Genomic DNA, 143,140 nt, shown 5'->3' on the forward strand with positions numbered 1-143,140 from the left:
ATACAGTACAATTGTCTTCAGTTCGTGTCTGTAGTGAAATTTTTTTATACAATATTATTTTATTATGCCCGTTTCCTTTTATAATACTTAATAATAAAATTTCACAAAATAAGCTATGAATAAAGTAACAATATACATATACAGTAAATAAAATACTTTACCCAAAATAACGGCATATCTTCGGGTTTATCTGGTTATCTGGTACATGTGATGCATCATGATAGAAGCGACATTTCTTTCCATACCAGCATCCTCCTGGAGCCTTGAAGTAACGACACACCTTTGGATAGATACGTATTTATTTAGTGAAGTCATCGTGTAAGTTTACAACTGCTTCAACATGTTGGTGGTAGTGGCAATGCATGTATCTCTCACCAATATGTCATGGGTTCATGACCTGCTTGGGCTGGACATGTATGAAAAGGGTGTTATCCAGTGTGACCCTACCAAACATCACAGGTTTAATACAGTACAGGTACTGTAAGCTGATAAGTGCTGGCATTCAGTTCAACATGTACAGTAAAGTATATACTGCAGACAATGCAAGTACTACAGGAATAACCAGCAAAGCTATCAGAAGCTTATTCCCAGGAGGGTGGTCCTTTGCTTAGGCTTGGTTACTAATTAGTACAGTACAGTCAGTCCTTGACTTACGACGGGACCAATGACCAGGCAGTAAGTCGAAAATAATACATAGAAAATCTAAAACGAGTGTTTCTTTTTCTTCTCAGCACCACGAGAACTCACACTTTTACGCTTGCCAGCCATTTTAAAGGGAATTACAAACGAAAAATTTGTCAGTACACAGTGTGACCACTAACATCGGACTTGAAAATACGTAACTTGAAAAATATTTTATACAACTGCGGCGGTTGTAAGTCGAGGAGTACCTACACTTTCCCGGATTCACGAAAATTCAAAGTTTATAGCTACAGAATTGGTCAGTTTTATTTACGAGAAAAAATTTCAAGTTACAATTATGTTGCTGCTTTGGATATTTTTTCCTTAGTAATAATTAAACTACAATAAAATAATAAACTATTTTTTTTACTAACAGTATGCTCAGTTATTACAACGTCATATTCCATCATTCTCCAACACTTGCAATGTTATTAACACTACAAATAAGCTTTCAATGTCATTTTTCTCTTACAATAACTTATTCCTCACTCATGGAAGTTTGAAGGGACTCGTCTCCACGAGCATTCACTCAGCTAGTTGCCAAATTGTTCAATGTCTGTTCGTATACACTCAAGTAATGCGTGGAAAATAAAAAATTCTCTTGATATACTTGTAGTTTTCTTTTCAAGAATTAAATAAACGGAGTACTGTAGTATATCCATTTAGTTACCGATTCAGAAATGATAAGCTTGGCATCACAGAAATCAACTATTAGCTACCAGCTTTCAATGCAGATAAATACGACCTACATGAACTCTCTGCCAACCATATATGCACAACTTTGTTGTCTGCTCTCTGGAATACTGTATGAAGTTTACTTTGTTTTGGTATGAAATGCCACTAAGGTTAAAACTCTGGTCTTGAATGACCTCACATTCAATACCGTCACAACACTCAAGCAAAATGTTGCAGTTTACTATTCTCACTGCAAAAAAGTTTGACCCGACTTTAAAAAAAAAAAAAAAAAAAAACCCGCTGACGAGTTATTAGTTTTACCGTTTATTTTCATACTTTATTTTCATCAGAGTTCCGATATGATAATCATTTCTTGTGCAAATGCTTCGTTTGGTAGTTAATTAGGAACCTAGGCACAATATTTTGTCTTCTCGGCGGTAATGACTCATCCCAGGACGAAAACAGCCAATCACATTGATGTATTTCAAAATGCTCCGCCACCTGGGCTTGATCAACATCGATGCTCAGTGTAAGAACTGTTCAGTATGGATGGCTGTTCTCAGGTCCACAAAAAGCTTAAAATTACACCATGTATTAAGTTCTTTCTGTTTAATATACAGAGGGGTCGGCCGGCTAGGAAGTTAGTTAGGATTGTTTGGTTAGGTTGGCGAGGTCTAACAACGCTTCTGCTGCTTGTTTTTCATATCAACTAAGGTTGGCTTATGTTTAATTTAGAAATAACCATTTTTTTTAACACATTTGTACAAACTATGGCAGTGTCCACTAAAAAAGTGAAATGGCAACTTTTCATAATCGTTTTCTATGAAAAATTGGGCACAGGTCAGTCGTCAATAATTACCCTTTATTCTATGCATTCAGAGCATGCTGAATCTGTAAGTCTAATTACAATAATAACATGGTCAAACCATACTCTCATATCTACAAAAAAAAAAAAAAATACACCGTTACTCCAATAAAGTTGCTGTCAATGGTACCAGGTCTCAAAGTAAGTACCGTACTTTCTGTTTAATATAGCAGGGAGTCGATGGGAAGGGGGGGGGGGTTTGAAGCCCCTGGCTAGGAAGTTAAGCCAGGTTAGGTTTCTGAGCATTGTTGCATCATTTTTATTACTTATTATCATCCAAAGAATATGTGGATAAAATGAACAAAATTGAACGTGTTCTGGTGTTAGCCATCTGCGGCTCCAGGATTACCAAATAAATTACTATTAAGTTTAAATAAAAAATAAGGTAGATTTTTACTTTAGGACACGAGTCCCTAGGGTTTGACCAATATGTTTTTCCCAGTGTATTTTGGTGTGTTTTAAACAATAATGGGGGAGAGCCTGGGAAATCTAGGTTTTTGGGTGAGTGAGAAAACGAGTCATCTAACCTAACACTAGCCCAGGGGTCCGACTAATTACCCAAATGTAGCCGCAATGAAGTCAAATAATAGTCCTACATGAATAAATCGGACTGCTAATCACTTCTCGACTAGTATTTGGTGTCACAAAGTCACAAAAAATTGGAAAACTTACTTTAATCTGAGTTAATAGATCGCGTGCATGTACCGAGGGAGCGAGTAATTACCCAAATGTAGCTGCAATGAATTCAAATAATGGTCCTACATGAATAAATCGGGCTGTGAATCACTTCTCGATTATTATTTGGTGTCATAAAGTCACAAAAAATTGGCAAACTTAATTTAATCTGAGTTGTGTTGTGTTAGGTTAGGTACATGCACACGAGCTATTAACCCAGATTAAATTAAGTTTACCAATTTTTTGTGACTTCGTGACACCAAATACTAGTCAAGGTAAGGTTAGGTTAGGTTAGGTACATGCACTCGATCTATTAACTCAGATTAAATACCAGTCGAGAAGTGATTGGCAGTCCGATTTATTCATGTAGGACCATTATTTGACTTCATTGCGGCTACATTTGGGTAATTAGTCGGACCCCTGGTAGGCCTAGTTTAAATTAATCTAAGTGTTTCAGTGGTTAAAAGACTTTGGGGCGCGCCATGTCCGATGTACAATACCTTAGTTAGAAGTGGAAGGACCAGGGATACATAAGAATTGGATAGAATGATCGTCTTTCTTATGAATCTCGGCAATAAACTTAAAATAATCATTGGAGCACAAATGACAACCAACCTCCACTACGGCCATTGTGAGACTGTTCAATGAAATTACCCAGGCTGCTTCCTTTGAAAAAAAAATACTGAACAAACGTTGAGAACCTTTGAGATGGAGGAGCCACCCTCAAGGAGAAGCATAAGACACCATCAAAATACAGTATACATTTAAAACAAAAACAAAAAGCTCATTAATCACTGCTAAAATTCATCAACACTGCCATATAATCCAAGTGTACAAATAAATATTTTTATTAAAGATGATATAATCAAGGCATGTAACTATTAAATCAGAAGCAAGTAACAGCAAATGATTTTAACCTGGTCAAACACTGATTGGGATTTAGATGGGTAAAACATGTCACCCAACACCATCATCAACCTGAACTACTTGGGAAATTTTCAGGTAATTATATAGGACTTAAATATGGTGAAATTTGAGGCATTTCTCAAAGTGAGATGACATGGCCGCTAGGCAGCCTGGCGGGTTAGTCCTATACATTAACCAATTTTAAATGTAAGTTGGTCAGATATGAGTACAGTAAGAACCCTTGGATGTAAACGGAGCTACCTAGTACTGTACAGCTCAATAAACGTCTTGTAATTTCCTTCATCAGGGGGCCATTATTTTTATCTACGTTGTGCTTGAGCACGTGTCTGCAGCTGTAGTGATGCAGGCGCCCTTTGGGGGGTCATAACACTTGTTGCCACTCGCCAACAAGTGAGGAAGAGCAGCAAATTGTGTATTCTGACAAGGTCGCCAAATATAGCGTTCCATCCGCTAATGATTTCCAGAAACGTGTTCCTTTCCTTCACAACCATCGAAAGCATGAAACCGTTATGAAGCCGACTATTTGACTGGGATTTTAGGACGTCAAAAGAAATTACACTTATAATACATGTATACATACTACTCATGCAAAAACAAACACAATGTATACAAGATCTCAAACAATGTCACCCTCCCAGAGATGAGTAGCAGAATAAGAAAGGGTGCACAACACCTACCTCCATGACTCCTAGTGCTGCTCTCCCTCCTCAGGATAGATCAGTAGCCACCTGCCGACCCTCAGCCCGCCACAGTTTAAAGCCAGGCCCACGTGGCTCCCTCTGTTGCCAGGCCGCCAGATTCTTCTAACTCTCCTCTAAATCCTTGTAATTTTGTGATTGAGCCCTTTAGTAAATTTGCTTCTAAGTAATTAGAAATGAATATAATAATTTATGTTATTAATTCCAAATGGCTTTAGTCACCAGGAACTACAACCACATCGCTGATGGGCTCGTTAGCCGCTTGGGCGATCGGTCACGTCTCTGTTGGCCAGTGATAATGACTGTGTACTACCTGTGTTACATGAAAATTATTTATATGAGTATATGAAATAATGTAATTTTTGAGCTCTTGGACAAATATATAAGGTAACTTTTCGTCCATTGGCTAGCCTCAGGTTTTGATACAAAAATATTTTTATTTTTGGTGTTTTCGAGTGTTTTCCTCAACCTTTAGTTTTACCTTTATCCTCTTCACTGATCGGCTCGTTAGTCGCTTGGCAAATACTGGCTCCTGAATGGATCTGAACATGCAAAGTATAGACATTCTGGAGGAACGTTTCTCAGTGGGTTTGATTTTTGGGGCTAAATTACAGCTATCTTGGGATCTTTAAATTTCGTGTTATAAGAACACAAAAATGGAGGAAATTGCAGTGGGCCTGTTGACCCATATTGGGGAGTTCCTTTTACACCCAACTCCTATCGCTCATATTATATCCATCCAAGAATACACCCCATTTCGCCACCAACCCGTTTCGTCACCAAACACCCGTTTCGTCTTTACTAACAGTCGCTGGTATTAGTAACAAATTGTAAGTTATTATTTTACACGAATATAAATAACACATGTATACAGACGACTCGAGAATTATTATGTTATTATTATATATGAATATTAATTATTTAATAAAGAAAACGATTAAAACATTGGTTAAATAAACAAAATACAAAACAAATGGAAGTGATTTGGCACCAGCGCATAAACCACCAAGCAACAAAGAGCCGTCTTGGTCTATACCTCCTTGTCCCTCTTCTTCACAGAGAAACCTCAATGGTTGATTTGCAATTACAACTAGTTGCTGAGCACAAGCTAAAATCGTGTACAAGAAAAGAAAATCATGACAAACCAGTCCATCTCTAGAAGCTGTGAGATGAATATGAAGAGAAAAATATTACTTCTAATTTCCTTAAAACAAGTGTATTAATGTTTTTAATTTTTTTTAAGTCTTTCACATATTGTTTAATGTTTTTATTTTATAATTTCGTCTTTAATAAATTGTCTTAGTGGTTTTTTATTATTTTCTATCCCAAGCAAGTTATTTTCGTGTATATATTGATGGGAATGAACGCGGTGACGAAATGGGCATACCACCATCCAATCTATGTTTGAAGCTATTCAGCTTATTCGAGTTAATGATGATGTTTGGTAACTTGTTCCATTCATCCACTACATTTTGAAATCAATGTTTACCTATCTCGTGCCTAAATCTAAATTTGTCTAATATAAAACCATCTCTTTAAGTAAATGACATGGCAAAGTGTTAAATACAACTTTTATTGTTACATTACCTTCTAAATTGGATTCATGAGAGCAACAGTTAATATACAACAAATGTGCCCCATTTCTTGGGAAGACTGTAGCAATTTTTATTTATTTTTTTATTTATTGGGCACTCCCCTACATCCTTGTGTAAGGTGAAGCGCAGAAGCGTTTACAGTGCCCAACAGGGAAGCATGCTAAGTTCATGGTTGCCTTTATGTCTCATGAGTTAAGGGCATAGAAGCCTGAAGAGTCAAGGGCATAGAAGCCTGAAGAGTCAAGGGCATAGAAGCCTGAAGAGTCAATGGTTTGTGTCATCAAGTTATTGGAAGCTCCAACAACTGCTAGGTGAACAGGGACTAATGGGGGCTAGGAAGTGTGTCCAAACAACTTCCACCAGCCCGGGAATCGAACCCGTGACATCTCGCTTGCGAAGGCAGGAGCGGTACCACTCTACCACCAGCACCCGACTGTAGCAATATTATTTCGATCAATACTGAAATAAAAAAGTGTAGTACATTAAATGATTTTAATGAGGTGTAAAACTACACTCATCTCTACTGTAACATCTGTGAAACAGTGAGGGACAGCTCTCAGCACTTGCTTATCTGGAGAATTGTAAATATTACAATATAATGTATTATAATGAAAACAAATGGCAATGTTTAGAAAATATTTTGTTACAGTATAATAAAATCCACTGCTTCTCAATGGAGGCTCAATGAAGCCTGTTTTTAGTTCTCATAAGAGCACTCTGTTTATTCGTTTGTTGTGGTACTCTACCTTGGTACAAAGTTTCAAAGACCAAATGCAAACTATTCAAAACAAGATGTTCTTTTTCTTGGGTAAGGATGCACGAGATCATATCAGTCACGATGTCCTGAAATGACATATTGTGAAGCAAAGGTCATTAACTTTTTCAAAATTGTAAAAAAAATTGTCCAGAACATTGTATCTAGCTTCAAACTTTGTAATGACCACATTAATGTCTGCTCTGTCATGTATACAATAATTCTTGTAATTTTATCTTGCTACCATTAATGTTTCACCTTGTAACTTCCAATCTATTCTGGTATTCATTGTTTGAGCACTATTACAGGACTGTACAATCATTGCTACCCACAATAACTCACTAAGTATCTCATTAGTATTCTCCAGTACTGTACATACAAAAATCAAGGCTAAATCCACCCTCAACTTGCTCTAATTATAATCAACTCCTGAGATTCTACATCAAAGAACTAAAAATGCGACCCATGACTTTTTTAAAGTTCTGAAATTTCTAAAATGCCAATCCTTGTTAGGTTAATAAAACTGTTTTATATTTTAATATTATAAAACATGTAATTGAAAATAAATAAACAATAATAAATTATGATTGTGTACAAAAGGCACTGGGATCACAGAACACAGTTATTGTCAAGTGATGTTTCTGTTAACTTTTTAACTCACTTGTTCTCAACTCTCACATCATCCCATACTTAGGGTTTTCATCACATGTTTTTTACAAGGACCAGACAGGAAACAGAGGTCCATGGCAAACATTATAACTCATTAAACAAGAGATAAACTAGAATGACCAAACAATAAAATGAACACAAATGCAGTATATTTAAAGATTAACTAAGGTCAGATTAATTATGTTTTTTTTAAATCAGATAAATTAATATGTTACAAAACAATTTGCATCAGCTTAGATGTTACCTGAATTGATCACTTTAGATGAGAGGAAATTTATAATGAAAACCGTGCATTCTACAGTCTGCCGTGGATGCATCGGATTAATAATATGATGCTCAGTAAAATCTTTATAGAAAAATATTTTCAACTGGAGCATTATAACTGATCACACATCAGCATGAATGGCTAAAATGAATACCAGGCATTAATACTATTTACCATATACTGTACAGTACAGTAGTCCTACAAGCTCATCATTAAGAACTGTGACTCATGTCTTAATGAATGATCTTGTATGGAGATTAATGACCAGAACTTTAATTACCAAAAGATTCGCTTTACTACAGTACTGTACTACATACAATACAAATTTTGTAAATACTGTATTGAGACTATCTCAAAACTAAATGCAATAGAGATTCATGAGGCTCGTGCATTTACTGACTTGATTCAGTGGTAAGAAACCACAGATGGTAATACAGTACAGTCTAGTACAATCAAACATTCATCAAAGATCAAGAGGTATAATGACTCACTTCCCACCATTGCAAGTCTAATTATTACAACCTACTGTACTATGGAATAAACCCTATATTTTAAAAGTACAGTATAGTACAGACAAAGTGGTAAACTCCTTTTCTTGGGCTACTGAGTTATGAATTACAGGTATGATAAGCATGTGAACGATTTGTCTGAAATATTCTTTTTGTAATGTCAACTGATTTGCTGTGTGTGTCATACATACATTCTACAACTACTGTAGTTCAAAAGATGTCAATAACATTACCAATTATTCAACACAGTACAGTATTGTACATTATATCATATATTTTCCATCAAATAAGACCCAAGAACTCATTACCTTTGAACAATTTGAAATTAATATTACAAACCACCTGTTAAAAATTGTATACATATCAAACAATCGTTGACACACACGCACACATGCATGCATGTGCGCACACACACACACAAAAGAGAATAAAATCTGCATTACCACAATATTTGCTTTGTATATCTTCAATGCACCAGCCTAAACAATGTTTCTTTGTTGCACAAACTCATTCTTACACTTTTCACTAATATTATACAAGTATGTGGCAGTTTAATTTAATTTCTGGTGTTTACATGACAAAATAGTATGTAATCCTGCAAAAATCAACCACTATCTATATCTAAAAATGTTTGAACAACTGCTGTCTCTATAGGAGGAAAATGCAACTTCACTTTGATAAGATTTTGAACACAATTCAGGTAGTCCCCGACTTACGACCACATGGACTTACGTCCATTGGTACTTACGACCTGCTCTGACCGTACGTCCGTCGTGACCAAAAATATTTTCAAATGACGTGCGCATTTTCTATTCCGAAACGTTTCAGTCCCGGGCGAGAGGGTGGCGCATCTCGGGTCGCCTCATGGGTACACTCACTCAGTGGAGCGCTTAGTTGGTGTTTGGCTATCATATTTTATACTGATCGCGCTGTGAACTTTCGTTATTATCGTATTTAATTGACTTTATAATGACTGGAAAGCGTAAAAGTGAGAGTGTTGGTGGTGTTCCAAAGAAAAGGAGACAGGCAATTATTTTGAGAGGAAAATGAAGATAATAAAACAGCATGAGAATGGAAAAACAGTAGCAACAATCTCACGCGACCTAGGTTTCTCACACTCGACTATATCCACTATTCTGAAGGACAAGGAACGTATTCGTGAAGTAGTGAAAGGAACAACACCTATAAAGGGAACTATAATATCAAAGAGAAGACAAGGTCCTATTCACGATATGGAAAAATTATTGGTGATATGGATAGAAGACCAGATACAGAAGCGTGTACCCTTAAGCCTTCTAACCACACAGGCTAAAGCAAGAAGCCTGTTCCAAAGCCTGAAGGAGCAGGCAGGAGATGAATGTGATCAAACCTTTACAGGAAGTCATGGGTGGTTTGATAGATTTAAAAAACGCTACAATCTACACAATGTTAAGGTGAGTGGAGAGGCAGCTAGTGCCGATGTTGGTGCTGCCGAAGCTTTTAAGGAGGAGTTAGATGATGTGATTGTTGAAGGGAATTATTTGCCTGAGCAAATATTCAATGTGGATGAGACTGGGTTATTGTGGAAGCGCATGCCTGAACGGACATACATCCACAAAGAGGCGAAAACAATGCCAGGATTCAAGGCATTCAAGGACAGAATTACACTTCTGTTGGGGGGGAATGTTGCTGGTTTCAAGCTAAAGCCTTTCATGATCTATCATTCAGAGAACCCCAAGGCTTTTAAACATGTCAGCAAGCACACACTGCCAGTGTTTTATCGCAGTAATAAGAGAGTCTGGATGACCCTAGTACTGTTTGAGGATTGGTTCATGACTTGTTTCATTCCACGAGCCAAGGAGTATTGTCTGCAACAACAGATTCCATTCAAGATTTTACTGATTTTTGATAATGCTCCAGGACACCCACCACACCTGGACGACATGCACCCTGATGTTAAGGTAGTGCACATTCCACCTAACACTACCTTTATCATCCAACCCATGGATCAAAGTGCTATTGCTGCCTTTAAAGCGTATTATTTACGCACGACCTTCGCTCAGACTGTTGCTGCTACTGAAGGTGAGAAAACGCTCAGAGAGTTTTGGAAGGAGTACAACATTTTGTCATGTATAAAGAACATTAGTGCAGCATGGGATCAGGTTACAAAACATTGCATGAATGGAATATGGAAGAAAATCCTGAAAAGATATGTGAACAGTTTCAAAGGATTTAATGAAAATGAAGTTATTTCGGATATTAGTAACAAGATAGTGGGGTTAGGTAAACAGCTGGAGTTAGAAATTGACAGTTGGTTGAAAGTGTAGCAGAAGAACTCTGTAACGAGGATCTTATTGAACTAGATGCACAGAAAATTGCAGAGGAAGAAGAGAGACAAAATGTAGAAGAAGAACTTGCACCCCCAAAAAGTTTTCAGCGAAACAAATGGCAGAGGCATTTGCTACAATTAATAAAGCAATGCAAATGTTTGATGGCATGGATCAAAATTATGAGCGTTATGCCAAAGTTGACAGAATGATCCAAGATGCACTTGCTTGCTACAGGGAAATTTATAATGAAAAGAAAAAGCAAACTGTGCAGTCTAAATTGGACATCTATTTCAAGAAGTCCCCCAGTGCTGTCTCCTCACGCCCCACCAGTGCTGCCTCTTCACTCCCTGAAGATGATCCAATACCTTCAACCAGCAAGTTTCCACAGCACATAAACCTGTCTGAAGAAAGCGACATTGATGACCCACCCAGCCCTGTCTCCTCTTCCGCTTCTTCCAATTAATATACTGTAGTCCCCATGTATCCTGTAAATAGAAAATTATGGGGGCCTTGTGTGCATTCAGCTGACTACATTTAAGGTAAGTGCTCAGTCACACTGTATCCATTCCTCATTATTTATTACTTTTACTGTACTGTATCCATTTCTCATTATTTATTACGTTTAGTGTACTGTATTTCATTGTAGATTTTAAATTTTTTTTTTTTTTAAATATTTCAATTTTTTTTATTCATTTTTTTATCTATGTCGGACTTACGACCTGGATTTGGGTCCCTAACCCCGTCGTAAGTCGGGGAGCACCTGTATACAAAATAGCACTTCTCGGAATAAGAGTCAATACATGTTTACATTCACATGGACACAGCTATAATTTCTTAATGATATATCCAATGCAATAGTTTCTGAAACTTGTTATAATGAAAACAAACCACTGGAAATGACCTGGAGATAAAAATGTCTAAATCTAACACTAAATTGAAAAATAATGTACCACTCTTGAACAGTGACAACAGAATTGAGGTTGTGGGTTCCAGACCAGTCGGTTCAAGATAATAAATAAGACAGTAAAGGGTCATTATGGAATCACTATGCGAGCCAAATTTTGTTTCACTAAGGTTTCATTACAACATTCTCCTCAGTACAATATTATCACTGAAGAAGATTGTATTGTACTGAAATATCATGAGAATTAAAATTTGGCTCTGAATTAGTGCTTCCATAACCAGCCCTACAACATCCAATATATGTGTTCAATACTGTTTTTTTTTATTTAGGTACCTCAACTGCTAAGGGTTGTGAAGCACTTTTGATGAAGTGTTTAAGAAAATCCTATTACTGTAGTTACAAATGCCCAGACTCCCAAAACTTCAAGTTCAGCTGCCAAATATAAACATGAAAAACATAACAACCTGTCATATATATATATATATACAAGTGACAGAATCATAATACGTGTCATAATATCCAATCATAGTGTCTCACCAGCAAATGTAGTACTGTATATAACCTTTAGAAAGATTTAATTCAGAACTGTAGCACATGATATACATAATATTTCTACACAAAAATAAACACAGTTGTCTATTAAGAGATACAGTATATAGTTCTATAAACCTCATTCTAGGCTATATTTCTGGATGCACAGTCAATCCTACACCTGCCTTTTATGACTGACTTACTGGTAAACTTTTTCTGAGGAGTGAAAGCATTTACCTAGTTCTCCCTGCCAGCCTCCTGTCCTAGTTTGTTTTCTCCTGGCCAACATAATAACACTACATAGCCAATGAGAAATTCAAAGGTTCATCATGTTCTATATCAAGGCAGCCAATCCTACACACAAACAGTGTCGTGTTCATACTAAAAAATGCCCATTTAGTACCTACACCCGCATACTTTTAGGATATGGCATTCACAGGTCATTACGGAAAGTCACTTGTTAAGCATTCATTGGGTAAAACAGTTTTGAAAAATGAGAAGCAAAAATCTGTTGTGTAGTGACAAAAGAATTTCAAACTCTGCTATACTTGTATAATGTCACATTTGCTTCACACTATGGAACTACTGAGCCACCAAATGCAATGTGAGACTATTTATTTTACCCCTGACATTGGAGATAAACTTGACTGGAGGCTAAATAAAAAACCACATAAGACCATCTCAACTCACTGTCATCTACTCCATCAGATTCAGCAGGTGATGTATCATAGCAACACAAATAAAGACAAACAATAGAGAAATTGATCAAAACAAAGAATCGACTTGAATGAAATTTTCATCTCTTTCCTAAACAAATAGAGAAACTTAAATAAAATTTCCATATGCTTCTTTTCTCATTACTAGTGAAAAAACCCTTTCATATCAGAAACAATTGGCTAATCTGTTGGTGGCAGTACTGAGCTCTTATGTTAACCATTACAAGTAAACATCCTAACCCACTTAACTGCCTATGACTTCGAATCACTCATATATTTTTCACTCTGAGAGCAGAATTATAGCAGCAAACACAGATTCTTCCTTCATTTACTGTCATTCACTTTGTCACAGTGCCATAACAGTTTTGCTCTGCTTCCACAACAACACACCCGAGACATCCAATCCGTTCCCTCACACAACCCAGTTTCACCGACCCATAATAATACATTTAATACAAATCAAATACTAAATGAAGGAGCGTACTAGCCTAAGTCCCAATCCCCTTCCTCATTAAATATGACTACTAAAACCTCACAAACCAACCCCGTAAACTTTTGGTGCGTTTATGTGCCAAGGTGCACTCCCAAGTTACTGTGTCATCATATATGTTTCAGACACATGGGTTCTTTGGTTTAAAAAATACTAAATAACCCAATAACCTAAAACCTACTGTACTGCATTTGTTTTCTATAACCAAGATCAAGAAACAATTTATATAAGTTTTAATTAAAAATGTACCAGAAATAAATTTAGAAAATAAATCATAAAATTTCAGTTTCCGCACGTTTAAAATAAATTGATTACATGAGTGAACAACTCAAAATCTATTTAAAAATAGTGACTGTGTTACTAATATATACCTGTAGTGTACACAGAACATGAAAATACAGTAGGACACAATATAATCTGACCAGACAAATGAACTTCCTTATTCTGAACAGTGTACATGCACAGTACTGTACTGTATATTACAGTCTCAGATGATGCACTGGACTTGTCTCTTGAATCTCACTGGCCAGCGTCACTGAACTCACACACTTGTATTTATCACTACAGAAGAACATTTATATATAAAATCATTCAATACTGTATAACACATACAAATAAAAGTACACCATTCATCATCATCGTCAACAACAACATTTTATGGCCATTTTCCACACCTGCTTGGTTTGCCATGATTACCTGATGGCAGCTGTTGGATAAAACCAGAATGGGATGTCCCCCCACCCAGCTCACCCAGGACACCAACCCAGGAAAGACCAAGGATGGGCACAGCTCTGGTGACCCAGCTGCCATCAAGCATGTTGAAGCAAAGTTTTATGGCTGGATGCCTTCCTAATGCCAACTAACACCATTACAATGTGTATTTTATCTTTCTCAAAATTAATTATTTTATATAAATACTATACATATATGATTACAGACTTGCAAACAAAATAGCACACATTTGGATCTATAGGTTATGTTTTTAGTCTGAAGGTGCAGCAAAATCCTAAAAAGAAAACAATTACTTTTTTCTGGAATGTTTAAAACTTTTACGACCAATATTCTCCATAAAAACCCTATCTAATATTCAGCAATCCCTAAATACCAATTTTATTTACTTATAATCTAAGGATTTTTAAAGAATAGTATCAGACTACATAAATTTACAAATGATGGTATTCTATATATCTAACAACATCAGTCACCTAGATAAACTATATTGACTGAAATTATCACTTATATATATTACTAAACATACAGTAATCATCAAAACAGGGGAGCACCATGGGCATGTACTAAAAACAAAACAAAAAAACTCTCCACTATTAAAAGTATGTCCCCCAAATGACATATACAGTAATTCCAATGCTTAGGCTAAGAAGAACCGAAGAGAAATATTTCCTTTAAATAAGTTAATGCTATCACTAAAAAATAAAAAGACACCAACTACAAATGAAGAATTACACTTTTCACAGATACTGTAGCTCGTAGTCGGAAAGCACCAAGTGGTTTTTCATTTCACTTGAAAAATGTGCACTTAAGATGAACTATATACTGTGTTGCCAGTGTGCATTAACATGATGGCTCAGACTTGCAGTAACCAAGAGGTCAAAATCTATAGTCCAATACCAGTTATCAAAGAAATCAACACTGTTAGTAAATATTTAAACTAGATTTTGTATACTGATCAATTTCAGTCAACTTCATTGTTGAACTGAACATCTATGAGCAACACTTGCAATAGAGTTTTCATGCAAATATTGCAATAAAATTAAGGAGGAAGCTGCCACTCATTAGGCTGAGAAGTATGAGTGTGAAAAAATAATGAGCTGCCCTGGCCAGTACACTGCTGGGAAAAGAGAAGTAAGAATGCAAGGACAGGGTACAAATATAGAGATAGGGGAAAAAAAGCAAATGGAAGTAATACAAGATATAAAATGGAAAATTGCACCGTGAATGGTACTGTGAACTTTAAAACAGAACACTAAGCAGGTGCAAGGGTGAATAATGGCTTACGGAGGCAACCATAAACAAGAGAAGGCAACTCATAGTAAATATTCACATTTATCCAAACCAGCTGATCTATGACCGATTCCCATGTTTCTATGATGATAATCTTTACCAAACAGTACTTGTTTTCTAAGGTGTGCCTTTTAATTAAACAAATATAAGGCTAATTATACTTAAGTGCTACTTCATAATTATGATCTTGAGTAATGTACTGTACTCATTATCTTCAGTACTAAGTTACTAATTTTTTCTTTAACATCACATTCTCATTTCCTTTTCTGCAAGACTTATCCGACTCAACTTCCAGTAATTTATTTATCACATGTGCAATTATAAGGCATTGGCAGAAATGATGCATCTGTAGTAATCTGACTAACCCCCAGCAAAAAAAAGCAATCTTAACCTTTTTATATGAATGTTTAAGTAAGACACACACCAATGATCATGTCCAGAAGGTAAGTGAAGAAAAAATGGTTCTCCCAAAGCCCATTATAAAACTCATTGACAATACAGTATATAATTTTGAACCAGAATTCACCTTCTTGGGCAACATGAGGTGAAATTGCAACTACTGTATACAAGTATTTAAGAAAAAAAATTCTACCTATCAATCATAATTTTTTTTGTCACATTAATGCAAACACAAGCTATTTTTCTTTAGGTCTAATCATAATATCTTATGTTATTCAACTATAACTGTAACACATTACTTTAATACTTCAGACCCATAACTTACATTCCTTTGTCAGCATTTCAAAGGCCCTTATTGTTGATAATAAATCCTGAACATCCAGATTCATCATCCAGTACTGGCATGGCAACTAAGGATGCAAAGGTACCTAGAAGAAAAGTTTCTTTTATAAATCAGAATAAAAATGTCATAAATAAATGGTGCAGGGAGAGATTAAACAATTATTGCTCTCTTGTATCAGGAAAAATACAACAATGTACGTAAATGCAGTGTTTACAGATTACAGGTTATTCTTTTTATCCATCTAATTGCTGAGGCTTCCCCTCAGCTAATTAAAATTGCCAGGCATTATCCAGAACAAAATCCTTAAAATCGTTCATAGCGCTCACTCAGAGGGTCAAATGTTAGGACAACAGTGTAGCCATAACAGGGTCCTCTGTGGTGAATGGTAAAGACAGAAGCCTCACATCATAAAGGGAATAAATTAAAGTTAGGAGAGCAAATGATAACTAATGCACAGTTAAAAGTATTCTGAACTTCACACAAGAGACATGGGCTTAATCCAATGTCCAGGGAAGGTTGGTGGAAGTGTCATTCTGATGTGGTGTGCACTGAACTGCCCACCAGCCAAATAGATGGACCGGGCTAAGTTATCTCATGGAAGTATAAATGTAAAAAAATTGTCTATGAAATCATGGGTCATGATACTGCTTAAGGGAACAGCATATAGTAAATATTTATTCTGAATAAAGGATCTTTGCAATAAGTTTTCATTATAAGTGAAGCCTTGCGATGCATAAGTATTTGCTTACTGACATCTGATAAGTCAACAGTCATATATACATACACTCAGGTCCACTTTATATCAAATTCAATATGAACTGATATATTGAACCACAAAAGAGACTGGATATGGTTAATCTAAAAAAAAATCATCTAAGACAAATGGTCAGGATCACATCCCATCTAAACTGCATCAGGCAATGGTCAGTGTCATGTGGTAGCAGTGACAACTTTCACAGGCTAGATGTGACTTTCTTCCAGCTGACACCTGAGTGGATATTGTCTGGGACTCATTTGCAGTTCTGAGTTCATGTCCCAATGGGGTTATTAAGTATTGAAAAAATGTAGTTCTCAAAATGGAAACCAGGAGCCAATGTTATCCAAAAACATTAGATACCGCCTAGTAACTGTGAACCTCTTCACAGGCATAATTTGGCTACCAATGCCTTTATCCATGAAATTTCAAAATAATTATCAAGTTTTTGAAAATCAAACTTTTGACCTTTTAAACAATATGAAAAAAAAGAAGATAAAAGTCATTGTTTTTTCTAGTGTACTAATTCCTCCAAAAGAAATTAATTGTCCAATTATGAGGCATAGCTCTTCTTGCCTACTACATCTCATACTAAAGTGATCATATAAGCTCTCTTCAATCTTGTAATAACAATCTGGGTAACTACATTACTAAAAAAATACAAAAGTCTGACATACGGTTTGGCAATAAAGTCTGAACACCTCGCCAATAACATGAACTCTCCAAGTGTGACACTCCTGTACTGGATAACTTAAAACCTGAAACACTATAAGAAAACTCACAGTGACTTACTTTGTCAGGTGCCTGCAACGTCTTGCTTCTAGAACTTGAATGCTTTCCACAAACAAAGTAAAACATAAGGACAATCATCATGACACACAGAAGGCAAGTGGTGTACAGGATATGCACTTGAATGAGTGTAACATCTCCCTGAAAAGTCCACAACAAAAATTTAATATAATGTGTAGTTGTAAATAATAATTCCAATATACATTCAAAATAAATCTTATAAGTATTATTCTTCTATTATTATTACAGTACAATTCACCTTTAAATTTCCTTCTTTACAGTATTTTTTTTTTAAATACTGTCAGTATGCTTTTTACTGTAATATTAAAGTTTTGTCTCCCAAATTTTGTGACCACAGAATGCAAAAAGATAATGTGATCTCACTCAAACACTATTTCATGGTTATATAATAACACATAAACCTAACAAAGACTATATGCAAGAGTCCACATATAATCAGAGGCGGATCCAGGAATATCAAAAGGGGTAAATCAAATAAGCTGTGGGTGGGGGCACATGGCGAGCGCAGTAAGCCCACCCAGCTGGGGTGTTTCGGTGGGGTGCTGTAACCCCCCATTTTTTTAAATCTAACCAATATTATAGGCATTTTGAAGCCATATCTACTTGATAATAGGAAATATTCAGAGGTCAATAGTAATTACTTTTTACTATACAAAAATGCCTAAGTACAATACTGCATTAAAGAAAAAAATATTAGAATTTTCTGATGAAAGGGGGAGGGGTGGACACCCCCTCATAATATACACTTGTGATTAATGTGGGTGTAATTAGCTGCTTTCATAAAATAACCCTTAACTCTTTGACTTTGATGTGTCCACTGGGTGATCCCACAGACAACAGAATGATATTAATAGTAATAACAAGAAATTATGTGAAAAATTCTACATCATTCAAGACAAACACACACTGTGGCCAAGCAGGTGTTACAGAGACGTGGAAGACCTCAGAGTCAGAGGGGGAATAACATAGAAAGTGGGAAGACAAACTGGATGGTGAGGTTGTAAATAACACAGACCCTGCAGTAAGCTATGTCACAGGGTTAAAGTAATAAGTGCTAGTAATTCACGGAACAATCTACCAATTAATGTTATGACATTATTAATTATGAACTCTTTTAAGTTCAAGCAAAATCAGCACTGACTCATGTACAATCAGGAGCCTTTACATTCCTTATACTTGCTAGTTGTGAAAGTCTGATAGTGAGCAACCGAACTAATAGTTAGTAAGCTGAATAGGGATGAAGAGGACAAGTAAAGTATGTACCTCTGACAGATAAACATTGAGTTCATGTTGAGCAGCTACCATCAGGTTGCCCTCCACACCCACGGTGCACCACTCTTCTGGCTCTTGCACCAGCCATGGCTGAGCCATCACTACTTCAACTGTCTTTGTGTCCTGAAAAATTATACAAGCACTGTATACAGATACTGAGGAGAATTACATGGTTCAAATAACAATACTGTACATCCTAGATTATATAAACAATTACATCTAAGTGGCAAAGTTTGGGTGACATGATATATTGGAGTGAGTTACTGGTTGTGGTTGTCAGGTTCATGGAAGGCCTTATCATAAAATATAGTCGACAAAGATGATGTAGGACAATACTGTACCTTAGATACGGTACAGTTGGAGGGGGTGATCGGAGAGTCTGGAAGCAAGTGAGCTGGACCTGACAGCAACATACAGGCAGTCCAGTTCTTGGCTTTCTTGGAAGCTAATTCAATTGTTACTTCTAATTCACTGGGATCTCCTGTTGTCAAAAGTTCAGTAGCATTAGTTTACCTGCTATAACAAAAATACACTTTTCACTCTTGCTGGGATCAACAAAGACTCTCCAACCATTTACTGTCATTCATTCTCTCACTCCTTAAACAAATGTATTTTCCAATCTGTGTATTTATATAATCTTACTCTTCTCCCCCTTTTTGTGTGGAGTAGATCGATAAAAATACACTTTGGGTACAAGCCAAGTGTACAAAGTAAATGGAAAGGGCTTAAAATAGAAGATATACAGTACTGCTCATAAACACATGCACTCTCACACACATTGGGATATATCATCAACTTAAATGCAAACATCACATAATTTTATCCTCCTAAAGGATTTACAATATTTTATGCAAAATCACTACCTGTACAGTATATAAGAGCATATAGTTATTTTATCACTGATCAAAATATATTTAAGATGGAGGTAATGATTTAGTTGCTCACAACTTTTAACAGAAGATGGACTTACTCTTGAAACCAAGAAATCTGGCAGACAAGGAGGAGTGAAGTGCTATTCCTACTACAGGGTTGCCATCTTTCTCCACTTGTACATCTGCTAGTATGCTAACTGTAACATTAGCTTCAGTCTCATTAACACTTGTCTCAGGAAGCAGCGTTACTAAGGGTGGAAGCTCACGGGTGGACCTCAACTTTGTCACTTTTGATGCTCCATTCTCGGGAAAGCATATCTTCATGTCTGATAGTGTTGTGTAGAAACTGTTCCAGTCCTGTTGATGGATATAACAAAATTGTGTTTATATTTCTTCCATAATATTATCCTGGACATGCAAGCTTAATGTGAACAAAGTTACTTGATAAAAGGAATGGGCTTATAAGTTACCAATTCTGTACAGTAATAAAATTTAGGATGCACAGTAAACTTATGTGAACCATTGTGAATCACATTAGAGGCTATTGATTCATCCAGGATAATTCATACAAGGTGAGGTTCTCAATAAGTGAGTTTGTCTTTCAACATATTAACATATTGTCTTACGACTTTCCTGTCACTTTCTATATTGGAAGAGGGGTAAACATAATGGTTTAGATGGATAGATACTATAGCCTTCTTCTTTAAGATTCTAACTACTGTATTGTACTGTCCTGTAATTTGAAATCTTTTCTTTATATGAATGGTCTAATTGTACTGTATATGGTAAAGTGTATTGGTAAATTCCTCACCAAAGAAAAATAAAGCTCTACTGTGTCACCCATGAGCCTGGAAAAGACATGATACAGTCAACTTGGAATACATTGTAGGAGGTCCTAAATATTTATGATACTTGAGGGATGCTGTAAAATGCAGACAATTATACAAAACACTTTATTATGTGCTGTAAAAATAGATGACAAAAATCTTACCTTTATATCTGGGTTTAGAATTTGTGTCTTATGCCCCTGTAGATACAGAGACACACCAACAAGGGCAACTGCAAATGCTGCAATGCTTGCAGCAAATACTACCAGCGGTGGCTTGCTGCCAATAAAGTCCCGCAGGCTGTTGCAAACTCCCATCTGTGCACCTTCAATAATATTCACTTCAGTTACTAAAGTCTTAACTACAAATACATTTAAGGAACAAATGCGTCTTAAACAATATCCCAAAACCATTAGCTGAGTAGTGTCTTTATTGCAAAGTGCAGTACAGTATGGTAAAACTATACAAGACACAATTTTAATTTATGAATTACTGTAAAGTCTTCCTAATAACTTAATAAAAATGAATAAATTAGATTTCTGAGAGTCTTGTCCGACAGCAACTATTCTTCTCAAAGTTGAATTAAAAAGTTATGAGATTTTATTGTGTATTTTCAGACACTCTTAATTTAAATACAAATGCTGTACAACAATGAGATACCTAAAACAGCACTTTATAAGTTATCTATCATTTTAAGGGATGACAAATCATTTATAGATGCACATTTTTTGTGCATAGGATGGGAAACCTGTGAAATGATAAGTCAGTGGTTTGTTCAGCTTTCAAAGCATTTGTAATTCCCATTATGTACATGCACAGTACTTTGAAAATTCATAAGCTGAAGCTTCGTAAAATAGGGTCTACCTGTACAGCACTAAAAAAAATCAGTAATATATTGGAAGACAGTACTGTACAGTATTGTACTTTAACCAGAAACTTAATGAAATTTTCCTATACGTATAAGATAACTATTTTCTTACCTTATGAAAATTTTATAAAGTGACAAGAATATGGAATTTGTGTAAAACTGTACTACATTACATTTGCGATTTTTTCTGAACTGAGCAGATCTATACACTACCCCTCACAGCTGCCATCTTCAATGTTTACACAGCCAGGTACTTCATTCTGTATATATGAAAAAGCATTTGTGTGGAAGATGATAATAGAAAATTCTTGATGCCATGCACGGAAATTACTATGGAAAATAGTTTTTAAAGCATATTTCAATGTGTTTCATGCAAATTTGGGTGAATGTTTACTTTCGGACAGAATGGGAATCTTAGGAATTTTATCTTTTCAATCAATACTGTAGTTTAAACAATTCTATGACATTTCCCTTGTGAATTACCAAACTTCACTTCCTAGCCAGTGGCTCCGCACCCATGGACACCCAGGCATATAAACGGTGAGTTAATTACAAGGGATACATAGAAGAAAAGTGTCATAGAATTGTCTAAACTATTGATTGAAAAGAAAAAATTCTTATAGTAAAGATAAAAGTCCTAAGATTTCCGTGTTATCTGAACGTAAAATAATACCCAAATTTGACCTTAATTTCTGTTGGATAAGAGGGCCAGGTTGTTGTTGAGATATCACTTCCAATTTTCTGCACAAACTGGGAGGTGCTTTGTAGATGGAGATTGTGGAGTAAACACGCAAAAAAAAAAATGAAATGGAACCTAACAAAACCTCATAACCAGAAGTACCTTACCTCATAGTTAATTAGTCCATCTTACAGGTGATCAATAATATAATGTAGAAATAAATATTAATCACCGGCACGTAAACAGTGAATACGGTGTCATTGCACGTTGATTTATATAAGTGTTCTCGAAAAAAAAAAGGATGCGAAAAATAAAATCACATAAACTATAAAACCTCATCATCACTAAAGGGATTTTACCGATATAAGAATACACCTATCTTCTTAAATAAAAAATCCTCAAATTTATGGTTAACGTAACATACTCTCTTCTAGGACTGTTTAAATCCCACATTAACCTTACCTTTATTAAATGATAATGAGTGAGAACTAAAGGTGTCAACCAGAGGCGACGTGTCCAGTGTTTACCTTGTGTCACGTGTCCGATTCCCTTTGACGAACACCACCAATCAGTTCTGAATTATCATATAACCCCCATCATCTTTATTTAGAGCTAATTACATTTATTAATTAATATGAAATGTATTTTATATAATTTAAATTGGAAATATAAGGTCGTTAAATACAGCACTGGGATAATCTGTAATCCAAAGGAGTCAAGAGAGAATTTAAATTATAGGTTTCGGATACATTGTTATGACGCAGAGAGACAAGGACCGACTACGAGCCTAAATTAATTATTGATATTATATATGTATTAAATTAATTTTTAAAAATGTATTCATACAATTATATAATCAATAAAACAATTAAAAATAACTCAAATATTTTGCGCATTTTAACTAAAAACTGGACGAGATTATACATTGCTAGAATTATTGTTATGAATCAGCTGTTGGGGCAGACAGATGGCGAGGGGTGATGATCAATTGGGGTCTATTTGTTGTGATAAACGTTGCCAAGTATAGAGTTGGATGAAGGTTTAAGTATAACTAGGTTACAATGGCACGCATCAGCCCTGAGAAGAAGCTACTGCTGACAAAGGTGGGTTAAATAACAGCCATTCTGCACCTGTAATTACTATTTTTGGTAGGTCAAACTAATCTGGTGGATTTTTTAAAATAAATTTGTTGAATCATATATTGATAACGTCTGTAAATGATTCAGGTGAGATATATTTATGAAATAAGTAATATATCACTGGTGCTGATCCAGCTTATTATTCTCAACCCAACCTAGTAAATATATGCTTCTATGGTTAATTTTAAACCTTCCCAATGTAATTTAATGTGCATTTATAATTTCTAACCATTTAGTGTGCAGATGGTTAAGAAAATGGAACCTAAGGAAACCTAACCTAATAAAAATATCTTACTTTGTTGTATTTGAAATTGTTCCTAAAGGAAAACTGACCTAACATGACCTTATTGTATGTTAATGCCATCTCTCCTGCCTATGCTCAAGGATTCTTACATTGGTCACAGGTTGCAGTTTTGTTAAGAATACCAGACTTTACAAAAATGTCTTGCATAATTTTTTGAGTTGTGGATTAATTTAATATTGGCAAAAATAATATTCACAATTACCACACTCATGTCCAAAGTCAGGAGAGGCTGCGTGGAACTGAGATAAGGAAGATGGGGAATATTCCTGCTGATTGGCTGGAATAATTAAATTTAAGAACCTCCTAAGACATGCATTGGCTGCGTGCCCAGGTACAACCAAGAGAGCACATCAGGCCAGTATTAGGTAGTATCCATTTACACAAACTTTAGATCATGGAGGAAAAAGGCATGAACAGTTATATACAATACAGGTACAGTATATTTAAAGAAATTCTGTAAGTCTTCTAACTTTATGTGAATGACCACAAAGTTCTGTAATTTCAGATGGTGGAAGGTAACAGCATGCCAACCAGTGACGTTGTACAGCTCTTGGCGTCCCACGACACACTGGCTAAAAAACTCACTTGCTACCATATTGCTGATAAGTAAGTGTACTAATGAATGAATATGTACAGTGTTGGGAAAATACCATAAATGTCACATTATTTGGTATGATGTTATCTTAACACTACTTGCAGATGCAGTACCAATGCTGATCTAGCTCTCCTGACTGCCAACCTCCTGTTGAGAGATGCCAGCGATGCCAACCCGAGTGTACGAAGTGCCAGTATTTCCGCCCTGGCAGCATTGCCTGGAATAGAAGAGAGTTCTGTGCGTGCTATTTTCTCGGCTCTCTCTGATCAAGCAGCCATGGCAAGTGTATCATTAATTTGTTTCTTCCATGCTAAATGAATAATAAAAAACCAGACATCCACTGTTGCCATTTAGTTACTTTCATTACACAGAAAGTAAATTGTTCTTTGAATTTTTCCTAATCCTTGCTCATAAAATATACAATTGAAATACTGTACAATATTAATAGGTTATTTGATAGTGTTGATTTCATCAGCCGTTTTTTTCATTGTACAGGTGCGGAGAGCAGGTGCAGTGGCTTGTGTGCGACTGTACTCCCATGCTCCTCAGTCTGCACTTGAGTCAGGTGTGATAGATATATTGTATGAAGGACTGCGTGACTCAGATCCCATTGTAATTACCAATTGCATTCTAGCCCTTGAACATATCCTGCAAAATGAGGGAGGACTGGTAGTCAACAAGAATATTGCAATGTACCTTTTAGGGAGAATAATGCAATTTTCTGAATGCAATGCTGTCTATGTGCTTTCACTTCTACTCAGGTTAGTCAAAGTGTTATAAGTCTCAGAATAATAATGCAGTACATAATCAATAGCAGACGTAATCTTCATGATATGTTTATATCTAGTTTTTTATTGATAAAGAATTGGATATACAATATATGCTTTGATGTAGTATGTAACTTTCATACTGTACTGTAGGATGGTTCATTTAGAATGTTTACTTTATATACTTATTAATAAATTTTAATTGCCCTTATAGGTACACACCCAAGACTGAGGAAGAACTAATTCTTCTCTTAAATGCACTGGATGAACTCTTGTTATCAAAGGCTTCAGCAGTTCTTGTAGCAACTGTAAAACTATTTCTTCATTGGACTAAAGACCATCCTCATCTAATGAAGGACATGCTTGAGATGATACAACCTTCTGTGTGCAAGATCCTTGGTCGTAATGTTCCCGAGACGTCATATTTGATGTTGGAGTTTCTTAGTACATTGGGGGATATACAGAATATCTTTGGCCCGCATTATAAATATTTTCTGGTTCGGGCTAAAGATCCAGGATATTTAAAGACTCAAAAACTCAAGGTGCTTCCCCTTGTTAGCACAGAAAATAATGTTTGTAGTCTCATAGAGGAAGTGAAACCTTTTTGTAGTGATTATCAGAGTTTTCGAGGTGCAGTTACATGTATGGGAGCATTAGCCCAAGTCAGTACCTCAGCCCACGAATTGTGTCTGTCAATTTTGGTGACGTTATTGGATGCACCAACAGAAAGATTGGTTATAGCTGCCCTAGAATGTCTTCTAACTGTTGTAGTTTCATTACAAATAGAAGATAATTCCATTTGCATTTCCAAAGAACCTGTACAGTCATCACAATCTGTGGGAGATGCTGATGCAAATGAGTCACAAGTGGATGAATCTACTCTTCTTCCTTCTTCATCTGCAGACACTCCTAAACCTGTGACACAAAAGACCATACCAGAATTACCTCAAGACCTCATACAAGCTGTAACCAGAGCTTTGTCAAGAGGTACTGTCCAAGAAACAGCACCTTCACTTGTGCTTCATGTTCTTGGTACACTGGCACCATATTTGAACTCTGCCCCAGATATACTGCAGAGTATGTTGTCACTTGCATCCTCGTCAGAGTTCATCCATGCAGACCTAGTCACTACAGCTGCCCGAATATTTCTGTGCCGGCCAGCACAGTCTCAACTCTTATTAGCTGCTATTCTTGTCAGAGCTCTTAAGATTCCTGGTGAACCAGCCTCAAGAGCAGCATTAGTTTATTCATCACTTCTTGAAGGTCCTGCTGATGCAGCCCAACTTCTTGGGGTTGACAGTAGATATATAACATCCTCTACCCAGCAGTGTGAAAAGCAAGTGATACATGAGTAATTGAGAACCTTGTGTGACATTTGGTTTTTGTTAGAAGGTTTGTTATTGTATGTACTGTATATGGCTAAACTCATATGTATATAGATAAAAACCACCTTTGAATTTATAGGATTTTATATTTTTTTATTATTTTATTGATTTTTCTGCATATTTTGATATTTTTAATGGGTAAATGCAGATAACGACATCTTTAGGGGAGAAAATTTTTGTATACAAATTAAAAGTGAAAAGGTTCACAGAATAACCTGTTAGGATTCAACAATACTTGAACACACTTTTACCTTACATGTACAGTACAGTGTATAGATCGACAGAATTGTTATAAATGTTTTTAAATTCATGAGTTAAATATTTATTTCCCAATATAGTGCACACATATACGGTAAACACCTGTAAGAAACATACAGTACTCAAGAGGTAGGTTTTACAGAATAATTACTGTATATTACCAAATTGATATGAGCATTGGCATCTTAAAAGCTCAAGTGGTCAGACAAATGCTGTACCCATAAGGTGGAAGGCATTTAATGTCTTAAGTGAGCCTGTGTTGTCGAGGAACAAACTTTGCATCCACAGTTAATCTTTGACCACACTAACACCCTGTATAAGCAGGTCAGGGTAGTACAATTTGCAGCCTCAAGAAGTGCAAACCAATGTATGGAGGACATCCAATGCATGTTGACAACGCCCATAATATTAAACATCTTCCCTTGAAGAGGGTCGTCGTGTTTCAACCCGAGTTTTAAACAAAATGAGTCCCGAGAGACACCGCAGTACAGTACTTAATGGGGTGGTGTGGCGGTAAAATTAACTAATTCCAATAAAATTAATTTATAATATTGGAATTAGTTAATTTTACCGCCACACCACCCCGTTAAGTACTGTACTGCGGTGTCTCTAGGAACTAATTTTGTTTAAAACTCGGGTTGAAACACGACGACCCTCTTCAAGGGAAGATGTTGTTTAATAATACGGGCGTAAGTCTTGAGAGACCAAAGGTAGGAACCCAATTGAGTTTCTTTTCAATGATCAGCCCAATGAAGCTTGTTCGTCTACACATGGAATCCTACGTCTACATATAAATATGTCAGGATCTGGATGGAGGTCATGTATGTGACAAGTGCATAAATGACAATGGTTTTCCTGGTAGAAAAATGGAAACACACCTCTCTACCCACTGAGATACCCTATTAGATGCATTCCTATTCATATTGTGGATTGTGATTTTGAGGCTAAAATAAAACAATTTGAAGGAACATCAAACATATATTTTGTGGAAATTTATATAATTCACTATTAAAAGTTAATTTTTGTAATGAATTCATCACATCATCTTGAAGTAAATTATATAAATTTAGTCAATATACACACCCGTCCCTTCTCCCCATTTCCCCTGGAAGGTGGGAACCTTTGATTAACTCAGGGAGTAGCAACCCTGTCTTGCCAGCTAAGAGGGTGCTTGGAAGTCCTATATATAATGGCCAGTTCCCATTCTGTAAAAGTGGGTTGGCAATAGGAAGGGAATCCAGCTGTAAAACTTGCTTCAAATTTACCTGATAACAACGGGGACACCATGCCATCAGGTAGTCATGGCTAACCCACACAAGCGTGGAAAATGACTGTAAAATGATGATGATGATGATGATAACCAGAATACAGAACAGTACTTATTAAATACAAAATTTTCTGCACAGCAGAGTTATAATTAACAGTATTTCTCCAGTAACAAGAAGTAAGTTTTCATATGTGTAAAATTGAAAAAGGGTTGATTTTCTTATGAGTGTAAATGGTGGACATTTATTAGATGCATAGCCTGTAATAACATCTGTGGTACAGTTGCGGAAATGTGTTCTTACACCCCCTGAGGGAACCCGTGTCACCAAACAGCCATCCTATATGACCTAATCCGACGGTATAGCAAACTTATCCACCAATCACGTCTTTTGTTACACGGCCAATACCCGTTAATTCGTGAATAGTGATACTACTGCGACATTGCTGTTTGGAGACATGGGTTACCACGGGGTGTAGGAACACATTTCTTCAACTGCACCATAGAGTACTGTATACTGTACTATACAGCATACGATGCTATGAATAATTTCCTAAAGTACGTGTTATTTATTTTCACTTACTGTACTGGTATTATATTCAAAATATATGTATGGACAAGAAGAAACTCTTAATGGAGTCCTAATCAAGTCTCTCTAAACATACTTTCCAGGAGAAAAGTCTTGAGTGCACTAACAATGGTGCATACCGGTAACATTCAACACACTGTTGTCTCTCTATTTGTATTCAGAAACTGATTTAACACTGTTCACAGGCAGTTTTCTCCAAGCACCCTGCTCTTACATAGAGTTGACTCTTAAAAGAAATGCTTGCTTTACTTCTGAAAACTTAAAGTTGAAGGCAATACTGTACACCAGAGGTAGATAATACAATTAAATATATAATATACACGAGAGAAACAATGTTTCACGACAAATAGTCAGTTTAATGAAACAACGACCAAATACGGTAAGTACGGGCATAAACATGAATGAAGAAGACATAGAAGGAAAAACAAAAAATAACTGATAAGACAAGTATCAAGTTTAGCACTATATTATATTACCCTCAAGGATATTATGTTAATGGCAAAATCTCGCAATAATCTGAGTCATCTCCATTATGCTTGGCAGAATCTACAAATATGAATTTAATGTCTGTCATTGAGAACCTGCATACAGTATACTGTAGTATATCATTTATGAATAAAACTGCTATGGAGAAATGACAATATTACAGAATTTACTTTTTAGAAACCAGTTGATGATAAAAAGGAAAAGAAACATTTCAGTGTCATCATTATTACAGTACAGTACTGTACCTGTATAATCCTGAAAACGAGTAAATATACTATTTACTGTAATTGCTATATGCTTGATCTTCCTGTCTACAGTTTCAACAAGAAAAAATGCCTCATACCTAATTATCCTACAAGAAAGTTTTAAGGAAAAAACTAAATTTATTCTAAAATCAAAACAAAAAACATTGTTAGTACTGTATAAATCCTGCATTACTAAAGCCATTCTTCCAGCTATTCTAATCCATTTCTATACCCATTGACTAATTTTTTCAGTAATCTCTTGGTAACAAAGCATACATTCCTAAACGACAAAATGCGAACTGCAGTGTAATATTTTGACACGAATAAGTGAAATCTTGATTCTCATTCAATTATGATCTAACCTGAATTTACAGCCATGTTAACAACCATGGGAGTTAAAATGAGCAAGAAATGTAAAGTGATGAAAAGAAAGCATAAATATAAGGCCAAAATCATTATATTATCAGTTGATATTATCACACTATAAGAGTAAAGATGGTTCTGAGTCCTCCATCAACAGTAGCTGATAACAACATGCCCAAATATTCCTATTTAATTTAATAGATAGACTACAGTTCATCTTATGTCTAAAGGAATGTTTTTGTCCCTAACTTCATTACATAATTTATGTATTTTTTAATTGTCTTCAAAGCCAAAAAATTTCCACAATAATATTGAATCAAGTTTATGTGTTACATGATTCAGTTATGCAATGTGAAGTGATAAAATAAAATGATGTAGCCATGAAAGTTTTCAGCCCTATGACAATCAGAAGAATCAGCCAGAATTGCTTGTGTGTTCTTGTTGCAGTCATTACCTTGCTACTACATCAACACCATTAAGTTTTCTTCAGAATGTGGTTTTCTAGGTCATAAACTATTAGCTTTTGTCACAGTAAATAAACATATGAGATGTTTACAAAATAAAATAAAAACTAGAAGAGAGGTACAGTACTAGTGAAGAAAAATATACTGTACAGGTGCTCCTCTACTTAAGAACGAGTTATGTTCCTGAGGCTTGTTTGTAAGTCCAACTTTACTCTTGTAGATACCAAACATATTATAAAAAATGAAAAGATTATGGATATTTAGTACAGCTATACCCTGTAATACAGCCTTAAAACCTGGCTCACTCTTCTCCTCTTAGGTAATGTTTGTTCTATCTGGAAGTTTCTTCAAAATAATCCAGTCTCATCCACATTAAACACCTGTTCTGGCAGGTAACCTCCTCCCCCCCCCCAGTGATGATGTTTATCTCTGAAAGTTTGTAAGTTGAACATTCTTAAGTAGAGGAGCACCTGTACTGTACTCATAGCTATGAGAAAACTCTCTCACTCCTCACTTGAATAAAGTAGAAATCACACAATCTATTAACATATACAGTACTGTACTTATATAATAGAGATTTCTATCATTAAACACTGTACTGTAGTTAAATTTTTTTAAAAGAAACCTCTTATCAGTGAGGAATATGGCACTATACACTAGCAGTGGACCAGAAGCCCCTTCCCTGACCACAGATAGCAGTCAATGACTGGATCAAGTTAAATAGTAAGAAAAACTAGTGTCACTGGTAGACTGTACAGTGCTATACTGTACTGTAATTGATGTTTAGTGAACTAATTGGTGTAATGTAGTACACATACTGTAGTGTGGCAATAACTTCATGTTTAAATTGTTTACATTTCATCCCTTAATATTGCTTTACCTGAATGGTTTAAAACAACCTTATTTACTGGGAATTATTATTCTGGAAGATTGTATGCAAAAAAAGCAATTCAAGACTAAATACAGAAATAATGTAATAAAATTTGGCATAAAAACATTCCTAAGGATATAAGATCAAAGGAGATAACTCAGCAACCTGCCAAACCCTTCAAACTGTCCCATAAAAAAAGTTAACATTTGTTCTTAACAATAATACAACTGGGTATGTAGGCTACAATACAAGCTTGAGGCAAATGCTTTAAACATATCAAGTGTCGGTGCATGATGCAATCTCTCGGAAATTTGTTCGAATGCCAGGGATGGAAAGATTTTTTCTGGAATTTCTCAGAATGCTCTTTTTTCCGGGTAAGTGAGAGTTCTGGGAATTGAATATTCCAGTTAACAGAGAGATTACTTATAGCTTAAGTAGGATTTACATATAACTTTGTAACAACTAACTTTTTACATCAATTATAATTACAAATATAAGCTTGTTAACTTGTAAGTATCATGGCAGGTTACCACTCCATGAAGTTCCCCAAATTCTGATGATGAATACTGATTGATGCCTGAAACACCAAAACTTTTATGACTGATAAATATATATTAATATTGTACACTAAGTGGCCATGAAAATAATACTGTATATATATTCCTCATTGTACAGTACCTGCATAACCTTATCCATAATGTAATGCATCATTTCTGCCTCTTACTTCATGTTTCATCTCTTCTACCTGTCACTGTCATCGTCGTCACAGTCAATCTGTGATTCTTCATCCGACTCGGACTCGGATTCTGATGATGACTCGTTTCTCAGTTTCTCCAATCTTATCCTGAAGAGATTTAAATCCAACTGAGCCAGTTGTTGAAGGAATCCATTGTTTGGCCGAATCTCTCGATCTAAGAAGGAAATAGAAAAATGAGAAATTTATTTATTTTTTAATATTATTAAATAAGAAATATTTGGCAAAAGGATCCATGTTTGGTAAATTGGCAGTAAGGCTATATTCTATAATGAAAATAATAAAAGAAATTTCTTTGACATTTTATGATTAAAAAAATTTAACACGAAAATACTAAATGTAAGAGAAAGAACTGTTGATTTAAATTGATGTATTAAAGAAACTGTGAACAGCACACTAAATCCTACATTAATGTTGTACAGGTACAGTATAGTATCTAAATTTTTCATAGTTCATTGAAAAAATTAATTCTTGTAAAGTGGAAAGTAATGGTGATTTTATTCTTGACAAATAAAAAGTCATCTTGACAGAATACTGTACAGAACTGTAGAAAAACTGTTTACACAGTACCAATACAGTTGTCAGCATTTCTGTTTAGCATAAATAGAGCACTATATACCAGAATTTTATATTTTATTTATTCTATGAATACTGTACAGTTGTCACTAAAATGCTTGAAAGATACTGAACTTAGTCAAGAAACTGAACCTAAGAATGATTAGTGATGGGAGTAAGGGCTGGCAGGGCACCTTACTGTACATATTTATCAACCCTTATCATGGGAAGATAACTCCCCCATGTGTTCAACTGGATCTTAAGAGTAAGTACTGCCTAGAGTTTAGACTCAAACTTTCCAACTTTAAATTTACCCCCTGATCTTTAAAACAACTACTATCCTTCTGAATAAAGTAATTTTCTCCTGCTATCAAACATTTTACACCATAGGACACTAACAGGTTCTGTCCAGAAGTGGTTGATGGTTGAATATGTCTCTCACAAATCATCTGCAATGCTTCATTAGTCAAAGAAAAAATAAATCAGAAGGAACTCACTTTCTCTGAGCAGTGTTAATGCAGTAGCAGCTGTCATGTTGCGGCACATCATCAGGAATGCTGCAACAATTGTTGCTGATCGAGATCGTCCCTGCCTGCAATGGACCAAGACTGTCCCTGAAAAATATATAAAGTAAGAAATCAGCAAACTATGTGGAAATTTTAAACACAAACATAACAGCATTAAATTAACAACAAATAAAAATAAAAACCTACTGTACACAATCTATTTAGCAGTCACTTCAAACCTCACCTTGAGACTCTGTCTTGTAAAGGTCAAATATAATGCAGGTTGTCCATGTAAGGCTGTAAATCAATTTTAAGGATATAAATAACCCTTTTAAACTACAATAACTTTACCCCAATCAAGATGGAATAAAAAAAAATATGCATTACCCGTATAAATAAGATACATAAATAAATCAATATAGCACTAACCTCCAGATCTCAGGGCACTGTCGATAAAGTCTGTAGCCTTCTCAAAGTGTGTGGAAATGTTAATAAATGGAAGGTCAATGAGGTCCAGTCCTAAATATGTGATTGATGGATCCTGAAGAATAAAAAACAACAACACAAATTAACTTAATTTTTCTGTAAGAACATAAGAACACAAACTGCCCTGTACCTATGCTTTATCTCAGGAGGTTATACATTAAAAGCTGGGGGCTGAATGTATCAACAATCATAATGTCATGTATGATGTCTAGCTGGACTATAGATCAGAGCAAAGAGCTAAAACAAATTCACTAAAGGATAGACAATAGAGCTGCTAAGAGAACTATACAGTATTTGGCAACAGTATGTAGGAGGGGAATGAATGATGGGCCAAGCAGCTAACAAACTGACCAGTGGTGAAGAGGATAGGAGTAAAAGTAAGAGAAAAGAAATCCAGTGAGTTAATATCATATATAATTGGAAAAATAAATAAATAGAGTATAAGAGAAAAAGAGCACTACTGATTCTGCCAACCCTGCAATAAGTAGCAACAGGTTTGAGAGAATATACTGTATATGTAATAAAAATGCATACACATTCTTCTAAAAGAGTTTAAACCCCTGAGATATTATCAATACTATACATGAATAAGTCTTTCACTTATGAATATCATACATAACCAATTTTATGGGAATTATCAACAGCTAGCTTATAGTGCATGTGGAAATAGAATACATCAACATCACTGCACGGTACGATGTTCCTATTGATGGTTCAAACAGCTTGTATAAAATTTGCAATAGAAGTACATTTATGAGTCATACCTTGTAATAGTTGGGGCCAGTCTTAACAGGGGCAGGTCCACTAGAATTGTCAGCAGCATTAACTACGTGTGTAATGCCATGGCGGAGAAGGTACTGCTCGTTCATAGCCGCGTCACTAAAACACAATTACCATAAAATCATTTGAGTTAAACATACTGTACAGTACTGGTGATTTAGTTTGTTTTTGTTTTTCTTACAAAGGTTATTGTAACTGCTTCATGTTACAGGTATTTAGGTGGGGGGATTATGGGCCATTGATAAATATATTTTTAGCTGTATGTGTTGAGGTTCTTGACTTTGTTAAATACAGAATTTCATATTTATGTATATTATATACTGTAACGTGAATGCTCTTTTACTTTAGTCAATACAAAATATGTAATACTAAAAAAAAAAAAAATTCTCTCTTTGGTACTAATTCTTTAATGCTGATTTGAAAAAATTAGAGGTTGCTTTTAACAATACTCATGTCTTATTTTTGGCTGGGATTGACTGAATTCACAACAAAATGGTGGAATCTGAGGAATTCTTAAGCAAGGTCTTGGGACACTGCTAGTGTTTGCATCAAATGAGCCAGAAGTACCATATCTTTCATGATTACGTTGCAGTACTTTTTCTGTTCAAAGACCCTAATTATATGATAAAAATTATAAGAATAATACAACAAGTACAGGTAGCTTGGAGATGGTCCAGAAACATGCACATTATATGGAAGAAAAAATTAACAGTGAATTCAGCAGAAAAAAAAAAATCACAAGTAAGCAGAATGTAGTTGGTTCACAAAGATCACAGGCATCTGGCAAGGGTTGTACTCATACAAGTAGTACAAGTTAACCTTCAAAATATTCCACTAAGTGTAGACATGTGGGGCTCCAACCTAGAGAACTTCTGTTATGGAGTATTGAAATGTGACGTTAGTAAACATATCTTACTCATATTTTAGTATAACTTTTAACTAATAAACTTACCAGTCTCCTAGATACAAGTGAGGGTAGACCTCATCCATATCCGCACCATCCATAAAGCGTGAGATATGCATCCTTATTTCTGGAATGGGTCGTAGACGAGTCTCCACAGTGGTCACTATTTCTCTCAAATCTTCAAAATCTGAAGGAAAATAGTGTCACTGATTCTCTTCTTACTATAATAGCAAAGAACAGATCAACTGCCTAAATGACTAGTAAGCTGATAATTAATTGGTGAAATGATAAATTATACAATATGGATAGAAAGCAAAGCATGTAGGTAATTGGGAAGGTAAAGATTGCTTAAGAAATATGATCATTACTACAAAATAATACGTAGTCTCAATCAAAAGGGAAGTGTCTATATGATCACATACTCATTCAGGTATAAAGAAAATTGTTCTGTAGTACTGTACTCACATGATGGAAATTCCAATCCGTTGAAATTCATTTGCATCCCCATCTTGACTGTTGTTTAATGGTGTGCAGATCTTCCAGCCACCTCTTGACTGTACTCTTGAAGTACTTGGATGAGAGACAGTATTTCTAGTACTGTATTGTACTTTGTTTTGTGATACTGACCGAAGAATTATAGCAGGGGTTTGAAATGAGCTTGAAATTGACTGATACGTAATGTTCTTATAGAAATATTTTTTTTTTTATGAAGTTATAGATACAAATTATAATGTTAACCTTAGCTTTGGGACAAACTACAGCCTTATTAATCTAGATGACAGTAACAAGCAAAAATGACAACATGTCTAACTTGAAAAGGATGAGAGGACCTTTATCCCTGCAGGCAGATAAAGGATGAATAAAAAAAAGGATGAATTTATGAAAAATGAATCATAAGAGCTAATGAAAGGTCATGGTAGATGACCTGTGTTTTGTGTGTGTGTGTGTGATCATCCAGTACAGTACTGGCTACAATGCAGGTTCCTCAGGGGTAGATCAGAGGCATCATCACAAGCAGGGAGAGCACAATATCGTACTCTCTGATCCAAGACAACCAGTGCAACTGTTTCTGGAAAAAAAAAATTACTTGCCTTATATACAAATGGCAGGATTTAAATGCAACAATCATCTCAGAAAACAAAATGATAAAGCATCTTACTATTCAATCAAAAAATCTAAATATTCAATTATGTATGAGAAATTATTTTTCTTCCGTACTAGATACAGTATATTGTGTAGGATATAAAAGAACAAGAGTTTGCCAAGCCTAGACAAGTGTCACCATATCTATGCATACATTGACTGAACCATTGAAGTGGAGTTTCTTTTTGAGCTCAACTGCTCATATGAGACATACAGTATATAGTCATACTGTACTTACACAAAATTACGATGCTGGGGTCATCAATATACAGTACAGTACTGCATTATTAAAAATAATATCATAATCAAGTGCAGCAGGGAAAGCTTTTCAAGTAAAGGTACAGGTATTGTACTGTATTCATGTATAATTTACATTAAGTACCATACACATAACCTATCTGGTAGGATACTAAACTTCATGAAGACAATTTGCCAAAGAAAAACTGAAAATTCTCTTCTTTATTCAATCTTCTTTGCCACATATTAGCTTATAAGCCATTTGGGCAGTAGGTTACAGGGATATTTCTCTTTTGTGTACTGTTGCCAAAAACTGGCAAGGCTCTGAAATGATTGTCAAGGTTGGGTTTAAAGAAGCTCACTAAGGTACTTTCACATTTGCTGGCAGGTTATTCCACGAGTTCCCAAGTCTTACCCTAAAGAAGTTAGTTCTGTCAGATTTTTGTATTGACAGCTTCTTTACCTTGAGGCTCTGGCCTCTAGGGGAATGGCCATCAACCTAATTTTAGGTACAGTACTGCACAGTATCGGGGTATCCTCCAATGTACAGTATGTATACCTGATATGTGAAAATTTGTTAAGAAAGTCACATTTCGGTGTCACAGCTCTTTGTTTTATACAAAATGAAACATTCACTTTAATGACTAATAATCCTACTTTACACCCCTTAGTCCTTCATACAAACACAAACGTTTGCTGTGACGGTAACAATGACATTTTGATGCCCTTTTTCCTATACAGGATGAAAACTTCACTTTATTAAACGTTATGCAAAAGGAAAAATTCAAATCACGCGCACATGAATACTATTGACTACCACAAGGTCAAAATGGCTACCCAGGATGCATAGAGATGCTGTTAAACTCTACTCCATTAAGGTACAGTATAATTCAGGTAAAAAAAAAATGTTACTTTGCTATTATTTTTACAGGACTTATAGTGGTGAACGTTTTGTGAAAAAATCTCCAGTTGACCAACATTTTCCCTCCCTGAAACGTAACTCCTAATATTACGTCTACCATTCATCATACGACTACTTTCATGGGACGCCCAATAATACATATGGTAAATTCTACCATTCAATATACGACTTTCCGCTGAACAAATGGATTTCCAAGAGCGCAACCCCTTCAAATACCTCTATAGACTTGCCTAAATAGTGCACTTTAAGGGGCTTGAACAGTTTTATAAAATCACCCCCTGCAAATCTGTAATAAAACCTTGGTAAATGTAACATTCTAGTACTACAGTACTGTGACTAGGCATTGGAAGGGTCTAAATTTGCAGATACTCAATATCAAATCACGAATTAGTTTAATTGATTTAAATTGAAATAATTAGTTAGGTTCCAGAGGCTCCCAAAATACCCAAACCTACCTTAATAAACACTAAACATTATACAAAGTACATAACAATATACAGAAACACAGATATTGTACAAAAAGTATTTCTATATCAATAAATCACCTAGGGTTGAGTGTAGGATTGATTTATTTTTTAATCTACTTCATAACCTAACGATTATTTTAATAACCCGGTACCAAATGAAACTAAATGGTGTGGTTATTATGGTGAAATTGTATAATGTTGTATATTAACGAGGTCAGAGGGGGTGCCGAATGTGTGGTAACCGGGGGGGGCGCCAGTCCACCAGCTGGTAAACTGAAAGTTACTGGAAGACCTCTAGCAGCTTCAGGAGTTGTCAAGGGAATGGCTGCCAACAGGATGAAGACGCAGCATTAACTTAAACTAAATGTGTAAAAGACCTGGGTATTTATGTTGACAATGAACTGAAGTTTCCAGATCATTGCGAGGTGAATCAGGCAAATAAACTAGTAAGGCTATACAATGATCATACACATACCTATGTGAGATTCTTCAAGAGCAGGGACCATTTTGGTGGTCCTCCTTTAGATGTTCTCAATCAAATCGCAGTCTTTAGCATACCCCAGGAACCAGACAGAATGAAAGTAGTTCAAGTGGGGGCACACCACTCTTTTAGAGATGGTTATGAGAGAAGGACCATCTAGGTGTGTGTTTAAAATCTTAGTACAGTACCTATCTCTCCTAGAATGTAGTTGGAACAGGGATAGTAAAAAGCTCAAGGGAATACCAAGAGGCAAAGTACAGGGCTATAAGCTACAAGTATTGTTCTCTTCAGGAGCCTGGGGAACCAATGCTCTACGGCTTCTGATTGAATTGAGCTCCAGATTTATTGATGCCACCAAAGATTCCAACTGAATCCATTTCCTTGTTCCAGCACCTCAGGATAGTGATGCAGAGGATTGTCTGCTGCATAATGGGTTTTTGTCCTTTACCTGAGGAGCTCAAGGAAGTTTCTTTGAATCATGATTGTAATTCTTACCACAGCATGTAAGCACATGTGTATAAAATAGTATATAAAGAGAGAGATTAGAGAAAACAATATTGACTCATAGTACAGGGAAAATGATCCCAATTATCCATGAAAGATCCTCATCTTTTCTTCACCACGACACAAAGCCAGAACCAACTGACTTAGCCATATTCTGTTTAGTTTGCATTATTGATAATACAATTTACAATAAAGATACCTCCCCCAAAATGATATCTTTTAATTAGTGTCCATGTTGTCACCAACTACCTAATAACCCAACATTAACTTTGAATAAGTCTGTTAAAAAATCCTGAAATATAAGCCTTTGCATTAATATAACAACATAAATACAGTTCTGAACACTGTAATATCATAAACATTTTTTCTTCCATGTGCACTTTTTGATGCAAGTTATTTTATCACTCACAACAAGGCAGTTTCATTACCAAGACAGGCCAATTCACACAAAATTCACATTAAGAAGGATTGTTCTGGTTGCTTCAGGTTCTGTACCGAGTAATATTTTGTTTTGTAAACTTCGGGATAAAAATTATGAATGAATATGGGATAATCTTTTCAGTTTGATACATAGTATAGAGGCAAGTCATCTGAAAATAATTTACACACTTATGAAGCTTAACAAATATGTAGGTGATACAGTATTCATTTACCCCTAAAAAAAGTACTATGCCTCTATACTGTGCTTCAAATATTTCCCATAAGGTTTTACAAGGAAAGGGATTCACTCCAAAATACAAGCAATAATCCTATTAATTTCTGCCTGGGTTATCAATGGCAAATACCAAATGGATATATAGCACTTGGATTTAAGGAAGGTGTAAATGTCAAAACACTTAGGCAGACATTATGAAGCTGCATGAGGGAAGGTATGACACAATACTGTACATGCTCCGCTCCATCACACCCAAATTACATGCAAAAGAAAACTACTATCATTAAGATTTCCTTTATTCAAATACTTCTTTTGTAATGTATTAACAAAACCCGACAATCTTTTCACATAGTTAAATTGACTATTATTTCACGTCTGCTTTAAGTTAATAACTTGTTATATGTTATTCCATAACACCCTTGAATTTGAGGGCCACTTTTAGGGAACATGCTTGAATGTGTATAATATATATACCTGTATACATATACTGTACAGTGTATATATATACAGTTTTTCTGACTGGACAGCACAAGAAATATTGCATAAATCAATTGGTAATTTACAAGTTTTCTCCAGAATTTGACTCAATGTCCTTAGTTATGTTTTTAGAAAACTTACTCAAACTTCCAGAGCCAAACAATAAAGTATTAAAAGTAACCAAATAACCATTTCAACACTACAAAATCAATAAAGGAATGTTAGAAACTCCTAAATAACATGTGAATAAATATACAAAGCATTTGGTAATACAGTTACCATAGTAGATCTGTAATTAAAATAATTTATATTCCTAAGAATATTATACAGTATATATCTATATAAAAGAAAATTAACTGACAATATAACAAGTAATATGCAATGCATGTGAAGACATATAGACAAAAACTTACAGTAGACAGATTAATGTGATGCTGGAAAAAAAATTATAATGTGTCACACAACACCAATAACTTAAGGTAAACTGTCATAACCTTATTAGAGAAAAACATTCCTATTTTTAAATTGAAATCCATTTTATCTGAGGACTAATAAGTGAAAGTAAGGCATATATACCATAAAGTTAATTCCAATAACCTTTTATCACAAGCAAAAAAAAAAAAAAAAAACTCAGTGCACATACCATCACAATAGCTTTCATGTATGTTATGAGATTTATAAAAAAAAAAATCTCAAATGCATATTCAGGAACAAAATTAGCATATTATAGGGTGTATACACAATACTGTTTAAATAATATACGTACAGTATAAGTCTGCCTACTGATTAATAGTAAGAAAAAACAATGGTACTAAGGAACTATTGGATATATATCTATGTATCACATAAATTAAATTCAAATAACATTAGATTTTGATCATATTTAGAAAAAAATACATTAATGTACACACTTTCCTTGTATTTTTTTAAAAGAATTAACAGTTGTATTCATAATGAGGGGCTGTCAAATATATCACAGTATAAGATCATTGTTTACAAGACATAGTACTGTATATAATGTAATGGTAAATAAAAATAATTAACAACAGCTAATATACAGTACTACAGAATAACTATTAAAAATTCTTCCTAAGGATAGATGAATAGATATCATGATACTGTATATACACATTGTCAGGCTGAAGACCCTGACAATCTGCCTGGACAACAGGGAAGTAGACATTTGTGGGTCAGGATAGCCATGACGAGCTCTGAAGCACATGTCAGGTTATTGTGGAGCTGACTACAGCACTGTACTATCATAACTGAACCCTCAGTGGCAGATTCACTGAGGAGAAAGGGGCACAAATGGCACATACAGTTGATAATTTACTAGTTCAGGTTTGAAATTTTCTTACTTAATAATTAATGCCCCTCCTGTCCTCGAGAATCTGGTTCACCCCCGGACAATGTAAAAAAAACAAAACAAACAAACTAATAATAATAATAATAAAATAAATAAATAAATTAAGTAAAATAAAATACAAAATCTGAACAGAGATGTTTAGACAATGTTCTATTCCCTAAATTAAACCAATGCAATATAACTGTACAGTAAATCTTCAATCTACTTGAGTTTTAATTCTCTAACCAGTACAAGGGGTCCCCGACTTACAAAAGTCAGGCTTACGAATGCCCACCCATATGAACGAGGTTAAACTTTAAATTTACAGAACTTAATTTACCCGATGACATATTTTTCACTTTCCTTTACTGTATTTTGTCATTCTATTTCTTTTCTTTTAAATTAAGTGATTTTAGATGTACAGTATATAAGGACTCGGGTGATGATATAGTGGTATTTTAAACATTATTCTGTACATACGGTAAGTAATAGCATGTGTTCCGACTTACCCGGTACATTTCCGCCTGAGAACATCCTCAGGAACGGAACCCATTTGTAACCCGGGGACCCCCCTGTACTGTTTTTTTGTATATCATGTTGCACATTTCAAGATAAAAAATTTGAAATACTGAATATACATGATATCTGCTTTGTATACCATAAGTTGTGAATCTACAAATAATAGAAATACTGTATTTAAACTACAGTAGACCGTTGCCATTCGCGGGTTTGCGATTCGCAATTTCAATGATTCGCGGTAAGCAAATAGTGACTAATGTGGCTAGCTTGCGAGTCGTTTCCTGCAGCATCTCGTGTTGTGCTCTCAAAACTTCAGTGTTTCTGTGTGAAAATGGCCCCTAAAAGACTGCCTAGTGTCAGTGCTAGTGGAGTGACATGTAAAAGGCAGAAGTCAGTGATGACGCTGACAAAGAAAGTTTTATTATTAGATAAGTTAAAAGAGGGGATGAGTGCTGCTGCGGCTGGTCAGTTGTTTGGTATAGGTATACAGTAGTGCACTAAGGTAGTATAAGTTGCTATTCGCGGTTATGCCTATTCACACCATTCCTTGGAACCTAAGTCCCGCGAATAACAAGGGTTTACTGTATACAAAAATATTAACACATTTAAATATACAGAAAATTGACAGAAAATCAATGACTAATCAGTTTCTGCTGTGTGTCTGTAAACTATAACCCCCCTTGGTGTGTTACATCAGTAGTGTATCCCAGCATCCCTGAGTGTGTGTGTGTGTGTACCTCAACTATGGAGACCGTGGGTTCAAACCAGGGTAAAAATTTCCCCCGTTCAGTTAATTGCATCTAATTCAAGTGCCAAGAAGAGATTAGTCTATACAAAAGCTTGGGACTAATGAATCACCATTTCACATGATGGACTAAGGAAGCTCAGTAATATCTATAGCTATTCATTATCCACATAACATAACTGTGCTTATTGTGCACTGCATTGTGTGGGGCTAAATAATATTAATTTATCACTCAAGACCTTTAAAAAGTAATTACAGGCCTTTCTATGCATAAAATTATGACATTTCTTTTTTACTAGGGGCATTGAGATCTAGGGAAACCCTCTCCATTTCCGACAATATGTTTGATTTGCACGAATCTGGTATACCGTATGCAAGATTTTTCCAAAACATAACCCTGTATAAATTGAAGGTTTACTGTGTAATTTTTTTTTAACATCCAAAAAAATATATGGGAATGATATACTGTACTATATATTAAATCTTGATAAAGGAAAGTTAAAATGACAAGAAAAATATTCATTGAAAACACAGAAAATATTACTTAAACAGTATCAAGATTTACAAGCTAATGATAAATATTATACTGTATGCAGTACTGTACTGTATTTGGAAAATATTTGCTGTAATTTTAGAAACAAAATATTTATCCCAAAATTCCATTTTACAATACTGTAGCCGATTTTGAACAGTTCCAGATACTGTAGCCAGAAGGTCGAAGGGTCACCTTTACTCTGGTCCTCAGAGCCCTCAAAGAATGAGAGAGTTAATGAAAGAGATAATATGAGAGAAAACAGATTATGTATCTTTCATCATCATACTGGGCTCCCAAAGCATAGCCACTTGGCAATAAGTGCCCTTACAAAATGGAGAGGGCTTATGAGTTTTGCAGCAAAGCATAAACAAAGGCAACCCAATTTGTTTACCAAAACTGGCTATAAAGAGTCACAGCAGGAGTCCCTCTCCACCACATCATGTTCATCTCAGCACCCCCCAAAAGATGAGAGGGGAACTTGGATATAAAATGGAATTTCAGAATGATCTTCCAATTATAACCCAATATCTACTGGAAAACCATATAATTAAGTAACCACAGTTAACTTATACAAATGTGAAAAAAATGATACTGAGTGTGGGGGGGGAAAGCTCAAGTTCCAGCATGGAGGGGTTATCTTTCTAACTAAACCTAGTTTCAAAATGCCAGAGCCCCTCCTGGCTAAATCCACAAAATCCTTGTAAATAAAAACATTTAATAAATTTCCAAAGCATGAGACACCAATATCTAAAGTGGTAGCACCCCCTAACCCTATGGAAAAAACAAGGATCCCACATCTGTTAATCTTCATTCATGGCATGGTAGTGTGAACCATCTACCTCAACCTGGCAGTGAGCCTTCGAGCAGGCTCTGTGAAAACAAAAATTTTAGTGCCGAGGGGTATATCAGGCATTCGGGGAATAAGGACATCCTGTAGTTTTATTGTAATGACCTAAATTGGTCATTACAAGGCATATCATGTGCAGATTTGGTAACCCACGTTGTATGTAAAGCCACCGCAGGCACTACTGTACTTTAACACTAAGGTATGACTGGGATCTTAGGGGGTTGTCTATAAGAGGTGTTTTGTAGTACTGTATGTATAAAAAATATATATTAGTATGTATCAGAAGCATCTATTCATGTTTGGCAGCAAAACTCAAAAGTTTTCTCCCTTTTCTGTTTATGTTTTCACAAACTGGTTATCCTCTGGGGGTCTGTTATGAAAGTGTATGATAATGTAATCTTCAATCTGTTTGACTTTAAGATCACATTTATAAGTCAGGGCCCAAAGGCCTAGAGTTGTTACCAGTAGAATGGCAAGCAAAACAGTTACCTGTTCTCAGTCCAAAATGCAGTTAGTATACATATTGTAACTGCCAAATTAAGATAACAAATGAGGTCTATATTACTCAGACAATATAGCAATAAACTCCTGACAGACTATTGTACTAAGAATCCATCCAACTGAGCCACATTCTACATCTCCCTCATATTCCAGATGAAAAATTAATGATATTTTATAAAGATACTCAGTGTTATTTAACCAGGAAATGACATGAACAATCAGAAGGTATCTGGTTCACAGACTGGTATCCATCACACAACAGTACGACTTCAGAAGCCACCCTTTTGTTTGACCTTAAAGATAGATTTACAGGTACATGATTTGTAACTTTTATCAACTTTGAAATATATATATATATATATATATATATATATATATATATATATATATATATATATATATATATATATATATATATATATATATATATATATATATATATATATATATATATATATATATATATATATATATATATATATATATATATATACTGTATATATATATAGGGAATACATCCTAACACAAAAATCATACTGTACATTAATTTTTTGCTTCAAGATTTAAATGAGTGATGATAACCTCCTTTTACTTAGGCTGACGGTGTTTGTAACATGGATGATATTTAGTGATGCTTCATACACATCTAATTTAGTATTCTTAACACGTCCATATAATGCATGACCTTGGGTACTCAAACACATAATACTAAAAGGACAGAAGCAAGCTGCAGTACTGTATATTTTATGTATTGAAGCTGTATTCTCCAAATTCACACCAACTACAACTTATACTTAGATAAGAGTTTGAATAGGATAGCACTCAAAGTATGTGGGTTGTATATCACATCATAAACACCTGAGTGCTAATGCAGTTACGTTTTATTCTAGTTTCAGATAGATCTGCCTCACATTAAGCGGTGTACCCTATTTGTTGAGCAATTTGTTGGAAGAATGCATGATGGGACCAGACTCATGCTTAGCACATACATGTTGGAAGAGGGTTTAATGTTTGTTCTAAATCAAGTTGGGTGAGAATTTTGGTTGATGCCAGCAAGAGTGTTGGTTGAGGTACCAAGAGAATCATTTCAGGCAGCATTATAAACATAACATAACAACAGTAAATGGAATACCAAGAATATTATCTCTTCATTAAAAAATATGTTCACCTCTGATAAAAAATTTGGGACTCTTGAACCAATTTTTTTTGTTACACTAGATTGTATCACCATAACGAGTACAGTACTTATAAAATAAATATAATGGTAAACTCTCAATATATAACATGTAATATCAAACATGCAAAAAGTAACAACCATATACTGTTCAATCTAATTGTTTCATAAGGCAGTGCTATAAAGTGGTGTTCATTTCTAGTCATGGGCTGATTAGTAATGCAAAACATATACTTGTGTATTTTTTTTATGTAGGTAAACTACTAAAACCTGGGAAATATCACAGGCTTGTGACCCAAACGGGTTTGGGCTTGGTGGAGCTCGAAGGAACCTGGCAACACCAATACAGCCATTTATTAACTCACAATGGAAAAACTGTAAGAAGTCACAACATGCACAAATAACACACCAGCTCCCAATTACCTTCACTAATTTAAATTTTCATAAGTAAAGGGAAAACATGTTGTATGTACTCCATACCTTATAAGTCTTGTCCAACTTTTAAAACAGGGTACATCATGCACAACCATACTGTACGGTACTGTCATTAATGAACCTTTCCGTATAATTTGTTACAGACATAGTCCCATGGATGTAGAACATAAATCCTTGTGACCAGCTGCACTTATATAATAGATCAGCCTACACCTTGCATGCTAGGGTGTAATAAAACTCAGAAGGTAATATCAAAACAGTCCCTGAAAAGCAGAGAGTATTTGGTGTATGGATACAAAGGATTAAGTTCACAATAGAAAAACCACCTTTTACAATGTAAATTATTTTATCATTTATAACCTGACAAAATGATCATATGTTTGTTTATTTTCAACAAACAATATAAATGTTTTTCTTTAACATATACTGTACTGTGTTAATTTGTTAAAGACCTAAATCTTCACACTGCAGGATTCAAAAAGACTACATACAGTATTATGTGTAAATTTTTTATGAAATTGTTAAAAACTAAAAATTTCACTGTAGAAATATTCAAAACATCAACACATCCTAACACCGATTCACTTGTACAGTAAAGTAACCAACATTGTCATACTATTATAATAAGACTGATCTTCCTCTAACCCTTTCATTGCAGCTGGCGTAGGACCCAGCACCCACCTCCTGAATAGAGGATTATTGGGTAATTGTGTGTGTGTATAAATAAATTTCTCATATTTTTACTGGCAGTGCATAGATTACTTATCTCTGATTACAGAAATGTGCTATATAACTCATCTCTAAACAGCCATCCATAAGGTTGCTAAAAGCGTCATCTCTGCAACAGGGCAACATTGTGAGATGTAGGAGGTATACTGTACTGTACTACGGTGTTTCCCAATTTTAATGGAGTTCTTTTTGCTTCTGTTATACTGTACCAGCAGAGTAATATACATCACTGGTGATGTCAAAAGTGTATCCGAGTTGACACTGTCCAATAACTCAAAATAATCTGGATAATATCCCAAAAAAATCAAAATAACCTCAATTATTTTCCACTGGCAGTGGGTTGTTGTCATACAGGCTGCCCTGTCAACTTGAGAGGTACAGTAGTGCCTCATAGTAAAGAATGTAAGTAACCAATATATGGCTACACATAGTAAATTGTCAAAGTTGAACACTTGCCATAAATACTTCGATAAATGTCTCATGCAGGAAACCCTATGTGTATAGTACCAACAGCAGTGGAAAAAAAAAATATAAAAGAGACCCTATACAGTATTTACCAACTGCAGATAAAGGGTTAACCAGTCAACATACATCATAGAACCAGACACACAATGAATGAGTATAATGGTTGTGTGAACCAGTTGATAAAAGCTTTTTTGTGAACATGCAAAAGGTAAACAAAAATATTTCCTGAAAAGTAAATACCTCAAGGGTTTATAAAAAAAAAAAGACACCTTGTAAATAAATTCTGTATTCTAAAGCTATTTCCATATTTTTTACAAGAAACGTGAACTGCTCTAGTTCACTAAAGCTCTCCTCGTTCTTTACGCAGCTTGTTATCAAGGTCTGCCAACTGACTGAGGAACCCATCATTTGGGTATATAGCCCTGTTCTTACGCAGGGTCTTTATTGCTTCAACAGCAGTCATATTTTTATTCAGCATTAGGTATGCTGCAGATATTGTGGCAGAACGTGAAATACCCATAAAGCAGTGAACCAACACTTTCCCTGAAAAGACAAGAGAAATACCATGATAAATTTTATTATGGTACTTTTTAGTTTTACAGTATGTGTATTGTATACAAGCAGTCCTGAGTTACGAACGCCTGACTTATGAACACCAGTATTTATGAATGGGATCCCAATATATTCATCATATAATCTGAAATCAAAATTTTATTTTTTTCATTACAGTACTTTACTGTACACTGTTTAAGATAACATTATTTGCAGAACAGTTCAGTAATATTTACATTATTTGTTAAGTGTGTGATATTATTACTGTTTTGTATGGCCAGGGTTGTGTTTTAACCTAACTCACCTAACCTAACCTATGGAATTAACACTGATCAGACTTATGGACAGGGTTCAGGAGTGCAACCCGTTCATAACTTGGACTCCCTATATACAATATATAAATTATTAGAACTTTGATATAGAGTAGAAAGATCTAAACTCTAATATGACACATTTTTTCTTAAAACTGTCAGTACAGTACAGTATAAGTGAAGGATTAATCATGAAACTCCATTTTATGATTAATGTAAGAGCAAGTGAATGCTTTTTTCCATTGGTTAAGTAACTGTGTCCATGTTGTCCACCACATTGGGTGTAATCACAGTGACTAAACTAGCATATATGAGTACCGGGGTAGCACTCATGATAGATACATTACTGAGAAGAGCATAGCTAGTGACTTCAGCATTAAAAGTGGTCATTATACTACCACAGCTCCTCCCCGACTTACGACGGGGTTAAGGACCCAAATCCAGGTCGTAAGTCGAAATGGGCGTCTCTTTTTCTTCTCAGCACCACAAAACTCTCAATTTTAAGCTCGCCAGCCATTTTAAAGTTAATTACAAACGAAAATTTTGTCTGTGTACTGACGTTGGGACCCGAAAATACGTAATTTGACAAAATTTTGGTACGACCGAGGAAGGTCGTAAGTGCGGGTGGCCGTAAGTCGAGTAGGTTGTAAGTCGGGGAGGAGCTGTATTTAGTTGCTACACTTACCTATGACTAACATATGAATGCTTCATTTGGGTGATATACACTAAACTTCTAAAGCCTAAAATTTGTCCTTATCAACAGTTTTTCTTTTACCAATGATAATTAATGTAATACCAAAATAACAGTACGTTACAATATAAATGCTTAAACAATGATAACACACAGATCAACAACACTAGCAGACCTTTTCCCTGACATCTATTATAGCTATAAAATGTCTTAATAAATGTAAAAAAATTAAGTCTTATTAGGAGAGAACAATATGTAATGAGAAGATCAGAGAAGCAGACATCAAAATGGTGTCTGATGATTTTTGGAAACTCGGCGATTATAATCTGCAAAATGCTTATCTCCACAAGGTAGAACGCTTGATGCCCTTCTACACTGGAGGTCATACCAATAATCTTTAATTGCCTTTTTCTCAAAACATCAAATTGGCATTTACACTCCTGCGTCAGATGATGCCTCAAATAAAGAAGAAAAAAGAGAAACATATTTCCTTTAGAAACCTTTTTTTTTCATTAGTGAGGAAACCAGCTATGCATTGGAAACATAAGCTACTCTGTAGTGTCACGGCAGTGATCAAACATGACATGGTGGACAACAAAGATATGGTAGGTTTACATATATTGTATTGTGCAGTATCAGTCTTTCCAGAGATTCTTTCAATGATCCACATGTAACTATCTTATAACAGTAGTCTACGACTAAAGGATTATACTGTACTGCAAAGTATTGCTTACCTCCACTTGACAGAGCATCATCTATAAACTGTGTCCCAGCCTCAAAAAACTGGGTTATATTGGCAGTTGGGACATCAAGGAGCTTCATGCCTATGTACTTGATACCAACATCCTTATAAAACTCAGCATTAGTATCCACAGTGGCAAACTTGGTACCCTGAGCAGAATTTAACACATGGGTTATGCCATTCTTCTTCAGGTAGTCCTTATTCTTAGCTGCACCACTGAAAAAGGTCGCATTTAAATTACATCAGCATAAGTACAGCACTAAACAAAACCTACCTGGATGAGGTCAAATAGTACTTAGATATTAACATTGTACAGTAGTTTGTGAGTCTGAATACTTAACCACTGAGAAGAGTTGTAGGAGAACAGTACAGTAGGTGTTTTTGAAGCTTGTGGCCAGCAGACAGGCCTATTTTTTATTTATTATTAACAGTATAATTGCCTGTATTGTATGATGAAATGGGCAAATTTTTAGAATGTTATACAATACAGTACCTGTACTGTACGATAAAATACTGACCAGGATTAGTTACCATACTACAGTTTAACAAAGAATTAATACAAATTAGGAAAGCTTAAACTTTGCAGTATGAATAAAAAATGTTTTATATTACCAGAAACAAACTACTGTACACAATATACTAGAACTTATAAGTCTAAGTTTTCAATAGCTCATATTTCATGACTCAACAGATACATACATACAGTACGGAACATCAAACTGGCTAGTTTTATATAACAGTTTGTGAATATATTTAGTATAAATTGAAAATAAAATTATTATTCTCCTAAAAAAACTATCTACAATTTTACTGTTACTGGGGTCAAAATAAAGGACAGCTACGGTAGTCCACTTGCTTATGAGCATGTAGAATGGATATACAGTAGTTTAGGCCAAATTGCGTCGTCACCTATACAGCATGCCAGAGGAAGTAAATTTCCTACAAATTGCTACTGTTAGTATGGTATTGTAGAGCTACGAATGTAAACTGCAATAAAACTATTTACCAGTAATTTTCTAAGTTCACTGGTATTTACTGGTAGGCTATTTCATCTCTATTAGTGATGACAAGTACCTGTAGTGTAATACCGTGTTTTAATAATTTGTCTTTGTTCAGGAATTCCCACATGTGTATTGTACTGTACAGGTACAGTACTTTGGAAATGATGCTACCAAAACGTTTTGCAATAAGATAATCTTCAGTCTGCTTAAATGTTTTGCAAATTACAGTACAGTACATAATATGAAATACTGTACAGTATCATCATTATGAAAAATTATGTGAAATACGTACAAGAGTGTATTATTATATATTAACCCCCTTGTAAGGTTCATCATCTAATTCTAAGTTCATCTGTTGAGGAATGTTGTAAATATGAAGTCAATGGTGGTGTCTTACAAGGCATGTAGACATCTGTGTTTTCTTTACTAGTGTGTGTTGTTAATGCAGATTAAAAATAACTACACAACTAGTTCCTTCAATGAAGTCTTGTTCAATAATATATAATCTGTTTAAGTTTGTGTCTGTATTTTGGGGAAAATTTAAAAAAAAAAAAAAAATGCTTTGGGTAACCAAATTGTAGTAATAATCACTTGCCAAGAGACAAGTTACAAACCAGTCACAGTATTTTGACCCTTGTACACAGTGATCTAACAGGTGTCAACTTTTACTTACAGGTCACCTATGTAGAGTCCTGGGTAACACTCATTCATGCTCACCCCAAAACCAAATGAGAATTTTTCTTCATAGCCAGATAATGTCTTGATGTCTGGCTGTGTCTGTTGTATGGCCATCAGAAGATCCTTGGTTATTGTTGGCCTTGCGGGGTTTGCCATTATGATGACAGAAGAAGCCACAAACTGGTTGTCTTGATCGATTCAAAATTTGTTGTTGTGTAAAATTCTAATGTCTTCAAGCCAATTTTTTAAGTTACTATGAAAAGATGTTGAAAAAGAAAATTCCAAATTTGAATTAAAATGTTTCATAAAAAATATATTTCTGCAACACAATAAAAATTGTACAGAACAGGGTAGTTACTGTATATATTAAAATTCTTTTGGGTAGAAATCTTATGGTTTTCACTAATCATTCCAATATTTCTTCGCCCATTCTCTAAACCAATGAACAAAATTATTTTTAAAGACACAATACCCCACTCCAGGGCTGGAGTACACTACACTGTATCAAGAGATAGACATTCACAATGGGTTATTGTGCTGTATGAGACCAAGTAAATTTCTTACTTAAACAAATATTTAAAATTACAACACAGATGATACAACAGAGTAGTAGCAGGTAATGCACTTTACTTCACTTTGAAGCAAGACAGTTACTGTACCTGTCCACTGATCTTGGCACTGGGCAAACTGATAGGGGCACTTGATATGAGGTACACTTATACAGTACAGTACATACAACCAGCGAGAGATAATGCCTTGTTCAAGGCTGAAGATAACATTCCTGGCTTGATGTAGCTACTGTATGACCTTTCCATGTAGATAAGAGGTATGGGTATCAAGATAATTCTTAATGGCTTTAAATAAAGTAGAATCTGAAAGTTTTCATCGCATTCACCATTTGATCACTAGAATTACTCGGGTGACACCAAGAATAAATTGGTACCGGTATGGCTGGCCACATTACACTTAAAGAGACACAGGTAAGTATAATGTAGAACATATACCGTAGACACTGTAAACATTCCAAGACCTCAACTTACAGGGTACAGTACATGTTTTTTTTGTACCCGGTCAAGTACCAGCAACTGTAATGGTATATTTCTTGCAAATGGTCTGGATTCATATACAGTACAGTACTGTTACCGTGTTAATATTTCAGCATGGTTGCCAAGTGGGCCCCAGGAGCACACCATGCTTGACCTAGGCACAAATTATGTGAATCCCACTTCACCTGACTAAAAGAAGGCGAATGTATACTGTACTGTACTACAGGGTATTTTAATAGTCATTTCTGCTACAACGCGTGTTTTGTCAACGCGAATTGGTTGTAACGCGATTGATGAATAGGGGAACGCAAACTTTTGCATACGAATGTATTCTAAATACAGTACTGCAGCTACCTAACACAGCATCTCAGAGTGTCTGCTTAGCTCACAGTGCATTGTGGGTGTGGGGTCAGCCCACATGACGTTTCAACGGGCAGAAAACGTGAACAATTTTTCACGATATAAGTTGTTCACAGTTGTGTACTGTATATCATAATATGACGACCATAGTTGTATAAGGGTACAGTACAGTAGTTGAATTATAAGCCAAGCTTCATAGTACAAATGAACCAAATCAACCTAACTAACGTAACGTAATGTAATCCATGATAGGTTATGTTACTTAGTTTAGGTACCGTAAGTTGGGTTGGTTCAACTTTCACCTCATATCCAATATATTATATTATAATGTAGCTGTCATTGGTAAGTTTTGTAAGCATTCCTGTGGATGAAATGTAACCTCTGGAAGTAAAATTCTAATGTGGCATCATAGTGCGTCAAAGTAAATTAGTGGTCAATTAATGATAGTAGCCAAGTTTCAATTCGGTTAGGTTAAGTTCCATTAAGGTAGTTAGCACCAGAACGAAGGTCAGATTCGTTTAAACCACAAGAGCCAAAGGAAAAACGTAGTTTTTATGGAAAAATCGAAACCTGATTACTATCATAAATTAATCAAATTAGTTATCAAGAAAATAAATGCAACAAATATACTATGTTATATAAATTTAAAATCCTCATCACTTTATGGGGTTTTCTTGAGGTAAGATATTAAAAAAAAAATTATATATATATATAAAATGTTTCTGGTTAAAGTGCTATACTGTCTTCCAGTATTACACCACTTTTCTAGACATCAGTGTTAATAAAATAAATACACAGTATAATGGCTCCAGACATTATATACATGGTTCTCTGCCACAACATATATGGTACAGTGTGGTCGTGACTACACTGGCTGACACAGCTCGCTACATCTAAATACAGAAGCTCTTGACCTTGAAATTTGGCCATGAATCTTTATCTAGACCAAAATATAAGTCATCCTAGATTTATATACAGCCTACTGTGCATTACTTAAAACAAGTCAAAAGGACAATCAGTCGCATTCCCAAGATACACCATTTACCATAACGCTTAGTGTACTATGCAGTGGTTTGACAGCCAGTTGTGTTCTAGCAAGATTCCTGCAGCGTGGACGTCTAAAATTTGGTCCATACAAGTTGTTGGTAACGATGGTCATTAGAGATCACTGGCAGTTCTCCCTCCAGGCATGCAGGATACCACCCATCACTAACACTCTTATTAACACACAAAACACCAATTAACTGTAGTTGTTCAAGGTAAAACACCAGGATTAAACGCACATGCAGAACTCAACCACTTACTAAAACACTACGCAAAGACACCTAATAATAGTCCACTGACCCACCACACGCATGCGCCCTGCCCCACCATACATCACTCTTGTCCTCTTAACATATAGATTCATTTTTTCTTACTGTTACAAAATATTTCTTAAAACCTTTTATATAAATATCATATGAGATTTAGAGTATATATATATATATATATATTTTTTTTGCGTGTGTATGTGTGAGTGCGTGTGAGTTTTGTCCAAGGAACATTAAATAAGAAGTTGTAACTCCCGAGGACTAATGTGACTGCCCTCTGGTGTATGGTGGAGCCACTGTCACATGGCAATACTTGTTGGCAGATACTCTGGGCACAGTTCACTGAAAATCCTGTAAGCATGATTCAGCCTCGTGAGGATGAATTATGTTCAGTGATTGAAATGCTTCGTGACCTATCCTAACATAACTAGCACATGCCCAGTACTTGACAGCAGTGTGTAACAACCGACCGCTCCACCAGCTACAATGTTGACTTATGCTTTTTGTGTGTATAGTTCATCACACACACACACACACACACATATATATATATATATATATATATATATATATATATATATATATATATATATATATATATATATATATATATATATATATATATATATATATGTATATATATATATTTACAAGGGACATTCTGAAACCTGACAGTGCAATTCCCGGAGACTTTGTAAAAATGTAAACAGAGAAAACGATACTCACGTGACAGTTGAAGGACACACTATCCTAATTTACTCGACGTCCAATATTGGTATTTTGTTTGCATACCAGCATTGTCTGTGCACATTATTTACATAGCTGAGCATGAGATATGTATATTTTTGCAATACTACACTATGTATATTGTTTGCATACCTACATTGTCTATGTATACAGTATTGTTTGCATACCTACACTATTTATTGTAGGTTTATTGTATACCTGGTCATAAATTGGATATCTTTTAAGATAATCACTTATACCCAAAGGGCGGCGGACTCATTGTGCCGAACCAACTTAAACACATGCAAAAGAAATAAAGTCAATAAATCTTGAATTTGGTTTCCTTTTATGGATGACAAGGTGTGTGCAGTGCAAAAGTTAATGAAGACGAGTAGAGGAACTCAGACCCAGTGTACCTGAATCCTCAATGAACATTAAGTCAACCACTGGTTTAAATCGGGCTGTTCAAATCTTAATCTAGCCAAGTGGGAAGCATTGCTCGTAGTTAAAACATTATCTGGTCTTGTCTGCTGGGATAGAGTAGCCTGTCATCACACTACTGAAGGATATACAGCACTGTACATGTGTATGGCACGATCCCTCACCAACCATGGGGGTTATACGAGTATTCTATAGTTCTTCTATGGTTGGCAAGGGCTGGGTCTAATGGGAAATAAAAGGTATAGGCAAGTGCCCCTGAGATATACCTTAAGTTCAATTTACAAGATGGTTTTCAGTAATGCAGCACTTTCCTAAACCGTGATATATCTGTACAGCAGTTGTAAACTTGTCCAAAACACTCTGGATAATAATAAACCCACAGCAGAATTAATTTGCTCCACACCTCATACTGCTTATTGTCCCATACTGTACCTGCTTATTGTCCCATACTGTACCTGCTTATTTTCCCATACTGTACCTGCTTATTTTCCCATACTGTACCTGCTTATTTTCCCATACTGTACCCACTTATTGTCACATACTGTACCCATATTTCAATTCGTGTAAAATTTGAGTGGTATAGTTGTCACTGTAAGACTCTATACAATACAGTATACATTAAAAATTAAGTAACATTGTTTTTCTTATAACAGGTTAATTAAAAACAACCAATATTTTCCAACTTGTATATTTACAAAAGACTTAATACTAATGTACAATACAGTATAGGTATTTATATAATACAAAGGTTTATCCTGTATAAATAACAAAAGAAGAAGCAATTTGTGATATTTTAAAACAGATTATACAATGAAATATTTATAAATCATATCACTGGTCATATTTCCCTGTTGCTCTATTGTAATATACACACTCAGTTCACTAGTTACTGTAAGAAAGAAACACTTCACTTCCAATTCTTGAAATAGATGCTCTGTGTTGATGTTGGGATCTCCAGAGGTCTTGTATATCTGTGTCATTGTCCACACAAGAATATGAAAGTTTTGTTATTGCATATTTTGTAGCAGCTTTATGCTTCAGTGTAGAGACAATCTTATTTTTCAAATCAAATGCAACGGATCTATTACCATGAAGGCTGAGGGTTGCAAGTGGAAGGATAATGTTTGTAGTGAGCTCATTGAGAAGAGCACTAACAGAGAAAGATGTAAGGCCAGGATTATGAGCTATATTAATAGTGGTCAAGTAAGGACATCGGTACAAGTAAGATGAAATGTCTTCTAGATCAGCATTCACTAAGTTACAAGAGCTCAAGTCTAAATGCTGTAACGGACACTCCTCCCCGGCACCCAGAATGCATGACAGGGCCGCACCTAAACTAGCATTTCCTTCAGATGGCTCATTTGTTTTGCAGTTTAATCCACTCAAAGTTAATACTGAGACTTGAGCTACACAGGACAACAGGGAGGCTAAAGCAGTGCCACATATTGTATTATAATCTAAAGATAAACTTTTAAGATTCACAGAGGTTATTAAAGGCAATTGTTGCTCACCTGACAGAGACAAACAACAATTCTTTAATGATAAGGCAGTTAGAACTGGTAAAGAGAACAATGACCTGATGTTTGACACTTTAGCTCCAGAAAAGGTGTTGTAACTGAAATCAAGAGAACTGAGTATTTTTAGTGATAGTTTATCAGTTGTGATGGCTTCAGTGAAATTAAGGAAACTTGACGTGGTAATACCTGAAGCTCTTAAATTTAAAATTTCTAATGAAGGCACAGAGGGTAGGGCCTCCAGTAAATGAAGGAAACCATCATCTCCAAGTCGGCAATTACAAATGCTGAGGGAGCGTAAATTCTGTTGATACTGAATAGCTCTTAGTACTGGGTGCAACTGCAATACTGTCAACCTCCTAACATGACTCAAATCTAGAGTTGTTGAAGTCTCTGTATGATTTAGAACAGAGCTGAGTGATGGTATGGGAATACAACCAAGTGCTTGGCAGGCCTGGGTGTAGCGGTCTGACAAGGGTGGAAGATCCCACCCTTTAACTTGAGCCTGTAGTTCAGCTTGTTCTGTGGGAAAGACAAGAGATATGGGATCACTGGGATCAAGAACAGCACCATCCTGTGTCGTCAGAGTGAGATGGGGACGCAACCCAACAAGCTGATAATATCTACGCGTAACCTCCTCTGCCAACCATCCCACAGTGCGACCCTGGCCAGCATTTGCCACAGGCACCAGCAACAAACGGTCTTTCACACGAACCCTTAAACGTAGTGCACCACCTCCTACAGCTGGAGTCCCACTGATGATGCTACTTGGACTCCCATTATCTTTCCTGCTTCTTGAATTTACAGTGACATTTGTCTCTGATGACGTACTTACATTTTTAGTTAACCCAACTTCAGCCTGATCCTCAAGTACATCCAACATACTAGTCTCATTTGCACTGTTTGAATACCTTTGGACTATTGGTGTTAATTTTGTCTGACGTACCCTTTTGGAGAAAGAAAGAGACTCCCTTCTAGAATTAGTGTCAGGGGAAATTCTTTTCTCTTTCTTGGAATCTTTGTAATCAAATTCAAATTTTTCTGTCCTTTTCCTCTTCTTAGTAAAGATGCCAATATCATCTTCAAGCCAATCATCTTCAACATAATCTTCTTCTAATACAAGGGCCACTTTCTTATCTTTTTTTAGCACCCTTTCACTTGATGAATTCTTTTGAAGCTCTGCTCTACGTGTTGCACTCCCTACACTGCCTATTGCACTTAGGTATGTCTTGGTGGCAGACGACTTTTCCTGGTATAAATCTTCTAACAGTGGGTTTAAAAATTCCTCAGAATCTTCACCATTGCCAATATCATCCTCTCTGGTTAAGGAATCCATTGGCATAGTCATTTCCTCTATTAAATTAAGTGATGCACTTGGTAATTCATCATCCTCACTTTCCTCTTCAATATCAGTAACACCTCTACTTCTTAATCTTCCACTTCTATTTAAAGAGGTGTCACCCCAACCTCTTGATCTACATGAATAAGAGGATTCAGATCTTTGCAATTTACTTCTGGAATATGAGGAGTCTATCTTCTCACCATTCTTTTTTCTCTGTGAATTAGAGCATTCATTTTTATCATCTTGAGTTATGGTGGATTCTTCGTGCAATTCTGATATTTTATGCCCAGCTAGGCATCTTCGGTCCTTAATTTCCGTCTCCAAAAGAATACATTCTTCTTTTTCCCTCTGTGACAATTTTGTTCTCATCCTGTATTTGACGAGACTCTCAAGGGGCGTGTCACCTTCATCAGTCTTGGCTATGACTGATGCCCCTTTGCTTATCAATAATCTTACAACTTCAAAATTACCACAAGCTGCAGCATCATGGAGAGGAGTAATGCCATCACACTGTTTACCTCCACGGTCACTGATCCAAGCACCAGCTTCTATCAGTTCAAGAACAATATCATAGAAACCATGATTAGCAGCTTCATGAAGAGGAAGCCAACCACAATTGTCTCTTGGGTTCAATGGATGACCTTGTTTTATTAGTTTTTTCACCATAATGAGGTTACCATCTATACAGGCTTTGTGCAATGGTGTTTCCCCTTTCTCATTTCTCCTAACAGCAAATGACTTCTGCCGTGACTGCCGTGGCCTATCAAAATTCTCCTGCTCGGCATCACTGTCAGAGAAGCAAACCAAGTCTAGATCAACTTCATCTTCACTCTCAGTCTCCTCTTCACTCAACTCCACTTCTGGTTCAAGATCATTTTCTTCTATAAGTCTATTCATATCTTTAATAAGGCTCACTTTCACTAACTCTGGGAGGTCCTTGACCGATGAATGTAGACGCAAAACATAGGTCTCAAGTTTGGGACTGTTGGCTTTTACTGCCAATTCTCTAGCCTGCTGGTATGTTACACTAATTGTCTCAAAATTTTCCCCTAGTTCCTCAGATGTGACAGCTATATTGATCAGAGATTTGCAAGCTTCACTATAATTGTCACTAACCAGGCTATCATTTTCTTTCAAATAGAACTCTTTAGCTTCTTTGTACTGCTTATTATCAAAATATGTTCGTCCTAAAGATAAATATATAGGAACCAGGAATGAAGGGTCTTTACCTAGTTTCACAGCTAAATCCAACATTTTCTGGTAGTATTCCACAGCTTGGGAGTAGAGACCAAGAAGTGCTGATCCATCACCTAGTTTCTCATACAGTTTTAATTTTTCATCTCCATCAGTTTCTCCAAGAATAAGCAAACTATCATCAGCTGTGCACATAGTTACCAGAGTTTTCAAGTTATTTTCAATCCGTTTTCTGTCTTCCAAGTCTGGATGTTTTAATTTGTAGGCTTTATAAAAACATCGTTTTGCTGATTCATAGTCTTGGTTAGCAAGATACACGTGTGCTAAGAATGAGTAATTCTCACACTGAAGAGCTTTATTACGAATCTTTGTTGACAAAGCCAAAGACTTTTGCCCTTCATGAAGTGCATCTGTTAATATACCTTCTCGGAGGAGGATGGAACCCAATGCAAAATGACACCTCTGGGCATCTTCATCAAGGTTATGGCTGGAACAAAGCTCTAAAGCCTGACCAATGAAGTCTTTTGCTTTCTTGGCATTTCCTCGATTATCTAAAACCAATCCTAAATTTAAATAAAGTCGACAACGCATTTGACTATGCTCCTGGGAATCTACATTCCCTTTAAGATGCTCACACGTCAGGAGTGATCGCAAGAAACTTTTCTCGGCCTCTAATAGAGCTGCAGCCTGCTCTTTCTCTTGGTCATTATTTCCACATGTCTCGGCTTTCTGTAAATGAGTGCGTCCAATTGTGGCATATGCACGCTGCTCTTCTACTAAACTCCCGACCTCCTTTGCAAGTGATAAATGACGTTGTTGATGTTGGAGAGCTTTATTCCATTGTCCCATTTCACAATACACTTCGCCGAGCCAACGGTGAGACACTGCTACTCCAATGGTATTGCCTAGAGCCTCATGTAAAGCTTTTTCCTCTCTGTACTGAAGTAATGCTCCCTCATAATCTCCGGCTTGTTGTAACTCCTTACCAAGAAGGTTTGAAAGAATGGCAACTTCACTTAGGTTCTCCTTGCTTTCTGCACGACGTTTCTCACGTTCCAATCTTGTTATCTCGCTCATCTTGCTGGTAATATTTCTTACTTTGGTTGCTGCTGATCCCTCACCAATAGAGTCTCTTAGATCATGACTAAGAAACAAGGTAAGCTCTTGGCGGGTTCAATCTGAAATTAAACAGAATAACTATATATCACAGCTACAGTATAGGTAATGTATTTATTTTAATGTTTGATATTATTTAATCCACCTATTTAGGAGATAACATTGTTTCACAACCAAAGGATCTGATTTCAGTAACTGACACCAGTTATCAGTTCTAAAATATTTAGTCATTATTGTGTAGAGAGGTTTTGCAGACGATGATATTCCTGAATACAAGTTATATTTTAATTAAATCTTGTAATGTTTAAGCTAATCATGAATGCCATGGAAGAAACAAGCCAGTATTAAAAAAAAACCTGAAGTGAGCATAGAAAGTCCTCTTTACAGCTGACACAGGGCTTCCCATACCAGACCTGATTAGTTTATAAAGACAATTAAACTAAAACTAACATAGAGTATTACAGTGTATAAAGAGTGTCCAACAAATAAATTACCATAAAAGTAGTGTTTCAGTTATCATGGTTCACAGGAAGACTATACTTGTACCTGTATATGTGAAGCAGAGGCACGATACTGACTTAAGATATATCCACTGTAGGAATGCTGATGTATTTATTATTCTAGAGTAGTGTAATTTTCCATTAAATTTCAAGCACTAAAATTTTTCTCATATGCATAAAATTATCGCTTACTGCATGCATTTCACTAATTATGTTTATTAGTGACTTGTAATCCTATTGTAAACCAAAATTGCCAATAAAAACATGATTTATAGTATTTAAAGATGTTTTGCAGGCGTTTTTTTCATAGGAATGTATCTTAGCTTCTATATTTCAAGATATGTTCACAGTATGAGTAGCTAAAAAAATAAACACTGATCATCATCTTATTAACAAACTTCTAATATAATTACCTATCAATTATCAGTCCTTCCCAGACTATACCCTGCATTGTACATCTTACTGGTGGCAGAGAGATTCACCTGAGTGTAGAGTAGCTCAGTAATCACATACTGTAATTAAGTCTTGCAAGTTGGCTTGTACCATCTGCTTTCTGAAAAGCAGTCAGTGATAAAATCAGTCTTACAGAAAATTCAAACTAAAATAAGACATAAAAATATATTATCTTAGGTCATCATTAATACTGTAGTCTATTCTAAGTAAAAGAGTACGTCCACTTTATCTACTGGAAATTTTCAACTGACTCTGAGATGTGTGTGTGTGTGTATGCCCTGATATCACATCGCAGAGGGAGCGTGGTTGGATGGCGTCGTGGTGAGTCGTCGACGCAGTTACAACCCACTGCCTCCCCAGATACACTCACGTCACACACTTACACACCCATGCCCTTCATTTTACTTAATTTGTATATTTATATAGTATATTTCCTTTATTTCTTAGCCGCATTAGAGTATTGCAATGTTTTTCCACAGCATTTATACTTTCATTACATGTAACAATGGCAACATGCCATCTCACAGGCCACATCATTCCCAGTTTTTTCCCTTCCTAGTGAGTCAAGCTATCACTAAATCAAGTTTTGATCTAACGAGGGATACCTGTATTGAATAAAAAAATATTAATAATAATCACTATAAAGGTAATATTTAAGGACAAGGATCTAGGTTAATGAGCTGCCTAATGAAAAATAATCAATAGAAGACTTAATTTTTACCTCAGGAATAAAATAAATCAGGTAGAGGAACAGCACTCTTTGCACTCAGGTTGCACCGCTAGTTTTCCCATATATAAAACACTGCTGCCATCCACCGTCACAAGGAGGACACCATCTTTGTTTATGTAAATAGGAGGAGTCTAAAAATTTCATATAAATAAATAATAATGATATTTCATTTCCTACTCACTATGAAACAACAGCAGCAGTAACTGTATAAAATTCTTGTGAATATGATCATGATAAAATTATTGTCTCTAACGTGAAAAATAATAATTACATTCCACAATAAACAATTACAATATTAATAATATAGTTCAGTGATACCTTTATTTAATGCATTATATGATGAGGAAAGTTCATTATCTCAAGGGCCTGTTAGGTTTGGACCCCATATCTAATGCATTATATGGAGAGAGAAGTCCGTTATATGGTGGTTACACTATAGGATTTACCAACATTTTAATAAGTTAATCACCCTTGTCCTCTCCACACACAGAACACTTGGAGGAAACATCTGCTTATTTGTACACCAACCATTTTATCACTCACAATCAGTACACACATTTCTCCATTCTGAAGACTGCACTAAGTAAATCCTTCTGGCTTTTGTCACAATGAGGCGACGACGTAAAGAAGATTATGATGAAGTGAATAAGTGATCAATGTCATCAAGTCAGCTCTCCAGATGTTGATGTGACAGTGTGTGTGTGTCATGGAATCAGCTGTATGGTAACCTATTCACTCGTCCCTTCCAAGTGTTCTATCCATTCAAAGGACTCACGCAGCCACCTCTGAGAACCTAACAGCCCTTTTATGACAGTGTGGATGCGACTTGGCTGAAGTCTATGGCTTAGACTGTGGAGCACTGGTCTAGCTATATAAAGACTCAGTATGCACTAATAATGATCATGAAGCGTGGCACAGGTGTCATAATCAACGCTGTGGTCGAGATAATCTTCAGTTGTACGTCCTCATCCCGCATCTATTCAGCGCCAACTAGTGTCTGAACATTTGCTTACATCTGCTCAATGCAAGTCAAGTGAGGATAGACAGCATTGACTTCATGAGGAGTTGTGGGGTCAATATGAAGAAAAAACGGGTAAATTTGTATAAGTTGCCACCAACGGAATCTCGAGAATTTTATCTGTGCAATCAATAATTCCCCAAATTCTGACACTTTTATTCTATGACGTTTTCCCCTCGCAAATGACCTAATCTAACCTCCTAACCAGGGACCTCTGACCCCCTGAACCCTCCCCCCTGCATATATAACTCATTTACAAGGGAAACGTCATAGAATAAAAGTGTCTTAGAATTGTCTGAATAATTGATTGCACAGATAAAATTCTCGAGATTCGGTTAGTCACAACTTATACAAGAAAACAGAAAAACAAATCACAACAGCACAGTTTTTAAGATCCTGCATGATTTTAATACTATTTTAGATTGCACCTCTCTGCACTAACGAATAAATATCTTAACTGACTTCCTGTGTATTGCAAACAAATTCATGGAGGAGTCTGTATTTGGCGTATACTGTATTTGTATATTTGGGTACGTTATCCTGCACCCCTTTGTATTTTCCTGGAGTGTTTCTTCTTGACATTCCCGCTACTTATTTTGACCTTGTTTCCTCCACACTTGCTATTAATCATTTACAACGTCTGGGGTTCAAGTGCTGGTTCTCTGTGTGTTCGTCCAACTCCATCCTCCAACAACCAAATACAGGCCATTTATACTATATATTTGAGTATACCAAGTCTTAGAATATACTGCGTATTCCACTCACTCAGAGATATAATATATCCTTCAGGAACCCAGGACATTACCTCAGGAGATGGTGTTCACCTTCCACTTGGCGCGGTCATTGTGTGTGTTGACAGTGAATACGAGCCTAAAAATATAATTTAAAGATACCATAAAAATGAGTATATAATAATTTTTTCTAACATTTTTTATGCTTCACATATTATTAAACAAGCTACAATGTTATCAATTTATTTATTAAACTATAAGCTTCAGGAATGAAGTCTATGAAATTTTGACGTAAATAAAATTTCACGAAAACCAAAATTAACTTTATACTTTTATCCTCTTCGCCACTGATCGGCTCGTTAGCCGCTTGGGCGATCGGTCACGTCTCTGATTACTTTTCCTTTTCATTTATCTTCTTCACCAAAAGATCGGCTCGTTAGCCGCCCGGGCGATCGGTCACGTCTCTGTCACGCACTGTTGGCAGGTACTGGGCATGCACCGGCTCCTGAATGTACCTGAACCCGCTCCAGTCTTGTCTTGAAAGAGCTCACACTCGGTGCCGTCACAACACTCTCTGGTAGATTGTTCCAAGAGTTCACAACCCTCACTCCGAAATAGTTTGCCCTCACAGTTTTCTGGACTAGAGGCTTCTTCAATCTTGAGCTGTGACCCCTTGTGGGGCGAGCGTCCGCCAGCTCCAAGTAAGGACACTCGACTGAGTAGTGCCCCTGAGATGCTTATACACCTCAACTAGGTCCCCCCTTGCCCGTCTGTAGTATAAACTAGGCAAGTTCAGGCACTCCAATCTCTCAGGGTAGCTGAGGTGCCGAAGTGCAGGCACCAGTCTGGTGGCCCTCTTTTGAACATTTTCAACCAACTGACAGTCCCTAGCATATCTCGGGGACCAGACGGGGTGACAGTCTGAAACAAAATAAATGTATCTGTAAATGAGCATATACAGTATGCTGATTTCTAGATGTTCTCTATAACACACACACACACACACACACACACACACACACACACACACACACACACACACACACACACACACACACACACACACACACACACACACACACACACATCATACAAAAACGTCATAAAGAAAATTAAAAGCCCTTTGAGATAATAATGTCGGCTTTTTTCACTTAGCGTTTTTTTAATGTTCTTTTATGTCTATTTGAATCAGTTTTCAAGCCGATCAACGTGTCTGCCAATTGATGGTAATGAGATCCCGTGTAAGTTTTATTTGTGACAGCCAATCTTTACTAGAACAGCAAGCATAACCACCTTTCAGAAAAATGTTAATCTATTCCTTGAATTTGATCGTTGCAACGTTCCATCCACATACACATCCTTCCGATTAAAATGCTTTCCTATTAAAACGACGTCTTTAGACCTTGTGGGACCAGGTTGGTGAGGACAGACACGCGTGAGGCAATATGTGTTCACTACTGTAGATTTAGTTCTGAATCGTTGATGCGTCCATGACAGAGAAATAAAGATGAATTAATAGGGATAATAGTGTTTTAAATCTTCTCATATTAATCCATAATTTTACTATGTAGAAACAAAATTAAGTAGATATTTGTATCTCGAAAAGAAAATTAAAATTAGTAGGGGTCAATACGTATTGTGCTTTGCCTGAGTGCATCCGAATATTTTTTTTACACTCGCTCTTGCCAAGACTCTACCGATGTGTAAGTTATTCGTTTGCCCAATACTAGTCTGTAATAGCGTAGTGCTAGTAGGTTTTCAACATATACTTAAAGCTCTGCAGTCGTGTTTAACATTTTCATCTGCCCAAAGCTTATCCAGTCGTGTCTGAAATGCCACTATGCTTGTACGTCCGGCCACCTGCCCGCCCAGGTGCCAAGAATAAATAGTTTTGTCTACTGGCATTTAGATGCGCCTTAAACATTTTAAAACTGCAACTCTAGATGACACGTACAAGTTAATAACTGTTATGAGACTGTCATTTCTTCTCCTTGTAATGTCTCGGACACTCTTGGTGTCCCATGGGTGGAAAGCAACAGGTGAACCATGACTCGTACGTCCGCCCGTGAGGAGAAGATAAAAAAGATACACACAATTTATTTCAAGAACAGTTAGGAAATAATGGTAGGTATTGCGCAAACTTAATACCAAAGTCTCTTTTACAGTGTAAAACAACTCGAACAATTAACATGAACGAATATTTATAAAATCATCTTCATCCGGTGTGGGAATACGAAGGGAATACCCAATTGTTGTAGAGCATAGACTCCCGAGGCGAGGCAGACTCAGTGTACGACAAGTGTTAAAAGGGGAGTGACGTACCAAGTCGCCTTGGATACCCGTTACTCATATACGTATATATTTATATTTGTGACTAATGAAATAATAGACGTACTCATGGTTATAGAAAAACATGTAAGTACTATTTGTAGCATAACCTGTAATGTAAGCGTGTTCGTGTCTCATACCCGGGGTAATAAACATTTCTTTCATAAGATTTATTAGCCATTCGCTTTGGGGAAGTTATAATTTTTATAACTTCTTATAAATTATTATATATACATATATAACACCACTGGTATAGCGGTGGTAACACGAGTGTCTCTCGCCTTATTTTCCGTGTTTAATCCCTGGCCATGGACACGTGTGTGAAGGATCGCAGTTTTCGTCTGGTTACTCCGGTTTCCTCCTGTAATATACTTAGCGTACATCAGGTCAAGTTTCGAAAAAATTAAAATGTATTGAAATTATCTAAAAAAAACCCTACCTAATTCACCTAATGGCCACCCAAATTAAGTATAGATATGTAAATGTCAAGACCTTGTGCCAGGCCAGCCAACCTAGAGGTGTACAAGACGGAAGAAGGATGTCAGTGTCCTGTCACCTGTGTAGGATCTCTCCATTGTTCTAGATTAGAATCTAGATAGTTTTGTCAAGGACTCTTTTTAAACCCTAGCTGTGTTTTTGCCTCCACAGTTCGTGCTGGTAGACTATTCAATAGATTTACCGCCCTCCACGGGAAGAATTATTCCATTACAGTCCTCTTGCTGGCACCTTATCCCCTGGCGTCAGTAGTGCGTAACATCACCAAAAACATTTGATCTATGTTTAAATCTTCCATCCCTTTGATAATCGGGTGACATAGTTGAGGAATCATGTTTGCCCCTCTGTGTTGTACTTACGTTATCTAGGGGTGTTGCACGTCCCCACGCCTGTCTACAGTAGTCCAGACTTCCTATACGAGAGGCTTAAAGTTGATGGAGGTTTTCTGATCTAACAAGTCAGTGAATATCCATGCCAGGTAGTAGGTAATAGGTAGCTATCTAACAGGGAGGTACTACCGCCTGGGAAAATATTGGAAGCATAATGTATTGTCTAATGGTAGACCCTGCTGCCATATGGCATCACAAAAATTGTGACCAAGTCCCAGGTTGCTAATCTGACTCTCTGCCTCATTTATACACAGTTGCAGGGTCTCATTTGTTTCTCTTACCAGTGACATCACAATATACTGTACATATATTGTTTCTCACTCGATCATTTTTTTATGTCTTTATGGTTCTTCTTCTTCTTCTTCTTCTTCTTCTTCTTCTTCTTCTTCTTCTTCTTCTTCTTCTTCTTTTTTTCTTCTTCTTCTTCTTCTTCTTCTTCTTCTTCTTCTTCTTCTTCTTCTTCTTCTTCTTCTTCTTCTTCTTCTTCTTCTTCTTCTTCTTCTTCTTCTTCTTCTTCTTCTTCTTCTTCTTCTTCTTCTTCTTCTTCTTCTTCTTCTTCTTCTTCTTCTTCTTCTTCTTCTTCTTCTTCTTCTTCTTCTTCTTCTTCTTCTTCTTCTTCTTCTTCTTCTTCTTCTTCTTTTCTTCTTCTTCTTCTTCTTCTTCTTCTTCTTCTTCTTCTTCTTCTTCTTCTTCTTCTTCTTCTTCTTCTTCTTCTTCTTCTTCTTCTTCTTCTTCTTCTTCTTCTTCTTCTTCTTCTTCTTCTTTTTTCTTCTTCTTCTTCTTCTTCTTCTTCTTCTTCTTCTTCTTCTTCTTCTTCTTCTTCTTCTTCTTATTATTATTATTATTATTATTATTATTATTATTATTATTATTATTATTATTATTATTATTAAAATAAATTTTCGCCCCCAGGCCTTGATGTGGGTCAGTGACCTGTGTCCGGGTGGGGTAATCCCGTAAAAAAAAAAAAGTAGTGTAGGGAGCGGGGGGGCGGTGCTGGTCACGGTTGGTAGTGACCCCCCATGAGTTCACTTGTGTACGTGAATATATTTACACACACACACACACACACACTAGTTTATGAATTTCGGACCGGAATTCCTTTGAAGTTTCTCGGAAATTTCCCGTTCATGCCCTGGGTTTAGTCTGGGAATATTAACGACAATGGGAAACATTCTGACATCATCTTCGCTACAAGCAACGTACAGTAGCTTTCCGTTTTAGCTTCGTTACGTACAACAATGCTATTTTATGACAGGATAGGGGTGTGTGTGTTTGTCTGTCTGTCTGTTTGTCAAGTCCTCTTCTGTCTGGCACGTACAAAACTTTCCTACAAGCAAAATCTCCCAAATCCTGAATAGTTTCCCCCTGAGCATATGACCTCCTCCTTCTTCCCCCTGAGCATATGACCTCCTCCTTCTTCCCCCTGAGCATATGACCTCCTCCTTCTTCCCCCTGAGCATATGACCTCCTCCTTCTTCCCCCTGAGCATGTGCCCTCCCTTCCTCCCTGGAATTGTTCTTGTATGTTTGGACAGCAACAATCTCTCTCTCTCTCTCTCTCTCTCTAAGACAAAAATAACATGATCTATGAGGCCCTAATTTGGAGTAAGAGGGAGGGGGTAGGGTAGGGGGGAGAGGAGGAGGGGGTTGTCTACGCTACACCAATCACATGGCCTGGGAGTGCTGGTGACGTCACGGCTACAGTTCAGTTCAGTTTTATTCAGTAAAGTCGGTTTATAAGTTTTTATTTAACTGGTGTGTGTATATAGACCATGCAGGTACACAATATACATACACAGTACCGGTATACAAATAATGTAGATAAACAAATGTGACTCCAATGCTTTATACTCTGGGTTTACCTTCCTCACTATGATTTATATTATTTACAAGGTGTCTCAGAAAAATGTAAACACACTGACTCACAGATTTCCGTGTGAATGCTTGTAATATAACAGCAACATTGTACAGCAGTGTGTGTATACATTTTTTTGAGACACCATGTTAGAAGTATAAGTATTGAGTGTAATGATCCATGGAATTTAATTGTTAGAACGAAATGGGATCACGTGAACATTAGCCCCCCCTACAGCTTATTTCACCAGATGATTCATTACTAACGTTATCTGGGAGGTTTAGTTAGCGTTTGTACTAAGATTGGCAAAAACTAAAAGAAAAAGTACTTGAAATGTACAGAAAAAGAAAAATTGTATACTTTGGTAATATAATTAGGGATGAGGAGAAAATAACAAATATTAAAAGGCAAAGTTAAGGGTAGGAGGACCAGGAGAAGGTAAAGACGGGTGGGTGAATGAAAATAAAAACCGAGTCCCCAGAGAGATACAAAACCTTAGATGGTTGGTAAAAAACAACCCGAGAATGTTTAGAGTGGAGGACTGTGGTATCCAACCCTCAGATATGAAGACGGTACTCTGATTGATGAGTCCAGGCATTTAAGATATGGGCATGGGGGTCCTTCATGTCTGGTACTCTCCAGTTATCGGATGTCTGTAGTTTGTGTCTTTGTTGTTTCGAGTTTCAAACATATCTGTGCTGCTTCCCCTTTGAAGTACTGTAGGGTCGGTGTGTTCGGGGATTATGTTATTGGGATCACTGTGTGGCGTCGTCCGTGTAATATATATTTCTATACTCATAATCATTGCTGGTTGAGGGACGTCAGATGTGTAGGTTATAAATAGCGTTGAGCATATTACGCTGCCTTGTGGGACGCCGCTTAGTATAGTGAAAAGTCTGCCAACACCTGCGTGGTGCTTTGTTGGTTCGTTATGTAACCCGGTATTATAGAGTACTGTACGGTTGTTATCAAGGTCGCAGGAAATATTTTATCATCGGGTAAACAATGTTAATTAAACTCATTTTAAGAGACAAACTGGCATCTGACCACCAATAGATGTAAAGTAAATACAAATTTATCCTTATCGGACTGAAGGAAGATTCATTTTGCAAAAACTTGGCAAAAAAATTTTCAATAACTTATTTTGGATAGAAAACGTTACCATAAAACATTACTGTTTATCCATACGTTGGTGAGTAATTTTATAAAAAAAAAAAAATATATATATATAATTACTCTCTTCTCTTTCACACACACACACACACCATGTGGCAACACTCCACCACCACCTCCACTATCAGCCACACTGCGTTGTTCGTTTAACAATGACTGCCACTCTGAGTGGTTGAGCGTCTGGTGCTGCCTTAATCACGCCACCCGTGACTCACACACCTATGCCTGTCCCACACTCCCATGCCCACCCCACACGGTCACCATACGTCAATGCCCATCCAACACGCTCACACCAACGCCCACCTAACACGCCTACGCCTTCTCGCAGGCCGCACTAAACGCCCACCCATCATGCTTACATCAACGCCCACCTTACACATCTACACCACCACACAGTCCACACCACATGTATACATGCCACCGCCCCTCCCGCACCACCCATCTCAAACCCTCCCTCTAAGCGTACCACATGGCCCTCTATATCATCAACACCCTATATGTACAGAATGCAAAGAAAACAATCAACAGAGAGCCCATCAACTCCATGCGAAGGAGTAAACATTGATTTGATTGGGTGGCGACGGGTAAAGATGGGAAGAAGTGATTCCAAATCATCAACCGAGCTTCTACATAAACCTTACAATGATATAAACATAAATTTTGATTGGCTGACGAACTTCACATAATTTACTGTATCCTCACGGTCGACTTTCTAGTCAGTTAAACGTCGGTCAATTACTCAATACAACTGTTGGTAAATACTGGACATGTGCTACACGGACTCTTGAATAACCTGGACATGTGTCAGTGTTTGTAAAGCTTCGACTTACGGAGCTCACACTTGGGGGTGTCACTTCATTCTCAAGCAGGTTATTCCAAGAGAGCGGGACTAGTTTACTGGGTACCCACTTCCCGTGTAAGGCGAAGCACATGGTAAAACAGCGCACAACAGGGAAGCTCGCCGAGTTCATGTTTGCGTTTTCTCTACTGATAATTTCTTTAATTTACGGCTGTGACCTCCAGAGGGGCGGGCATCCGCTTGCTCCAGATATAAATATTTGCCTGATTAATGTTCCTTGAGGTGCTTATAAACTTCTATTAAATCCTCCTTTGCCTTTCTGTTGTATAAAATAGACAATTATTGACGTACCAGCGCCATCTCGGAGACAAGGACAACTGCAATAACTAGGAGTCTAACACAACACTTTTGATAAAACTTTAAGTACAGTACAGTATTAATTCAGTTTACTTATCAGCAAGTTTCACCTTCTGTTTCACAATAATTAGAGAGATTTAGTTCGTTACCAACTTAAACACCTATAGTTTCAGAGAGGAAAATGTCCAACATGCTTCTAATCCAAACCACACAAGAGGGACATAAGGAAATTGATTGGCCAGCTGCGAGTAAGGGCGATAAGAATTCAAAATACAACAATAATCAGTCCGGCAGCAGTCGCAACACCACACTAGGATTAACAAAGAAATGATTGAGTGGGGATGCCTGTTGGTGGCGTGAGGAGAGTGGCACGGGGCAAGGAACAACTAGGTCCTTGTGTGTGCTGTGAGGCACGCCACGACACACCCACCTATCAGGTCACAACACATCCCCCCCTACCCATTTTTTCCCGCTCTGCCTCGGAGGAAGAGATCACGAGTGAGTTGTTTTTCTCGTATGTAAATTAACCCGTCTGTGAATGGCTTTCTTTGTGAGGAATGGCAGTGTAGTGGTTAATTAAGCCTTGATGTGCACCGCTTGGAGCACTGCAGTTATTATTATTATTATTATTTTTGTACTCAGTCGTTTCTGTAAAGTTAACAGTACAGTAATTACTATTGGCCTCAGAATATTTCCTGTTATTAAGCGGATATGGCTTCAAAATGCCTATGATACTGATTAGATTTCAAAATTTTTTAAGGGGACTTACAACGCCCCCCCCCCCTCCCCCAACTGGGTGGGCTCGCTGCGCTCGCCATATTCCTCCACCCAAAACTTATTGGACCCACCCCTTTTGATATTCCTGGATCTGCCATGACAGTACCTAACTTTACAGATGGGAAAGTGAGGTGGTATCGCGCAATGCTGGCTCTTTGCGGCTGAGTATTCAATGTCACTTTAAAATTTAGTTCCATCTCACGTCTATCAATCTTTTCATCCTATGATTGGCGCACCATCCTCGTCATGAACGCAATAAGCTATAGTCATCTTTTTATACAAAACCCGAGCTTGGAATGTTGGAATCATCTCTATCTATCTGTCCAGAAATGATCGAAATCTACACTACGTTAACCTTCCAACTTTTGTTTCTATTATGTAACACCAGAAGCTATGCTTACACCATTTCAGACTCATTATCCCCAACTAAACGCCTGAGTTCAGCTCTCGTAAACCACGCGGCAGACAGGGCAGAACCTAAAGTAGTGTTGGATTACAGTTGTGTGGTTGTCATAACAGCAGAGGGAAAGTGGATCTGATTCCTAGTAAGACATATTACTCAGATTGCAAATTGTTCGTGACTAATGGCGCTAACTGTCTCGAAGATCAAGCAGACAGTATTTTTTTTTTATTTGATGACACTGATAAGACTGCAATTAACCCTTTTTAGTTAACATATATGAGATTGTTCAAGCAGTTAGTTTAAACTTGACTTACTGATTTAAGGTTTGTGGTCGTCATAAAGTTATATTCTGTTTTAAGCTATATTGAGCACTGATTCTTAATACCTTTCACACACACACACACACACATTATGATAGGTTAAGAGAGAGAGAGAGAGAGAGAGAGAGAGAGAGAGAGGTACTGGTTGGTGTTCACAGTTTTAAGAGTCAAGACGCTGGGAAGAAAGGCTCTGCTGTATATTATAAGTGTTTACAGGAGTAGCGATGCACAGATTTGAGACGAATTTATATTAACTCTAAACGGTTCCATTTCCATACCATGTTGCGGTTTTTTGTTATAATTGTCCTTAATATCAGGATACGTTGCATAACAAATATGGTAAACTTAATTTCGACACTGGTACTTGTATAATAACCTTCGTCATTGAAGTAGTTAAAGCAGCAACTACAAAAACGACTTCACCGATTGTGTAGATTAGCGCATTATTGTTAGACACAAGGTAATTATTTTATTGAAAAAGTAGCGGCAACAAAGATTGTTTCTCGCCTGTAAGACATCACTTATAGTTAAAAGGATACTTGTGTGTCGTGTAGGTGGTCGGTGTTTTGTTGTGTCTGTGTTAACAGATGAGATTAGATTAGATTGCCCCGAGGGGGCTAGTTTATTGGGCACCCCCTTACATCCTGTGCAAGGTGAAGCGCAGAAGCGTTTACAGTGCCCATCTGGGAAGCATGCGGAGTTCATGCTTGCCTTTATGACTTATGCATTAAGGGCGTAAAAGCCTGAAGGGTCATGGGTTTTGACAGCATGTTATATAAAGTGACAGAATGATGAGTGTGTGGGGGTAAATTTCCCGGTACAATTTATCTGTTTTTGGCAAAGCGTGGCAGGTCCCTAATAATGTCAAGTGCCAGGCCATAGCAATAGGCATTGACAATATTGAGGGACATACCTTTTAGTGTGATTGTGATGGCGTGTACGTCGGTAGTGTCGGCTTCAAGGGGGACGTCGAGAGGTTGGTAGGGGACGTCCTTCTTGGCGTAGATACGTAGTCCACTAGCATGTCCATATGGTGGTCAATTGATGTGGAGAACTGGAGTGGATGGGCCCCAGGTGCCGGCATGCCGGTGGGGGACGGGGAGCCGGGGGTGGTGTCCTCGGGTTCACGAGCGCCCGGTGGGTGGACGGGGGCAGCCGGGCACGAGGCAGGCTCGGTGTGGACGCCAGCAGTGGTGCCAGGCTGCGGTGGAGTAGGCCGTGAGCATGAGGGGCATAGGGGGCTACCAGGTTGTGTCAAACCAGAAGAGGGGGGTGACTGGGTAGCAGCTGGAGGCATGGGTAGTCTGTGTAGGTTGGAGATGGCAGTACAGAGTGTATCAAAGAGTCTTTCAATACAATTGGTAAATTCGTGTAAGAGGGATATGATCTGTGTCGTGTCACCGAAGGGGGGGGCGGGGGAGGCACCGGTCGGGGCACAAGGCCTGACAACGTCAGAATAGAACCCGAGAGGAGGCCCAGTTGTAGTTGAGTTAGGAGACGGCCGGGACTGCTGTGTTGCAGCCAGGTGAGGCCAGGCAGGGGCAAGTGTTGTTGAAGAAGGCTCGGTAGGCTCGGGGAGAGGTTGAGATGGCCGCAGCCTTCGGGGAGGCTTTTCTCCTGGGACAGACGGACGTTTGGGGCATTGTCGTGAGTCAGCATTGTGCCAGCCACCACAATTACAACACCTGGGGTCAACAAGATCACCCCCATTGAGGTGGTCTTTGATTTTTTGGGCACAGACGGAGGAGTGGTTACATGAACAGAAGCGACACCTGGTGAAGGTGTGACCCCAATGGGAGCAGATGACACAAAAAGCAGGCCCGGGGTGATATGGTTGAGCGTACAGTGGGGGGAGGACTGGGTGGGCATCAACAGTGGTTGGGCACTCCCTTCCCTTCCATTTAACTATGACAGCTGCTTGTGGGGTCTTCCCTCGGTAGTGTCGACGTATACTGAGTTACGAGCATCTTCGACTTCAGCGTATAGGGGGAACTGTTTAACTAGGATGTGGCAGCATTCCGCTGCGTCAGCAAGTGGAGGCACGTGGACCCTTGGTTAGGAAGTTAGGTTCACAGTGGATTGACAACGCTGAGTGTACCAGTTGGAAAAGTCCCCCAACTGTACAGGGGGTCAGGTCAACCTCCTGAGCATAAGTGACCATCTGTCTTGGATATCATATAATTCCTCAAATAAAATTAAGAAGAGTTCACGCCAGGTGCTTGCACTATATTTATTGGTAGAGTATTTCACGAATTCATAACTCTTCCTCTAAACAAGTTAGTTCTGAGGGTTTACTGTAAGGTAGCTTCTGCACCTTAATAACACCAACCTCTGAACAAGTAGCGGTACCTTCAACATACACTGCACTTCGCGTGACACTTACAAAAAAATAATGAGATATTTCCTAGCTAGTATGTTTGGTGTACACGAACGTAAGCTGATACAAGCCTCTGTGACCTGGTGCTGGAGGGCGTTTGGTGGTATACAAACACTCTGTCGGCGCCCGGACAATTTTAACCCTCTATTGTTGAACCTCTTTGTTTATGGCCGGCCCAAAGACCTTTAGTTTTCTCTTAAGATAAATTCCAATACGATTTCTTCCTTATTTGTCTTATCTGGTTGTGGGGAACTTCAGAAAAAAAATGCTTTATCGTAGTGTCCATCAGAATAACATTAATGGTGTGCATAGAGGCAGGTTAAAGAACGAGACATTGTGATAAAAGAAAAACCTCTTTTCTTTCTTTGTAGTGAAGTTAGCAGAACAGTGACACAATACTACAGTGAATGGAGGTATCTCGTCTCAATACAGTCCAGTTGGAAAAGTACAAAACACATCTGTTATCCCCACAAACACCCCACCTTCGTAAATATGCCAAATGGATTCGTCCTGTATGCAATGATAAGTCAACAAGAACAACTTGGAGACCTTCTTACTGGAAAAAGTTGTAATGTTGACTCTTACTTGTTGTGCTTTAGAGTCTCTATCGCATATATTCTGGCAAACATAGCTCGTATGAAGTGGTACTACTCCCATTTAACATTTTAAAGTCTGACCAAGGAGTCAGTGAAGTTATTAGTTGTATCACAGAGTTAACAAGAGGACAGCTGTATATTATGACTGTCTATTCTCATCTTCCCTGATTTTACAGATGGTGTTTATTCAAGGTAAGACGCATACTAAAGATAACCCCCAATTGGAGAACTACTATTGTTTCTCATAACAGGACAAGTAAAGGGATAAATGGATCACCAAAAGATTAGCTCCTCCAGCTTATATCTCTTGATGATTAAATAGCCGAATTAAGGTAATTTAACTTGGGGGGAAGCAAGTGGGGTGTCTGATATTCATGTGATTCGCGCACACGCACACAACTAAAGTACTGTACTGTAATATGGTAACATAATATTCAGTAACACCACGTTACTATGGGCGAGAAAACATATAAAAAGGGTGACACAATAGTCATAGTCTACATTTGCAAAACAGAAAAGTTAAAAAGCGAGAAGAAGAGAGTAGGGGAGGCGAGGGGGGCGTTATTAGAGAAGGGAGGTAGGAAGAGGTCAGTCAGGGATCGTTCTAACGTAAACAGTGGCTTCAACCAGCACTTCCATCCCCCCTCCCCCCTTCTTCATCCACCTCACCAGCCTTACTGCTTTCTTTCTTGTCTGTGTCTGTTTGTATCTTCTCTAGTGCCGGTAGTTTTTTTTTGTGTGTGTCTATCTCTCTATGTTTGCAATAGTACAGGTATACGTAATATATAGCCAACTGTTTACCTCGAGGCTGCACTTGGCCTTGGAGAGAGAGGTTAACCCTGTGTTGCTGACATATTCCCATTCTTCCTGGTATTTCTTTTTATTGGGCACCCCTACATCCTTGTGTAAGGTGAAGCGCAGAAACGTTTACAGCGCCCAACAGGGAAGCATGCTAAGTTCATGCTTGCCTTTATGTCTCATGAGTTAAGGGCGTACCTGGTATGTTATGTCGTCCAAGTTGAAGGTTATTTGAAAGGTTAGCTGTGTTATTGTTTAAGTGAGTAGACTGGCTCATGCGTCTCTTTTACTGTCTGATCAGGACTGTTCTAAATCGTGACCATCCTACCTAGTTCTCATGACAACTGACTCTGTTGTTTATGAACTGATCCAGACCGTATGACTCTTAACTCCCACTTGAGTTCCTGCTGACTAGTCCTTCCACTTGAGTTCCTGGCTGATTAGTCCTCCTACTTGAGTTCCTGTTGACTAGTCCTCCCGCTTGAGCTCCTGCTGACTAGTCCTCCCACTTGAGTTACCACATTGTCTGGCTTCAGATTCAACTAGAAAAGGAACCTTTCCCATACTGCACACTTTTATGCATGTACGCATGGTGTACAACGATGGAAAGGAATAATTGTATGTTTATTGAAAATAAAGCTCTTACGACAACCTATTTTTTCTTGCTTCATGCATAATGAAAAATAAATTCGATATTTACAGCAGAACTAAGATTATTTTGCATAAGCAATAGTAAGTGTTATTCAGCTTCGCCCGGATATGGGGACAGGACATCCCCTGGCCACACACACCTTCCCACTAAAGTTCAGTTAATTTCTCTATCTTCAAAACAATAAATGCATCCACAACATACAGACACAAACACACAGTCACAAATGCACACACAGAGTGTACAGTGTTTTATATATATTTATATATAATCAATATTCAAAGCTTTTACCTCTCAATCATGGCTCATCTTTCCATTAATGCAATTTTCTTGGTGTTTGCAGGTGGTGTAAAGCAAAGCTGGGTGGCCACCACAGCAACACTGCCAGGCATAACTTGGCATCACCAGCTGGAAGCACCTAAAATCCAGAGGGGTTCAACCCACTATGTTTAGTGAGCGATAAGTATAGTGGAGTGTCCTTACCTGAGTTGACAGAACCCACAAGGGGTCACAGCTCAAGGTTGAAGAAGCCGCAAGTCCAGAAAACTGTGAGGACAAACTTTTTCGGAGTGAGGGTTGTGAACTCGTGGAACAACCTGCCAGAGTATTGTGACAGCACCGAGTGTGAGCTCTTTCAAGACCAGACTTGACCAGTAGTGGTGCAGGTTCAGATGCATTCAGGAGCCAGAGCATGCCCAGTGCTTGCCAACATTGTGTAAGAGACACGTGACCGACCTCCCAAGCGGATAACGAGCTGATCATTGAGAGGATAAAAGTAAAATTTGGTATTGTAAAACAGGCCTGTGGCTACTAAATAAAACCAACATGACAAAGACAAGTGAACCTTAACAGTGTACAGCAGTCTTATCATTGGCTGTTGATGATAAGTATTGTATTATTGTGAGGCCTTGTGTGTGGTCAGTGCCAGTGTAGTGTATACAGTAAATCTAAACCCCAGCCTATAATCATGGCCACAAAGAAAACATTGTTTCGCAACATTTCTGTTGAAGGATCTACCCCAGGGACTCCTATGAGTAGAGGTCCAAAGCCTGATGCACGTTTTAATGCACTGCTAAAAGCCCTGAAGACACAAGAACTGCAGGGAGTAAGAGAGCAATTATCGCGGGGTTTACCAGTCAACTACCGAGAACCAGCCCTCGGAAACAAGACTCCACTTATCTGTGCCTCTGAACGTGGCTTCTTGGAGGCTGTAGTGGAATTGCTGGGCGCTGGGGCCAATGTGAGTATAGCTGATGCTGCTGGGGCAACTCCACTGCATATGGCTGCTGGTGGGGGGCATCTCTCAACAGCGAGGCTTCTGCTTGCACATGGCGCCCATGTCGACCCACTTGACGCCCATGCCAGTACCCCTCTCCATTATGCTGCCCGAACAGACATACAAGATCCAGGCAGCAGCAGTGTGATAGGAGTGGTGGAGATCCTGCTTGCTGCAGGGGCACGATGTGGCCTGAGAGATGGAGAGGGCCGTTTACCTCTCCACAATGCAGCAACTGCAGGTAGTGCAAAGCTTATAAAAGTCCTTGCTGCAGGGCCATATAAGGCAACAATTAATCTAAAGGATAATGAGGGCCGTACCCCACTGCACTGCGCTGTACTTGGGGCACGATCACTGGATGCTGTGGCAGCTGTGCTAAAGCTTGGGTGCTCTATAGATGCCAGAGACTCCCAGGGCCACACTGCTCTTCACCTGGCAGCCAAGAGGCAATACAATCATGTAGATGATGAATTTGATGGACTTTGTTTAGAGCTCCTGTTGTCGCATGGTGCTTCAGTAGCTGCCAAGAATGATGAAGGATACAATGCTCTATCTCTGGCCGTTCTGCGTACTATGTGGTGGGGTCGCCCAGGAGCCAGAGACCATATCCTGGATGCTGTGCAACAGCTAGTTGCTAAGGGCAGCTGTATACAGGATGGATTTGCCATGTGGAGGATGGTTGAAAGCTTCCCCTCCCTTGTGCCAGTTGCTCTCAACAGATCCATCTGTGCTAACACATCTGCCCATGACTCTCCTCATCTTCGACTTGATTTTGATTTTCATCCCCTCTCAGTGAACGCTAAGCACCTTCGAGAAATTCACCGTCAGTCTCCACTCAATCCACAGTCAGAGTTACCACCTCCCTTACTTGGGGACTCAGAAGTAACAATGTTTCATTACATTCTCTGGGCAGGACGGAAACGACTCCTACTACATCCACTCTACAAATCATTCCTGCACCTCAAATGGTCAAAAGTTCGCAACTACTTTCTTGCTAATGTCATATTCTACTTTTTTTTTGTTCTAAGTCTAACGGCTTTTCTCTTGTCATCACGTAACTGTCCCGACAATGCCACACATGACAACGATACAATGTCTGCACCCACCATCACAAACTACTCCATCCCGGCCAGTAGAAATATGACAAGTGTATGCCGATGGGCAGGTGAGGAGGCCGGAGTAGTGGGGCTAACGTGGTGGTGTTTAGTCATCTTTTCGGCCTTCCTTGACCTACGGGAAGTAGTACAATTGATGCAGAATCCTCTCATCTATTTATGCAACATTGGGAATCTCCTGGATGCTACTTTAGTATTCTCTGTCCCACAACTACTGGTTGGTGGTTCACCTGAAGAGGAAACAACTAATGGTCAAATGGCAATGTGTTGCTTGGCGGTATGGCAGCAGAGAGTTGGTGCTATTGCCATAATCCTAGCCTGGGTAAGGCTAATGCTTTTCACAGGGCAGTTCCCCAGTTGTGGGGTCTACATTGTTATGTTTTCTACTGTCGCCAAGAATGTTCTCAAATTCCTAGCCATGTATATGTTTGTGCTAGTAGCCTTTGCTTTGGGGTTCTATGTACTCCTGCGCTCGCTGCCCACCTTCAGGACCCCTGGCACAGCACTCATCACCTCCTTGGTAAGTACTGTATTTGTTCTCAAGTACAGTATGCCATCTTACCTTTACTTCACTCTGTCTACGAATGTTTAAATATCTTGTAAAATATAATGCCTGTACTTTTGTATGCCATTTTGTTTTCAATACTAATAATTTAAGAAAAAAAAAATAAAATCTCTATATATGTTAGTGAAGCTTTAACTGTAGACTTTATTCTACTGTACTAGAAAAGAACCTCACCCTTTGAAAGTTAAGAAGACTATATCCAAACAGTAACTTGAGCCTCTTGATCATTTACAAATCATCATTCATGCCTGCTTAAATATGAGTATACAGTATACAGTTAAAACCACCACTGTCACTCACAGTTTACCCATCCCCATCTTTTAAACAACTTATAATGCCTCTGAGAAGATCTTGATTATCCATATCCGTCTTAAATACACAAACTTTCAACGTAAATGCTCATGTGAACAATTTGTATTTATGCAGTCATATTCTGTCTGAACTACAGACTGTAATGCATTAAATTTTTTACTCCCTAATTTAAGTTATAAAATCTATGCAAGTATTGTACAGTGTTTATTAGATTGTAATTAAAAATGAAAACCACTAACATAACACCACAAACCTACAACCAAAGATTTCATTGTACATGGTTAAATAAATGTGACTACAGCTACTCCTCGACATACGACCACTTCAGTCGCACCAGAATTTTGTCAAATTACGTATTTCCGAATCCTGACGTTAGTGATCACACTGTGTACTGACAAAATTTTAGTTTGTAATTCACTTAAAATGGCTGGCAAGCTTAAAAGTGAGAGTTTTGTGGTGCTGAGAAGAAAAAAAAGACACCCATTTTAGATTTTCTATGAATTATTTATGCATTTTCGACTTACTACCTGGATTTGGGTCCCTAACCCCGACGTAAGTCGAGGAGCAGCTGTAATTGTTTTCCAAATGGCGAGAAGATTTGATTATACGTACACAGGTCAGCTCGGCCACTCCACGTCCCGGGCTACCCACTTCTCAAGTAGCGATACCAGCCCCCGTCTACATTGGGCAGTACCTCTGTTTGCTCACAATGCTGAATACATTGAGAAAGCTCTAACTTTTAAGTGTAGACTTTTCAAACACTATGTACACACTCAAAACATCATCTTTGAAGTCTGATAAAGGAGCCATTAGGGGTAGTGGTATCTTACATTATAAAGCTGTAACATTAAAAGAGGCAATTTGTTGAAAATGGCAAATACATTATCACCATAAAGGTTTTCATGTAAAGATTTATCACAATAATTTTGTTGACTGTGCACTGTTATTAACTGTGACTCACACAGGTGATGATGACCGGTGAACTGGACTATGAGTCGACTTTCCTGACAGAACCATCAGAGTCATCAATGTTGTGTATCTTCCTCCTGGTGGTGTTCATTGTGCTCGTCTACATCATCCTCTCCAACCTCCTCGTGGGTCTGGCTGTTAGTGACATGTACGCCATCCAACACAGGTCAGCCACTTTTAATAGTGCACTATACAGTACTGTATGTCAATTTAGTTTATATGAGGTTTAAATATCTCTATATATAGTGCTGTACAGTACAGTATTATGAATTTAATTTTGTACTTAGTGAAATATTGGCACTGTACAGGTAATTGACAATATTTATCAATTTTTTTAGAAAAAACACAGGTAGTGAGTAATTAGCATTAGAAAAGCAATTAAAATTTTTGAGATGTCATTTGGAGATGTAATTACAGTACAGTATACAGCTACAAAAATGCAGACAACAGATCCTTAATCAGCATGTTCAGAAGTACAGTACATACAGTATACTGTATTGAGATTTTGAAAAAAAATCGGTGAGATCAAGATTTTTGGCCATAAACACTTTTTCTCAGAATTGAAATGTAATGTGTCTTACCAGTTAATTACAGTACTTGTAGAATGACACATAAACAACAGAGGGTGACCTTGAAAAAACAGGGAAGGCAAAAACCACATTTTTTATTTTTATTTTTTAATAAAATAAAAACCAATATTGTTTTTTATAAAAGATTTTCCATTAAAACAAATTATTTTCCTTATTTCAAAACCCATTCCACACTTCTTAGACTCCATTAATGTGAAGTACCATATCTCTAGCTTCTATAACTCCAGGGCTGTACAGTACTTGTATTTGTATGACTGAAATATGTATGTCATAAATTTATTTTGGTACAGTACAAGTACCAGGAAACATTTATCAGATTTTATTCACATATGAGTAATAACTGTTTATGAAATAGTACTGTACCAATTTGTAAATACATTCATGTAACAGTTTCACTACAACTACATTTTTCTATTCTAGGTCCGAGATTTTACGACTAACACAACACGTAGAGCTGATGATTCAAGTGGAAACTTTGTTCAGGAATCGTCTTGTTCCCCAGAAGATGCAACGGTGTCTCCTCAACAGCATTGCCATCATGGGCTCTCAGCAGAAGTTGACTGTCTCCGTTTACCCCAATCGTACCCGGGGATTTGGCGAAGGTCTATTCCTGTTCCTTTCGAAGGTAATTGGAACACGCCGTCTGCTTATCAAGCTATTTGAGATGTTCGTCTCTGGATTCATTCCTCCTGAATATGAAGTTTCACTCCCTTCACAGCTCATGAGAGAGGCTCTTGATGTGGCATTAAGAGAACATGAACTAGATAAGAGAGAACGTCTCCTGCATCTCCGCGCACTGCAGATTGGGACAACTGGACACCACAAACAGAACCAGTCAGGGCAGGTAGCGCACGTTCCAATTAACCAGACCACACTCACTCGCGGATCATCATACAGGAGACCGACAACTACAGCTGTTCGATCTTCTTGGCGCTGGACTCTCATGAGTGATACGGACAGTGAGGATGATACTGTGAACATGTTACATGCTCAACCCTCAGTCTGGGCACCTCATCCAGCAGCATCACAAAGAACTGTTATTCCAGATCCAAATGCACGCCTGGAAGAACTCAGGAATATGGTTCTCAGTCTGCAGAGTACCATAGAGTCACTCACTGTGGTCATACAGCAGAGAGACACAGATCAGCAGTTGTCCTCACAAATTATAAATTCACTTGATACTGAATTTACAGTCTAAAATAGAGATCACAATCCAACTCAGGCATCACATTAGGATCTGGGCTTCAGGATGGACCCACACTGGTGTCAAAAGCCACATCACTGTTAAAAGCCAGAGCTTCTCTTTGTTATTAGAAAACAAAGAAGCAACTGACTTTTCAGCTCTGGTTTCACATAATTTATATGGAACAAACACATCCATACCCTTGTATCTCCTGGGGATTCTATCAGCACCATCCCTAAGCTTAAGAACCCGGGTCATGAATCTTCCTTACAGAACCTGAGGAAGTTGAGGACTGTCATCCATTATGTAAAATACAATTAAGTATTTTACCACAAGCTTCACATTCACCACTAAAATCAAAGTAGTAATTAAATTGACAAAAAAATTATTGCATGCATTCACTTTAGAAACAAGTGGTAGCTTCCCACCATCTTAAAATATACTTTTAATAACTTAATTTGTTTGACAGCCATTATTAACATAATTACAAACTGTTAATGGCCAACAAACTATGACAACAATGAAATAAATCTAATTCCTTTGCCTTAATTCAAGATATATTCCTGTTCTTACAAACATAAACATGATTTACCTTCTTTGTTATAACTTAGGAATTAAAATTATTCTTCACTAAAAAAAAAAAGATGGCAGGAATAAAAAAGTAATGATAGAGCTTTGTCATGATGAAACATGGGCTCTATTTTAGATATCACTCACACACATCTCATTGTTAGCAACAAATTCAAAATTAATTATTACATACAGCACTTGTTTCCAATGCAAACATATACTTTTCCCCATATGATTGAGGAGAACAGATTTCTTGTGTAACTCATAACCAGCAGTAAACAGTGATACAGTATTGGTACACTGTACTGTAAATGAAAGTGTGAAGCAAAATATATGAAGCACATCAAAACAGAAGCAAACAGAGTGTCTCAGATCAATCCAATGTTAGCTAAAAAAAAAATTGAAGTGCACAAGTAACCAGAAGGTGGAAGTCTTGCCAGTGATCAATGAGCATTGTACTGTACTGTATTAATATGGTAAAGTATAGTACAGTTTAACCAAAAGAGTGCTTCTGATGCTGCAGTATTGTACAGAACATTGTAAATATTTCATTCATGAATCATAATAAGTTTCATCATTACTGGAATATAATGTAGAAGAGTATTGTATATATCAAAATAAAACTGATTTCTATGTATTAAAAAAAAAATAAATTCAAATTATTGAATATCTTTCAACCCTTTCTCTACAGGATGCCACTTATCCAAGGGGTTAAACTAATTGTACACATTTTCCCTGAAAAATGTGGTATAGGTACTCAGTGTATGGAGAACATGACATGTGACATAACGGTGAGGATGATTTATGTCATATTGATCACAAAATGACTAGAAATTCACATGTTTATGATCAGTAGCAAAGCTCTTCAGCAGTCTTCATTTTTAGAATCCCACCATGCCAAGGGTTATTCTCTGTGAGCCCGGTATTAAAAAATTCTAATATAAGAGCCAGTTTTGAGAAAAATTTATCAAGAAACATCAAATTTGTCTCCCGATATACAGAAAATAAAATAGACACCAACCAATGGGGAAGAAAAAAAAATTAACATAACTGTACTTATTGTATATCACAGCAGGACCTTAATGCCTAACTGGGACTTTAACATTTCATATCAACCAGAAATTAAAATGCACGCCTGGAAGAACTCAGGAATATGGTTCTCAGTCTGCAGAGTACCATAGAGTCACTCACTGTGGTCATACAGCAGAGAGACACAGATCAGCAGTTGTCCTCACAAATTATAAATTCACCTGATACTGAATTTACAGTCTAAAATAGAGATCACAATCCAACTCAGGCATCACATTAGGATCTGGGCTTCAGGATGGACCCACACTGGTGTCAAAAGCCACATCACTGTTAAAAGCCAGAGCTTCTCTTTGTTATTAGAAAACAAAGAAGCAACTGACTTTTCAGCTCTGGTTTCACAGAATTTATATGGAACAAACACATCCATACCCTTGTATCTCCTGGGGATTCTATCAGCACCATCCCTAAGCTTAAGAACCCGGGTCATGAATCTTCCTTACAGAACCTGAGGAAGTTGAGGACTGTCATCCATTATGTAAAATACAATTAAGTATTTTACCACAAGCTTCACATTCACCACTAAAATCAAAGTATTAATTAAATTGACCAAAAAATTATTGCATGCATTCACTTTAGAAACAAGTGGTAGCTTCCCACCATCTAAAAATATACTTTTAGTAACTTAATTTGTTTGACAGCCATTATTAACATAATTACAAACTGTTAATGGCCAACAAACTATGACAACAATGAAATATATCTAATTCCTTTGTCTTAATTCAAGATATATTCCTGTTCCTTACAAACATAAACATGATTTACCTTCTTTGTTATAACTTAGGAATTAAAATTATTCTTCACTAAAAAAAAAAGATGGCAGGAATAAAAAAGTAATGATAGAGCTTTGTCATGATGAAACATGGGCTCTATTTTAGATATCACTCACACACATCTCATTGTTAGCAACAAATTCAAAATTAATTATTACATACAGCACTTGTTTCCAATGCAAACATATACTTTTCCCCATATGATTGAGGAGAACAGATTTCTTGTGTAACTCATAACCAGCAGTAAACAGTGATACAGTATTGGTACACTGTACTGTAAATGAAAGTGTGAAGCAAAATATATGAAGCACATCAAAACAGAAGCAAACAGAGTGTCTCAGATCAATCCAATGTTAGCTAAAAAAAAAATTGAAGTGCACAAGTAACCAGAAGGTGGAAGTCTTGCCAGTGATCAATGAGCATTGTACTGTACTGTATTAATATGGTAAAGTATAGTACAGTTTAACCAAAATAGTGCTTCTGATGCTGCAGTATTGTACAGAACATTGTAAATATTTCATTCATGAATCATAATAAGTTTCATCATTACTGGAATATAATGTAGAAGAGTATTGTATATATCAAAATAAAACTGAATACTATGTATTAAAAAAAAATAAATTCAAATTATTGAATATCTTTCAACCCTTTCTCTACAGGATGCCACTTATCCAAGGGGTTAAACTAATTGTACACATTTTCCCTGAAAAATGTGGCATAGGTACTCAGTGTATGGAGAACATGACATGTGACATAACGGTGAGGATGATTTATGTCATATTGATCACAAAATGACTAGAAATTCACATGTTTATGATCAGTAGCAAAGCTCTTCAGCAGTCTTCATTTTTAGAATCCCACCATGCCAAGGGTTATTCTCTGTGAGCCCGGTATTAAAAAATTCTAATATAAGAGCCAGTTTTGAGAAAAATTATGTCAAGAAACATCAAATTTGTCTCATGATATACAGAAAATAAAATAGACACCAACCAATGGGGAAGAAAAAAAAAATTAACATAACTGTCCTTATTGTATATCACAGCAGGACCTTAATGCCTAACTGGGACTTTAACATTTCATATCAACCAGAAATTAAAATAATAGTGTTGAAATAAAACTGTAGTACCTGATGTACATATTCACAAAGCATCATCTGTATTTTATAGCCATTTTCCTAACATTTGGGTAAGTTGTGATTAACTGATGGCAGCTCTCATTATATCCTTAACCGTAAGGTCATTCCCCACAACCTTTCACCAGATCACCCTTGGCCTAACCCTGCCCTATTTGTCTCCATCATTCTCTCCATAGGCCTAAATCATCTTAGCCTACCTCTGCACAAAATCTCACCAATACTCTGATTACATATGTGCTGAGTTTCTTATCTCTTAATATCACAGAACAAGTTACAAGGTGGCTCTTCATTACCCTTGTTTCCTTTTGGGATTGCTATTAAATTAGGTCCTGTATCCATATAAAGTTGTTGGCTGTCATTATTATTTCTCCGTACATACAAAAAACTATCCCAGGTTGAGTGCAATGAACCCAGGAAGTGATAATGCCATGCCTACCCCAACAAGTTAGAAGTCTTACAACATTCTGATGCTGTGATCATGAAGTGAACACTAATGTTGCTCCAGATCTCACTCTCACCAAAGAATGTAAAGAAGATATCTTGGTCAACAAGTGCAGTTATGGAAAACATAGAATATCATCTCATATTGTGGATAGAGGACCAGAGTCAGCATAATACAGGGTATACTGTACTAATCAGTCTTTAAGTTGTTCAAGCTAAGGCCAAGGATTTGTGCAATGAATTGAGAGCCAAGATGGGTAAAAGTTCAAAGGCAGAGCCTATTTCCATTAATTCTTACTTTTCAAGGAATGCAACTGTGGCATTTAGCAAGGACTCCTTGCATTTAAAAACTTAAATAAACAAGATTTTGTTATTACAGCAAATTAAATGTTCAACTTTTAAGATTTTATGGATGATCGATCTCTAAGCTGTTCAGTCACTGTGTTAGTGAGATAACTAATTGCCATTAATCTGGGCCTAGTAAGGGATACGGCCACTCTCAGGTGTAGCAGACAGGACAAGGTCATCAGCTTCTTCTGACACTCAGCAATACACTGGAAGGAAAGAATTAGTTAATATATTACAGTTAATAAACTGATTAAAAAATATCTTTCTTTATATACAGAACTAAGTACTGTATCTGCATTATTTATACATTTTAAATTCTGAACTTCCTGGGTATTTCTCTAATAAATTCCCTTCAAAATTCTTTAAGTTTTCTGTTCATCTTATATGACTTGTATGTACTGCAGGTCACTTAGCCCACATGATCACCTACCAGAACACCACCTGACAGATCATACCTTCCCAAGTGAGTATTTCAGACTCAGCGTCTGATGAAAACAGTCACCCACCAGTGGTGCTGTACTGTATCAGGGTTTATCAAATAAGCTCAAGTCAGCAAGTTCACAAGTACTGTACACAACAACAAACCCTGGAACTAATTCTCTTCATTGGGAACCTTTCAGGAATAAAACATCTAACTGCCATATTTACAACTTCCTCCCCAGTCAACTCAACTCTTGCTGACTATATAGTCCAGTGTTCCTCATGAGTATTAAAACAATACACCAATTCTTTTTTTTTTCTTCATGTTTTAGCAGTGTACATATTCAGTACAGTACATTATTATAAGTACTGTGCAGTGACCCCTCGTTTAACGAATGCCTCGGTTAATGAACTGCCTTCCATAAGAATCTTCAATTCGGTTAACGAATTTCTTACGAACCGACCTCAACATGTTTTCGCTTGCACTGACCGGACAACCAGCTTTAGTATCAGTCCGCCAATACATTAATCGGTTCTAGGGCTTAAATTCCTTACTATTTTAGTAAATATCAAGAAGTTTATACTATTCAATAATTTTAAAAGTTTAATATTCAATTTTTTAGTCATTTTAACAATTATTGAATATAATTGAAGGTAAAGTGACTAGTTTAATGCACGGCATCCAGCCTCTTAACACAGCAAACAGGCGTTAGTCTCTCTCTGTTTTCACTGGAGGTAACATCTTGCTTGAGGCTCTCTTCAACTAAATGCTTTTTTTCTGTGTTTCCAAGCAAATTGGTCATTTTGAAATATATTTTACACATTGACAATATATAATGCAGTGCAGTGTTGATTTAAGGAAAATAATCTTGAATTACACCAAGAGAGCTAAAATTTTATGGGTGAAATGGCGCCATGGGGTGACTTCTCTTCCACCCCAATGCCTTCTCTTCTTCCTTCTCCTCCACCCCCATTCTAAATCCCATCATCATCATCATCATCATCCGGGAGCCTTCTACATACACACCTCAAAGTAAATGAACTTTTCTACCATTTTTGTTGAATTTAGGAAATTTTCAGTGAGCTGGAACCAATTACCCAAAAACCCATTGAAACAATGGTTTCGGTTAACGAACGACCTTCTGGAACGGATTGAGTTTGTTAACCGAGGGGTCACTGTACAGTAAACCCTCAATTTCTGCAGCGGTTATGGTCCCAGAAAGTGCCATTTTCATGAACCAATCTATCACGTATGTATATATGTTACAGTATTTTTTCATGGACTGAATTATGTACGATGTACAATATTTATCAAAGGAGTTTTGGAATAGGTTTTGGGTATTTTTAGTCTGTGGAACCAAACTAATTATTTCCACTTAGATCAATTAAACTACAATTCGTGATTTGATAATTCACGGCATCTTCTGTTCTTCTAGATTCCACCGTACCCTGTACTCTATTTTTTTTCTTTTAGTTCTTTTTCTTATCAATATTAGTAGTGATTTGTATCTTCTTATCTGGCTAATACCCTTAACTATGTGTACTGTACTGTGAACTACAACTATGAGACCTGGGTTGTAAACACAGTGTTCAGACTCAAACCTTGTTTTCCCATTGGTCTCTGAGACAACTACTGTACCAAATTCATACAAATTCATTTTGCTTTGACTGGGTTGGATGGCTGGAATAAGTCCATCACTTCCAGCAAAACATTGTTCATCAGGGTAATGTTTCCTGCTATCATGCACTGCACACCTCATAGGAATGACATACCCTGCCTATGTGGTGTTTGGCAATGGTTACATCTCGCAAACTATAATACAGTATTATGAAGAAAGTTTATATTACAGCAGACAGGAAATTTACATACCATGGTAATTTGTGATATGATAACAGGATTAGACTTGGCTTCTGCCTTTTTCTGATTAAATTCTTCTGCATTAATTCCAAGAAGTTCCCGAAGGACCTAAAAAAATAAGAGGGAATTTTGAGTCAACGTGCCGATGATTGTCATAGATGTCAGGGCAGTCATTACCACCAGTTACAATCACACCTCAACATTTAACTTTTTTGTATTTTTTGCAGCATCAAAAGATGCTGAGGAGCTGATACAGACATCTTAGGGCTTCCCATCCTGGACCTAGTAAGTTTATAAACACAATTGAACTACAAACAACATAAAGTACTGTACTATATTAGGAGTGTTTTAGTTACCAGGCTTACAGATCATTATGTGAAGCAGTGGCCAGCTATTGACTCAAGGTGTTTTGATTGTGGAGAGTTTGAAACATATGTAAATATAATTTTGATATTTCAAATGAAAATATGATCCAATCAGTTCCTTCCTGATCCATGGTGACTACAGGATAGAAAATCTTTTAATAAATCAATTACTTGATAATCATCACCATTTTATAGACATTTTCCACACTTGTGTGAATTAGATGCAGGTACCTGACACCAACTCCCAAAGTTGCACGGTCTCTTGTACTGTCTCTAGCCAGGTTCATAACTCTAATGACATTTATTACATTTCATGATGATAGAATCATTCAACTTTGGTTTCACTGACTAAATCTAGTATGGACCTCCTATACAGACTTTACAAATCATAAAATTTCAAATCTCATTGGAAAGAGCAAATTACCCATTTATTTCTGAACTATAAGAAATACGGGTAACTTATATATTGTCACTTACCATGTCATCCATGTCCACTTCCCAGGAAGCACTTCCATCATTGATCAAAGCAGTAAGTTTCCACCTTCCATTTACTTGCCCCAAATTTGATAACAGAGTCGTGATGAAACCTCTCACTGTAAATTCCTAGAAAAAGAAGTCCTGGTAATTATGATAAGACCTTTATAATGTCAGTAACTTATTTGAAGGGTCTAACCAAATGACGTGAAAGCCAGAGCCTTTAACTCCTGTTTCATGAGTGGGGGGAAGAAACAAGAACAAGTATCTTAAAAGGTCCATAATGTTAAATCATCCCACAGCATTGTCTACCTTTGCCACTGAGCCTGTCATGTTTAATAGCAGAAAGCAAAAACCAGACAAACAAACTCAGGTACAGTACAGCATTGTGTTTGATACAAGCACTTCTTTTGTTCACTCATATGAGTTGGTCAGTCTAAGGATCTGAGTCCCTTTTCATTCAGTGACTGTCTCTGGGCGAGTGAAGTTTCAGGTCATAGAATGACACCTACATGTGATCATTCAAAAACTTTTTCTGCCATAAGGGAGGAGAGAGGGCATTCCTTTTTCAATTCTTCATTTATGACCTACTGATCATCAATAAGGCATCTAAGAGACTTGATTCCAGCCAGGAACAGAATGACAGAATTTCTTTCAATAAAATCAACTGATAGTACCAGTTTTGAAAAGCCAACTAACAAAACCTCTTAAGGAATCCTTTGTGTTCCTCAGTGAACATAGAGAAACATGCAATATTCCTAAACAAGTATTTCATGTGCACATTATACACACCCAGAACTTTCCTGAGAACCAGTACCTAACTAACTGGGATTCTCATAGCAGCCTCAGGTCAGACCCCACATACTGTACACAAATATCTTATGCATTGAATTTTTAATTTAATCAGTGTGAGAAAGGGTTGAATCCAAAAGCAATTGACTAACTAACCAGACACTTGAGTTGTTAAAATAGTAAACGACCTTAAAATACAATCTATAATACAACATAAGGGTCTAAGATTACATGGTCATGGAACACCATAACACCTGTGTAAGAATTTAACAACGAAAAAACAAAAAACAAAACCCTGTGAATGAGGCCTCAATGTCATGCTAAGGGTAAATTGAAATCTGAAGTGGGTAATCTGGTATGAGAACTTGGTAACCAGTGTCAATAAAAAATGGATTTAACTGTCTCATGCTATGCTCACAGCAAATCTTTTTCCTTTTTGAGGTACTGTTTCCAACTGAATCCCTTGGGACTCTGGTATAAAGGTAATGAATGATCTCATTCTTAAATTTATCCAGTTTTTAGATCCTAATCAAATAATGGATTCCTGGAACCAGGAATGACTTGGACTTCCTGACTATGGCCAAAGCACAATGACAACTTATGTGGAGGCATACCAATACAATCATCATCATCATCATCAGAGTTATATGACCATTTTTCATACTTGTGTGGGTTGGCCATGATTACTTAAGATGATCTATACCAAGGCTTCAGTAAAACGATTGTCTACAAAAATGAGGAGCTCTTTAAAGCCTGGAGTAATGGCAGGAACTAAGTGGGCTTGAAGGTTTCATCCCATAACCAGTAACTTCACTGGTCCTGACGCAACAAACAATTCAACAGAGACTTCAATCCTTGGAACAACATTGATTCACCTTAGAAAGTGTTGCCTGCATCAATAACATTATCAAACCTTCCACATGCACATTATGTACTTTGCCATAAACATGTCAAGCCAGGAGAAGAATTAATGGTATGGATCTCGTACGTCACTTGTTGGTAACCCAGAAAACATAAATTGTTCATTAAAATATTGATATCAATAATGAAATCAACAAACTAATTATATATTACATAAATAAAGATACCCACGACAAGGTGAAAGGTTTCACTATTCTCCAGCAGTCTGGGTCACAAACCTGAGGAATTAGGGGTTTTTTTAGTTGATAGACCAGATATGTAAAAGGTGGGTCATGCTTGACTCTCTCTTCTAAACTTCCTGAAGTTGAATTAATGTTCTCTTGTTTTTTCTCTGTAATTGGAGTAGCAGGTGTTTTAAAGCCCATGTCCTCTAAGGATGTCTGTTTCAGCATTGACCTTGAAGATGAGGCCATGAAACTGCTTGCAGTCTGAAAGCCAACTGCATTTGAAAATACTGCACTTCCACGCTTTAAAGGAGAATACTTCCAAGGGGATTTTTTAGATGGCAAACTTCTTTGGAAGTATTTGGAATTTGGCAATCTGTTGGCTCCTGGAGATTGACTTGATGGCTGAGATAAAAAATTCGTCAGCCTTAATGGCTTACTACATTTTTCTGTTAATGTACTGCTGCAAGAGGAACCATGTTTACTAATTCCTGTTAATGATTGAGTTTTGGAGGTACCAGGAACACTAGAAGAACCATTAGGTTGTCTTAAAGTTTCCGTTGGTATATGAAAACCTTTACTGGTGGTCTGAGGTGTTATGTTTGTTAATGTAGATGTTTCTGAACTTGAAAATGATTCATTAATTTGGGATTCTGCATCAATCAGAATCTCATCAAAATCATCATCGAAAAAGCTATTGTCAATGTTCATATCTTCACCATTATCATTATTGGTGTCAAAATGATTCACAGTGTTGGTACTGGTCTGAGAAGTATGTGTTGACGATCTGCTGTTGGATGACAATAAGGGGGTGACTGCACTTGTACTTGTAGCAGATGATAATTCCTGACACTCAATTTGGCTTAAAGCCATTTCCATGTTTTGGTCAAAAAAATCATCATCATCCATCTCATCTACACCGGTGGTTGGAGGTGCAGTGAAGTTAGCCTAAAAAGAGAAGAAAACAAGTAAATTATTCAAAAGTAATTTTAACAAAGACATTCTAATGGAAACTGCACTGTCTTTCTATGAGGTGTGCCTGTTATATGAACAACAAACTAGAGGTCAAATAAACACTTACAACAGGTGCAGCAAAATACCAATGCTGTAAAGCAACAAGTGAAACAAGTCAAAGCCTACAAGAAGAATATGAAGAGAAAATAATGAAACCTTTATTTATCCTCCCATGGTGTTACAATGGGGGCACATATATTTGAAAGGTGAAGTCCAGGTTATGTTATGGAAAACTTCATATTGGTGACATTGAATCAATGAAACACAATGCAAGAGTTATGAGGCCTGTCCACACTTATTGCAAAAGCATGTTAAAATTATGCGGCATAGTAATTCCCAGTAGAAAATACTGTATACAGTGCTGGCAAGATCAATCCAGAGGTGAGAATTACTATGTCTTCACAAGAAATAATGTAACTCATTATTTAAAATTCAAATTTGTATATTCTAAGTTCAGGTAAGAGTATTGTTACATCACGTGTACAGTATATCCTAGACTTTTTTTATTTGACAAGACTGCATGTTGAGGCAATGGGACGGTAGGACCCAGAAAGTAAGGTGGCTTGGATGAATTACTACAGAACATACCTGTCGTGATGAACTCTTTTCCCTTGAAGCTAATTATTCTTATACTGTACTGTATATTATTACAAAGCAGTGTACTGTATGAAAATCATTGCAAAATACTTTTGATATGTAAGTTCTGAATGACAGTTCTTAATAACGCAGACACCCGTAGTTTGAGTTTAAATATAGTATGTAAATAAACAAAGACTATTTACATCCAACAGGTTAATGCACTGTATGAGTGGTTCAATCTCTAAGTAAGCAATACAACTCAAGTCACTCAGATATTGATTAAAAGTTAATGCTGTAGTACTTTTATGTACATCAATTTCTTAACACTCTCAGGTTGCCTGAAATTTATTTAACGAGCCTGTCACTGGACCACTTTTGAGCCCACAGAATGACCATAAATTGCGGAGAATAAATTTCTTTCCCAAGTGTTATTTGTGGCTAAGATATTGTCAATTATTTATTAAAATGATGGCTTCCTACATAAAAAAGGCTGGGAATTAACATGAAACACCCCCCAAAAATAATGATAGCAATAAACAAAAGTCATTTTGGCGAGTACGTATAAATGAAAAGTGAGAGTTTACTGTTGATTCCTATTCATGTTGTACCCACATCATTGCATCAGTCAGTATAAAATGCTCATGACAAGAAAGAGTAAATCACAAAAAAGATGATGGTGTGATCAGAAAAAAAAAGTTAAAAAATAACGGAGTTACAGAATAAAAAGTGTAAATAACTGGTGGTTTGACGCGCGGTCGCCGAAATGTTTATACACATTTTTTCCTTGCTAGTTTTTTTTGTTATATTATTTTAAAAGTATTTTTTTAAGGTGGATTATTAATCGACACAAACTAAGGAGGAGAAATAGATTCAGTTAGAAGTTTCTGACAAAAACTGAAATTTTGGGAATATTTACGGTACACTTACCACTCAGACGAGGGGGCCCATGGCATATAAACAACAATAACGTTATGAATACGTATTAAATAAGCATAATATTAATTATAATTCACCATACCCATATGCATGCTCCTGCTGCACTACATTTCACTATCTCATATTATTTCTCCAAGCTAAGTATATACATTACAACATGCTTTTGTGTGGTACATGTGACTGTATTGTGAGTACCGGGTAGCCATTTCACCGTCACATAAATTCTAAAATACTTCACTATTCATTACAAATATCTTGAGATAACAGTAATCTGGCCACGGTGGCCAGTTTTAAATCTCACCTGGGACCCACACCCCCCCACCACTTAGGAAGCCAGAGGCACACTGGCGACTGTTGCACAATAAAGCATGGCCTACTGCACCTAGACGGGTTGCCACCTAGCCTGAAGACTTGGTTCCGCACAGGAGTGGCGAAACCTAAGTGGCGTTAAAATTTAAAGTAATTCAACCAGAAACTTTCAGAGAAAATGAAATAAACGCCATACTGGCATGTCTGATCATGAAGCAAAAGTTCATTTACATTAAGTCAAAAGGCCACTTATGCATGTCTGATCGTGAGCGTGTTAACATTTTCAAGGTCTAAGGACCTAAAAATTTACCTGGCTCCTATACCCTGATGAAGACGGTGTCACTTCTCTTCTTGGTGGCTGAATATTTTGAGGCCTAGTGGATGCTGAGTTGAGCTGTGAAGGGTAATAACAGGAAGACTGACTAGGGTGTAACTGGGTGGGAGCCGTGTCTTCATATTCTCTTGGCTGTGGGTTTTCCTTAGCGCCTCTATGAAAAGAAATTCCATATCAATGTTCCAGGAAATTTATGACTGCAGATTGGATGATATGACTCACTCACCAACACGGTACAGTAGACCCTCAAAACACTGCACAACTGGGATTGACAATTGTCGTGCAATATCAAGTCATGTTATACTGTTCTATCAAAAGGAAATAAAGGGTACAGGATTGCAGCCTCAAAACATACAGAAAAAAATACCAAATTTTCTTGCTTCAACACTAATTCTGTCATTTCAAAAGACCTTTTAACAAATTATAACACACACTGAGTCTGAACAACTGTTTCCTGGACTGCACTTGTTCAGACTCAAGAAGAATGATGGAGTAGTGTATAGAACTTGGGTGCTGTGACTCATGCCTGATCTGCGTAGATGCTGCTGGCCAGTCCTAGTAGCCCGTGCTGCCATCTATTGTGGGTGGAGGAAACTTTAAATTTTCATTTGCTGATCGATTGTCTTCCTTTGATGTTAAATCTAAAAAAACAAACATGCAGTACTGTACTACTGCAAATGTTCAATGCTTCTCTAAAATAAGGACTAAAAACCTAATTAATGGTCTTCTTGCATTTAAGGTCACACCAAAAGATTCATTAACCCCTAATATTTGGGTCAGGTCCTGTGACATGTGTCTGTAGAGCTTAGGACCACGTCACATGACATTTTGATCTTTCGCGGGTCTGTTTAAACTAAAAGGGTGGACCTGGCTAGATTATGTTACCAAATAGGTATTTAACTTTCACTCACTCACACATGAAAGCCTACCAGTTTCTTCTCAGCTTTTGTGATGTAGGAATCTTGTCCTTTGTCTTGACTCACTCCACCATGCGTTTCTACCCCACAACCCCCAAGCACAAGTTTAGTAATGTGATCAATTACTGGAGCAATAATAATGACTTTTATTAGTGTAAATAGTAATAATATAGTACAAGTGTCCTGTACTGTACTTTATACTGCCTACAAATTAGTGATGTTTACCTCGTTACTATTGTCCTACATACGTCACTTCGCAAACATTCTCGATTATTCCTAGCCCCTGTGTTACCAACCTGTGGTCAGTTTCAAGACAAGAATTGCTTTTTATTTGTTTTTTAAATGTTCCCGAATATACCAGCAGGGGAGGGGGGGTTGCCGACCACAACCCAAAGTCCAGGGGCTAAGACACCACTTTTTCTTACTTTAACACTAATTCCTTCATCTCAGTACACACTCTCATGCATATCAGAATCCCTAACCAGCCATGTTGAAATATTAATTAAAGTCAAGTTTATTATTTGACGATGAATAAAGATTAATTTTCAGGAATAATTTCAAGTGATTCAGACATCACCTGAATCAGACAATTTACTGAACACCGGCACCCAATAATAATACTACTAATACTACTAATAATAATACTGTAATAATAATAATAATAATAATAACAGAGGTACTACTACTATTATTACCACTAATAATAATAACATAAAGAGAACTAGACTTAATGTACAGTATATACCAGTGAATACCCTTGACAATAGTGTTTGATGCTGTAAATATTCACCAGTTAAAATACATAATCAAGAAATAAACTCAGGTTGACTATAACATCTTCTCAAAGCAAATGAAGGAAGTGGATAAAAATTAATGAAATTTTGCAAGTATCTATACAGTAATAGAAAAGAAATTAGAGTATTGTACCGGCATATAAAAAACGGGTATATACAAATAAAAAAAGAAACAGCGTGTACATTTGTTATCATAAATACTAAATACAGAATCTTCCAGTTAATTATTTTACAAACAAATATGACATATATGTGTGTGTGTGTTAAAAACATATGAAAGTGTCTTAAGAATAAGAAGTTTTATCTAAATTCAAAGGTGAGATGAGGTGTAAAAGGGCATTTACCCCCAAATTACACACAAAAAAGGCAATGTAAGATTCATATAAATGCAACACAATATATTATTTCCTATATGAAATTTTGTTTCCTTAAATTAGTGAGAATTATTGAATACAGCGGTCCTTCGGTTATCGAACACAATTCGTTCCACAGAGTCGTTCGTTAACCGAATATTTCGTTAACCGAATCCATTATTTCAATGGGATATTGGGTAATTGGTTCCAGCTCACAGAAAAGTACATAAAAGTAAAAACAAAATGCAGTAAAGTACACTTACTTTGAGGTGTGTATGTATAATGTTGCTGGTTGATGATGGGAATTAGAAGTGGGGGTGGAGAAGGGAGAAGAGAAGGAAGTTGGGATGGAGGAGAAATCGCCTTTCTTTGGACCCATGCTTGATGCAGTAATTTCACCAATAAAATTTTAAGTTCACTAGCAATAATTACAGATTATTTTATTTAAATCAACACTGCACTGCACGATATATTATAAATATGTTTACTAAATTTTAAAATGACTAATAATTTTAATATAAAAAATGCAAAAATATTAAAGAGCACAACTTTCTTGATATTTACTCAACTGGAAACGAATGTAAACATGGAACCAATTACTGTATTGGCGGACTAGCCGATCAGCTGATCAGCTGAGGCTCACAACAAAATGTGTTTGTCGTAAGGATTTCATTAGTCGAAGTTTTGATCGTTAACCGAATTGAAGATCCTTATGGGAGCTAATTTGTTAATCGAACTGTTCGTTAACCAAGGGACCACTGTACAGTAGAGTATTCAGAAAAAAATATGGAATCAAGTACTAAATGTATTTACTTACAGTTTTCGTGCAAGAACATTTTCCAATGCATTTGAAACAAGCAAGGCCTCAACCTCCCCACCCAGGATGGTTATGTGTTCTTTCTTAAGGAGCATTACTCCTCGACGGACAAATATAATTCCAGATAACAGTACCTACCATGGAAACATAATATTACATACACATTACACACACTGCTCCCTTGTACAGTAAAAGGAGGTCTCGTGTCAACTCTCCAGAAAAAACCAGCATTACAACCCATCTTTACATGTCTCCCCTTTAAACAAATACAATATGAATCGTCTTTTAGTTAATATATCTTTAAACTGTTTCAATAAACTCCCTAGTGAGTGGTCACATATCTCGAACAATAAAGTATCCCGATATTTTATTGACCCATTTCCCCAACTTTGCTCCATTTATATTCCAAATTTAATGCATATGACCAATATTCCACACATTGCAATAGGAACCTTTGTATTGGATGTACAACAGTTAAGAAAGAAGGCAAAATTATCACGACAATATCTATTACAACATCAACCTAATGGTACATGTTTAGCATTATTGTATAATACAGTAAAGCATTATCTTATCTGCCATGTTTCACTACATCTGACATGTAGGTTGCTACATATAATGGTTCTTAACCTCTCCAAAACAGTCCATTTATATTTTACCTTTGTTCCAGGCTTGAGGTTTACATTGAGGTTGGGAATAGAGTGATACTCCATGCCTTGCACTTCACGTGTTCCATCTGTCATCTGCAGCATCAACATTCTGCTTGGCTTTGGCTCCCACCAATCAGGCTGAGTAAGTACGGAAGAAATCTTACAAGAGGAAAAATACATATTTGGTTTAATTTTGCAGCAGCATATGTATGGTAGCAGGTCAAAGAACCTTGATTTTTGTTAAAGTTTAAGATGCGGTATTATTTCAACCAAAGTAAATCACCAACTTGCTTAATAATTTATCTAGATATCAAGAAAGAAACTCAACCAGAGACAATGTAATTAACTTTTATTAAAAAATAAATAAAATCTGACTGACAATACATACTGGTACAAATAGGAGGTAGGAGGTAGTAGGCAGCTAACAAACGGGGAGGTACTACCGCCTGGGAAGATATTGGAAGCATAATGTATTGTCTAATGGTAGACCCTGCTGCCATATGGCATCACAAAAATTGTGACCAAGTCCCAGGTTGCTGATCTGACTTTCAGCCTCATTTACACACAATTGCAGGGTCTCAATTGTTTCTCTTACTTTGACAACACAACATACATATATCGTTTCTAACTACTGTATTGATTTTTTTTACTTTTTTATTTCTTTATGGTTCTTTATTATTTATTATTATTATTTTTAATTTCATATATTTATGAATAAATTTATTTACTATGAGCTAATTATTATTATTGTTATTATTATTACATTTTTGCCCCCAAGTCCCGATGTGGGTCAGTGACCTGTGCCCGGGTGGGCTTATCCTGAAGAAAAAGAAGAAGAAGAAGAAGAAGAAGAAGAAGAAGAAGAAGAAGAAATAAAAAATAAAAAACAACTTACACTTCAGTAAATACATTTACCCTAATAAGTGTTTATCTGCTATTAAGGCTAATTTCACTGTATCTTTACCTGACGATGGTCCTCGGCTGACACATATGAGTTTTCTGCTTTTTCTTGCCTGATCTTCTGAAGCTGGGGGTAAGCTGCCTGGCCAACATCACAAACCTGATTCACCTAAAAATAAAACCACAAAAGCTTTAACTCAATCTACAAATCTGTGGCTACTTCTGCTGTGCACAAAAACTTAACTCTTTAAATTTGAAACTTCACTTAATGCAGTTGTTAACATGAAATACTACTGTACTGTACAGTAAGAGATGAGTACTGTACTGTACTTTTCAGTAGGGCTGGCAGCCTGGCAGGCTCATAATGTTGCTTCCAAGAGCTTCCTCCAACAAGCTTACTGCACTTTGTAATAATGTTCCATGACACGAGTATTACTGTATACATAATTACGAACACCCAATACTGTATATAACACTTATAAATGTTTGTTTACATGAAAACTCTTATGGACACTTTGACAGAATAAACTCATACAATAATACAGTAAACATCTATTGACGCACTTTTGTAATCTCCCCGTTAACCGGAATAAGTGGTGCAGAGCGGTTCTGGGTTATGCCATTTGGATGGTGTAAGATAAGTGGGGTTTTTACGCTTGGTACCCCCGTGTAAGGTTGACAGGCATATGTGTCTTCCATGATGTAAAATAACACCCTGACAGAGAGAAGGAGATACCCTCTCAGGGCTTCCTAACTGGTCACAGAGTATTGTCAACAAGCAGGGGTCACTTCCCTTAACCCTTTATTTCCCATCAAACAAACCATGGTTTTGTCAACCACATATGACTTATATGTAAATCTGATAGTCAAAGTTATCAAAATATTTATGAATTAATAAGCATATTCATGAGATAATAACAAAAACAGGGTACATAATATACCTGTAAGGCAAAATGGCCTTGAATGACAGTAGTTACTTCCTGTTTTAAATTACAAGGTAAACAATGGGTAGCCAGCTCCGACAGGTCACACAACAGCCATTGTTCATACACCAACTCCAACATACGTTTCTTGCCGGTGGCCTGTATGAAAAAAAGAAGAAGGAAGATCGAAGTCAGTTAGAGCCATTATTGCTGTCCGTTATGAATAAAGATCATGTAATAATATTTTGATGCCAGACCTCAGCAGGCCAAGACTAATTAATTTACTACAAGAATAACCACATTAGCTAAGATCCTGTTCAGTAAGAGAGCCATATATCTTAATCCCCATCGAGGATGGCATTGACAAAACACAATTTTGAAATACAGTGAGTTCTGCTATAACGCGTGTTTTGACAACGCGAATTGGCTCTAACGCGATTTATGAATAGAGGAACGATATTTGTATAACGCGAACACTTGTTTGCTGTAACGCGATTTTTGCTTACTATTTCTCCAATTTTGTGGCATTAACTGTGAATATGGTAAAGAAGAATATCTCCAAGAAGCGTTCTGGTGATCGCATTCCCAGTGATGATCGTAAAAGAAAGGCTATAACCCTTCAAGAGAAGCTCGATGTTATCTACCTCAAAATCACCCTTCTCCCTCATTCATATTTTTTCAAGGTAAAGTGTTACATTTACTGTATAATTTCATTATTAGATATGAATGCAACATTTATTTAGACTGTGCTATCCTTTGTGTTAGGCTAACTACTAAATTTTTTCGATTTCGAGTAGTAATCTGCACCTAACCCTATTTTCTCCATAAGCCCTGTTATTTCTATTACGCGAATTTCTATAACACGATGTTTTACAAGAACACAACTATCGCGTTATAGCAGAACTAACTCTAAGACCAACAAATGAAAATTCCAACTAAGTATTCATGCATAGAGGCCTAAGGAACCAGTGAGTTGGCAAAAGAAAAATTATGAGCCTACTTTAATTTGGCAGGCATTATCCAGGCCTAACAAACAATTTGAGATAAAAAAAAATTGCAGACACTGTAATATTTTGGGGAGTGCTGTTACAATGCTTTCTGGCAGATTATTCCAAGAGTTCTCAACCCTCACTCCAAAACATTTGTCCTGACAATTTTTTGAAGTTGTGGCTTATTCAACCTTAAGCTGTGACCTCTGGTGGGGCAGGCATCCGCTAGTGCCAAATATGGACAACTGATTGAGTAATGTCTTCTGGGGTGTTTATAGACTTCTATTAGGTCACCCATTGCCTGTCTATAGGATAAATTAAGCAATTGAAAGTGTTATAATCTCAGGGTAACTGAAGTGCCATAGTACAGGCACCAGTCAATATAGAGTTCTGAGCATGGTCACTACCAAATATTAACCCCAAACTAACCAACAAACCTAACTCAAAATTTTTAGTTATTTCCACTGTATTTTACTCTTAAAAAACAAATGTTAATTATCATGTAAACATCGACAAATGATTTGGGCATAAAAAAAAAGTATTTTATAATGCAGTTTTTCATACTATATAAAGTGGTGATAATGAAAACTTGGAGAAATGTATAATTACTGAGTTATGACCCTTCCCTCAAAGGTGGGCAGGGCTTCAAAGTAGAGGGTAAATGTGGATTAAAAAACATAACAAAAGAAACTACCCTAACTAACCTGGGCATTGTGTTCACCACTGGGTAATTATTCCACCGAAACTGACATACAATTTAGGTTCATAACCCGACACTGGCATATGATTTAGGTCTCATTTGTGGAATATTAATTAAATAAATTTTAATGGGACCTTAGAAATGAATGTTCCATTTGCGCTAAAGTGGTAATGTTCCCTGAGTAGTAGACATTACTAAATTCCAACAGTATTTTATTTTATTTTTTCAATTATTGTGTTAAGGTTAAGTGAGTCTTTCACTGTTCTTAGCAGCTGGTGACAATGTTACAAACAGCTAAACAGCGCTAAAAAAGGCACAGGATACAAGTACAGTCCATGTCTATTGGTACGGCAGCCTAGTGTGGCGGGCAGGTTATACTATGATACTTACTAAGATGACCTTTCTAATGTATTTAACCTAACTTAATCCAACTTAACCTAACCTAGCCTTATTTTTTACGGGAATTAGCCCACCTGGACACAGGTCAAACGCCCCATCATCACCAGGATTCTTTTTGAGTTAGGAATCGATTAGGTTAGGTTAGGTTAGGTCCCCCCCCCACCCCATCCTCCCCGGTAGGTACATGGCACTAGAGGAAACTGAAATTTGGATACAAATGAAGGTTAACGTCACTCTCTACTCCGTCCACATTAGGTTAGGTCAGGTTCTGGTAAAATTATCGTTTTGGTCATCCACCTAGTTGGAAGTTGAAAGTAATCGTTCAAAACACATAAAAAAAAAACATCGGAAAAACCTAATTTTAACCTAACCATTAACAACACAGTCCGCTAATACGGCTGCCGTACCGTTACCTATATCACTAAAAAAAAAAAAAAATACTGAGAACTGTGAAACACTGAAACCCCAAACAATTTTGAAAAATACGATAAAGCCTAATGGATCAAAGTCTTTGTACTGGATACCCTAATACACTATTATTGTTTAGCTTAACCGTGGGACACACTGGTCTGCTCAAGAAGTATTACCCCAAGTGATCCAAACTATTATAGCAACTCACATGTGTAGGATAACTCTGTCGAATCCACTCAATACAAGCTGTAAGCCAGTCATCTGGTACTTTGATGTGCCTCGCTTTTAGGTGCAACTTAACGTCATCTAGAGTAGCCATGTTTGATCTACGGCTTCTACCGCCTCTCTGCAATGTTTGTTTACATTGTTCCCGCCAAAAGAGAGAAATTCAGACCAAACAAGGAATATATAATAAGGAAGTATAACTCTCACTGCCGACACTTTACAAAAAACGTTAAATTATTAAGGATAAACTATACTGTTTGTTCAACTATTTTTTTTAGCATCAAAGAAAAGGTACTCATGAGTATCATAGAAAAATTACAGTATATAAATAATTTACTTGGGCAATATGAACTTTATAAACCATTACTGAAGATCCAAACGATATAGGGAACGAGTTATTATCTGAACTGTAGTTATGCAAACAGTGGCACATAGACAACAAAATTATCCTTACATCTTGAACTAACTCTTGACTCTTAATTGTTTTCTCGGTGAATTAATCATAGATAATTTAGTTAAAAATTAATGCATAAATGCAAATTTCTATAGAAATGCTAAATACCTCTCAGCTTATAGGCCACCAGTCATGGTACCGAGAACTTCAGTTCGTTATCATCATAAACCTCCCAGATCTTTCTCATATGTAGTTTCGGTTAATGTAGAGTCTTCCTCACTTGGGCACATGTGATACGCTTCCCTGCTGTTGGTACCACCAAGGTGCATCTTCTTGCATCTCGCAACGATGAATCTCTGAATCCATTCCTTTGACCCCTCCTGAAGTCGATGGAGATCTTGCTGTAGTGTTTCACAGTCTGTTTTGTCATTAATTTCCCAAAATAGCTTAGCGTCGTCTGCAATATCCTCCAATCCATGCCAGGCCATTCCCCCAAATCAAGTATTCTTCCAATTTCATTTCCAGCCTTTCGTGAGGTGCACTGTCAAATGATTTGGCAACGTCAGGGTGTACAGTATATTGTTAATGTTATCACCATGTTATAGCATTTGTGTCCACACATCCAGCTGTCATGATCGTGATGACGGCTAACCTGAAAACCTAAAGGATTCATATTACGCTCAAACGTCCACAAACCCTTCTGAGTCCCCCAGTGGAAATGTCCTCCGTTTTCTCTGTTTCCTTGATGACGTCATCGAGAGGCCGTCTTTGTCTGAAGGGAACTTTGAATATACTCCGCGGATTTCGTAGCAAGACGCTGTATGTTGGGATCTGTTGCCATCCAACCCTTTGTAATCAATTTAATTTTTGCTTTTGATAGCTCAGTCAGAGCATTGTTAGTGAAGATAATAGTAAGGAATGAAACTGAGTTCATAGTCTCAGTTTCAACGTCATGGTGGACAGTAAAGTAATTCATCGAAATAGAAGTAGGTGGAGTACCTGACCTAGTTTGAGTGAGGGTGCCGCGGGCATTTCAACCGTTAGTAAGTGCTCGCCCCTTCACCCATACAGGTAGGTCATTCCACTCCGTGTCGTAATTTGCCCTTCTTTAAGTGATTTGACCCAATTATTAGTTGATTGTGCAAGTGTTGCAGTAACGTAGTTGATATGCTTTGAGTGAAGTAATGTTTACGTCTTTAACGTCCCCTGAAACGTGATGTCGTCACAGTTAGTAAGTGCTCGCCCCTTCACCCATACAGGTCCCTAACGCAGCCTAGGCCGTGTCTGTAGCGTGGATGTTGTATCCACTATGTCTGGAGAGATGTCCGAGGTCTAGTAGGATCAGTTATCTTCCTGAGACCCGGCCGTCAGACACTTCAGTACTACCTATGGGCCCCATAGCTGGCCCGTCTGACCCTAACGCTCGGCCCGCAAGGTGATCCCGGATCACCAAGCCACACACAACTACCAGCCCCCATCATTGGTGGATGAGTGCCTAGCTCAGTAGGGCTATTTCTGTGGTGGTGTTATTCCACTGGGATCTTCAGAGTTCGTTGGAAAGTACCCCATGGTGGCGGGACCCCATGGCGGTTGCTTGAGTATCACTCCTGACGACTGAGTGTTGTAGTGGCAGTTGCCCCTGGTCTTAATGGTGCTAAGTTACTATAAGAGTTTGTGTTATTGAGTTTGTCCACCCCGTAGTGGTGTGAGTATTTTGAGCCTGAGGGCATAGTATCAGGAGTTCGTCTGTTGGTACATATAACTTTCCCCTACCTCCATTTTAATGTTTAAATAAATATTGTATTTGTATATTGTGTCTATTATTTACCTACAGTATCTACCGTTATTTCTTCCCTATTACTTGATACTATCATTACATATACCCACGAGCCTCCCTTCGGCACGCTACCAATGGTTGTAAGTATTAAAGTAAAAATTGTTATTAGAGGCACAGGCCCCTATACAGCGCCTCCAATAACTGTGTCAACTAGGAGCGTCAAGGTATAAATCCGTGCTTGCATTCCTTCACAAGGTTGTTCCGTGGTAGATTTTCCATCATGTCATCGCGTATAATACTCTACTTTACTCACTACGCTAATCTCCAGTCACTGGGGATATTTTGTGCTCGGTACACTCACTGTCTAAGGAATATACGATCATGGTGAAGAGTTAAGGTCAATTTTATTACAATCTCCACTTGACAAATCCTGAAAACATACATGCAGTTCCCGTAGACTTTAAAATATACGGAACCAGAGAAAACAATAATGGTGGTGGGGAAACTATCCTAATTTACACGACTTCCATAACTACAAGTTTTTATACACATGAACTGTTAAACTTTGACGCACGATATTACAGGTTAATACATACTGTTAATACAAGTAGATATAAGAAGCTTTTAACGTCTTTCTTGGGTTATCCTTTACTTTACTTAACCTGTTCGTCACTGATCGGTCTGTTAGCCGCTTGAGCAGTCGATCACGTCTGTGTATGTGCGTGCGTGTGTGTGTATAATACTCTACTTTACTCACTACGCTAATCTTGAGTCACTGGGGATCTCTTGTGCTCGGTACACTCACTGTCTAAGGAATTTACGATTATGGTGAAGAGTTAAGGTCAATTTTATTACAATCTCCACTTGACAAATCCTGAAAACATACATGCAATTCCCGTAGACTTTATAATATGTAGAATTAGAGAAAACGATGCTGGTGGTGGAGGAACTATTCTAATTTACACGAGATCCACAACTATACTGTAAGTTTATATACATATTTGAAATTACTTATAATTAATTTAGGCTTAGACGATGTTGTTGGTTTGTGGAGTATTGATGTAGTGATAACAGTGTTAAGACTCTCACTCTCTCTACAGCCTTGATGAAGAAATACTAAAGTCCAGGCGAGAAAAATTTGTAGTGGATACTCTCCCCTATAACTGCTGGTTGATCACTTGCCTTCCGCTTACCAGACAACCAGCGGCGAGTTCCAAATGTGATGGGCCTCACTTTCGGACTGCGAGGTGATTGGCCCGTTACCGCCATTCACCTCAGCCAATCAGCAGCGCCGCTCACTTCACACCTCTCTAGCTGATCTGGCAGAATCATATAAATACCCCCCAGCCTCGCTGTGAATGGTAGAAGCGGTACCGCTCTTGCCTCGCAAGCAAGATGTCACGGGTTCGATTCCCGGGCAAGCGGAAGTTGTTTGGACACTCTTCCTAGCCCCCTTGGCCCCTGTTCACCTAGCAGTAAAGTAGGTACCTGTTGTAAATCGAAAGATTGCGAGTTCGTATTCAGGGAAAGTTGTTGGAGCTTCTAAACTTGAACTGACACAATCCGGAGGAGTGGTGACCCGAGGATCACACACCCAACACAGACAAAACCAAATACGTGCGCTATGCGCTAACCAAATAAACGCAGTTGTGTAAAGCCACGGCACTATCTCTCCCACTACAATTCCCTTCCTAACCTCCTGCTCCTTCCTCTGTCATCTTCCCCACTCTGCCTTTCGCTACCAACAACTTTTGGAGCTTCTAAACTTGAACTGTGAAGGTCATTCTACTCAACGCTCTCAAATAGACAAGACCTCTTCTCAACAAGCTCTTCACCACACAGCAACTCCCTAGCACTGCATTGTACATACAATATATATATATATATATATATATATATATATATATATATATATATATATATATATATATATATATATATATATATATATATATATATATATATGCAAATAAATCACTGTAGGTGAGTTCCCTTCTCACCACCATCCCTGGTGCGAGATGTCCTACATGTACGTATGTATGTGAGACTAACAATGAGAAAATAGACAAACACAAAGAGAAATTTGACAACTGGCCACATACAATACACTATAAATTAACTCTGATGTTCCTTCAACAAACTCTACACTAAAGGTTATTATTATTGAATTAATTTAGTTTTTAAAGTAACATTTTACTTTAATTTATATTGAACTTTTATTAACCCTCCCAAGAGAAGTTTTTAAATTAAATTTACGTTTAATTAAATCTGCGTTTTGAAATATAATTTACTTTAAGATATAAATACTTTCTAATGACGTCTGATTATTTAAGTCAACGTGTCTATGATAGACAGTTGCGTCTGTAGCATCATTATGAGATACATAATTACAAAAACACATTTGTTAAGACAATTTAGTCTGCAATTCCAATTCCCTAATAGTAAAGTGTTTTTGCTCCAGAGTCACCAAGGCAACATCCCCTTTACCGCCCTGGCCAAAATATTGACAGCCTAGTTTGTTAAAATCTCAGTATAAGAGAGGTGGTGAAGAGGAGGAGAGGAGGATGAAGGAGACGGGGGATGGGGTGAAGGGAGTGATAAAGGGGAATAGGTGGCAGAGGGAAGGACAACACTGTATCCCCCTTTCGTCTCCCTTTCCTCCTCTTCACCATCCCTCCTCCCCTTCACCCTCTCCTTCCCTCCTCTTCACCAACTCTCCTCCCCTTCACTACCCTCTTCCTTCGTCCACGTCCAGTCAGGTTTAAATGAAATATCCTGTATTTTATCCTTTTAATATTAATTAAAAGCAATTTGGAGCGTGTGTGTGTGTTTGGGTGACACATTGAACCAAGTAGTAAGTGGACAAATCTTTTCCTTCTCCTTCCCCTTCACCATAACCCCTTCCTCCCTCTCACCATCACCTCTTTCTCCCCCCTTACCATCACCCCTTCCTTCCCATCACCATATTACCATCACCCCTTCCTTGCTCACACCATACTGCCATCACCATTTCCTTTCCTCCCTTACCATCACCATACTGCCATCACCCCTTTCTCATTTCACCATCACCATTTCCTTCCCCTGACTATCACCATACTACCATTATTCCATACACTTTCATCATCACCATCACACCAAGAAAGTACTGCAGATTCATGATCCAAATTTACTCATTTTTGTGAACCAAGATTTATTACTCTCTCAACTTCCTCCTTATCTCTTGTCGGTCAGCTGGAGGCCCAGGATCTCGTAGAAGTCTTGAGGATCGTGTAGAGCGAAGACCATATCCTCCTCGTCCTCACTATTCTGTAGGAGACTATCGTGGAGGGCAGGGGTCGAGTGGAGTACCCGACCAACGCCCTCTACCAGTGAACTGTGGCAAGAAAAACAAAGTATAAACGACATGAGGAACCGAAGAAACAATTGACAGTCAAAACTCGAAAACAATAGAGCATCACTTATCAGATTATAAATGTCATAAAAAAAAGAAACATATAGATATTAAAAACAAAACAAGAGATGGCAGGTTACACGCACTACATGGCGAGGCAGCGTAACACCCCAGGTACTCACCTGTACCTGGAGTAAGGGACGCCCACAATAAAGATGACAGAGTTGTAAAATGGGATTCGCCACAGCCCAAAATGATGATCGCGAGCGTCGGCAGACCAAACCCCTAGAGCCTGAGTGACGTTATTATTATTAATATTATTTGTATTACTAATTCTTTGGTTTATTACTAAGTTTGTTGACAGTATAAGACCAACAATCCTTACCTGGGCGATTATCCTGAAGGCAAAACTGTCCTCTACGTGCTGCATCCTGACGCGGATCAACCATACCTTACCTGGCTGTAGGAGAGGTGTTGAGATGGGCAAAGACTTAAACAAACAACTCAACATTACAAAGTGTATTTAACAGCTAATACAAACTTCACTCACTCTATATAAATCCCTTGATATATAAATTATCACATATATATTAAACAGTGGACTATACAAACACGTAGAGATGAGGACATACCCAATAAGCTAAAGGAACTGAGAGTGTGAAAATGTGAGGGAGTTTGAGGTATCGTACATTAGGGAATAAGTTATCTTCTCAGTGTGTAAGGTCCCTCGGGGTGTAGGACAGGTAAAGACACGCGGCGGGGAAGGGGGTAAAGCCTTTTATTTTCCATTATTTACAGATGATTAAAGATACGATGAAACTTCTATTTAACGGATTATACAGAGAGGAAAGTCCGTTAAGGAAGGGTAGGTTAGAGTTAGGGTGCTTAATTATCAGATGAACACTAAAAGAAGGCGTTCTGACTCACCTGGTAGGGGGGTGGGTTGAGGTAGAAGGGGTCGGACACATCCAGGGGGCGAGCCAGGCTTAATTCACGGATTAAATTCTTCTCATAGATCTCTTTCCTCACTCTGGCAGGTGAGGGAGAGGAGGTTAGGGTAGGTGGAGGAGAGAGAGAGAGAGAGAGAGAGAGGGAGAGAGTACCCATCACCAACACCCTCCAAGTTGCTCAATCATCCAGCACAGATTGTTTACATAAATTCCTTAAAAAAAATTAATCAAACTCACGAGACTGTCCTTTGATCTCACCACAATATTATACCACCTTGATTCTCATCTCAGTGGTGATTATACGCAGCCTATAACAACACAATTTCTGTATTAAGAATGATAGGGAGACAAAATGGAAAGTCGTATTGAGAGCAGAGTACTTACGCCGTCAGGTTGAGAGATGTATGGGGGAGGGATGAGAGGGGTTGGCTGTTATACCACCTGGCTATGGACCCGCCCGTGTGGGAGCCGGTAGTACCCCCGTGAGCCGTTCTCGATATCTCCGGCAGTAGTAGTTCACGACCTTGCCGCACCACCTCCGTCCCCATCCAGAAGTCCCAGTCACCTGTCTGTAGGAGGCAATGAAGGAGTGTGTATAGGATTTTACACGCTGGATAGGGTTGTAAGGATATGTCAGGGTGAGGAGGAGGAGGGGGGAGGAAAAGGAGAAAGGGGAGGGGGAGGAGGATGAAGACGGAGGAAGAGGTAGCAATATGGGAGGAAGAAGAAGAGGAGGAGGAGGAGGGGGCGGAGGAGGAGGAAGAAGGAGGAGGTAAGAGAGCGGAGGTAGAGGAGAAGGAGGAGACTCACTTACTGACAACTTGTCCCCGTATGTCTTAAATCACCTTATACATTTTCTAAAAAGTTATCTTCACTATATAAACACTACTGCAACGTTACTAAAACAGAGATAACTTATACCACGTGCACGGGAGGCCACTTGGGTAGTGTCTGTTGGAGGAAGGCGGTAGTGGTCATCCAGCCGCAGGAGGGGAAGGACGTCACCCTCAGGAGGCGGGTCAGGTCATTGGCCGTGTGGGAGGAACTCAGGTGGGAGAAAGCTGACACCCCATACAGCCAGGCAGCCTCCTCCTCCAGCAGTACTGACGTCTGCTGCATGAACCTGTGGGGTACAGTACCACGTCATCAGAAGGAGGTTAACAGAGCCTAAAGTCTGCAGTACACCTTCAGTTTATCCTGAAGTCTATGAATAGTGGAGTCATTCCCGCCTTTAACAGTGACCTGGTCTCCCCGAGCAATATGGCACCGGTGTAAGAGGTTCCTAGCCGAGCGAAGGGTTTCAGTGACAGTGAATCAGCAAACCTCTTGTGATTCAGTTGGGCTCGTTATGAGAGTCAGAACCAATGTGAAGACGTTGTAAAGTTATGAGTGACATTGGTGTCGTCAACAACTATTTGAAACCAACAATGTTTATTTTGAATCACTATTGTAAGGTGGAGGGACTGTTGACTCACAATCCTCTCACTCTCTGTTGTCCAATGAGGCGTTGTAGTGGTTCCAATAATACAAACCTTTTTTTCGGCGACAGGATGAGTTTGGGGTGCACAATAAACTAGCTGCCGTTCGCGGTAAAATTCAAAACAATTCCCTCCTCACCCTCTCACCTCTACCCCCGAACTCCCAACACCCAACCCCCACCCACTTAACCCCTACCCCCAACCCCCTCACCCCCTACCCCCCTTGTTGTTTACACTCGAGGTAATCTTCCTTCATTCCTCCTTTCCCTACAAAAAAAAAAAGGTAACTCACGAGTAGAAGTCAGGAGCCAGTATAAGGTCCTCCTCGAGAATGATGAACTTGTCCACGTCTTCAAACGCTTCCAAGGCCTTGAACAGCGCAAACCTCAAGTGTCTGTGGGAAGGAGGAGGGGGGATAACGGTGAGAAAGTGGGGAGAAATTGGAGAGGAAATGGGGAGACTGTGGAGGAGAGATAACGGCGAGACACCAGGTAAAAATTGGGAGATAGTGATGAGGATAAAAATGTAAACACAAAGTGAAGAAAATCCCACAAAACAAAAATAAAAGTAGAAACAAAATGAACAATGCATCAGACGGTCCTACGAGACTATTCTATACTGAAGGAGTGGCAGCAGATACCACTACCTCCTTCTTTACCTGAAGACTTACCTGGAGATCCTGGAGGAAGTTTCCGTGCCCTCTCTGGTGTGGACGACGTAGCGGAGGCCGAAGATCTCCGCCAGCTTGATAGTCTCCTCCTCTGGGCCGTCCACTGACACCATTACCAAGTCGGGGGTGACACCTGGTTGAGTTAACAGTTGTTGCAGGAGTCTGGAAGAGGAGGAGATGGGTGGTGAGGAGGGACAACGTGAAGTATTAACCAAGGGAATAACTGAGAGAGAGAGAGAGAGAGAGAGAGAGAGAGAGAGAGAGAGAGAGATAAACACGTAAGCTATGACCTCACGGCGTCTGTTTTGTGTTGACATTACGGAGCTTATAGTGATGGTGGTTGTGTTCAGATCAACACAGCGGGTCACTTGTTGCTGGTGTAGTGGTAACCTTTCTATATGTCTCCTTGACCCTCACCAGCCTAGCAACAAAAACATTACATAATAATAAATATGTATACATAACCTATTTATATCAGTATACATAACCTATACATATACATATACGCATATACATAAAGGCTAGAACCATCTGTGTAAATACTGACTGGCGTAATAAACCCAAAGAGTCGCTGTCATATTGTTAAATGTCTTTATTTTATCCTTATGAGGTGTTAACACAGTGAGGGAGATCTTCCTCATTGAGACACAAATCTTCCTCAGTGAGACAAATCTTCCATGGTGAAACAGAATCTTCTTCAGTAAGACAAAATATGTTCCTCAGTAGGACAGAAACCTTCCTCACTGAGACAAAAATCTTCCTCACTGAGACAAAAATTATTCTTCAGCGAGACAAAAGTATTCCTCACTGAGATAAAGACTTGTAAAGGCTAAAATAAAATGTTTCTCCCTAAGAGTCGGATCACCCCATAGAGCAACACAGTGAAGGAGAAATTAGTTACAAAAATGAAAATCCATCGCTCGAGTTTCTATTTTTGTTGTTTAATTTTAACTTCAGTTGTAAGGTGTATTGCCGCTTTTCTTTTTGAGGAGTGTACACAAAAGGTGGAAGTTCATTGGTCCAGGGTTACAAGGGGGAAGGGCTTAAAGGGAAGGAGCTACAAGAGTGAAGAATTATAAAGGGGGGGGCTAAAGATGGAGGGTTTTAAGGGGAAGGGGTTAAAGGAAAGGGCTTCAAGTGGGAGGGACAAAGTGAAGGGGATAAAGGAAGGGGTTAAAAGAGGAAAAAGGGCTGAAAAGGGAAGCAAAGGAGGGGGGGCTAAAGGGGGATATATTGGCAAGGAGACGTGGGTGGAAGGAGGAGAAGTGGAGAAAGGAGGAAAGGTAGAACAGTGGAAAGGGAAGGAAGAAGGAGGAAATGGGGAAAATGAGATGAAGAGGTGCAGAGAAGAAGGAAAGGGGCAGGGAGAATGGGAGAAGGTGAGGAAGGAAGTGAGGAAAAGAAAGGAAAGAAGTAAAGAGAAAACAGAAAGAAGGAAGAGGAGAGGGGGGAACAGGAAAAAAAAGAGGAAATAGAAAGAGGGGAGAAGGAAGAGGGGAAAGGAAGAGGAGAGGAAGGAGGCGGGAGAGGTGTTAACTCCTCCTCCCCCGTCCTGGCCCCACACATACAACCTGTATGTGACGACATTAAAACGCTTAAGGAAAGATATGGACCATTATCCTAATTAGAGAGAGAGAGAGAGAGAGAGAGAGATAGAGAGAGAGAGAGAGAGAGAGAGAGAGAGAGAGAGAGAGAGAGAGAGAGAGAGAGAGAGAGAGTTACCCCAAAGCTCAATTACTGTAATGAGAAAACGATCGAATAACATACACACACACACACACACACACACACACAAATAAAAAACCATACACACTGACAAAAATGCAATAATTATGAGGTATTAACTAATAAAAAAAAAACTAAAAAACTAAAATCCTCCAGGGCAAAAATACAACCCTAATCAATAGGTACTTTGTAGGGTAATTAAGGCACAGATGTTATTAAGCTTGTGTTCAATAGGTGTATTTCCAGGGCTAATTAATAAGGCTTCTATTGTAATGTTTTCTACGAGGTAATTACGTCAGGCTTTGTAAGATGTTCCGTGTGTGTGTGTGTGTGTGTGTGTGTGTGTGTGTGTGTGTGTGTGTGTGTGTGTGTGTGTGTGTGTGTGTGTGTGTGTGTGTGTGTGTGTGTGACAGGGGAGGACTCAGGTGTGACTTACCTGTACAAGTAGTGAGGTCGAGGGCCCGCCAACATCACTATGGCGATGTTTTCCCGCCACCAACTCTGTCAAGGAACATTTGAACACGTGAACACTCCCGAACACACCTGTAGAACACACATGAAGAACGTACCTATTGAACACACCTGTTAAACACACCTGAAAAACGTACCTATTGAACACACCTGTAGAACACACCTGAAGAACATACCTGAAGAACATACCGAGAGAGCACACCTAGACAGAGCGGATTGAACTACTAATACAAAGGTGCTGGAAGGTCACATCATCACCGTCAGGACAGCTAAGTAGTTCCTTTGGCGAGGTGGAGTAAATATACCTGACGAGGTCTTTAAATGTAGCTGACGAGACCTTTAATTGTAGCTGACGAGGCCTTTAAATATAGCTGACGAGACCCTAAAATTATAGCTGACGAGACCTTTAAATTATAGCTGACGAGACCTTTAAATTATAGCTGACGAGACCTTTCCTGGCAAGATGGTTATAAAACACAAAAGCTAGTGAGAGAGGGGATGACGTCACCTTTCAGCTTCTCAAGAATCGCCTTATCAAATTTATTTTTTTGGGTGGAAGAAATAAACAGAATAACTCCTTCTTAATATGATACAAAAGAAAATAAACATTACTTACTTGTGGTACGATACTGACCTCTCTTAAGATGGGTGTTGGTGGGGCGGGCGCGGGGTCAGTACAAGAACACAGGCCAGCGTATCCGTCGTAGAGATCACAAAAGTGGTGACGCTTCTGCCAATGTTCACCAGAGTGCCAGGTGGTGCATAGTCTACCTGCAGGGAGAAACAGAGAAGTGGATAGATGGATTAGTGGATGGCTTGGTGGATAGATGGATGGATGGACATAAAGACATAGATAAATGAACATGAATAAGTGTAATAGATGGATGGATGGATGGACACATAAATGGATAAATAGACGATTGGATAAAACAGTGAATGTTGGGCAGAGAGAGAGAGAGAGAGAGAGTTAAGACACCTTACTAGAAAAACACTACAAACACACACACACACACACACACACACACACACACACACACACACACACACACACACACACACACACACACACACACACACACACACAGGTAACAATCGACCTGCCTCATTACACCAACTAGCCAGACAATAGCAGGTGTTAGAGGCGTCACTCATTACGTAACCCCATTGACTACCTGTTATACCATCATCATCAATATATTCTTAAGATAATCCATACTAATGAGGTCACTCGCTATTGTCGTCAAGAGGGTAGGGTAGGGTAGGGTAGGGTAGGGTAGGGTAGGGTAGGGTAGGGGGTAGGGTAGGGTAGGGTAGGGTAGGTAGGGTAGGGTAGGGTAGGGTAGGGTAGGGTAGGGTAAGGTAGGGTAGGGTAGGGTAGGGTAGGGTAGGGTAGGGTAGGTTGTTGTTTATCTCACTCTTTTATCCAGTACGTCCTTCATCCCTTCCTTCACCTATACTTTATCCTTCTGTCTCCTTCATCCTCATCCTTCCATCCATCTTTCCCTTTAAACCTCACTTGTATTATAAAACCCAATCCCTACGACATCCTACCTGACTTACCTGCAGGATGAGGAGCATGGAGGAGCACCTGTAGGTTTAGTGGGCGTGGGAGAGTGAAGGAACCCCGAGGATTGGTCACTAAGGCTTCAGCCAGTGTCTCACCACCCGCACGCCACACCCACGCCCAGCAATCACGGAACTTGAGGTGTGGTGCCGCCCATGATCCCAGACGGTGTAACATTGATCTGGCTTTGGTACCTAGGCGGGCTGAGGCATCGTACTGTAAATAAGTATTGTATCAGATATAAAATACCTGGTACTTGTAATTAGGGATAATATCAGGGGTGATACCAGAGATAATACCAAAAAAATAATGATGATTTCGATATTATTTCATATTTTATCGAAAGCTGAAATAATTTGTATATAAACCCTTTAAAATCTGGGTTCTATATTACGTTGCCTCTCTCTCTCTCTCTCTCTCTCTCTCTCTCTCTCTCTCTCTCTCTCTCTATCTCACCAACGTCAACACTCACGTAGGAGACAAGGAGAGCCAACCTCCCCTCCTTCAGGTCAGCCAAGGTACGAGTTAACTCTTGATCCAATAGATGATCGATGGTGTTGAAGTAGCGAGCCAGTGTCACCTGTCCAGTGTAGGGGTTAATGACTCTCAGGTAGCACCCAGAGTAAGGAGGCACCGTTACCCATCCAGTCATCGAGGTGGTCCTGGTGTAGTTACCTTCCCTCATTATCTGTTAATAGTGGGCATGTGGGTATTATGCGGGTATAATGTAGGTATGTGGGTACAGTGATATAGTGGGTCTGAAATGTTAACTTTTTATCTTTATGGCGACAGTATCTAGCCTCTGACACACACACACACACACACACGATATATCAGAATTCGCAGAAAAAGTAATAATATTGGACAGTAGCTCAAGGCTCTGTCAATATTATTTCCGTTTAATCAATTTTGCGTCTGTGTAATACTGGATGTTTATATGGTACTGTGTTTTATGAGTTCCTTTCTCTCTCTCTCTCTCTCTCTCTCTCTCTCTTACCGTCCAACACAGTTAGTTACCTCCTTGTTGTTGACGGTAATTGAGGTATATTGGAGAGAGGAAGTGAGGGTGACCTGGAGCGAGACGTCCCCCAGGTCAGGAAGTAGAGGCCAGGTCACCGGTACATCAGCTAACCTCAGGGTGGGGTCATCTGGTGGGGGGGGGGGGGAAGGTCAGGTAGGGATAAAAGAAGATTAGGTTTTCTTTCTTACAATATTATCAAGACAGACGAAAAGATAAAGTCCTTTTATTACTTTGACAAAATATAAGATTAATTTTTTTCTGGGAAGTGACACCAATAACACAATGAGATAATATGAGGAAAAAACGACTCATATGTCAAGCTGATATAAAGGTTATTTTAATTTAGCCTTATCTTGAATTAATCACTATACTACACAAATAACATTCATCATACATTCATACATTATTTTTCATACATCTTCATTTATTATGCCTATTATTCAACTGTTTTAATGTCTTCAATAAAACTAACTCATCTTTTTCAAATATTTTCACTCATGAATAACATTAACTCACTTCATTCGTATTTTCTCAATTGTTTTCACTCACCGATGAAGTCACTGAGGGAGGCATTGGTGTAATTCTTGTCGGAGATCAGAAAGTCTCTACCGTCGAAGGTCCTAAGAGCAAAGAGGTTATCGACCACTGGGGTAACGTTCATGTAGATTGGGATGTGTTGACCTCTTATTACCGCTTCTTTTATCTGTAGAGTCATGGTTAGGTTAGGTTAGGTCAGCCACCATCCACCACTGCCCACTACAACCCATCACAACCCATCCAATACTCACTACCACCCACTACAACCCACTACAACCCACTACAACCCATTACAACCCACCACAACCCACTATAATCCACCAAAACCTACAACAATCCACCACAACCCACCACAACCCACTACAACCCACCACAACCCACCATTCCCTGGGCGTCAGCATGCAGCAAGACAGCCTCGAGCTCTTCCTTGGTAGCTCCTGCGGCAGTAAGACCCGTGTCATCGGCCATAACCTCCAGGGTACGGTTCTTGCCCTCTGGCGTGGACACTGTGAGGCGCAGGGGTGTAGGAGCCGCCTCCACGCCCACGCCACGCCACCCACATGTCCACATCACCGGCAGGAGGGTGATGACGGCAAAGCTGGTATACATTCTGAAGCAGATATGAGGGAGTGGTATTGCTGATGGAGGATATACATACATACATACATACATACATACATACATACATACATACATACATACATACATCTCTCTCTCTTCCTCCATACCCCTCTCTCTCTCTCTCCTCAGTTCCTCCGGGCGAAAACCCATCCAATCATTAGAGGTAATTATCCCTATGACCAGCGGTAACTATCACAACAACACCGCCATTATTCGAGGCAACAAAAGCGGAAATCTGCCTCTAATTGGGTTGTTAGCCGTGTCTTAACATACTTGACATATCTTAAACGTGTCTTTAGTTTACTCTGAGGACATAAACAACGGCTTATCTGAATATGTTGTTGGAGTGTTGGAGATTGGTGGTGGGTGTGAGGGAGGGGTGGTGTCGTGGTGTGGGAGATGCTTCCAGTGGAGTGAGGGAGGGGTCGGTGGTGATGGTGATAAGGGGGTGAGGGGTGGTGAGGGAGAATGGTGGTCGGGGGATGATGCCGAGGAATGGGTGTTAAACAATAAGAAACACGTCCACACATTCTTCACCGTGTGTGTGTGTGTGTGTGTGTGTGTGTGTGTGTGTGTGTGTGTGTGTGTGTGTGTGTGTGTGTGTGTGTGTGTAGTAACGAGATATCACTTACAGGAGCCTATGACTGTCACTAACTGTAGCTATTTGGTCATAAAACACACACACACACACACACACACACACACACACATCTTATCCATTCTAACCTAACCTAACCTTATCACTTCCAGTCTACCGTAACAAGAGCTGATATATCCTGCCATAGCCTGTCATTATAGGACATGATATAGTACTGTATATCCCGCAGCTCTATTATTGGTGGATATAGTCTTCATGGCTACTTACGCGATATTCAGCTAAACTGGAGTATCTTAGCTTTTGATGATGGTCCAGATCAAGTGTCTTAGCTTTCACGGTATAGCTTTATCCGTTGCTTCAGTAGAATATCTTAGCTTTAAACTTTAGAACTTCTGCCTTAGCTTACACACTATAGCTTTTCCAGGCTCTTAAAAAATACCAGCTAACATTATACTACTTTCACTGATACATTTTTTTAGCTGTGAGAGAGAACACTGAGAGTCATGTAGCTGAAGACATTATAGTTTAGCTGTCTTCATCATGGCCACAACATCCAATGAGGAAAAATTGCATGAAAAATTACCCTCACCGCGTATGTTCTCAGTTGACACGAATATTGAACAAGTTTCCTTCTATACCAAGTAATAAATAGTTGAATTAATATTATTTCTCGTAGTACAATTTTATGTTTATGTGACCCGTTTCAAGTATCGTTAACTCCTGCGTGATTTAGAGATTTAATTGTGGAGTTATGATCGTGGTATTTTCTGAACAGGGAGGAGACCGGGTAAGACTAATGTGTGTTGGTGGTATGTGGCAACTTTTTATCTCTACCTTCTCTCCCTCCTCCCTCCCTCCCTCCCTGGGCTCTACCTCTTCCCTCCCATCATACCCTCTCCTAGTCTTTCCTTTCACTTTCTTTGTTCCCTCCCCCCCCCCGTCCCCTTCCCTACCCACATTTCTGCTCCTCCCTTTTTACCTATTCCCACTCTCTCTTCCCTTCCTATCTCTACCCTTCCCTCCTTCCTTTCTACCTCTCCCCTTCTCCTTTCCTATCCCTCCCTCTCCCCCTCTTCCTTCCTACCTCTCCCCCCTCTCCTTTCCTCCCTCTCCCTTACTGCTACCCCTCCTTCCTCAGATCCTACCCCTCCCCTGCCCTCCTCCTCCTCCTACAGGATGAACACTGTTGTTAAGCCTCAAGTAACATCTCCACCTACGTGTGTGTGTGTGTGTGTGGAGGGGGGAGGAGGGGGTCAGTGGGGGGGGGGGGATAATTTATACGTCATTTAGAAGGGAGGGGAGGGAAGGGAGGACAAGGAGAGGGTAGGGGGTAAAGTTAGTGTCTCTGCTACGACTGTGAATATAGGTAGCCTCTTCACCTCTTTTGGCCAACACTAATAGATGGAGGGAGATTATTGGTGTGACGTGTAGCTATCCTTAACGTATTGTACAGTCCCCTTCACTATAGCGTTTACAGGGGCTCGTCAGGTTATGTACAGTGTGGTAGCCCTGTGTTTGTTTACATTCGACCTGATGGAAACTCACAATGGAAAACATACTATGGAACCAATTTAAAACAATATTAAAAACAAAAATATTTACCCTGTATATTTTAATGTAATGATTTATGGAATGTTTATATGAGGAGCCCCTGTAAACACACTAGTGAAGGGGACTGTACATTGGTGGGCAAAGGTTAGCTCCCGGTGTTGAACTTGACAGGTATGATACTTGGAACTTACTCTATTTTATCTCATTTGGGGTCGATGCTGCTTCATTCTGGGAGGGAGTGAACTTTTGACCCCGACTGCATGTGTGTTTATAATGGTGTGGTGTGGTGTGGTGTAGTATGGTGTTGGTGTGATGTAGTGTGGTGTAGTGTGGTGTTGGTGTGATGTAGTGTGGTGTAGTGTGGTGTTGGTGTGGTGTGGTGTAGTGTGGTGTGGTGTAGCATGGTGTTGGTGTGGCGTGATATTTGATATAGTGTTGACTCTAAATCAGATTTGTCCGGGTAAGACACAATAATAACATTTTATCCGGATTTCGTTCAGTTGTCCGGAAGATTTTTGGGACGGTCAGTGTTCCTCTTATCCTGCTTGGGGAGTATTTAGGCGGGTAATGTGGATCAAGTGGATGACATTGTGTGGATCAGGTGGATGACACTATGTGGACCAAGTAGATGATACAGTGTGGACCAGGTGGATGATACTGTGTGAACCAGGTGGATGATATTGTGTGAACCAGGTGGATGATATTGTGTGAACCAGGTGGATGATATTGTGTGAACCAGGTGGATGATATTGTATGGACCAGGTGGATGATATTGTGTGGACCAGGTGGATGACACTGTGTGGACCATCCCACACCCACAAACATATTTTTTTCCCAGTATTTGTTTCACTATAATAAACTGCAACAAAGACGAGGGTTAACAATACTGGGAAACAAAATCTTGAAAAAATATTATTGTTATAAAATCCGAAGAGAAAGAAAGAGTATGAGAATGTCAACAAATAGTTCACATGGTGTAGAGAGTACACTCGATTGGTGACACTTTCCTCATATTTCTCTCTCTCTCTCTCTCTCTCTTTCCCTTCCCAGAGGTCGTGTTTCCCTCCCTCCTGGACATTTATTTCCTTGTCCTCTGGTGTCGGACAATATCGTGTTATTGTCCGGCCGCTGGTCAAATTGGCAACACTGGGGTGACATAATGATGGCTCGTGTCTAATGATCTGGTAGCCTAAGGGAGAGAGAGAGAGGAGTGGGATGAGAGGGAAAAGAGAGAGGGGGGAGGAAAGGCAAGGTGGATGGGAGAGGAGGAGAGAGGAGGGGAAAGGCGAGGAAAGGGGAGTGGAAGGAGAGTGGCGGGAGAGATGGAGGAAAGACGACGAGAGGGGAGAGAGGAAGAGGAGAGGGATGAAAAAGAGGGGAGAGGGAATAGGAAGAGACGAAAGGAGGAGAGGGGAAAGGAGGGTGTCTCATCTTCAAGTGATACAAACTGGGTTGTCTAAGCTTCTGATAACACCAAAGCTAAAATCGTACTCTAGCAGCTTATTACTAGAATAGGACTCAAGAAATACTACAACACAGAGTACTAGAAGACTCAGCCTTCTCACCTGACACACCACACTGCCCTCATCTCTTACCTGGTGTCAGTGAGGTCAAGCTTAGGTTGTAGGCCCCCCCCCCCACCTCCCCCCTCTCCACCCTCCCCCACCCCTCTCTCTCTCACTTCGGTCTTTATCCCTCTCTCTCCTTCTCTCTCTCTGTCTCTCTCTCTCTCTCCCTCTCTCCTCCAGGGAAGACGACCCACCAGATCATCCAGGTCAAGGGTTAAAGTTCATATCTTCAAGACTATACTATTTCACCAGTGTGTCTGATGCCCTTTTCACTACTACTACCACTGGCCCCATACTATAACCACTACTACGACCACTTGCCCACACAATCACCACTATCATCACTACCTCTCCGACCACCTGCCCACACTATGGCCACTACGACAATGCAGTATATTAAGAAAAGACAGTAAAAAAAATAGACAGGCGACAGAGAAAGAGACCAGTCAACACGAAGATGGAGAGAGCATTAGCGTCACCGTCCCAACCACCATTATTAAACCCAGACAAGAGCAGAAACCGATGACAAAATATAATAAACATTCTGCAAAAGTGAGGGAAGGGGCGTCCACGGTGGGAAGGGAAGGGGCGTCCACGGTGGGAAGGGAAGGGGCGACCACGGTGGGAAGGGAAGGGGCGACCACGGTGGGAAGGGAAGGGCGACACGGTGGGAAGGGAAGGGCGTACACGGTGGGAAGGGAAGGGCGTACACGGTGGGAAGGAAGGGCGACCACGGTGGAAGGGAAGGCATCCACGGTGGAAGGGAAGGGGCGAACGGTGGAAGGGAAGGGCGACCACGGTGGGAAGGGGCGACTGCGGTGGGAAGGAAAGGGACGTTTGGGATGGGGAGTAGGGTCAGTCTGGGGATGGGGTGGAAGGGTCGTCTGGGGATGGGGGGTAGGGTCGTCTGGGGATGGGGTGGAAGGGTGTCTGGGGATGGGGGAGTAGGGTCGTCTGGGGATGGGGTGGAAGGGTCGTCTGGGGATGGGGGGGTAGGGTCGTCTGGGGATGGAGGGGTAGGGTCGTCTGGGGATGGGGGGAGGGAGGTCTCAGTTCGGACTTTGATGAGAGAGTCGACGAGGTTGTTTATCCTGTTGACGTAAGTTTTGAGAGAGCTGACGGAGTCATCGTGAGTCGCGGGGATGGGCGTCAAGTTTATGTCCCGTGCCGACAACAAGTCAGCCGAGGAATTGGCGCTGATGGACTCTGATGCCGCGTCCGGTGACCCCACTAACGACGACGCCTCTGGTGACCAATCTGTCTCCGACGCCTCTGGTGAACCCCCTACCGACGGAGCTCTCTGTAACCCCCATGTCGGTGGCGCCTTCTTTGACCTTCCTGTCGGCATAACTTATTATAATTTTTAGAAAATCGGAAAAAAAATATTATTCTCGAAAATCACCGTAAAGTGCAATATTAATTTTATCCATTAACTAGGTGGTACACAGTTAAGTGGAGGTGTAAGTGGTGGAGGTGTAAGTGGTGGAGGTGTAAGTGGCGGAGGTGTAAATGTCCTGGGTGACGTCACACTGGCTACACCTAATACAACACTGATGAAATGTTCAGCGCTAACCTAGCCTGACCTAACCTAACCTAACCTAGCATTCGTGTGTGAAATTCAGGTGAGTTAACATCTCCCAGGTGCATGTTTAAAAAGGTATAAAAAGACCATTTAAGTCTTACACCTGGCTTTTACGACGGCCCATACTACTCTAGGTCCTGTTACTGTTAAGGAAGCCCATAAAGTGTTGTGTGAGTAGTAGTAGTAGTAGTAGTAGTAGTAGTAGTAGTAGTAGTAGTAGTAGTAGTAGTAGTAGTAGTAGTAGTAGTAGTAGCAGTAGTAGTAGCAGTAGTAGTAGTACCCTTCAATAAAGTACTGCAAAATATTAATATACAAAATTAAATTCTACTTGTACATTATATTCAAGGGATTTCATTTACTTGCATTCTATTGGTGAAAATGTCATAATTATTTTATACTATTTATTGACATTATATCGTTATTTTCTATATCAAGTTTAAAATTTTTCCCTTGTTGTTTTTGGGTGAGAGAGAGGGTGAGAGAGAGAGAGAGAGAGAGAGAGAGAGAGAGAGAGAGAGAGAGAGAGAGAGAGAGAGAGAGAGAGAGAGAGAGAGAGATAATCGTAGGGTCAGGTTAGGTTGATGCTATATAGTGAAACACGGCGGGCGGAATGCGTAGAGTTATATGGACTGACCCATCCTACCTCCTCTCACACATGCACACGCTCTCTCTCTGTCTGTTTATTTCTCTCTGTTTGTCTATATATCAACACCTCAACCCACCAGGATTCGAACCCACGGCCCACGAGCCCATGACTGTGATCGGGGAACGCTCCCTCTGGACCACCAGGATATATATATATATATATATATATATATATATATATATATATATATATATATATATATATATATATATATATATATATATATATATATATATATATATATATATATATATATCTTTCTCTCTCTCTTTTGGTTTGTCTCTTTATCTCTCTCTGTCAGTCTGTATATCTCACTGTTACTCTGTTTTTCTCTCTGTCTGTCTGTCTTTCTCTCTCTCTGTCTCTCTCTCGTATACAGGTTTAGTACCGACACTTACCTCAGTCTATGTTGGGTGTTCTTAATTAACTTCTTCCACACCTGGAGCAACATTAACCTCTACCACACCTGGAGCAACATTAACCTCTACCACACCTGGAGCAAGATTAACCTCTACTACACCTGGAGCAAGATTAACCTCTACCACACCTGGAGAAATATTAATCTCTACCACACCTGGAGCAACATTAACCTCTACCACACCTGGAGCAAGATTAACCTCTACTACCAGCAAGATTAACCTGGAGAAATATTAACCTCTACCACACCTGGAGCAACATTAACCTCTACCACACCTGGAGCAAGATTAACCTCTACCACACCTGGAGCAAGATTAACCTCTACCACACCTGGAGAAATATTAATCTCTACCACACCTGGAGCAAGATTAACCTCTACCACACCTGGAGCAAGATTAACCTCTACCACACCTGGAGCAATATTAATCTCTGTTTTAATAGTTTAAGACATTATGAGTGTCTACGAAACGCCTGACGCTGGTGAATGCTCGGGCTGGCGATGTATTTGAACGATTAAATACATTAATTATGAACACCCGAGAAATATCTGGCGTTGGTGAGTGCCCGAGCTGGCGTTGACTCTTTTTTACACCTATGACCATTATAAATGTCGAGGGGAATGTCTATCGCTGGTGAATGCTCGTGCTGGCGAGGTCATTTTGATGTTTAAAACCTTTATGAGTGTCGAGGGGAATGTCTGGTGCTATTGATCGTTCGTGCTGGCGCTGCTAAATGCTCGACAAACGAGGATGGAGACAGCACTGGGGTGTATAATGAACTAGATACACAGCTGATTGGTCGATACATAAATGTATAGATGTGTATTAATGATGGAAGGGAGAGAGAGAGAGAGAGAGAGAGAGAGAGAGAGAGAGAGAGAGAGAGAGAGAGAGAAGCAAAATAAAATAAGGAGAATTAGCAAACATTTTTTATGGGGTCTGAATTCAATGAACATGGCCCCATCCATCCCTCCCACACGACCCCATCCACCCTCCCCACACGACCCCATCCACCCTCCCACACGACCCCATCCACCTCCCACACGACCATATCCATCCCTCCCACACGACCATATCCACTCTCCTACACGACCCCATACACCCTCCCACACGACCCCATCCACTCCTCCCACACGACCCCATCCACCCTCCTCCCACACGACCCCATCCACCCCTCCCACACGACCATATCCATCCCTCCCACACACACTCCACCCACTAAAGAGTCACAGTGTAAATAAAATATTGTTTGTGGAACTGAGGAGCAAAAGTTTTAATACTTCCTTTGTGACCATGAACTCTCTCTCTCGCCCAGACAGAGCAAAATCTCCTCCATTCTTTTTTCTATTCTTCTCTTTCTTCCTCTTCTTCAGTCTCTTTCTTTCTCTCGGTTCTTTTGCATGTCTGTATTTGTATATATTTCTTTATCTCTTAGTATGTCTCTCTGAGTCTTTTCTGTCTTTCTGTCTATCTATCTCTTTCAGTTACGGTTTGTATGTCTGTATCTGTCTGTCTGTCTGTCTGTTTGTCTGTCTCCCCTTTCATGCTCTCACTCATTCTTCCTGTTCTGTCCACCTTGTTAATTGAGTTGGTGTGTCAATTAGGTATATAGAGTGTGTACTTGGGGTTCCTGTTCCTTCCTTCCTTCCTTCCTTCCTTCCTTCCTTCCTTCCTTTCCTTCCTTCCTTCCTTCCTTCCTTCCTTCCTTCCTTCCTTCCTTCCTTCCTCCCTTTCTCAGTATCTTGTTATTCTTCTCGTATGTGTGTGTGTGTGTGTGTGTGTGTGTGTGTGTGTGTGTGTGTGTGTGTGTGTGTGTGTGTGTGTGTGTGTGTGTGTGTGTGTGTGTGTGTGTGTGTGTGTGGCACTATGGAAAAAAAAGAGGAAAAAGCCTTAGGTTGAAAATTATGGTGATTGGATAGAGCCTTGGGCCCCAGGTGAGTGAGGCTGTCCTGTCCTCTGTCTGTCTCATTAGGTTGAAAATTATGGTGATTGGATAGAGCCTTGGGCCCCAGGTGAGTGAGGCTGTCCTGTCCTCTGTCTGTCTCATCACACCTGTACATTATGACACTTAGGACGACGAGGATGATAAACAAACACAAAATATGACACACCAAGTAAAACAAAGACACACAACACGAACAAACACAAAACAAGTAACACAAACACCACCAAACAACATAAGGTAACACACCTTGGGATGGGAGGTGGGAGGTTATTATCGTGGTACAGGTGAGTGTTGGCGGGGTCGTGTGTTCGGACGTAAAAATCATGTGTTCGGACGTAAAAATCATGTGTTCGGACGTAAAAATCATGTGTTCGGAGGGGAAGGGAGGGAAGGGGATGGGAAGGGTGAAAGGTGAGGATAGGAAAGAGGAGTGGGGGGGGGCAGGAAGAGTGAGAGGTTGAGGAGAGGAGGGGAGGGAAAAGGAGAAGAAGGGGTGACAGAAGAGGAGGGGAGGGAGAGAGGAGAGTAAAGGTGAGAAATGAGGAGAAGAAGAGGAAGAAAGGGGTGGAGGAGAGAAGAGGTGAGAATTGACAAGGGGTTAGTTGTGAGGAAAGAAGAGAGGGGGATGAGAGGGGGATGAGAGGGGGATGAGAGGGGAGTGAGAGAGGAGGTATCAAAGGAAGTGAGATGGATATGATAATCTATTCACGTAGAGTTCTGTACTTTGATGTGTGTGTGTGTGTGTGTGTGTGTGTGTGTGTGTGTGTGTGTAATATTCTCAGACCCAAGAGAGGGTAAACGATGGTGAGAAAAATTATCCTCAAATTCCTCGAAATTTGACATTCTAACGTAACCTAACCTAACCAAACCTAACCTACCCTAACCCTCACAAATAACGTAAGATTGGGTTAATCTTCAGGTAAAATTATAATCTAGAGAGGATAAACCAATAGGTAATTAATTACCATTTTGTTAATTTCATCTTGGTAAGGTTGGTACTCTTGTTAATTTCATCTTGGTAAGGTTGGTACTCTTGTTAATTTCATCTTGGTAAGGTTGGTGTTCTTGTTAATTTCATCTTGGTAAGGTTGGTACTCTTAACATACACTGGTAGCCATAGCTTCACCCCAAACACGCTTACCAAGGGAGGATGTCAGATGAGAAGCCTCCCCCCCCCACGATATGAAGCCAAAACGAGGAGTCGGGCCTTTGTAGCGACTCTGAAGTAGGGGTATTTTTATGTTTGGACTCGAGCTCTGGCCTTTGTTGACCTCTTGGTTCACTTTTATTACTATTTTTTTTTTCATTAAGGCTGCGGAGGCCGAGTGGACAGGGCGTTCAATTTCAATCCCTTAGGGTCGTTGGTTCGATACCGGGATTTTTATAGTTTTACCCCAGATGTAAATGGTTACGTAAATTAATAGTTTGGGAAGTGTATAGAGTCAAGTGTAGCGTTATCCATACTGACTCGTTTCATACAGTGTTTAATTAGCAGTCATGTAACTATACCCGTCCCCCCCTCTAATAATTCGTTTAACTTAAATCGTAATAAAAACAAAAGAAAATAAATAAAGTACAGCTTTGTATTCTGTAATTATGTATTTTAAAATATATAAATAAGATAAGATTCTCTCAATATTTGTATCTTGAACCGGAGTTAATGACGAAGTGGTGGCTGTCGTTACGTCACTCCTTCACACACACACACACACACACACACACACTCATCAATATGGCCAAAGACATAACCGATGATGACGATGAAGATGAAGGAGGAAGAGGGAAGGGGGGGGGAGGTAAAGGAGACTGTTGTGAGGAAGAAGGAGGAAGGAAAAAGAAGGAACGAGAATGAAGAAGGAAGGAAAAAAGGAAGGAGAAAGAAGCAGGAAGGGAGAGAGGGAGGTAAAGGAGACTATTCTGATAAGGAAGGAGAAGGAAGGAGAAAGAAGAAAGAAGAAAGGAGGAAGAAGGAAGATAGGAAGGAAGGAAGGAAGGTGACGACGTATATACCATATTATCCAGCCTGTTCAACCCTTAAGCCAATAACAATGTCCTTCCATTAACTAATAAGACCAACAGTGGGTTCATTACGTACAGTCAAGCGTCTTATATTTCCTTATACCGGTGAGAGAGAGATGTCGTTTCAGTGGCGCTTTATAGTATAGTATGTTAGGATCGGCCAGAATGGAATGCAATAACACTGTCTATTGGTACTGTCTGTCTGTCTATCTCTCTCTCTCTCGTGTCAGCCATCCCATTTTACGCCCCTCTCTCTCTCTCTCTCTCTCTCTCTCTATCTCTCTCTCTCTTCATCTCCTCCTCTTTCCCCGAGTCTCAACACCTCACTGGACTAATATTAACCTAAAATGAAGCCCAAGACGCAGCTAGAGACGTCGTCGGAACACAGGGCTTACCTAGGGGAAGTGGGATAGGTGACCCAAGGTGGTAGGTGAAGGTGGGAGCTTCACACAGGTACCACTGGCTCCCCCCCGCCCCCCACTCCCCCCCTCCACTCACCTCAGCCCTGGTCTTGACAGTTTTCCAATCACCTTATGCTAGTGGTGGTGGATGTGGAGGGGGTGTGGAGGGGTGTAGTGGGTGTGTGGAGGGGGTGTAGTGGGTATGTGGAGGGGTGTAGTGGGTGTGTGAAGGGGGTGTGGGGGTGTGGAGGGGGTGTGGGGGTGTGGAGGGGGTGTAGATATTATGGTAGTCTAAAGGCCAAGAGTTTTTCCTTATGTCGGACGAATGTGAGACCGGAGCATTATTTAGGATCTGTGGACGATATGTTGTTATCTTGATAATTATTGATCTTAATAGTACCGCAGATCATGAACATTTGATAATTAACTATGATTATTAATATGAGGTCATTTAATAATCAAAATTTTAACCTTTGGACCCACAGATCATTAAGTATAAGGGCTGGGGGAAAAACAAACAACATAGGGGTAGAATTTCCCCAACCTTTCTTTTTTTTTCCGCTAGGGGGCCAAAACCAAGGTGGAAACTATTATTATTATTATTATTAGTTGTTGTAGTAGTAGTAGTAGTAGTAGTAGTAGTAGTAGTAGTAGTAGTAGTAGTAGTAGTAGTAGTAGTAGTAGTAGTAGTAAGTATAAATAGTAAGAATCAAAATATCGTAGACAGTTAACTTAGAAGAGAGAGAGAGAGAGTACTAACACCTCCTCCCCCTAAACGCTGACTGTCACCTGTATGTGCCATGTCATTCCCTAGTGTAACCAACTGGCCCTGAGATTCAATTCAACTCAGACGTACAGAAGTTAGATACATCAATCACGAACTTTCTCTCCTTTCTACCCTTCTGTCTGGACCTGTCACACAACCCCGGCGGAAAATACTGTAGCGATCTATACTACACTCACACGACTATTATAGACATTTACTTTTATACATTTCCAGTATTTATACAGTCTCTTTTTAATACAGTTCAAAATACAGTAGGTGTGAAAAATACAGTTTGTTTTCTTCTTCTTCTTCTTCTTCCATCTTTAGTTCGACATTTTCCCCCGATTACCCAAGAACACACACACACACACACAGAGACACACACACACACACACACACACACACACACACACACACACACACACACACACACACACACACACACAGAACATAAACTGGATAACAATATAGGTCCCGTTTAGGTTATTTCAGATCCTATAAATATTACAAATAAATAAAGTTAACATTCTCTTCATTTTTCTGTCTGTCTGTTTGTCTGTCTGTCTTTCAGTCTGTCTGCCGTCTAAGTTAACCTTCTTCTATTACTATCTGTCATTGGTGAAAGAAGTGTAATTCCCACACCTGTACACAACACTACCTGCCTGCTGGATGATTAAGTACACAGTATATAGAGAGTCATATCTTATCCCACTGTAACAACAACACTACACGGCTTTGTGTTTCATCATTGACTGTTCAAACTCTCTCTCTCTCTCTCTCTCTCTCTCTCTCTCTCTCTCTCTCTCTCTCTCTCTCTCTCTCTCTCTCGGAAGGGAATTGTTAGTCTATGAGGATTTGTGGATGTAGATTAAGTGTCAAGGTTAGGTTAAGTTAGGTTAGGTTAGGTTAGGATGACTTTAGGTTAGGTTATGTCTTGTTAGGATTAGTTTAGGGTAGTTTAAGTCATGTTAGATTAGGTTAGGTTAGGTTTGGTTGGATAATCGCCAGGTGAAATAAGCACAAAAATCAAGAGCAATATCTCAGGGAATAATCTGTTGACCTAAATGTTGGCAAGAATTACAATTCATGGTGGCTCTCTCGCTAACTTTTGCTGCCGGGTAAATATTGGCAGCTGTGATGGAAGCCTCCCACCCCGACACAGTGCAAACAAGGATCAGTTCCCCGCGCTAACCTAACCTAACCTAACCAAACCTAACCTAACCTAACCTTACCCTATCTCCCTTATTACACTCCCTCCTTTTCTCATTCTGTCTTCTTTCCTCTTTTTCTCCTCCCCCTTTCCTTCCTCGTCCCATCCCACTCCCCTGCTCTCTTTCCCTACACCTCCTCCCACCCTCTATCCTACCCCATTCCTCATCCCTCCCCCTCTTCGCCCTCCAGCATCTCTTTTCTTCCTACCTCCCTCCCTCACCCACCTCCCTCCCTCCCTACACCAAAGGAACACCCCTGACCCTTGTCTTTGCGGTCTATGGAAGTCCTTTCACTCAGGGAAAGTCAAAGGTTTTAACTCTTACAGCACTGCCTACACTTTCTCCCTCTATTAAAATTTTTCTTTGTTCTACTTTAATTGTTATTTTCTCTTGTTTTCTTTCTTTCTTTTGTAATAATAATAATAATAATAATAATAATAATAATAATAATAATAATAATAATAATAATAATAATAATAATAATAATAATAATAATAATAATAATAATAATAATAATAATAATAATGCACAACATATCTCTCTCCCACTACATCATTCCTCTGTTATTTTATCTACTGAGACTCCTTGGTTCCTACAGTGCTACAAACCTACATACCATTTAGTCTTCAACGGCATTTTTGGTGTGTGGGTATAAGCCTCCGGTTCCGTATAATTTATAGAACGATATATTGCGAAAACGATATTTACCTGTAGTTATCGTAATACCGAGGGTCTACTGTATATGAATTATGTAGATCCTATAATCCTAATGTATTTACAATTACCGGTCCGTAGAATCTACATTACACACTCCGCTGGTCCGTAAAGTTGAATATAGTTTGGGAACCACTGCCGAGGCTTAGGCTATGAGGCACTGTACTAATATATTATAGAGTTTCCTGTAACATCTCTCATATCAGGAAATTATATGTCCTAATATGGCAGAGTAAAGTAATTATAGTATTGAAGAATGTATGAGCTTCTTAATAAACTGTTAATTATTATCATTATCAAAATAAAACAATTTTAAATTTAAATAAAGTTCTGGTCACGAAATTTATTACATGGTTTTGGAAATGGTCATACGTTACTTGCTGTCTTTTCACATTCTTATGAATTACAAACTATTATCACATTTTTCTTATCAATAACTATATACCGTTAAACATACTAAGTACACGGTAACTAAAATAACAAGTACTTCACTACACATATTTCTAAAGCCAAAATATTACTTACCGTGGTTAAATTTAAACCATTTAATTTTCCCATAATATTTTCTAAACATACAGTACACCGTAAGGTAGAATAAATTTATAGGCCTCTGCTCCACATCACTAGGCAACGGTCCTAACCTTATATAAATATTACCATGTGAAGATTAGCTCCCATAGCTGGTTTTATATAAAGATTAACCACCCAAATATTACCTAACCTCTCTAACGTTAACCTTATCTGATATTATCTAACCTAACCTATCTTACCTAACCTAACCTAACCCTACCTAACTCCCCAGGTAGCGTTAGGGTGCTTAATCATCAAGTGAAATAAGCTGGAGGTATAATCTTTAATTAATCCTAAAACTGAAGCAAAAGTTTCGTAAGTTTACATTAATTTCTTCCCTTAATGTCTCATTCTTTGTGTTAAAATAATAATATTGGTTAAGAATAGTTAAAATAATCCTTTACCAAGATATCAAGCAATAAAGTGGCGACCCTCCCTCCGTCTCTGGTCTTTAATAACAAAATATTGATGTATCATTTAGATAATTATCACGACAATTAGCGTCACTTTGTCCTTTTGAACTACATCTTACCTCTTGGAAGAAAATGAGAGCCATTTACTATACTATCATGAAGTTTAACGGTGTAAATATCACGGAAGAGTCACTAATAATCGATAGTCACAATGAATCAATTAAAGAACCATTAAAGAGCACAACACCTAAAAGGTTAAAGACCATCGCTGTCATCATGTTTCTTAATAAAAACTGAGGGAAGAAAATATAAGATTAAATGACACAGGCGATAAAAAGTCTAATATTTGATAACATTTATTTATGTAGATATCATATAAATATAAATATATATGTAATGATGCATAAATTTATCGATGCAGAAAGAAGATGTGACGAGGCTAGGCGTTATAACTACGCTTCTACAATTAAGGTTTTTAATTACGCTTCAATGTAAGAAAAATTTAGGATTACGGGAAAAGTTATTATAATCGAAGATACGACAAATCGTAGTTCAGTGTTTTAATTTAGCGGAGCAGCAACATTGACTGATCCAGTTTTCATTAAAAAATGTGATCATAACATAAGTGACGCTACCCCGAGTGATGCAATGCTTCTTTAGTGATAATTTACGAATTATTCAGTTTTCATTGACTTTACTTCGTTATTTTAACAAGCGAAGACTTATACATTGTGGTAAGTAGTTATTTATTTAAATTATTGCTTGTTTAATATGAAATTTGGAAATCAACGTAGTGAGCAAGGTACGGTAGACATTAGTGGCCATTTAAATTATATACTTTGAAAATGTAATTACGTTTTTTGTCGGTTCTTCCTCAGTCTTTTGTACGAATCTCGGTAATTGCAACATTTTTTTTCTTTAAGTATTATTCTTAAGACTACAATAGCGCCGGTAATCTTAAAAATTACCTTTGCGGATATGTAAACAAACTCCTTAATTAGCTGATCAGGTGTCCAAGATGAGCAACAACATCCTGCATTACTTAATTAAAACACAATGGCACGGGAAATAATTATTTTACGAGATAAACACGACAATTATATAACAAAATCTCTTCCAGTTACTTTATATACATAATACGTAAATGGAATATAAGTGTTTTAATAAATATTGTAATAAAATTCACCCGTCGATGACTTGAGCAGTTCTTTTTTCGTTAGCGGTAGTTACCAACCTCATAAACATTACTATTATTACTGTTCTCGAGAAAAACCTACAGTAAATTAGTGTATCCTGAAAATTTATCACGTTTTCTGATAATTTCTTTATACACGATGAAGCAGAAGATGGCGCTTTTAAAATCCCTCGTGGTGTTGTAAAGTTGTGCATTTGTACAGTTGTGTTTATCATTATTATTATTATTATTATTATTATTATTATTAGTTGTTGTTGTTGTTTGAGCTGCCCAAGTTAGATTAGGTCGAGTTTACATGATTACAGTACTGGTATAGTTATGTTTTTGATCACCTTAAAGTGGGCTGTTGACTGAGAATGATTTGTAGAAAGTGATGAAAACAGAGTTGATTTTTCAATATGTTTTTGCTTGATATTTGCATTAACCAAACCTACACATGCCAGTGCTATACCACACACCAACACCATACATAGACGCCAATATTACCTCACATACACAAACCATCACCGCCTACACCCCGTTTGAGAAGGCAATCTCCCCTGAGGAATGAGAATACATCTTATACACACGATGGATGGATGCTGTTGATATTACTCGTCTCTCAGATTCCATACCTCACTCAAAGCTCTGTTGTAACCTGTCTGTAGAGTCACATCGTCCCACTTACTATACCACTCTCCCACTGTGTAGTGTTACGTAACGCCGCCCCACACACCACTACTTATATACTGAACACACTCACCCAACGCTCACCCAACGCTCACCCAACGCTCACCCAACGCTCATCGAACTCTCACCTGACACAGTCTAGCAATCAAAATTTATCCCCGAGAATCAGATCTTTGGGAGTGACTAGCGATTGTAGGGAGGAGCCACACCAAGAGCCTCTGACCTTTCGTGACCTGTGGAGGAGGAGGGTGTTAGCGTCTCATTGGTTGGGTCACGTTAGTCTTGGCACTTTGGTTGACCCTTGACCTACCTACCTAACACACACATATACACACAGAGTTCAAGTCTCATGAGAGAGTGTAGGTCTTCCTGGAAATCTGGAGGCTGGCCGATTTGTAGCTATCATGAAATCGGCTGGTGGGCAATTTTAGAACATTTCTCCAAATTGGATTCCGGAGAAGATTTTTACAGAACTGCTTCCTAAAACGAATCATCCGAAAAAAAAAAGATTTATTTTACGGTAACTCCAGAATTTTTTTCCCTGTGTCTTTCAAAGGATAATTATATAGAGTTTCCTAAGAGTTTTAAAATTACGAGTTTCTCCTTTTCAATTAAATCTTTTTAGTGTTGGTTAGAAATATTTAAGAGACTGAGGTAGGTCGTGCGAATCTAGTGATCTACTTCTATCTTCAGACTCACAGGTGTATAAGAGTTAATTAGTGTTGTTAAAGGCCGTCCAGGTATCAGAGTCTGGACACGGTCAGAATCTTTCATATGTAATCACCTGTAGTATGACCGGATAGCACTCGTTATAACCCTCCCCCCTCTCCTCCCCTTACCATCTGTCTGTCTGTCTGTCTCTCTGTCTATCGATCTGTGTGTATCTATATCAGTATATTAGTCTGTCTGTATGTCTGTCTGTAGATCTGTCTGTATGTCTGTGTGTATTTCTATGTGTCTGTATGTCTATCTGTCTGTATATTAGTCTGTCTATCTATCTGTCTATACTCTATCAACCTGGAGTATGTAATGTCCAATGGTCTAACATGGGGAGATAAAGGAAGTTTGTATTATGTTGATGCAAGGACGTGTGTGTGTGTGAAGAGGTTTGCTTAACGTTCCTTCTCCCTCCTTCCTACTCCCTCCTCCTCCCTCCTCTCCTCCTCCTCCCTCCTCCCTCCTCCCTCCCCTCCCCCTCCCGTCCCCTGAGCCTCCGACATTGCGGTAGAGTAATAAGAGACTCATAATTAGAATCTACCAAAGTGGCTTCATAAAACTACAGTACAAGATTGGGTTTAAAAATAATGTCTTGAGGAGCCACATCCAATTGACTGAAAGTTTTGAAGGAAGTTTTTAATTTCCATTTAAATGAATCTTGAAGGTCTTATTTTTTTTTCTTTAGGTCTTTGTTCATTTACCTTTTCTCTCTCTCTCTCTCTCTCTCTCTCTCTCTCTCTCTCTCTCTCTCTCTCTCTCTCTCTCTCTCTCTCTCTCTCTCTCTCTCTCTCTCTCTGTCTCTCTCTCTCTCTCTCTCTCTGTTTTAGTACGCAATTGATCCATAATAGCCTGAACATTACGCCCGTCTACGCAGGCAGCTTTTGACATCATATAGTACGCCCGTCTAGTGGTCACGTTATACGCCCGTCTATAACTACATCCACACAGGTCACTATATCTACGTTTCGATACCCTACTTAATACGCAATGAGTACACGAACACACAATACGCCGGTCATGATACCCATAAATATACGCAGAGGAGTCTTATAACACAGCTTATCTATACGCAGAGAGTCTTATAACACACACCTATCAAACCGCCCCCCCACCCCACCAATAAAACAAAATAACAACAGGTTTATATACTATGTACACACACACACACACACACACACATACACACACATACACACACACACACACACACACACATACACCTGTACCTGTACCTGTCAGTTCTATTCCCTCAACAGATTATGACAACACCCTGGGCAAGATCTCTCTCTCTCTCTCTCTCTCTCTCTCACGCAGCCCTTAGAGGGCCTGAGGAAATTTATCTTCCTTTTCTCGACGATTTTGTAATGTTTGAGGGAGGAGGGAGGGAAGGAGGGAAGGGAAGGAAGGAGGGAGGGAGGGAGGGAAGGAGGAGGGAGGGAGGGAGGAGGGAAGGAGGGAAGGAGGGAGGAGGGGAGGAGGGAGGAGGGAGGAGGGAGGAGAAGGAGGGAGGAAGGAGGAAGGAGGAAGGAGGGAGGGAGGGAAGGAGGAGGGAGGAAGGAGGGAGGAGGAGGGAGGAGGGAGGGAGGAGGGAGGAGGGAAGGAGGGAGGGAGGAGGAGGAGGGAGTACTTGGGAGCTTGAGGAGGAGGAGGAGTCAGATACAAGTGATTTACCTGTTAAGAGTAAATTGTTTACCCGGTGAGGAGAAAATATCTATATTGAACACACACTGAACACACACTGAACACACACTGAACACACTGAACACACACTGAACACATAAACTGTACACACACACACACTGAACACACACTGAACACACACTGAACACAAACTGTACACACACTGAACACACACTGAACACATAAACTGTACACACACACACACACTGAACACACACTGAACACACATAAACTGTACACACACTGAACACACACTGAACACACACTGAACACACACTGAACACATAAACTGTACACACATCTGAACACACACTGACACACACACTGAACACACACTGAACACACACTGACACACACTGAACACATAAACTGACACACACTGAACACACACTGAACACACACTGAACACACACTGAACACACACTGAACACACACTGACACACTGAACACACACTGACACACACTGAACACACACTGAACACACACTGAACACACACTGACACACACACTGACACACACACTGAACACACACTGAACACACACTGAACACACACTGAACACTGAACACACACTGAACACACACTGAACACATAAACTGTACACACACTGAACACACACTGAACACACACTGAACACACACTGTACACACACTGAACACACACTGAACACACACTGAACACATAAACTGTACACACACTGAACACACACTGAACACACTGAAAACTGAACAAAATTGAACCCAGTAACGTGAACCCTTTTAGGTGAACACAATTATAGTTACCTGAATCTTGTGAAATAATCAAAACTCAATTACCTTTAAATGTGATCGTAATTACCTTAGGGGTGAACACAAAGACAATTACCTGTGTCTGAATTACCGGTGGAAAACTCTTGCTGCTGTGGGTTATATGAGAGAGAGAGAGAGAGAGAGAGAGAGAGAGAGAGAGAGAGAGTATAGTGACTTTGTTTTGGATCGTTACGTTGTGTTTGTGTGTGTGTGTGTGTGTGTGTGTGTATGTGTGTGTGTGGTTGATGAATGTGTGTCGTCATATGTACATTTTGCCACTGTTCGGTTCCGTATTCACACATTTCGCCATAAATTTAAATCATAATGACTGTTTTTATTTTTTTCATCCGGTTCAGCATCACTAAATAAGACTCGTTAATTCCGTCATAACGAGCGTGAATGACATGCTCTTAGAAGTGATGTTAGTATTATTATTCCTTAACTTGTGGTCACTACTTTATCTGTCTCTGTCTGTCTGTCTGTCTGTTCTCAATACTTCTCCTGTCTGTGTTATTATACCTCTTGAGTTGGGAGGGAGGGAGGGAGGGAGGGAGGGAGGAGGGAGGAGGGAGGGAGCCAGGTAGTAAACAAAGTTCTAAGGTGGAGGGTAGTGTAGGGGTAGTGAAGGTAGGGGGAGGGGGGTAGTGAAGGTAGGGGGAGGGGGGTAGTGAAGGTAGGGGGAGGGGGGTAGTGAAGGTAGGGGGAGGGAGAGGTGGTGAAGGGTGAGTTGGGGGGATGGTGCAAGTATACAGACAATGTATATAGAGGGGTCCAGGTATATAAGCAGTGATCCCCTACAGTGCCTCCCTTAGTCATGTGGCACCGTGGCACTGCTGACGTAGCTATAGTGGGAACTAACTTACTTGTGATTTACCTGTGAATGTTGTTATTATTTATTGTAAAAGTCTTATTGTAACTCGTAATGTTATCTATTTTCCCGTGGCTTTGATTTAACTTGACCCGTTTTTATATATTAAGCATCTCAGGTTTTATAGTTAATACTTGAATATATTAAATTATTTACGTGTAGCGGGATTACAGAAATAATGGTTGGATTCAATATTTATTATGAAACAAACATAATTTTTTTTTCTCTCATGCTAACAGAATGAATTTGTTTTAATCTGAACAATATAAACACACAAAGTAAAACAAAAATGATTTATGTGTTTTATTTAATGTCATACTACAAATCAGGTTACTAGTGGAAGGAACGAAGGAGAGTGGGGAAGGGTAATCTTCTCTCACTCCTCACTCTCTCCTCACTACTACAGTACAGTACATGGTAGTTAGGTTAGGTTAGGTTACTTCATAGTAGAGTGTTCCTGTGTATGTCCTTGCCTCGCCTCTACTGTCATTTTTCTGAGGAATTAATAATATTTTCTCTTCTCGTGTTTCTCCTTAATCTTGTAGGTCGTTCTTACTTCCTTCTTCCTTAACTTGTTGGGATGAGTCGCCTGGCTGGTTAGCTCTTGGTCCCGAGTGATACAAAGGTACCTCACAGATGGCGCCCTTGGGTTGATCACATTTGTCGTCATCTACGTAGTAAAACCTTATTTTCTCAAGGAAGGCGCAGTCTTTGTCATCACCTTCAGATGCAAGAGGTTCCTGCCGGGGGTAAGTGAGAGAGACAGGTTGAGAGGTGAGAGAGACAGGTTGAGAGGTGAGAGAGACAGGTTGAGAGCACACTGAAGGACTGTTAAAGGGACGGAGGGAGAGAGAGGGGGAGGGGGAGGGAGAGAGAGGGGGAGGGGGAGGCAGGGTATAGAAGATCATATATGGAAACTGTGGTAACTTAAAATGAACTAAGAGACAGAGAGCCAGAGGAGAAGACTCACACACACACACACACACACACACACACACACACACACACACACACACACACACACACACACACACACACACACACACACACACACACAGAGAGTTAGACTAGACGACCTCGCCTCACCTGCTGATAATCATTATAGTTACAGTAGATGGACCACAGCGGGGAGCCCATCTGCATTTGTTTCCCGTTCTCCCATACCCAGTTGCCCTCGGTCACCTCGTCAGTGGCGCCGATCCAGTAGTCGTGACTGGTGAGATCTGTAGGTTAGGTTAGGTTAGGTTAGGTCTGTAGGCGGACACGGCGACCAACTGTGAGATACTCTAGGTCCCTCCTTCACCCTCCTCACCTCTGCCTCACATGACTGCCACCCTTTCTCATCTCACCCTCCTCATCTCACCCTCCTCACCTCACCCTCCTCACCTTCTCACCTCACCCTCACCACTAAGCATCCCTTCACACTTCTCCACCCCCCTCCCACCTCAACCCATCACCCTCCCACCTCAACCCATCACCCTCCCACCTCAACCCAACAGCCCCCTCCCACCTCAACCCAACACCCCTCTCCCACCTCAACCCAACACCTACCTTTCTCCCTGATAAACTCCAACAATGAACCGTAGAGGGCCAGAGAATCGATGGAAATCAAGTCAGCGTTCAGCTTCTCACACATGTATTTGCTCTCATGCCAGGACAGGTCTGTAAACGGGTCGATGAACACACAACGTTCACCCACCAACTCAAATGGCTCCTGACAGACGTTTATGGGAGGCTCGGTGGTTCCTGTAATGAATCAGTTTTTCCTGAGTTATTTAACCCTATAAGAATATATAATGAACTCTTCTGTTATAACACGATAAAAAAAAAATAAAGTCAATGATGTTTTTAAAGTTGTAAATCGGATACAGCAGATAGAGACAATAGGTATAAGATTATATTATTACTCACTGAAACAGTTCTCCTCATCGTCACCATACGGGCAGTCATAGAAGCCATCACATATCTCGTAGTTGTGTATGCAATCGTCTGTGAAGCGACACTTATAGAAGCCACTGGGACAAGAGCCTTCAGTGGTAGTGCTGAATGGCCAACCATCCGTGTACTCCTCCTCAGCTGGTTATAAAGAGTTCATATGGTCAGGTTCGGTTAGGTTAGGTTAGGTCAGGTTAGGTTAGGTTAGTAGAGGAGGTTCTTGTTGAAATAAATCTGTAATAATTTTTTTTAGGAGCATTGCATTATCTATCTATCTGTCTATCTATCTGTCTATCTATCTGTCTATCTATCTGTTTATCTATCTGTCTATCTATCTGTTTATCTATCTATCTGTACGGGGCCACTCACCGGAACACAGGAGAAACACTGTGAAGAGGAGCGCCGTCCTTAGAACCAGTGTCTCCATCTAGAGTCTTCTCACGAGCCGAACCAGAGACTCTTTATTACAGCAAGGAGCCTCAACCAGCAGTAGGGAACCTCAAACAGCAGTTCGGAGCCTAAAACAGCAATAGGAGGAAGCCTCAAACAACAGTAGGGAGCCTCAAACAGCAGTTCACTTGACGCCGTAGAAATTGCTGTTGAAATTGCTAGAGTCGTGGACTGCCGCCGTTTTATAAGGAGACTCGAACCTTGATAATCCCCTCCCCCTTCCCCCAACCCCCTAATCCCCCCCCCTCACCGCCTTATCACCAGTCTTCCCAATGTCACTTCAGTACCCCCCCCCGCGGTCTCTGTAATTTATGTGATAAGAGAGGCGGCTGTCCTTACGGCGGCGTCTTCTGATGAGAGGTGACGTGTGTGTGTGTGTGTGTGTGTGTGTGTTGCAGCTCATGTGTGGCAGATGACTACGTTCTCACCCGTCCATTTCAAGGAGGAGAATTTTTTATTTTTCTGAAGGGTCGCAGATGATGCCACGCTCAAAGTACTTAAGATATTACTATTAGTTTCATGTGAGGGCAGCCAGCCGTATCCTGTCTCGCTGTCTGTCTGTCTGTCTGTCTGTCTGTCTCTCGTTGTCATGCAAGTCAGAGAGTGTAGAGTGCAAACTTATCCTGACAGCTCTGGTAAATTCGATGAAACGTACCACACGACGCCACGTACCACACGACGCCACGTACCACACGACGGCACGTACCACACGACGGCACGTACCACACGACGGCACGTACCACACGTCCACGCACGTACACGACGTGACGGCACGTACGGGCACGTACCCACCACGACGGCACGTACCACGGCACGTTCCACACGACGGCACGTACCACGTACGTACCACACGACGCACGTACCACACCACACGACGGCACGTACCACACGACGGCACGTACCACACGTCGGCACGTACCACACGACGCACACCACGCGTACCACGTCGGCACGTACCACACGACGGCACGTACCACGACGCCACGTACCACCACACACGTCGGACACGTCCACACGACGGCACGTACCACACGTCGGCACGTACCACACGACACCACGTACCACGACGCCACGCCACGTACCACACACGTATGCCACACGACGGCACGACGGCACGTACCACGACCACCATCGTACACAAGACACACGTACCACGACACCACGTACCACACGACGACCCACGTACCACAAGACGGCACGTACCACACGACACCACGTACCACACGACGCCACGTACCACACGACGCTCATGGGAATCACCAGGTGGTACACAATGGCTGATGATTACACTCAGGAAATGGTCTACTTCACCAAAGACTGTGTTCTCTGTCGGTCTGTCTGTCTGTCTGTCTGTCTGTCTGTTTGTCTGTATGTCTGTCTGTCTGTCTGTCTGTCTGTTAGCTCTTCTCTGCTGACTAGATTAAAGGAGAGAGAGAGAGAGAGAGAGAGAGAGAGAGAGAGAGAGAGAGAGAGAGAGAGAGAGAGAGAGAGAGAGAGATACAAGACGGCTTTGAGAACGATATATACCAGGAAGCTCCACGCCCTCACCCACACCCACAGGAATCCCCACGCCCTCACCCAAGCCCACAGGAAGCCCCACGCCCTCTCCCACGCCCACAGGAAGCCCTATGTCCTCACCCACGCCCACAGGAAGCCCCACGCCCTCTCCCACGCCCACAGGAAGCTCTATGTCCTCACCCACGCCCACAGGAAGCTTCATGCCCTCACCCACGCCCTTCCACCACACGGCGACCATAACATCCCAGCAACATCATAGTAACACCGAGTCCATTGTTGACAGTGTTCTGACCTTCCTCCTCCTCCTCCTCTTCCTGTTCATCCTCATCCTTTCTTCCTCCTCCTCCTCCTCCTCCTCCTCCTTCTACTCTTCTTCATCTTCTTCTTCCTCTTCCTCCTCCTCCTCCTCAGTTACCTTCCATCTCACCCATTAATTATATAAAGGCTTCCTCTGGCTGCCAACCCCATCGACCCTCTCCTACACCCCACCTCCGCCTCTACCCAGCATCTACACCCCCCAGCCTCCACCCCCCTCCACTTCTATCCCCCTTGTCGTCTTAACCCCCTCCACCCTCCCAAACAGCTCCCCCAAACCTCCACCTCCCACCACTCCCACCTAACATACCCTCCCCACCTTCACCCACCTCCCACCACTCCCCTCACCTACCCTCCCCACCTTCCCCCACCCCCCCACCCCTCCCCACCTTACCTACCCTCCCACATTCACCCACCACTCTCCTCACCCCCCTGCCCACCTTGACCCCTCACCTCCCCTCCCCCTGCCCACCTTGACCTCTCCCCTCCCCCCCTCATTAACCAAAGCTCAGGAAGTAGCGCAGGTTATCACCCCACAGGCTTGTTCCCCCTGTCTTAGGACGCCACTAGATCGACACCACGAGGCTATTGTGCATGTTGGGGTGGGGGCGTGGGGGTGGG

General features: G+C 38.8%; 10 protein-coding genes across 14 annotated transcripts in view; 2 read left to right on the forward strand and 8 right to left on the reverse strand.

Annotated features, from left to right (window-relative positions):
• LOC121856928 overlaps positions 1-4,586 on the reverse strand; it is a 7,405-nt gene extending 2,819 nt beyond the window's left edge. Inside the window, exons 1-2 of the mRNA XM_042352688.1 lie at positions 4,501-4,586; positions 162-280 (exon numbers count right to left, since the gene is read on the reverse strand). Of these exons, the coding sequence (XP_042208622.1) occupies positions 162-280; positions 4,501-4,506 (125 nt within the window). The 5' untranslated portion in view covers positions 4,507-4,586. The remainder of the gene's footprint in view (positions 1-161; positions 281-4,500) is intronic.
• A 6,682-nt stretch (positions 4,587-11,268) lies between these two features.
• On the reverse strand, positions 11,269-22,655 carry LOC121856929 (transmembrane protein 248-like). The gene is made up of 7 exons (XM_042352689.1): positions 22,572-22,655; positions 20,727-20,887; positions 19,834-20,092; positions 19,205-19,344; positions 18,855-18,986; positions 17,574-17,711; positions 11,269-16,112 (listed from the first exon to the last, which is right to left on the reverse strand). Exons 2-7 carry the CDS (start codon positions 20,877-20,879, stop codon positions 16,095-16,097), a joined length of 840 nt encoding a protein of 279 aa, XP_042208623.1. The 5' UTR covers positions 20,880-20,887; positions 22,572-22,655; the 3' UTR covers positions 11,269-16,094.
• Positions 22,656-23,063: 408 nt separating this feature from the next.
• LOC121856997 (AP-4 complex subunit beta-1-like) lies at positions 23,064-26,609 on the forward strand. Its single transcript, XM_042352793.1, has 5 exons — positions 23,064-23,212; positions 24,058-24,158; positions 24,252-24,426; positions 24,643-24,908; positions 25,129-26,609. The coding sequence occupies exons 1-5, from the start codon at positions 23,171-23,173 to the stop codon at positions 26,267-26,269; spliced, it is 1,725 nt and encodes a 574-aa protein (XP_042208727.1). The 5' UTR covers positions 23,064-23,170; the 3' UTR covers positions 26,270-26,609.
• Positions 26,610-30,383: 3,774 nt separating this feature from the next.
• LOC121857009 (dual specificity protein phosphatase 3-like) lies at positions 30,384-53,742 on the reverse strand. Of its 2 annotated transcripts, none has more exons than XM_042352816.1 (7): positions 53,691-53,742; positions 35,290-35,893; positions 34,873-35,011; positions 33,905-34,019; positions 33,084-33,195; positions 32,646-32,762; positions 30,384-31,750 (listed from the first exon to the last, which is right to left on the reverse strand). In XM_042352816.1, exons 2-7 carry the CDS (start codon positions 35,330-35,332, stop codon positions 31,581-31,583), a joined length of 696 nt encoding a protein of 231 aa, XP_042208750.1. In that variant the 5' UTR covers positions 35,333-35,893; positions 53,691-53,742; the 3' UTR covers positions 30,384-31,580. The 2 variants fall into 2 exon arrangements, with proteins under 2 accessions (XP_042208750.1, XP_042208749.1); XM_042352815.1 differs by lacking the exon at positions 53,691-53,742 and adding an exon at positions 53,432-53,648.
• Positions 47,060-53,004, reverse strand: LOC121857011 (dual specificity protein phosphatase 3-like). Of its 2 annotated transcripts, none has more exons than XM_042352817.1 (4): positions 51,640-53,004; positions 50,976-51,233; positions 49,294-49,517; positions 47,060-47,548 (listed from the first exon to the last, which is right to left on the reverse strand). In XM_042352817.1, exons 2-4 carry the CDS (start codon positions 51,134-51,136, stop codon positions 47,346-47,348), a joined length of 588 nt encoding a protein of 195 aa, XP_042208751.1. In that variant the 5' UTR covers positions 51,137-51,233; positions 51,640-53,004; the 3' UTR covers positions 47,060-47,345. The 2 variants fall into 2 exon arrangements, with proteins under 2 accessions (XP_042208751.1, XP_042208752.1); XM_042352818.1 differs by having other exon boundaries at positions 51,611-53,004.
• A 1,792-nt stretch (positions 53,743-55,534) lies between the features above and the next one.
• On the reverse strand, positions 55,535-63,607 carry LOC121856976 (tonsoku-like protein). Of its 2 annotated transcripts, XM_042352766.1 has the most exons (4): positions 63,536-63,600; positions 61,704-61,818; positions 60,943-61,082; positions 55,535-60,091 (listed from the first exon to the last, which is right to left on the reverse strand). In XM_042352766.1, the coding sequence occupies exon 4, from the start codon at positions 59,988-59,990 to the stop codon at positions 55,746-55,748; it is 4,245 nt and encodes a 1,414-aa protein (XP_042208700.1). In that variant the 5' UTR covers positions 59,991-60,091; positions 60,943-61,082; positions 61,704-61,818; positions 63,536-63,600; the 3' UTR covers positions 55,535-55,745. The 2 variants fall into 2 exon arrangements, with proteins under 2 accessions (XP_042208700.1, XP_042208701.1); XM_042352767.1 differs by lacking the exon at positions 61,704-61,818 and having other exon boundaries at positions 63,536-63,607.
• A 2,130-nt stretch (positions 63,608-65,737) lies between these two features.
• Positions 65,738-85,103, forward strand: LOC121856917 (transient receptor potential channel pyrexia-like). Of its 2 annotated transcripts, XM_042352677.1 has the most exons (5): positions 65,738-65,876; positions 77,123-79,690; positions 81,013-81,182; positions 82,027-82,687; positions 84,516-85,103. In XM_042352677.1, exons 2-5 carry the CDS (start codon positions 77,747-77,749, stop codon positions 84,630-84,632), a joined length of 2,892 nt encoding a protein of 963 aa, XP_042208611.1. In that variant the 5' UTR covers positions 65,738-65,876; positions 77,123-77,746; the 3' UTR covers positions 84,633-85,103. The 2 variants fall into 2 exon arrangements, with proteins under 2 accessions (XP_042208611.1, XP_042208610.1); XM_042352676.1 differs by lacking the exon at positions 84,516-85,103 and having other exon boundaries at positions 65,739-65,876; positions 82,027-83,462.
• A 705-nt stretch (positions 85,104-85,808) lies between these two features.
• On the reverse strand, positions 85,809-103,542 carry LOC121856918 (recQ-mediated genome instability protein 1-like). Its single transcript, XM_042352678.1, has 10 exons — positions 103,370-103,542; positions 100,681-100,821; positions 99,804-99,908; positions 98,849-98,977; positions 98,190-98,323; positions 95,285-95,462; positions 92,191-93,084; positions 90,263-90,388; positions 89,433-89,528; positions 85,809-87,348 (listed from the first exon to the last, which is right to left on the reverse strand). The coding sequence occupies exons 1-10, from the start codon at positions 103,478-103,480 to the stop codon at positions 87,193-87,195; spliced, it is 2,070 nt and encodes a 689-aa protein (XP_042208612.1). The 5' UTR covers positions 103,481-103,542; the 3' UTR covers positions 85,809-87,192.
• Positions 103,543-108,483: 4,941 nt separating this feature from the next.
• On the reverse strand, positions 108,484-119,128 carry LOC121856992 (protein O-linked-mannose beta-1,2-N-acetylglucosaminyltransferase 1-like). Its single transcript, XM_042352790.1, has 16 exons — positions 118,851-119,128; positions 117,746-117,974; positions 117,377-117,530; positions 116,824-116,954; positions 116,279-116,494; positions 115,803-116,022; positions 114,877-115,013; positions 114,208-114,272; positions 112,047-112,208; positions 111,669-111,770; positions 110,820-111,021; positions 110,283-110,467; positions 109,876-109,978; positions 109,334-109,408; positions 109,131-109,240; positions 108,484-108,930 (listed from the first exon to the last, which is right to left on the reverse strand). Exons 2-16 carry the CDS (start codon positions 117,971-117,973, stop codon positions 108,771-108,773), a joined length of 2,250 nt encoding a protein of 749 aa, XP_042208724.1. The 5' UTR covers position 117,974; positions 118,851-119,128; the 3' UTR covers positions 108,484-108,770.
• Positions 119,129-138,591: 19,463 nt separating this feature from the next.
• Positions 138,592-140,849, reverse strand: LOC121856934 (hepatic lectin-like). Its single transcript, XM_042352716.1, has 5 exons — positions 140,606-140,849; positions 140,213-140,377; positions 139,853-140,047; positions 139,388-139,524; positions 138,592-139,041 (listed from the first exon to the last, which is right to left on the reverse strand). Exons 1-5 carry the CDS (start codon positions 140,661-140,663, stop codon positions 138,835-138,837), a joined length of 762 nt encoding a protein of 253 aa, XP_042208650.1. The 5' UTR covers positions 140,664-140,849; the 3' UTR covers positions 138,592-138,834.
• Between the last annotated feature and the right edge of the window lie 2,291 nt (positions 140,850-143,140).

The sequence above is a fragment of the Homarus americanus genome, unplaced genomic scaffold (genome assembly GCF_018991925.1).
Source record: "Homarus americanus isolate GMGI-L3 unplaced genomic scaffold, GMGI_Hamer_2.0 scaffold44060, whole genome shotgun sequence".
Taxonomy (NCBI): domain Eukaryota; kingdom Metazoa; phylum Arthropoda; class Malacostraca; order Decapoda; family Nephropidae; genus Homarus; species Homarus americanus.

Coding starts and splice junctions, on each gene's coding strand:
- LOC121856929 (XM_042352689.1), bottom strand. CDS start 20,879: ATGGGAGTTTGCAACAGCCTGCGGGACTTTATTGGCAGCAAGCCACCG. Junction 20,093..20,726: donor TTCTAAACCCAGATATAAAG/GTAAGATTTTTG, acceptor ATCCATCAACAG/GACTGGAACAGTTTCTACAC. Junction 17,712..18,854: donor TCAATGTTTATCTGTCAGAG/GTACATACTTTA, acceptor TGGACTTTTCAG/GGAGATGTTACACTCATTCA.
- LOC121856997 (XM_042352793.1), top strand. CDS start 23,171: ATGGCACGCATCAGCCCTGAGAAGAAGCTACTGCTGACAAAG. Junction 23,213..24,057: donor AGAAGCTACTGCTGACAAAG/GTGGGTTAAATA, acceptor CTGTAATTTCAG/ATGGTGGAAGGTAACAGCAT. Junction 24,427..24,642: donor TCTCTGATCAAGCAGCCATG/GCAAGTGTATCA, acceptor TTCATTGTACAG/GTGCGGAGAGCAGGTGCAGT.
- LOC121857009 (XM_042352816.1), bottom strand. CDS start 35,332: ATGGGGATGCAAATGAATTTCAACGGATTGGAATTTCCATCAT. Junction 34,020..34,872: donor CACTTGTATCTAGGAGACTG/GTAAGTTTATTA, acceptor ATTGTGTTTTAG/TGACGCGGCTATGAACGAGC. Junction 32,763..33,083: donor CAGTGCCCTGAGATCTGGAG/GTTAGTGCTATA, acceptor TATATTTTTCAG/GGACAGTCTTGGTCCATTGC.
- LOC121857011 (XM_042352817.1), bottom strand. CDS start 51,136: ATGGCAAACCCCGCAAGGCCAACAATAACCAAGGATCTTCTGATGGCC. Junction 49,518..50,975: donor GGACTCTACATAGGTGACCT/GTAAGTAAAAGT, acceptor GACCTTTTTCAG/TGGTGCAGCTAAGAATAAGG. Junction 47,549..49,293: donor TGATGCTCTGTCAAGTGGAG/GTAAGCAATACT, acceptor TTGTCTTTTCAG/GGAAAGTGTTGGTTCACTGC.
- LOC121856976 (XM_042352767.1), bottom strand. CDS start 59,990: ATGAGCGAGATAACAAGATTGGAACGTGAGAAACGTCGTGCAGAAAGC.
- LOC121856917 (XM_042352677.1), top strand. CDS start 77,747: ATGGCCACAAAGAAAACATTGTTTCGCAACATTTCTGTTGAAGGATCT. Junction 79,691..81,012: donor CAGCACTCATCACCTCCTTG/GTAAGTACTGTA, acceptor TGACTCACACAG/GTGATGATGACCGGTGAACT. Junction 82,688..84,515: donor TGGAAGAACTCAGGAATATG/GTTCTCAGTCTG, acceptor CTCAGGAATATG/GTTCTCAGTCTGCAGAGTAC.
- LOC121856918 (XM_042352678.1), bottom strand. CDS start 103,480: ATGGCTACTCTAGATGACGTTAAGTTGCACCTAAAAGCGAGGCACATC. Junction 100,822..103,369: donor GACAGAGTTATCCTACACAT/GTGAGTTGCTAT, acceptor TTTTTCATACAG/GCCACCGGCAAGAAACGTAT. Junction 98,978..99,803: donor CAGCCGAGGACCATCGTCAG/GTAAAGATACAG, acceptor GTACTTACTCAG/CCTGATTGGTGGGAGCCAAA.
- LOC121856992 (XM_042352790.1), bottom strand. CDS start 117,973: ATGTATACCAGCTTTGCCGTCATCACCCTCCTGCCGGTGATGTGGACA. Junction 114,273..114,876: donor CAACACCCATCTTAAGAGAG/GTCAGTATCGTA, acceptor GTTCCTTGACAG/AGTTGGTGGCGGGAAAACAT. Junction 109,979..110,282: donor ACATCTCTCAACCTGACGGC/GTAAGTACTCTG, acceptor CTCACCTGCCAG/AGTGAGGAAAGAGATCTATG.
- LOC121856934 (XM_042352716.1), bottom strand. CDS start 140,663: ATGGAGACACTGGTTCTAAGGACGGCGCTCCTCTTCACAGTGTTTCTC. Junction 139,525..139,852: donor GGAGTTTATCAGGGAGAAAG/GTAGGTGTTGGG, acceptor CCTAACCTACAG/ATCTCACCAGTCACGACTAC. Junction 139,042..139,387: donor ACTATAATGATTATCAGCAG/GTGAGGCGAGGT, acceptor TACCCCCGGCAG/GAACCTCTTGCATCTGAAGG.